Below are 132,043 nucleotides of genomic sequence, written 5' to 3'. Positions count from 1 at the left end.
AAAGTGCCGCGTAGGTCCCCACCTACCCCCGGGGTGGGGGCGACAGCGCAGCCGGGCGGGGGAGAGCCGGCGCCCGCAGCAGCCCGGGCCGCTGGGCCCACGCACCACCCTGGCCGTCCCGCGGAGTGCCCAGAACCACCCTCGCCCCGGCACCCCGCGGGGTCCCCGGCCAAGCCGCCGGGCACCCCGGGCGGTCAGTGAGCCGGGGGCCGGGGCCGGGCACCCGGGCCCCGCGACGGGCACGGTGGGCAGCGGGGGCAGCGCCCCCTGGTGGCGGTGGGCGGAGCCACCGCCCCGCCCCGCTCCCGGGCGCCGGTGGGGCCGCTCCCGCCCTCGCCCCGCGGGCCGGTGGGGCCCTTGCCCAGCGCCGCGGGCCTGGGGGCGGCAGGGACATCGTTCTCCTCCCATCACCCCGCCTTGAAATGCTGGGGAGGGAGCAGGATTTCAGGTGGCAGCCCCTCAAGAGAGAGCTGGAGCAGGAGGGGTCCCTGGCCTCTCAGCAGACTGGGGAGGGTGCAGGCCTGGGGGCTGCTATGGCCCCTGGCTGGGAGGACACAGGGTTCAGCAGGTGGGGCTTGCTGCTCTCCCTCCAGCCAGGGACACACATCCATCTTCACCCGCTTTGCAAAGCAAGAGCTAGGGTGCTCTTGGGCCTGCAGTGCCCCCGCACTACCCTGCCCACCAGGGGTCCTACTCCAAGGGGGCAGCTAGACAGGTCTCCCTCTCCACGCCTCCAAGGGCAGCTGCACCCTGCATGTCTGCCTAAATGAACCAGAGGCACAAGGTGCAAGCTGTGTTCCTAAAGTGATCTTGCCCCTGTGGGCATGCTCTACAACCTTCTCCTTAAACAAGGCCTCCCATCCTTGGCAGGTGATCCCATTCAGCTGCTTAAGGTGATGAGCCCCCTCATTTCCACCTGGAAATCCTTCTGCCTTCCCACCCTCCAAGCCACTGAGGTGCCCAGCAATTCTCCCATGGCTGCCCTGATGGGTCCATCAGGTGCCTCCTTGTTCAACCACAATGTCTGTGGCTCAAAAAGCCCCCCACCTCAAAAGGTCCCCTGGCTGCTTGCCCCATAGCCTGGCTGCTGGTCCAGCAGTGTTCCCAGCCATGTTCTGGTATGGCACCAGTGCCTGCAGTTCAGCCTCCTCCTGACCACCCAGCTGTTTCTCCACTGCGTCAACTGTTCCAGGGCTACCAGTGGTGGAGGGGGTGAGGATGACACACACTGCAGGGCCTGAGAGCATCTCAAGGGCCTGACAGCGATTGTCATTTGTATACAGCCTGGTGCCCCTCAGCTCCCACCACAGCTGTACATCCCCATGGGGGCAAAGTCAAGTCCCATGTTTCATGTGTGTCACTGTATAGAAGGTAAGCAGAGAGCTGGGGCTGTAGCAGCTCAGGAAGCAGATTGCAGAGCATTCTGCTCCCTTCCCCAAATAGGTCCTATGCCCTACACATTCTGCAGTCAGCCCCCTTTCCCTGAAACAGCCTAACCTCATCCAGCTCACAGGGTCTGCAGGTAGCCAGGTTCTGTCACATGTGAAGGGAAAGCAGGGCAATGGTGGTATCTGCACCAAGGGAGACAGGAGAGACTGGGTGTCAGAGCAAGAGTGGGAAACGGGTCCTGGGAGCTCCAGGGACTGGGTCGGGGACGAAGGGATAAGAAGGAAATTAACTTCTCACCCAGCAGCGCTGCTTTTCCTTGTTTGTTTTTACAATGAAGGTCAGTTCCCCCATGTGCCACAGTGACAAAATGTAGGGGAAGAGCCAGGCTGGCCCTGGGTGCAAGCAGCTATTTCAGGGAAAGTGGCCTTTGCCCACCTGTCCCTAGCCAGAACATGACAGCATGTGTCAATACCAGCAGGGCAAAGTGGGGAGGCAGGATGACCTCCCCAAGACCTGCTTAGGCCTGAGGACCCTGCTCTTTCCTGCAGCTCTGCCCCCACCCCATTTTCCCTAGTCCTCACTCCCTGAGTGCTCAGAAAGAGCCGGAAGCTACAAAGCCCCTGCCTGGACAGCGCAGATGGGAGCATCCCAGAGCCTTGCAGCCCAGAGCAGAAAGGGCAGTGGGACTGCCAGGGCAGGAGTGGGACTGGACCAGGAGCGAGGCTTGGCAAAGGGCTGTTGCCAGGGGCTCCTGCAGGTGGTGAGCCTGCTCAGAGAGAGCATGTGTCCCACCTTGTACATGCTCAGCTCCCCAAGTGACCCCAGACACACTTTTCATGGGTGCATGCACATTCTCACCCTGCCTCAGTGCTCAGCTCCTCCCAGCTCCTGCACAGCTCCATCCTGCTCTCTGGGGCAATGCTGCCCGTGTCTAGTGCGAGCCTCAAAGGTGATGGGAGCTGTGCCATATACCCAGCCTGACCTCAGAGCCTCTTAGCAGGATTACCCCCACTGTAGGTGCTCTGCCTTCCTTGGCATCAGGCTGTCCTCCCAGTCCTCCTGAGTGTCTTCACGCACCACAGGTGTCCAGTGCGCCACAAGAGTAGCTTTACAGCATGATCCATGCCACAGCTCTGGGAAACACCCTCTCCACTGGCTGCATGGGACCCCTAGAGCAAAGGGACAACATGGGGATTACAGTACGAGAGAGATTTCAGGAGACGCCTCAACTCCCAGCTATGGCCTGCAAGAGACTGCTCGCTGCCTCAGTTTCCCTCCCCACTGCCCTAGCCTGACCCTGCCAGCCACCCCTAACATAGCAAGGGGTGAGGAGGGGTATCTGCTCCCCAGGAAGCCCCCAGCACACAGGGGACGTGGCAATGCCTGTCCCATTCCCCCCCTTCTCTGGCACAAAGGGAGAAGAACTAGCTGTGTCCCAGGGTGCCCCCAGACCACTGCAGTGGACCGAGTCCTGCAGCATCGGTCCCAAGGCAGGGCCAAGGTGGTTGGTGCAGGTGAGAGGGGTTGCCTGCGTGCCCATTTTGTAATAGGCATAAGCGGCTCAGCAGATATACTCCTGAGCTGATTGTGACCCCAGCTAAGCTGCCAGGAAAGGCCTACCAGGGTACTGGGCACTGTATGGGGCCAGCCCTGCCACCCACACCACCACAGCCTGGCCAGTCCTTCCTCCTGGGGTCTCAGGACTTGTCCCAACACCGCCCACCTCTTCCCAAGGGGCCATCTGCACGGTCAGACAGGCCTAGATCCATTTTGCCAACAGCTTTGAGCCCCCTGAGTTGGAAACAACGCTTGGGCAGTTTCCTCACCAGCGGCTCTCAACCGCCAGACCCCCAATCCTGCCACATTCCCCAGCCCACGGTTAATCTCAGCCTCCCATTTAGGAAAGTTAAAGCGGCTCAGAGCAGGGCCAGATGATCACTCAGATTAAAGACTTAATGGTACCACCACAGCCAGCTCAGCATCTTGGTTCTGGGCTGGTGGGTCAGTGTGTCAGCATGTCAGTGAGTCAGCATACCACGCACACGCATGTGGACAACCTCTGCCCACACATATGGAAACACACATTCACTGCGACAGGGAAGATGCTATGCTGCTGGCAAAGGAAAACACGGTATCTGGTGTCTCTGTGGGGTGCCTCCCTGCTCGCCCCCTCGCAGCCAGTTGCACTGGCTAGAGCAAGAGTGCCAGTACGGGGGGGGGACCAGGGAGACTATAAAGACACTATGCACATCCCCATGCGCTTACCTCAAACCCACACCTGCAACTCTTGGCACATGTATGGCAGCACACAAGATGCCCTGTTGTGTAAGCAATGCACACGCTAGGGCTGCAGGAGTGTGTCCAGAAGGCTGCGGCAAGCTACAGGTGCAGTCAGGTTTTTCCCACAGGTGGAGATATTTTGGGGAGTGTGGGTGATGGCCATGCTCCCCCTGCAGCCTGAGGGGATGCCTGCTGTGGCCGGCTGATGAAAGTTGCCCTTTGTCCACCTGCAGGGTGCAGTGCAGGGCCAAGCTGGGAAAGCAAGTGGGTTTGTCTCCAGATAAAACAGCCCCAAACTGAGCTTTGAGCAGGTGCTTGCACAACAAGGACCCAGGCCAGCCATGTGGGATCCCAGATGGATGAGCAGGGGGCATTGCCTCCTGCCCCAAATTACACAGGAGACTCCCCATCACCCACCAGCTTGGGCATTGCCAGACTCTGTGGCTGGCTGCTATGGGGTTGAGACTGGAGTCATTGGGTGGTGCTTAAAGGAGCATATGAGAGGGGGATTGGGGAGGTCAGCAAAGTGTGATTAGAGTACAATCTCTGGTATGTGCAGTGGGGGCACAGGATCTGGGGGTGGGCTGTGGCTCATTGTTTAAGGTCACACACACACCCCCCACCCAGGGCCAGATTCTCCAGAGCTGTGGTATTTTGAGCTCCACTGAGGGCTGATCTGGGTGGAAAACAGCATCTTCAGGTTGGGCTATGCCCCCCAGCGAAACAGCTTCTTTGATGCTCACATTACAGGTGACCCCTTTCCAGCCCCCAGTGAGGTGGCACTCAGTTGCCAGGCCCTACCCTGGGTCCATCCACAGGGAAGAGCCCCCTACATAACCCTGCTCACACAGTGTCTCAGTGTGCAACACCCCATAGCACCCAGCAAGCCCCAGAAGCACCACAGCTCCCCTAACCTTCCAGCACAGCAGTGCTGCCCACAGCTGCTAATGGCTTACAGCTCCTGTGCTACTCCAGCCCCTGAGCCCAGCACCCTCCCAGTCAGAGCCTGAGGGGCCTGAACCAGGAGTAGGACCTTCTGGCCAAGCAGGACCAGTTCCCCCACCTCATTTATGCAAGTAAAGCCAGGAGAAAGCAGTCAGAGACTGGATGTTGCATTTCCACCCATTTATTGGGGAAGCTGCACCAAAGTGTTCCAATAACTTAAAAGCACAGGCCACGTGGATGCATTGCATACACAAATATCAGGAAGGCAAAGACAGAGTGGGATCTTCAGTAGAGAGGTGGGTAGACAGGATGGAGCACTAGGGAGTCCCAACAGCTGCAGAAACCTCTACCATAAAAGTAGTAAAAGCTGCAAAACTAGAGGTAAAAAAAAAATCTGTACCTTTATTATGGTCTTAAAGGCAAAGTCTGAGTCAGACCTCCTTGAAGGAGGCACTGGGCTGGAAGAGACCTGACTGGTGGGGCAGGCAGCAGGGAGGAAAAGCATAAAACCCACAGAAATGAAAGGGGAAATACACAGGACCTTGCCAGGAAGCAAGGCCATCCTTCACAGCTCCACGCCCTCCTGGGACCAGAGGACTGTGTCTAGTCACTGTGGTTTTGGGGTTCTTGACAAAGTCATACTCTTCATCCTCATCTTCCAGGCCTGTTATTTGTGCCTCAATCCCCCATCCCCAACAGTAGTCCCAAAACTGATGCAGGAAGATTTGTTGTAGTAGGGGAGAAAAGCAGGACTGCCTCTTGTCCTCCAGTTTCCCACGTGGAGGAGAGAGACCCGTTCCTGCATCCCACTCTGCTCTCAAGGAGGCTGAGTCCCAAACCATCACCTGACACTCAGTGTGAACAAAGCAGGGCACCCTCACCCTGAACACAGAAGGGAACACGACCACCAGACATGTGGTATCGGCTTGGGACCAGAGGGGTGCTGCCAGTCAGGGCAGGGATGCCCAGAGTCACCAACCACCCACAGCTCAGACTCAGGCAGTCTGACGTGGCCACGGCTCTGTCCTGCATGCCTCTAGAGACAACCCCCGCTCCCTCTGATGAGACCCTCTCCCTCCCTCCCTCCCTTCCAAAGGGGTCCATTGTACCAGTCTGACTCCAGCTCAAGGGAGCTCTCCCCGCTCTTCCCCAGGAGGCAGTCCTGGAGAAGGGGGGTACCTGGCACGGCTCCCGCAACCCTAGCTACAGCCACAGGCATCAACAATCATGTCAGGGATGTCAGTCTTGACAATATTGCTATTGCGATCAAAGTAGAGGACAGAGAGCGGCCGGCGTCGTGTGGGCACACAGCAGGAGTGCCCTGATGCCTGGATGTTGTTAGCTTTGACGAGGTTGAAGACAGCCGTGTGGAAAGAAGAGGCCATCCCAGGGCTGCCTGCCACGTGTAGAGGGCACTGGCCCACACAGTAGTTTATCTGGTAGCCCTCAGGCTTAATTATCCAGTCATTCCAACCTATGTCACGGAAATCCACATAGTAGTCCTTGCGGCAGCAGAGGTTGGAGTTCTGGCTGCAGCGGAGGCTGCGCTTGGCTACGTGGTGTCCCGGCTCCCGCACCTTTGCCTCAGCCACTAAGAAGGGCTGGTGGGACTGGCTGGCATTGACTATTGCCATGATACCACCCCCATCCCCACGACTTTCCAGTTCCAGCCACAGGGTCCTGCGCTCTCCCCCAAAGAAACTCTGCAGGGCAGGCATGAGGGTGAAGGCGCGCCAGCCACTGCCCTTAGCACTCAGTCGCCTCTCACTCAGCAACGTACGATTGCCCCCCACCAAATCACCTTCCCCACCAGCAAGGAAGATTCTCAGGGTGAGGCTGGCTACCAGGTCTCGGGGAACTCGAAGGTAGAGCCAAAGCTGAGCCTGCAGGATGTAAATGTCCTGGTCTTGTGTACGGCTGAACTGGAACTGCAGCCCCAAGCCAGAGGGAGATGTGGGCCCTGAGAAGAGAAAGGAGTGAGGAGGTGAATGCCATAGGATGCTAGGAAAGGTAAGGTTGCACAACCATCCTGCTCATCAAGGCCAATCTCTTTCAGCTTCTTCTCAAGAAAGACCTACAAACTTCCCTCCCTCCACAGGGCCCTCAGTCTATCCCCCTCCCTCCCTTGGGAATGCTACCCGAAGGGGGCCAGTGTTGGAACGGGGGACTGTCCCCACCCTGGGAGAATGGGCAGAGGAAGGGGCAGGGGGCACCTGCTCTCACCTGGCCCTTTCCCTTTGCTGCATAGTGCAAAGCTGAAGAGAGTGTTTCCGGCCCCCCCCCACCCCAGATAGTCCTTGCAGCTCCCAAGTCCAACTACCGTGAGTCCCAGGCACCCTGGGTTGACCCCATCCTTCAGGAAGGAGACAGGCACTGCAGCACTTCAGGTGTAGGGCTACAACTGGCCAAAGTAGGGGCAAGAGGAGCCACCTCTCCTTCTCCCAGGCTGAGTCTTCCTGCATCAACAGCACTGGGAAGTCACCAATGCACAGCAGATGCATTAACTAATGATTTAATCACCGCCTGCATGGCTCCAGGCACCCGCTGCAAGTGGGCAGATAGCCAGGACTCTGGCCTCAGCAGTTCTGCAGCACCCCCAAGTTCAGGGGCTGCACATCCTTGTGCATCCCCACCAGCCCAGGATGGGGAGACCCTGCCCCAGAGGCGAGCCCAGCAGGGGCTCACCCAGAGTCTCTCATGGTCTGGCACCGGGCACAGCCCTGCTCACCCAAGCCCTGTTGGGGGCCCCGGACCTCGGGGATCGTGTAGGCGACCACAGGGGTCACGCCCGGCTACCCCCGGGCCCTGCGCGCTCACCTGGCTCCGCAAAGCTGATAATCTCGTAGCCCCGCTCGTCGTCGGCGGCGCCCCGGCGGGCGCCGCCCGCCTGCAGCCGACGCAGGGCGCGGGCCACGGCGGCGCGGGGCACGGCGTGGGCGACCCTCGGCCGCTCGCGGAGCCGCAGCTTCTCCAGCAGCTGCCGCTTGGCCGCCTCCTCCAGCAGCCGCCGCTCCGCGCCCGCCGCGCACGACGGGCAGCGCGGCTCCGCGGCCGCACATAACACCGCTGCCAGCAGCAGCCACGGGCCCGCGCCTCGCGCCGCCATCGGCACCGACGGGACGGACCGGACCGGGCCGGCACCGGGAGTGCTGTGGTGCGGCTCGCCCGCTTTGGGCACCTGCGGCCGGGGGCGGGCCCGGCGCCCCCCCGTCATTGGCCGGCTCACCTGCCTGTCCTGTCCCGTCCCGTCGGGCCGCGGCCGGGGCGGGGGATTACCGGGATTAGCCCCCCCCCGCGGCGGGGGCGGGCAGCGCCCCGCTGTCCCGGGGAAAGGGGCTTCACGAGCAGCGGGACGCTATTGCCCGCCCCGGTCCTACGTGCGAGGCCGTCAGGTCCCCGCAAGAGGGGTCCCCCGGCCAGGCACGGGCCTCGAGGGGGGCCCAAGCATCTGCCACTGGCCCCGGCCTGGCCCACGCCATGACCGCGGGGGGCACCGCGGGGGCTGGACACGAGTGGGGGGGACACACACGGGAGGCTGTGCACGGGGGGCTTCATATGAGCGTGCACCAATAGCGGTACATGCCCAAGGGGCTTGCACAGGCATGTGCATGTGGGCTCTGCCTCCTTGCGGCTCACCCTAGCACCCACCCAGCGGTGGAGAGGGACCCGGCCAGGCACCCCCGCAGAGCAGCAGGGGCACTAGGCTCCTCTGCCTGGTCCAAAACCTGCAGAAAGTGAGGGGTGGGGCAAAATCCTGGCCGGGTGGAGAAGCACCGGTCCTGGAGCAGACTGCCAAATGGATGCCAGCCTCACCTGCCTGCCCACAGAGCCTACAGACCTGCCCCCGCAGCCTGTGCGTTGTCCCCTGAGCACCCCCACAGGCATTCTCACAGGGCCAGTCTCGTTTATTCCTGACAGAGGACCCAGCAGGGATTGGGGTGGTTCCCAAGATGACCTCTGCAACTCCCTGGGGACCATTCGCATCTCTGGGCTTCTGTCACTCCTACCATGTGATGGGTTTGAGGGTCTGAGCCTATCCTTTGGACTGCCTGGTCCAGCCTCACCCCGGGACAGAGCTCGACAGGGCCAGCGAACGTGCATGCTATGCCCCCTCCTCCCCACAAATTAAAATGGATGTTTGTATGTACGGAGGGCTCATGGGGTGGCAGCCTGTGTCACATCAACCTGAAGATGTTCTTCGGTTTCTCAGCCCCAGATGCTCTGCTTAGAGCAGGGCACACCACCTGACCCAGGGCAGGGTGCTGCAGAAACCCCCCAAAAGTGGAGCAACCTGCCATGTTGTTGGGGGGGTGGGAGAGCCCAGTGCTCTTGTGCCAGGCTGGGGAACCCACAGAGATCAGTGGGAATCTGAAGCCCAGCCAGCCCTTCAGGCATGTCCTGTGCCCACCATGCCGTGCAGCACTGGCTCCAAGGTCTTGACCACACAGAGACCCTGCCTCTGGCCAAGCACAGAGGTGACGTGTAAACAGAGTGGGCTGTCTGGGAAAAAGCACTCACCGGAGATGATGCAACCATAATGCAAGGGGCAAAGTTCTCAGCTGGCTGGGCATGCTGGCAAGTCCCAGAATAGCCCAGGAATGTCAACAGGGAGGAAAGAAAGGGCACAGCCTGGCCTGGGAGGCCCGCTCCCACAGGGCTCATGAGCACTGGCTGCAGGCAGCACACAGGCAGCACTGCCTGGGCACCAGCAGGACTGAGCAGGTGGCACTTTCATTCAGGCACAGGTGCACTGCGCATGCTCACAGTGCACACGCGCTCAGTTGCACAGATGCTCAGTGGTACATACGCATCTGCACATTCCCTTGAAAACACACATTCAGTCCCCCATTCCAAATGTTTGGACAAATGCTCCGTTTGGGACATGTTCACATGTGCACTGCATGCCCATTCCCCTGCCTTTTATTCCATGTTCCCATGCTGGAAGTGGAGCATTGCGTTTCTGGCTCTCAGGGGAGGTTAAATTCCCCACAGTGCAGGGCTGCTCCTGTCTTCAACCCACAAAGGGAGCCAGTGTCCCTCTGCCTGACACTCTTCCCACATGCAGCAAGCTGGAGGGAGTCCCAAGCTGCATTGCTGAGTGGCACTGGCCCAGGTGCCAGGCCAGGGGATCGTTAAAATCTGTGTCACCACCACCTCCCAGCCCCCACACCACAGCTTCACACATGCAGGAAAGGGAATCTGAGGCATGATGCCATGCTGAGATCCTCCTTCCCTGCCAGATCCACAGAGCCAGGATCAGAGCTGTGGCACAGCATGGAACGGAGGAGGCAAAGAGTTTTGGCAAAAAGGGTGAATTACTCTCTAACCCACCACCCTTTCCAGCCTGGGAGCAGGGTCTCCCCAAAGGGATTAATGCCTTCGAACATGCCAGGATCCCTCTGCGCTGGCCAGCACCCAACAGCTGCCCCATGAACCCCCATTTCACCTCCAGCTTAGCAGGAACATCCAATCTGCCTGCCCCCTCGCACCGCAGCTGCGCACACAACCCCCCCCACCCCACCCCGCCCGCATACTCTGGCCCACCAGATCTAGGCCAGGGGTCAGCGTGGAGCCGTGAGTGGTTCTTGCACCCATTGCATAAGTGTGTTGTTGATTAAGCAGTTCCCAGAAAGCAAAGCCCAGGGACCGGCCTGACCAAAATACACCACCAACAACCCCCCGGGTCCCCGCAGGCCCAGCACTTGCTGCACACATGGCTTCTGGGCCTCTGACCTCATGTCCGGTGGGGCAAGCGTGGCACCTGACGACCTGACCTAGAGGCGCCAATGGACTGGGTGAAGCAGGGACCCCTCCCCAGGGGCTCATGCACGAACACCTGAGCATGGCTCCTACCAGACCACCCATTTCTGCGGGGCTCTGCCACTGATGTCAGCCAAGGAAGTGCCAAAACCCTCACCCAGGGACCATGGCATAGGCCACGCTCCAGCACTGAAGAGCTTCCTCCCCACAAGCCTCTCTTCCCTGGAGCAAGTGCTGGCGGCCGCAGACCAGAGGAGTACCTGGGCTGGGGCTCGGGGCAACAGCCGACAGGGCTGGCAGCACAGCATGCGCTGGAGCAGGCGTCGAAGGCTTCTGCAGGGGCAGTGCCTGGGGGCAGCCTGTGTCCCTGGGGCCGAGGGGCCAGCACGGAGTGGGACGGAGGCCGGGGCAAGGGCTGATGGAAGGCTAGAGGTGCTGGGCCGGCGGGGCCGGGCAGGCCGGGGTCTAGCCGTGGGAAGAGAACGAGGCCAGGGCTCACGGACAGGGATGGAAGGTCGGCGGCCCCGCTTCCCTCGGTGCCCGCACTCCTCTACCTGCCGCAGCGGGCCGGGCTGCCTCCCCGGCGCCGGCCAAGGGAAGGGGGATGGGGAAGCGGCCTGACACAGCCCCCCGCGGCCAGCCCCGGTCCGGCGCTGCCGACCCGACCCGCTGCCCCCGGCCCGGCCCGGCGCAGCGCTCCCCCGTGCCCCGGTGCCTCTCGCGGCCCGCGGGTGCCGTCCGGCAGCGCGGGGCAAAGCCGGTCCCGCGGGCTCCGCCGGAGCCGCCCAGCTCCGCCGCGGCGCCGGCCGGGCAGGGGGCGGCCCTGCGGGACGGGGCACCCGGGGCCGGGGGCGCCGGCGGCCCCGCGATCTACCCCCGCACGGACGCTCAGCGGGGACCGGCAGCGAGGGCCGGCAGCAAGGATCGGCACCTCGCACCAGCCGAGTCGAAACCGCTCGGTGCGGATCGCCGGGTGCCTCCGAGCCGGGGGCTGCTGGCTGGAAACTGCCCGTGAGATTGAAAATTAAAAATTAACCCTTTTCAAGGCAACACCAGGGGCTTTCAGGAATTCCCACCCCTCCCCTGAGAGCCAGGCCCTGCCAAGGGACACCCTGGCACACTGTGCTTGGACCTTTGCTTCGGGATCTGTTGATACTGGCAGAGGCTCCTTCCAAGAGCCACCGGCAGCAGCTGCATATCCCTGTCCCCTCCCGGAGCAGAGGCCGAGGGGACAGCACCTCGTGGAGCCTTGTGTTCCCCTCTGTGTCAGATCTGGCACATCCCAAGGGCACAGCGCAAGTGCTGGGTCGATGCCGTCTACACAGCATCTCCTGTGCTGGGCCGGGCTGTGGGGCTGTGGGGCTGTGGGGTGGGCTCCCCCCCAGGGTTACTGCTCCCAGCAGGACCAGCGTGGCAGTATCTCACAGCAGCTAGGCATGCCTGCCTGCGACGCGCACTCCAAAGCACCCTGACTGAACAGGGGACCCCAGCAGAAGTGCAGTGTCACAGCAGGGGGAGAGGTGTCACCACAACGTGAACACTACCCTCCTCCCCTCTCTTTTCCCGTCAGCGAAGGAGAGGTCTATGCCCAGCGGGAAGTCACACCCTGCTGCTCTCAGGTTTTCTGTTCTGCTCCCTGAAGAGCCTGACTTGGTACTCTGCCTTCATGCTTACATCAAGGTTACTTTCGCTGATGAGGGAGAAGACTTGCAAAATAAGCCAGGGCTGTGGTGAAGCCCAGATAGTCACTTTTCCATGTACAGCTTGTCAGGGCTATAAATACACAGCTCCTGCCTGGGCCACCAGCTGAGGGGGCTGAGCAGCTCCTTGCGTGTGCTGGGGGCCCCTGCCTGCCACGTGCCCCTGCTCTGTGTCGGTCCCATGGCAGGCAGGGAGGGGGACTGCGCCTGGCATCAGGGGATCACCCTTCCTTGACTGCACCCTCCTCACCCTGTGGTGTTCCCCAGGTGGAGTGCAACCGTGGGATTCCTGAACCTTGGTCAGCCTTGCCCCATGCTGTGAGTGGGGAAGGGGCAATAGGCTGCACCCAGGCATCCTGTTTCCTGTGGGTAGGGGACAAGCTGCATGTATGCAGAGGAGGGCCTGTGTTATGGGACCCTGGTCCCTGCTCATCTGGGGAACCTCTGACCTGAAGGCATCAGAAAAGGTATGTTTTCAGGTGGTTGGCAAACCCGCAGGACAATGTGTTCTGCCCTGATCTCAAGCTGCCAGGGACAGGGAGGGGCTTCAGAGACTGGGACCCCTCTTGGGGGAGCTGCTGCTACCTCAGGCACCCCAAATCATCAGGACCTTTGTGCCCACTGGGATGCAGCTGCCCTGTGGGGCTTGGGCTGGCTGCAGCCCAGGTGACAGAGGGCAACATGGTGACTACTCATAGGTCCCTGGACGTCTGGACTGAGAGATGCCCCCCATCCCTCTGCCTGAGGGCAGGGGGCAGTGTGCCCCCAGGGCTGGTGGGCAGACCCTGCTGTGTGTCCTGTGGTGTCCAGAGAGTGCCTGTGCAGTCTAGCAAAGGGAAGAGCTGGGTTTCGGGAGCAGGTAGTGCAAGGGAGCCGTTTCAGGCAAGGCCCTGGTGGGCAGCTAGCCCTGCTGTGCTCTGAGCCCCGTAGGGAGTGAGGGAAGTGCCCAGCAGGAGTGCTGCGGTGCCAGGAAGGGGAACTGGAGGTATCCCAGCCCTGCTCGAGGGCTTGCAGCACCTACAGATGCTTCAGCTCTGGGTCTCAGGTGTGCGCTGCCCTGAGCTGAGGCATCTGTAAGGGCTACAGGGCGCAGCCAACAGCTCCTCTGCCCCTTCACTCAGCCCCTTTCTGCCCATGCCTGCTGCAGCCTAGAGAGCTCAGAACTAGCTCCAGGAAAGCTGTTTGTTCAATAAATACAGACAGTGAAAAGAGGCGTTGGAAAAGAGGGGAGAAAAAAAAAAAACAGAAAAAAACCAAACACCAAACTCTCTTTGGGTTTGCGCAAGTGGCCTTGGGTCCCAGACAGTATTGATCATGAGTCTTCCACCCTGCTTGTGCAGCAGCTGGGTCAGCGGGAACCCTTCAGGTCTGAGTCCTGGAGGCACCAGGGCCTGGATCTCAGCATGGTGGCTGCTGCGACCTGACGGGGAGATGCAGGTCCCCACTCCAGCACGCCTCGGGGGAGCGCCTGCCTCAGGATTCATGCAACGTGGGCAAACACTCTCTCCTGGTTGTTCCATCCCAGCTCAAGGTGTCACAGGTCCTCCAGAGCAATACGCATCCTGGACCCCGCTCCAGCCAGAGCTGCTCATGGCTCTGACCGCCTCTGCAGGATCCTGGAGTGGGACACCAGATGCAAAGCCGTCCTTCAAGCCAGCTGGGGAGAAGGTCTAACACCACCCTCCTCCTTCTGCTGACTCTCTTCCCACCTGGTTCAGCTCCGTCTCCAGCCTCTGGGATGGGGTCATCAGTGCTTGCAGGGTGGGCCACAGGACTGCAGTCACCCAGCTCCACCCCAGCCAGCTGCATGCACCGCAGGGGATCATCCCAGGAGCTCCGCTCGTGATCCTCCCTCTCCCACCCCAGCACCCTCTCCCAGCACCGTCTCATGGGGGACATGTGGGAAGCAGTGGAGAAACGGTAACACGAGATTACGTAATGGGGCTGATGTGTCAGAGCCGCCCTTTGCCCCCAGCTCTCACGGCACTGACATGTCCCACTTTGTTGTCAGCCAGGCTGGTGAGGGGCAGCGAAGGGGGCAGCTGCCCCAGGCCACGGGCCAGAGACGTGCCGAGAGGTTGCTCCCCAGTGAGGGAACTGGCATGGGGTTCTAGGCAAGGGTGGGTGTCCTGGGAACTATGACTTTGGCAGTCTTGCCTGGCAGTCTCTGTCCACTTTAAAAGGGAGAAGAGTTGCTCAGTTTTGTCCTGACTTGGGACAAGGATGGCCAAATACAGACGGTTTTGCTGGAATGGAAAATTTGGCCCAACCACATAATGGTGCCTTCCCCAGTGGGAATCACAAGCCCCCCGTGTCCGGGGGCTCCCATGCCATGTCCTGGACCTGGCTGAGATAAGTCAGGGGTTCTGCATCGCCCCAGGAAAGGCAGCCAAGGGGCAGAGAGCATGAGAGCTGTAGGGGCCAGCAGCACTACAGTCTTTGGGAACAGTGCATCCTGGTGGTGGATGCCCAACCCTGCTGCCTGGGTTTTATAACCAAGTCGTTGGTGAGAAGAGGACTGCACATGGCAGAGTGGATCAGTTCTGTGCTATCTTGGGGCTGTACGTGCTAGGGCACATCTGCCACCTTGCACCTTGGGGAGAGATGGAAGATGTACTAGCTAATGATGGGTTGCACATATACGTACACATACATGTGCACACTACAGCTGGGAGACTTTTATTTAATACCAGGTAGCTGGGATGCTTGGAGAAGGAGACACTTTCCTCCCACTGGGATCAATTTCCCCTTCCTCAGCCCCCTCAACCTTATGTCCAGCTGAGGAGTGGGGCCCCATGGACGGCCCTCTCCCCTCTGGCCTAGCCATCTCCCAGCATCTTTTCAGCTTCTATCTCCTCCTGAGGTGGCCGCTGCTGGGACCTGTTACCTGAAGAGCACATGTTCATGTTGCAGCACTGAGGGCTGCACCATGGCCTTGGTCTGGGACCAGCAGCAGGGCGAGCCGGGGCTGCCCTGAGCCGCCCGAGGAGTCGTGATCTGCAGAGTTCTGCAGGCAGAAGGGTCTAGTGTCCATCACGAGCTGTTTTCAGAGGCCATGGCTCTTGGGCAGAGAGGAATCCATGGGCAGATCTGAAGGGGGAAGAGAGCCGTGTGGAAGGTGAGGGAGGAGAGGACTTGCATCATCTGATTCAGCATCATCTTTGATACTTCAGCCTCAGGAGGAGAAAACACCTTGGCAGGGTTCCCATCTCTCAGCAGCTCACCAGGTCTCACGCTGCCAGAGATGGGCCAGGAGGAGGGGATCCCTGTGCAGCACAGGTCCTGCCCTCCTGCCTCCTCAGGTAGCCAGTCAGGTGCAACCGCAGGCATCGACAATCATGTCGGGGATGTCAGTCTTGACAATGTTGCTGTCCCGGTCATAGTAGAGCAGAGAGAGGGGGCGACGCTGCGTGGGCACGCAGCATGAGTCCACAGCTGCGTCTGCGTTATTGGCTTTGATGAGGTTGAGGACAGCAGTGTGGAAGGAGGCGGCAAGGCCAGGGATGCCAGCCATGTGCAGGGGGCAGAGTCCCGCACAGTAGTTCATGTGATATCCCTCCGGCTGTATGATCCAGTCCTCCCAGCCAATCTCCTTGAAATCCACAAAGAATTCCTTGCGGCAGCACATCCGAGAGTCCCCACTGCAATCAATGCCACGCCGCTGGACTCGGTGGGGTGTCCTGGCCCGGGCCTGGGCTGCCACAAATGGCCAGTGGGAATCCCTGTGGCCACCCAGAACGGGAGCTCCCCAGTCCTCTGACACCTCCAGCTCCACAATGAGCCTCTGGCTCCCTTGGCCAAAGAGGCTCTGGACAGCTCGGCCCACGTCCAGTGTGGCCCAGCCAGCCCTCTGCACCTCCAGCTGTGTCTCACTGACCACAGTCGTGTTCAGCCCCATCAGGTCTGGCTTCAAGAGTCTGACAGTGACAGGCTGCGTCCCAGGGCCGGGGACTGCCCAGAAGAAGTAGAGGGTGGCTTGCAGGATCTCGGTGCTCCCAGCCAGCTCCCCAGTGAAGCGGAAGAGCAGGCGAACGCTGCGGGAGGTAGAGGACCCTGTGCACAGAACCAAAAGCAGAGTCAGGAGGTGAAGGGAGGAGGGGGCTCCCCCAGCTGGGGGCACAGAGTTGGAGCAAATGAGAGGTATATCCAAACCAGGGAGAAGGGTGCAGTACATAAAGGTGTCAAGGGGCCCCCACTTCCCTGTACTGCTGCTGCTTCTCTTTCTGATGCCACTCTAAAGCAGTAGCATCTGGGCCTGGTGCTGAATGCAGCAACCCGGCTTGGTTCCACCTCCTCTGGCCTGACATCCCGAGGCTGCTGACATCACTGACATCAGTGAGGCTGCTGGAGAATTTCAGAGTAGGTTATCTGGCTGTGTTAAACCAGCCTTGGATTTAAGGCAGTCATGCTGATTTGCACCTCCAGGACGACCTCTGCTTTCTATGGCTGGAACCATCACCTGACATTGCTCCAGCATGTCCCACCCTTGCTGCTGCTGAGGCTGCAGAGCTGCCTCTCCTCCTCGTGAAGGAAGGGCTGATGGACACCGTGGGACCAGCGCTGGGCTCCTTGGCACAGCTCTGCCCGTGAGGATACAATCCCCCTCCTCTGTGGTCTGGCTCAGCGCAGTGGAGCGAGAGACTGGACTCAGCCCTGTGGCTCATGCCGGCTCTTCCGCTTCCAGCAGACACTCCACCGAGCCAGGAGACAACTCCCCATTGTCCTCATGTACGGGAACACAATGTACTCCAGAGGAGCATTGTTCCCAGAGGTCTTAGAGGACGCAGCAAGCCCTCACTATCCCACAGCAGCGATGCAAACCACACAAAGGGCTGCAAGGGGAGTGTGTCCCCCCCACACCTCACCAAGCAGCAGTTTGGGCTGGGCAAGTGATGTTGCAGAAAGATGCTCTGCAGGATGGAGCAGAGGATTCTGCTCCTTTCCAAAAGAAGGCTGCATTGGCCTGGGAAAAGTGTGGGGTGCAGGCCCCTGTATTCCCAGTGATACTTGTCAAGACCCCTGAGCATGTTTTGGGGAGCTCTCTCCTCCTAGGAATGCAGCTGATTCTGGAGTGAAATGTGGCAGCCTACCACTTTGGGTAGGAAGTGGAGAAGCAGCTGAATGAGGGGAGCAGATGGGCTTTGGAGACCTAAGTCCACATATACACTATGAGCTGATGAGGAATCTAGGGTTAAAATTATGTTTTGAAAAACATGGACATCTCACCCCTCCACCTCTAGCACAAGTGGGGACTGTTAACAGAAATGGACAACAAATTCTCATGATACAGCAGTCCATCTTTACTCCTGCACCCACCCCCCCTGCCTCAACATGTCCCATAGATAAATGAGAGCGGCCCTGGAGCCTCAGTAGAGCTTTCATTTGCCTGTGGTGAGGGGCAGCTGGTTGGGGTAAGCTTGGGATGTGGATGCAAAGGTTCTGGGTATAGAGCCTCTCATTGTTACTCCTTCCAGCAGCAGTGTGCCCACTGGCCCGGTGCATAGCATGGCATTGCTTGCAGGAGCGTGATGCCCCTGTGCAGAGCTTCTGAAATGCCCGTGCAGAGGAAGAAGCCTCTCACTACCTTCCCCCAGGCAAGACCTTCCTTCCCTCTGTGCCCCCCACCAAAGGGCCCATCCCACGTGCCCATGGGATGCAGGGTCTGAACAGACCTGACTCGGCAAAGCTCAAGATCTCGTATTCCTGCACACCCATCCCAGGACGCAGGTGTGGGATGCTGCTGTCTTGGGGCATCCCTGGAGAGACGGCCATGTCCGTGTGCTGCGCACGCATCCTGTGGAGGGCAGTCAGCAAGGCCTCCCTGGATGTGGGATGAGTGATGTTGGGCCTGTCTGGCAAACGGAGCTTGGAGAGGATGCTCTGCTTTGCCAGTGCGATGAGGACATCCCGCTGTGTGGTGGGCGCCAGGGCCGCCAGCCCACAGGCTGGGCACCACACTCCCTTGGGAGCCACCATCCTCAGAAGGCTCAGGAGTAGGAAAGCCATCGTGGCTGACATCTCTGGTGCCAGAAGGTGACAGCTTTGGGGGGTCTCAGCTGATAGTGTTCCTCCGACTGTCCAATAAGCCAAAGTCAAACTGGGACAGCAGCCCTGGTGCTGGGAGAGCAGAGCACGGCAGCAGGACGGCAGCACTGGACTCTGCAGGAGCAGAGAACAAGGAAGGGCTCGTTCTCCTGACGTGGCCACAAATATTGGCTGATCCCGGGCAAGATAAACGCCCCAGTGATCCTGCAGGAGCCTCTCCTGGGCACGGGACAGCCGGGCCGCAGCTCGCCTGAGGTTAAGGTGGACCTGGGCGGAGAGTGCTCCTGCTCAGGACCTCAGCCCAGGGCTGCCCACTCGGTGGAGGCTGCTCGGGGCTGCTGGGGCTCGCCCTGAGCAACCTGCTCCGGCCATGGGAGGCCACCCTGGTCTTGCCTTGCTGCCCACCCCAGGGGTGGGCACCCAAGCAGATGGCAGGGGCCATCTCGTACGGCTTGGGCCCCCGGGGTGACGGGGCATGCCCGGGGCGCAGTGTGGGCCCCCCTGCGGCGCGGTGCAAGGCGGGGCGGGGCGGGGCGGGGTCCCCCGGCAGATGGGGAATGCCCAGGCGTGGTTTGACCGCACCCCCCACCGCACCCCCCGCCGCAGAGCCGGAACCCCGCGCGCCGGACGGAAGGGCCGCGGGACCGGCGCAGCGTCAGCCCCGCCCCCGGGCCCGCCTCTCACCATGAGGGCGGGGCCGCAAGCTGACTCCGCCCACGAATGGCGGCAGAGGTCTCTGCTCCGCGCTGCGCCCTCCGCCGCGCTAGGGGGAGCTGCCGCCTCCCGCCCGCCTTCCACGGTGTCGCGTCCTGGGGGTTGCTACGACAACGGGCGCACGGCGGGCGCGGTATGGTGACGCAGCGCGCACGGAGCGGTGACGCGCGCGCACGCCCGCCGGGGGAGGGGCCCGCCGCTTCTTTCCCTTTTTTTTTTTTTCCTGTTTCTTTCCCTTTTTTCCCCCCGTTCCGGCTTCCTTTCCCCTTCCCTCCCCATCCCCCCATCCGCCCGCCGTCTCCGCCGCCCCGCCCGGGCGGCCCGCGCTGGCCCAGGCCCGGCCCGGCCCGGGGTGGTGGCGGCGGCGGCGGCGGCGGCCCCGCGGCGCAGAGCCCGGCGCGGCCCGGTAAGTGCGCTCCGCCGGGGGCGGGGGCCAGGGCCGGGGCTGGGGTCGGAGCCCGAGCCGGGCAGGGTGGTGCGGGTCGGGGGCTCCTCGGGGCCGGCCGGGCGGTCACAGTGCCCCCGGGCCGGGCGGGAACGCGCCGCTCGCGGGGAAGGCGCCTGTGTTGTGCTCCCCGCGTCCTCGTTCCTTTCTTCGTCCCCGCGGGGGCCGCGGCCCTGGCTCTGGCTGTCCCCGGGCCCCGCCGCCGTGGACCGGCGGGCCGGCAGGGCGCGCCGGGGGCGGTGCGTGCCTCTGGGCTGCCCCGCGCGGGGGAGCGCTCGGCGGTGGCGTCCGGCCGGGTCTCCACCATCTCCGGGTGCTGCTGGCCGTTGGGGCTTACGGGGCTCGCTGCGGTGTCGGTGCGTGGAAGAGCTCGTAGCGGGCCGCTTGCCTTGGCAAGTTTGCGGAGCACATGGTGGCCGGGTGCTCCCTGCCCTGTGCGTCTCTGGCTGGCCTGGATACAGGGGGCTTCCCTGTGCAATTCCCCGGGTGCCTGAGCTTGCTGTGGCCGTCTCGTTCCCCAGCTCTCTGCGTGCGGTGCAGCACTTGCAAGAGACTAAGGAGAAAGGGGAGCAACAGGTGGGAGAGGAGGCCTCACGTCCTCGGTGGCCAGGCATCCCGTTCTAGCTCCAGGGAAGCGCAAAACGGTTTTCTGGTATCCTCATAGACAGCGTCTTTCCTTGGAAATACTTTCCTGGAAACATTTCTGATTTCTGGGGCCCTGCTGCATTTAACAACAGGAGTGGAAATGCTGGAGAGTTAGTTGACTCTTGGCTTGGTTGGAGCATGTTCAGGAAGGATTTCAGAGGGGCTGTGTAGGCCACTAATGGGATACGTGGAAGGGTTGTTTTGTTTTTTGTGGCTCAGTGGTCTTTGCCCTGTGACAAATTTAAATCTTCACAGAGCTTTTTTTGGGTACACATAGATGTTTGGGCTGTCTGTCTGAGTGTCACAGTAGCCTCTGACTCCTGCCAGTAAGTTTCACAGGTAAGTTGATATTACTTAGTCTTCCTCCGATATGTATGAAATGGTCTGACAGAGGTGGTCCTTCTGAGCCCCTGATGCAGTGTGTAGATAGATGTAGCTGGTGGATTGTTACCTCTCTTCTGTCACTCATTTTGTGAATCCTTTTTAATCCCTTCCCTTATTTCCTTTAGAATTTGATTTAGATTATCTCTTTCATACATGGCAAACTTTTCTGGTTTCCAGGCATTGTTCTTTCTGGCCTCTTTCTTTTTGTTTTGAAATGGCCGAGAAAGCTGAGCTCAGGCCTAGGCTGCTGCACTGGTCTCAGTTTTTATAAAGGGCTTGATGATGCTTTTTCTTTCAGAAATTGCTTATAGGAGGGGGTTTGCCTTTCAAAAGGGCACCACGGGTCTGGGGGAGTGCTTTGCAAAGACCGCGCCAGCTCCTTAAATGGTGGGCAAGGGTCTAGCCAGTTCATAACTGGCTCATTGAGGGTGATTTGCAGACCCTGATGGTTTTTTGCTGTCTCTTTTATTACTGATTGTTCCTTAAATAAGCAGCTGTTCCAGCTCTTTGTTAGGTTGAACTTGTTGTTAAAGTCCTTATTTGCCTTTTTTCTCTCTAGAGTCTGTACTTGCTTCTGCTACCGACGTGTCCTTTTGACTTATTCCAACTTATTTGTCCTGCACAGGGTTTGGTGTAAGATCCCTCTTATTTCACTAGTCCCAGGATATGCCCTTCTCTGGCATGTCTTCACCTGTTTCCCATGCAGTCTCGGGTTGACTGTTCACTGTAGTAAGTGTGCTATATCTCAGTGAGCCTGGCTGACCTGTACTACAGTTAGCTTATCTATGAAAAGCAATGAAGATGTAGTGGTCAGGACATCGGGGCTGGCTGTACAGGCCAATTCTAGATGTTGCCTTGAATTTTCGTTTGAACATAAGGCTTACGTTCTTGTACTTTTCTGCCCTTCAGCAGTGCTACACGCAGTAACCCCCTGCACTGTGAAGTGTTCCTTGTTGGGCATTTCCCTGCTCATAATAAAAAATCAATAATTTAAAAAAAAATGTGGGGAGGAGCGTCACCAGAATCCTCGCAGTTCATTCCTGAACACTGACTTGTGACCCCTTGGGGAATTTAAAATTCTCGCACATTGGTTCTGGTTTTGTATCTCAGTTAAAATGTGACACGGATGATCATCCCACCTCCCTTGCATTTTTTTATCTGAGATCTGTCTGCGATGGTTTCACATAGTGTAATTGTGCCCAAAAACAGGTGTTAGATTTTTCAGAGGGGTGAACTGATCCCTGTTCCTGGGAGCTGATTCACAAGCTTGTAGACACTATCAAGCACCCTACTCAATGCATTTGTCTAAGCTGAATGCCCTGTTGCTTGTAGGTATCTTCTTAACATAGAGACTGATCATCCCAGAAATGCATTAGCTTTTTTCCTGAGTGCTTAAAGCTGAGCTCAACTACTTTATCTCTGCCTGTTCTTTGTATGCTTTTGTGATGCTTCAGTATTGACCAAAGATGTATGGAAAAACAAAGTGTATTTCTGGCCATGTATGCTGATAATGCAGCTAGGTGTGCTGTTGTAGTAGGATTGGTAAGGGAAAGAGCTTCATTGCAAGGAACACTAGGCAAGCTTCTGGCAGAAGTGCCAAGCTTCCAACTTTCCAGGACAGGCTGTATTTTCCTTAGAGCTCAAGGATGCCACTGTAATTGCGAGTATAAAGAAACCTTGAGTTTATTATAGCCTCTGCTGCTTTTGCGGCCTCTGTGCATGTGAAGTGATCCATTAGAATCTGAACTGTTCTGCTGAAGAGGGTTCAGATGCGACGTGAGCTGGAAACGCAGAGCTGCTGGTAATCCTCGATGTGTTGTTCAGTAGGGGCAGAATGCTGTCTGTCTTCATTTTTGGAGCAAAGTCAAAGCTTAAAAAGTGTAAGGAACCCACACGGTTGGGGAAGAGAAGTGCTGGAAAGAAGACCTGATGAAGGGCGATAACCTGCTTGGGGAGCTGGAAATATTGCCAAGCTCTGGTGCTTGGCAGCTGTGTTAAGAAGAATGGCTAGTGTTACAAAGAATGGATACTATAGAGGAGAGCGTGCTGTAGGCCGCAGATATCCCAGGTCATTGGCATGTGCTAGGGTGGTTTTCCTCTGCATGGAGGATTCTAAATCTCTGTCTCAGTGCTCCTTTTCCTGCTGGCAGCCTACAGAGAAGTACCACACATGGCTAGCCTCAGTTTGGTTTTCTGTCACTGGTATTTGTTGAGAATCTTGTCTTATCTGTTGCCTCATCCTGTTCTCTGTCTCCTTTTGAGAACTGGGAGCTGGTTCCCCATGGTTAAGCCAAATAGTTCTGATTCCTAATGCTCCCTTCTCTTTTATTTCTATCCTGTTTGCTACCTATAGCCTGTTAAGGCTGACTGATGTAACCTCTGTGTCCTTATCCTTGAATTTGTGCTGGAAATTCTCAATTAAATCATACCAGGTATGCTTGCTGTAATCGTTCTTCTTGATTAAATGGCATTTCAGTAGTTCGCAGGTGATTTGCTGAATTTTTTTTCCCAACAGATGTTCTTTTAGGGTCCTTCTCCATTCTTACTCCCCTCTCCATCCACAGCTCTTTGTATTTTCAATGAGCTGTTAAACATACTTCCTGCTGTTCATTCTTGTTTCTTTGGAATGCAAAGACAGATTGTATCTGCATAGAAAACTTTGGAAACTTATTCCTCTGTGTGTGTTTACAAATATATGTGTTTTGTTTTTTAATGGAACAAACTAGATGATGAGAAAAGATGGATTTTCTTCTCTGTCTACCAAGGTGGCAAAGTGTGATGTTTGATGGCAGCTTCACTGGATAGTAAACCATTACTCCAGACTCCAGGGATTGCACAAGTGAGGATGGATCTCAACAGGTTGCTTGCAATGATGATGCTTTGCTGGAGACAGCCACCTGGCTTTTGAGGAGCTGGATTAAGGCTCCCAAATGAACTGCCGTTTGTGAAAGAGAAACATCACTTGGATATGGTCCCTTCTCTTATCTCTCCCCCTGCTCATGAGTGGGGACTGACTGGGGGCTGCTGCCCTAGAGGTGAGTAGGATATGGAGCCAACTGATCCCTTAGTTACCAGACATCGCAGCTTTTGCAGGGTGATTCCTAAGGGACAGTTGGAGGTGCCTCCATAGCATGAACAAGATGAAACCTGGAATGATTTAACAGTATTGGACGATGGTTCATAGCATTGCCCTCCTCTTTGGCTGAGTTTCAGTAGCTTTCTTTGCTTGGACCTTCCTAGGATCAAAACCGAGAAGTTATATTCTGTGGCATAGCTGTTTTTCTCTCCATTCAGAGATGTATAATGCTAGTTAGTCAAGTGCTGCTTTGAGCTGCAGTCACCTGACCGGTGAGGGTCAAGTATCTAGGCTAGTAGCCCATTCAGCAGAGTGGAATTAAAGGAACTAGTTAGTTTTCACAGGTTTCTTCTCAAGTATCTTCATTGTTTGTTGCTGTTTTGGGACAGGATCTGCAGTCTCCCAGGGTGCTAGTCATTGGGCTGGAAGAAGCAGATGCTAAATCTAGCTGTCCAGCTTGCCAGAACATAATGCATCTTATAGCAGACTGTGGCCCGTTACGTCCTGTGAGTGGCAACATGAGAATTTGTTAGATACCTGTGGATCAGCTTTTGCTCAGATGCTGGAGGAAGCTGGTCTGTTTGTGTACCACTCATGTGGTGGTGCTTCTTGGTGTCCCAGACACAATCCAAATTTCCCAGGCACTGTGGTCACATAAAACTAGCACTGTTTTTCTGGTTCCAGCGTTACCTAGGGCCTTTCTCAGCAGCCTGCTGTGTGGTGTGCGGAACTGTGTGCTATGCTGACAGCTGAAGTTAATCCCTTATTGGGGCAAATAGAGTATTTCTTCCTCTGTATAAACAGTTGCTCCAGGCTCCCTACAGAGTCGCTGCTAGGTGAATATTTTAGAATTGGTTATTCTGGGCTTATATTTTTGAGTTTTTCTTGTGGCTGAGAGCAGCGCCAGTGTGTTTTGACTGCACTGCTCTGCATCACGTCTAACTAGAAACGTGATGTAGCTGGTTTAAACGGCATGGTGCTGCATATGTTTTTTTGGCTTGTGTGACAAGTATGAGCTAAACCCAGCAAACAAGGTTTAGAATGGTGTACTATATATGTGCAAAGCTGCACTGACCTGACTAATATCAGGTGTTATGTTACCCCTTGAGTTAAACCATTGCAACTTTGAATGTTGTGTTCTAGTTAAGTAACAGCTAAGGCCTGGGAGTAAGCCAGCATCCACTCAAGTAAGACGGACGTATAAGGAAGCAAGTCCCAGAGAACTTCCCAAACTACATGTAGCCACTGTCTCTGTGGCTGAGAAACTGTTGAATGAGGACCCAGGATTCTGCTGTTGCCTAGAGTAGTTAGTGTTGGGAGAAGGGGTGGCAGCGTTGCTCAGTTTCACAGAAACGGAATAAATGTTTGTTTTCTTGCATGTCCCTGTTGTAGTTATCACAGGTTTTCTGTAGCAGGCTTTAAAAAGGCTTGGAGGGAATAGAGGAGCCTGGTCAACTGCTATACTGATGACAAGGAATTGGCTGTGGGAAAAGCAGACCCTCTTGTTCACTGCTGACCTGTGGATCAGAGCGGTGGAGAATGTCCATGTCAAATCACTTCTTCCAGCTGTTATGCAGTACCTCTTATTCTGCCTGTGATATCCTATCCTCCTATCAGAGTGCAGATGTATCAGGTTCCCCTTATAGTAGTGTTGCCATTTGTGTTGCTAAAATTAAGATTGTGTCAGTGCTGCTATTCTAAAACTCCATTTTAAGGGGGAAGATGTATAAATCACCCATTTAAGAAAATAATAATTACCCAAAAAAAAAAATCTGCCTGTAGGACTGGTCCCAGGCTTAACTTCAGTGCTTAAATTGTTTTAGAATAACAGAATGAGTTGGGCTGGAAGGGGCCTTCTAAAGATCATCTCATCCACCTCTCTGCCATGGGCAGGGACATCTTTAACTAGGTCAGGTTGATCAAAGCCCTGTCCAAACTGACTTTGAACACTTCCAGGAATGGGGCATCCACAGCTTCTCTGGGTAAGCTGTCCCAGTGTCTCACCATCCTCACTGTAAAAAAAATTCTTATATTTGATGTAAATCTGCTCTGTTTCAGTATAAAACCCTTGTCCTGGTGCTACAGGCCGTGGTAAAAAGTCTATATCTTTCTTATAACCCCCCTTCAGTTATTGGAAGGCCACAGTGAGGTCTTCCCAGAGACACCTCTTCTTCAGGCTGAAAAACCCCAGCTCCCTCAGCCTTTCTTCAGGTGGTGTTTTCACCTCCACCGCTCTACCCTCCAATTAATTCTAAATGCAATGTGTGAACCACAGCTTTCTCTGATACAACGGAGCCTGGATTTCCCACGCTGTCTTCTATAGTTACGATCTCTCTACCCTTTTATTACTTGTCTTCCTTCATATAGTATATGCTGACCGATGAAGTATAGAATTAGTGTATTGGAGAAATGTTAACTATAAGTAATTTTGTCATTGCATAATTCCTACCTAGAATCAGGAGGGAGTGCTTTCATGCCAGAATGGGCAGAGTTGTATGACAAGTGTGAAGAATGCATCCAGGTAGTCCCAGCACTGATGCTTGCAAACGTATATACACACGGAATCAGCGTACTTCATCTTGTTACATTGTTTAGTAGTAAACTTCACCTAGATCAGTACTCATTTTCAGAACTTTTTTTAAGGAGGAGGTGGCTGCCGAAGAGGCTGTACAGCAGCATATGTATCGAAACTTTCAGAGCAGGTTTTGGAGTTGCCTTTCCCCTCGCCTCAATCATTCCTCAAGTACAGCAGGTTTTGGTGTTGCTCAGCAAGCTGCTGGTTTCTGAGCAATTCGGAGCAGGAAGTCCAGTGTAATGGTGCAACAGGCAGGAAATGCAGCTTGGCACCTGAGTGCTGAAGGCTTTTAGAAAAGGCTATTATTTGGCTAAAGATAAACTCTTAATAAAATGATCTTGTCAGTATTCTGTGCTTCTGGTACTTCCCCTGCATGCCTGAGCTATGTGGTGTTCCTTGCCTTACATTCTTCACAAACATACTTTGGTGGCCTGATCCAAAGGCCTCAGCAGAGATTAAAGCCCACAACAAAATTACTTGATACCTGTTGAAATGATGATGAACTGCTCACCATGACTGTAGCATCTGAAAACTTATACCTTGTTCTTCAGCACCTAAAGTGACTAAAAGGCAGAAGACGTTTGTGTCTCTCTGCTTGTTGACATAGCCCTCGCAGGGAAGTGTAATGTTGGGCAGAATCACAGAATGGTGGGGGTTGGAAGGGACCTCTGGAGATCATCTTGTTCAACCCCCCTGCTTGAGCAGGCACACCCAGAGCAGGGGGCACAGGAACACATCCAGGCAGGTTTTGAATGTTTCCAGAGAAGGACACTCCACAACCTCCCTGGGCAGCCTGTTCCACTGCTCTGGCACACTCACAGTAAAGAAGTTTTTTTTCCTCATATTGAGGTGGAACTTCGTATGTTCCAACTTGTGCCCATTGCCCCTTGTCCTGTCATTGGGCACTAATGAAAAGGGCCTAGTCCCTTCGTCCTGACAGCCACCCTTCAGATATTTATAGGTATTTATGAAATCCCCCCATAGTCTTGTCTTCTCCAGGCTAAACAAACCCTAGTCTCTCAGCCTTTCCTCATAAGGGAGATGCTCCAGTCCCCTGATCATCTTTGTAGCTCTCCGCTGGACTTGCTCAAGGAGTTCCACATCCTTTGTAAATTGGGGGGCCCAAAACTGGACACAGTACTCCAAATGTGATCTCAAAATAAGCCCTGTGGGCCAAGTGAATTTAAATTTTACCTTGGTCTGAATCCTTTTTTTAAATTGTGTATTTTCGAAGTGCCTGCAGCTGAAGGTGGTGGTGTATCTTAAAGACTTGGAGAGGTCAGAGAAATAAGTGGCGATGATGATTAATGCTGCTGGGTCTGTGGCAAGGGAAGGCGGCACTTCAGCTGATGCTACATTTGCATCTCGCTAACTGAGGCTAAAGTGTCAGTCTTAAATAGGTAGAAGAGTTAGTTTTGGGTCTGGATGCTGTTTCCAGCTTATGTCAATGCTGGTTTCTGATAACCCATTGTCCTTCTCCCAGTTTCTTTCAACTAAGGATCTTGGTTCCTTAGGAACAGCAGTTGCCCTGGGAATCAATGAGGTGTAAGTAACACTTCTGTACTGTTAAGGAGCTTGTAGCATGGTATGGAAGTGACTGGGCCTGGAAAGAACCCAGAGTCCTGACCTTTGACCACCACCTCTGCCTGAATGAACTGTTATAAAGGCTTCCTCTTCCTGATGCCAGATATGACCAAAAGACTGAGTTTGCCTCTCTAGTTGCTTTCCCCACCCCCCCCTTTAAGTGACTGTTGCTGGTTTTTAGAGCATATAGTTCTGGAAGTTAATGTTGGAAAAATGGGTACCACTCTATTTAGAGTGATTAGATTATTTATTTTGTTGCTGTATGTTTGTGGTTTACTGCAGAGGTGTTGAAAGGCCTGGATACCTAGGTGCTTCATGTTTGGATGTTGTTTGTTTTGATGGACTTCACAGATGGATGCAACATCTCAGCACCTCCAGCTGGTGGTGGCATGGTGTCCTCATTCCTATTAGAACATGGCTCTGGAGAGAAGGCATGGTGGTAGAAAGAAGTTTAAAGCTGATATAATTTGTGGGATACCTTCCTTTTTGCAATGGAATACAAAAAGAGAGTTGATGACCAGGTAGACTCTGTTTCCAGCAAGCAGCCAGGTTTGTGTCAAGGCATTAATCTTTAATTTTAGCTGATCCTTCCCAGCACTTTACATAAGGTGAAAAAGAGTGTTTGAAATGTTTTTGTGTGGTTTTTTCTTTCCTTTTTTATGCCTAAAGTCTTGTCCCCTGGCTTATCTGTGGGATGGTTTGGCTGTGAATTAGGAGTAATTAGTGCCACCTGTTAACTTCCTCTAGCAAGAAGTTTTGCTTTGCGTATCTCTTTGTTAAGATACCCCAGCTCTGAAGACCAAGCATGGTGAGTCTATGGAAAACTAGCTGAGAGACTTACTATCACCCCTGTATTCAGCAGTGATCAGACACTCAAAATGCATTTGATGTTGCTTAATGTGTGAAAGTGTTGGCAACAGAGAGACTGCTGCTTGCCCAGTGTTATGGAACAATGCTAGTTACAGTGTCCCAAACAAGGTTGCTTTCCTCACCCACTCTGGCACCATTGCAGAGGCCTGGCCAAGTTCCTGTAGGGTCTTGTAATCTGGTTCATTAATGCCTAGATCCATCGATGATCTAGTGTATATCCTGTTTATTTTTTCTTTCTGGATAACTGCTCTAGGATCACTCAGAAATTGGCTGCCTGGCAACATGAAAATGCAGCTGTCAGAATGAACTGCGTGCTTTTCAACTGATTCCATAAATGTAGCCCAGGTAGAGCTGTGGCAAAATAGATCTCTAGAGACTTCAGTGAGACTCAAGGCAAATACTGCCGATCTCCCCAGGCAGCAGAGAGGGGTGGCCTCCAATAAGCTCGTGTGTCTGCTGCCCAACAGGCTTTATTAAATCCAAGTTAAACAGAAACACAGAACAACTAATGTGTCTGTTACCAGTGCAAGCTTCCCAACAGCTTGGTTTCAGGTGACAGGTCGAATTGATGACTCAATGTCATGTCTTGCTTCTGAATTATGTCACAAGAACTTCACAGCTTGGACCTTTCTGCCTTCAACGGAAGGCTGTGAGAAGTAGGTGTGGAGCCGTGCTGCTGTCAGACCTCTGGGTTATCCTGGTGACCTGCTGAACACGAGATTGGCCAACAGCGTGTGTTTTGATTTTAGCACTTCCGCTTTCTTTTTTGTTGTCTTATTGATTTGATTATTATTGTCTCTTTATAAAACAGAGGAGTATTGCTAGTGTTTAGAAAGGGAACGGGAGTCTGTATCCTAGGCTTTGTTCAGTGTGTGGCCGCACCGTTCTGTCAGTCTGAACAATGGGTGCAACAAAATATTTCTCCTCTAGGAGAAATTGCTTTGAGGGTGGGGGAGGGAAGCTTTTGAGATCGTGCAAGGAAAGGGGCTATGTAAGCAGAGGATGCCTAGTTGTGAGTTGAGCAGTGTGTATGCCTGCTAACGGAAACCAAAATTTACTGTTAATGGGTAACATCTTCAAAAGCATCCCAAACCCACCTTCAGTTGATGCTGAATTTGCATTTGACACCCCGGGCTCTCAGAGATCTTCCTACAGGTAGCAGGTGCCTAACTCTGAATCTTCATGAAAACTCTTTGGGAATCCCACTGGCTACCTGTATCAGCCACTGAGTACTGGAAGGCTCTTGTTAGTCTGGCCTAAATGTGAATTCTTTTGGAAGACTACAACCAAAGTGACTACTCACAGTGAGCACTTGCACAGACCCTATCGCTGCTATAGATGCTGCAGGATCTTACCCATCACTTCATAAATCTTCTCACATACATCCATTTGGAGAAATATAATGTCAGGAAGTACGGGCAGAACGTGGAACAGCGGTGGGCAAAATTAACAGGATGTGGCAATGCTGTGGTGAGGCCAGAACCCCACTGGAGGAGAGAGATCCTGTCTGGATCACCTACTTGGCTTTAAAACCTCTTTCCCCCAACTCTTTTGGCTGCTGCTTTAGACATGTCTTTAAAAATACAGCCATCCTGGAACTGGAATGGTGGCGCCAGGTGGTGAAAACAGAAATGAGGACAAAAAGGCTGTTAGTTTTTGCTGAGCAGCTGCGTGGCAGTGAGTTAAGCTGTGTCTGCTAGGCTTTGTAGCTCAGAAGAGACTGGAAGCTCGAGGTGCAGAACCAAGTTCTGTCAACTTGGGCACTAGGCGGGCTCAGGACAGAAAGGTGCCTCCCACATGAGAATCAGTGGGGCAGCAAGAGTGCTCACCTGAAGACTTAGATCTTTCTCTCTCTCCCTCACAGTGTCAGCACTTAAGTGACTTCATATGGAGTGTGCAGGTATGGGGGGAAAAAAAAAATGGGAGTAGAGGGCATGTACCCACTGTGTTACACAAAGTAAAATTTATGCGTGGGCAATCCAGAGAGAAGTTTGTGGTTTCATAGCAGCTTCGCTGCCCTGTGTGTTCCCTGTTCTGGAGCACAAGGCAAGTGTGTGCTGCAGGAAGCCTGTGGAGGTCCGAAGTGCTTTGGTAGCCAGAGCTGCTTGGAGAAGCACTGAGACATAGAACAAGGGACATGGCAAACTTCAGGGAGGCCTTCCCTGTCAGTGCCACAGCAGGGGCTAAAAATAAAGCTGTTTTGGTCCTACCCCCTGTCCCGTCTGATCCCATGCCCACCTGTGACCGCATATTGAGAGATCTAGAACCGGGGTTGCAGCACTAATATATTAATCCTTTCTACCCCACTGTGAGTAGGTGCATCTAATCCCTGTTTTACAAGTGGATGATCTGAAGAACAGAGGGAAGGAATTATTTGGCTCAGATGGCATCAAAAGGCAGAGCTGAGCCCAGGAGACCTGCACTTTCCTGGCTCACAGGCCACTGCCCTGCTGTGAACAGGTATGAGGGTTTATGACTCAGATACGTTGTGCTGCTGAAGTGCTGATTCCATGGGACAGTTTTGGTTTTTGTTTTTTTTTTCATTTGCTGAGTGGCCCTCTGTATCAGTTAGTTTTCATAGGAGCTAGCGGTTGTTCTGAGGAAAAGGCTGATGATGTCTGAATGAAGGAGTCATTCTGGAGGCCAGCACAGAAAGTGTCTCTGAGAAACGTATTTTTTAAGTGATGTGACAGCATGACTATGGGAGTAAACAGTACAATCCTGTTCCTTGTGGCTATTTGTCAGGAGGTGAACTGCAGTAATTTTATATCTTAAGATTTTTACTGGAAATAAGTTGTTCCATTGCGTGAATGGATTAATCATATAAAACCATGCAGAGATTTCTCTTTCTTTTTATCCTTTTTTTTTTTTTTAAAGAGCTGGAGGTGACATTTGAAAGGATAGTGGGATGTAGTTGAGGACCAGAGTTTCCTTCCCCCTTGAAATACATCATGCTTTCCTCCATCTCCTTTGAACCTTCTCTTGATTTCTAAGTCCTAGTAAACCCAGCTGGAAGACAGCACGACCTACTTCCTGGATTGAAGCAAAGGTGAGGTGTGCTTCTGCAGAGCCGTTTTTGTGTCTGAGTGTGGGCAGCAGCAAGAGGAAGGGCTGATGATTCCCTGCCTGTCTGTCAGTGCGGGGATTCCCCTGCATATGTGTTGCCAATGAGGTGCATGTAGATTTATGATTTTGTATAAAGCCCAGTTTCATTATGTATTGGGAGCACAAGCTGTCTTCGTGTACTGCAGGCTGAGTCACTGCTGCGTCCCAGTGAATTCTGGTGATGATCATTGAGTGTGGGCAGATGCAGCCTACTCTTTATAGCAGCTCGCTTGTATTTTTTTAATGAAGTTTTAAAATTTTTATATTGCTTTGACATCCTTTTCTTTGAGAAACCAATTTCTCCTGAGCTGAGTTTAGACACAAGAGCTACTTTATTACAGAAGGTGTTTTCTGTATCTCAGAAACTGACCTCTTTTGGGAGGCTTTAGGCATACTGTGTATTTGGAAATAGGATCCTGTCCTGCCTGCTTGCCCATCTCCAAACCAAAACAAACAGGTGCTTTAGGCCCAGTCCTTCTGTTGTGATTTGACCTTGTGAGGGACAGGGGAGAGCATGGACAGAAAAGAGAATGAAGATCCAGAACATGGTGAGAATGTAGAGAAGTGCTTGTGTTCTGCCTCTGTAACTGGGTGTGGTTGCTCCAACCTCAGAGCTGCTTTTTCCCTTTAAAACTATGATAGCCCAAAAGCAGGGAGCTCCCCTTCCCTGTGTCTCCCCCAGCTCAGTTTCAAAACCAGGCTGGGACTGAGGTTGTTTGGCTTCATTTGAACAGGGGCACGGAGTCTGCCTTGTTGGCACTGGTTGAATGTACGTGAAACCCTCTGCGTTGAGTGCATTTCAGACATGGTCTCAGGAGTGCATGGATCCCCAAAACTGGGAAAGTGGTACTGGCAAAAATTGCAGCTTTCACACATGTGATGTATCTGTGGGATTTTAACAACCTAAGCAGTGTGGCTTTGCTGTGTTGGTACAGTGAAAGCAATTCTGCCCTCTTGCCTGATGCTGTGTTTGTATTGGTACAAATGTGCTTCATCTGATACAGCTGCGGCTTATGGGAACAAGGTACTTGGATAATGGAACCTCTGGCCTATAACTGACTCGATGCTGGGGGTTGTACCAATGTAATTATATGAATAAATGAACTGTTCAGTGAGCGGCAGAACTGGTGAGCCTGACTTCTTAACGATCAGTGTCTTGTGGATGGATTCTGTGCTAAGGGTTGAGCTCATGACTCTATCTTGCCACTAGTGGGAGCATTAATAGCTTCTCTTTTTATCTAGTTACTTATCACAAGGCTTTTATTGAGGTTTTAGCTGTTTTGTCAGAGTACCCTCACAGTGGCTGCTGTGTTGAAGTGTTAGTTGGACAGGTAAAAGATGCGCACAAATTAGGTCAGCACAATTGTATAAGCCTTGTTTGTCTGTTGTTCATTCTTTTCCCGTCTTCCCCCTACCCCCCTCACCCCCTCCACCCCCAAAAAAAAAAAAAGTATCCTGGTAACAGCATGGCCCTGGCTGATCGATTAAACTTGGTTAAGGAGCCTCTGATACAGGCATAGCGTGTCTCTGGAGTGAAAAAACTTCCCAGAATTGAAACCTATAGCACTGCCATGCCCTCCGCTTCTATAAGCCACACTGTCTTTCTTAAGCTTACTCTCTATGATAATTTTAAGTTTGTATCCAATGGACTAGTAAAATGCAGAGTGATAATATTTTTTTTCCCCTTTGGAGGGGAAGCATCTTTGTAACAACTTGTTCAGGAACAGTGTGGTTAGGTGTTGCAGAGGGAAACCCTGGTGCAGTATTGGTGGCTAAAAGTAATCCAGGAAAATTCTTCATTAGGGGTGCAGGAGGGGGGTTGGGAGGACAAACCTGCTGTGGCCTTGAGCAAGCAATACACTAATTGGGCTGAGACATAAATGGCTTTTTAACATGTGAAAGTCCATTGTACGTGGGATTGACTTCAGGTGCCCATTATGAGCTTTTCAAAATTTTAAATGGACAAAACTTAGAAAATAGAAATTCTGAGGCTGTTGGGAGACTTATTCTTTTCATAACTGCAATTGTGATAGTGTACATAAAATTAGTAGGTCCCAAGACAGTGGTTGGACTACTTTGATTACATTTTCCTTTAGTACTGTAAAGTAACACTAGATGCTTTCCAGAAATAGCAACTGGCTGTAAAACAGCATCACCCACTCTGTGGATAACTCATGGCCACTCAGTGGCAGGCATGCAAGTTCTGTGTCTGATAACAGGCTGACACCAGCCGGTGTGTGACCCCTGCTCTTAGAACATGTAAATAGGACTGTGAAAGCCTCAACTTTGAGGCAAGGCAGGGAAAATCCTAAAATTAGACCTAATGTGGCAGTTGTGCATTTGCTTTGTAAATGCAGGTGCATGTTCTGCAGCAACACAGGCTCTTCCTGGCTGCCTCCAGCTGAAGCAGGCAGGAGGCTTTGCAGGATGCCCAGTGCTCATTCCTCTTCTCAGTGCCCTCAGGTGGGGGCCTCCTCCTGGAGAATCTGGTCGATTGAAAGATGGGCTTTAAAGCCTCTTTTCAGCATCTTCTGAGCAGCATTTCACATTTCAGGCTAAATGTGATCGTGAGTTAAAACTACGTTAGTAGTCAAATAAGGTAACAGGACCACATGAAAATACAGGAAGGCAACAACTCAGTTTTAGGCAAGATTTCCATTAAAATTGCCCTTCAGAGAAGCAGACAGATGTTGCTTGCAGTGCTCCAGTGATTAAGACTCTAACACAGTTTTGTTCACCTTCCCTCAAATTTAGCGCGAAATATACTTTTGTGAGATCTTTGCTGAAACCCAAGGAGCCACTTGTTTACAGTTTCCTCTTTCAGACTGAGGTTCCTTACAAGCAGGCATCAGGTCTGTCTATTGAACTTCCTCTTGGTGGCCTTTTACCTTCCCTTTTTTTTTATTCCCTCACATCTTCAATAATTAATTTTTGTGTTTGGGGGGAAACCCCAAAATATATATGGAGAGCTTCTTCTGTGTGGAGATTTATTAGGTTTTGAACTAACTGTACGTGATAGTGTTTTATTTTTCCTTATTAAAAAATTAGTCTATTTTCTTATTAGTGGCAGTTTCCTTTTTTACAAGTACTTGGGAAATTGCCATTGCTCTCCTTCCCGAGAAAGCAGGGAGAGATTTCTGGTGTTATTTTTTGAAACTGCAAGGAGGGGAAGAAAGCAGCCATCTGTCAAAGCTTTTTTCACAAGTTCTGCAAAACCTGGAAAGACCATCTTTTTCTTCAGGGCAGCCCAATGGCAAACAGGGATAAAGTGGTTGTATCTGTGACCAAGGCTTCTTCGTAATTAACAGTAAATGTGAAATGTATTAGGCTCTACAGCTGAAAAGAGAAACTCTTGGATCTGATAATGACCTTTCTAACCTTACTTATACCACTTCTGCTGTGTCCTGATGCCCACCATAATTCCCACCGTGAAAATACAGGTGGCGTGTTCAGGCCATTGAATATTTTAGGTTAGCATGAAGTTTGTTGGTTTGGTGGGTTTTGGTTTGGGGTTTTTTTTTTTTTAACATGCAGTTATTAATGCAGGAGGGGCAGTGGAATCCAGAGAGAACAGTTTGCTGAGCTCTTTGTGCTCGTTGCCTAGCGGGGGGGTGGTGGTGATGTGTGTATAGTATATTTATGTTTTTGTACATTAAATTTTGTGAGATATAAATGTTGGGACAGTTGGCCAGCAACTGATGTTATGAATGATGACTGGAAGTGCCTGAATTTAAGGCAACTGGATTTAGAAGAAAACAGCTGATAAAGGCTCTAACTTTCCCATTAGAAACAACTGGTGCTCGTTTCACATTCACCCCCCAATAGAAAACAGATTGTACCAAATAAGTTCTCAAAGCTCAGCCTCCATTATCTGAGCTGTATGTGTGCTCCCCATCTGAGCAGGACACACAGGTAATGGACTAAACCTGACCGTGGAGACCAGGCAGCTGGTGCCCATGCTGCTGCAGAGCTGCTGCCACACTCCCACCTGTACTTCCTGCAAGCTCCTCAGTGTGGAGGCTGTTTCTCTTTTTTTGGGGGGTATACGCCTTGCTGCAGGGCTCCGATCCAGAAGGGGTAGCCCAGGCTGCTTTTGCCATGTTAATAATAATTGGTTTAGATTCCCAGTTTGAAGGGTAAGCAAATAAACATCTGCTGAGATCAATATGTAGAGCTAGGTTTCTGCAGCATCCATGAGCTGCCCAGTTTGTTGACACAGATGCTTTGGTTCATGCCACCTCTTTCTGCTTTTCTCTCCTTCCCCTCCATTCCTCTGGCATCAGCGCATGTTCTATTTTTAAACTGTGCTGTGCTCTGTATTGCGGCATTTCTCTTACTGAATTATTTATCAGTGTTTGGAGCTGAATGGAGTGTGCTACGCTTTTTCCACTGCTCATTACTGCCCACATGTCTGTCTTGAGCCATTGACAGATTTGGTTCATGTCAAATCACGCTAGCCTTAGCTTGGAGAGGGGCTGGAGGGGATGATGGGGCTTGATTGTAGCCTGTGCCAGTGCAGGATCATTCAGATCTGTGTGTGTTTAATACTCCTTGCTGGAGCAGACAGAGAGGGGATGGTTGCCATGATTACACATCCTCAGCTGAGCCAGTTTTGAATGGGAGGCTCCTTTTTAAAAAAGAAAACAAAATAAATATTCTTTTTTACTGCCTGGAGATGGGTTTCAGCCTAGGAAGAAGGCACCTCCGTGCATGTGTGTGTGAATGCACGTGCAGAGAAGACAGCCTCAGAGACTGTGGGCATGACTGAGGTTGACTCAAGGCTCCTTGGTGGGGGAGTGTTTAATTTTTACTTAGTAGGAAATGGTAATTTCTTTTAAATTTAAAACCCTTCTCCGTTCCTCCCTGCCACATCCAGTGCAGGCACCCTTATCCATCAGAGATGGCAGCACAGCCTTTAGAAGGAGTGGGTGGGTAAGGTTTCATCTCTGAGGGGTTTTTGCGGCGACTCACTAAACTTAATTTGCCCTTTCCCCTTTCTTTCTTGAGTGTCTCTCAGCATTTATATTTTTCTCCTGCTATCCCTCTCTCTTTCTCCCCTCTTCTTCTGGCTCTCCTGTATTCTTTTGCCTTTGTTTTGTCACTTCAAGCTGATGGATTTAACTCCTCTGCATCCCTGCTCCTTCTGGACTTTATTCCTAATGGAGCTGAGGAGACTGCCATCCTTTCAGTCAAACAGGAGGAGGGAAGGGTCTTGCTGGAGGAGAGGGGTGCCCCTCACTTCCCTGCTATGGGAGGTGTCCAGGAGAGCAGAGGTGGCAGCTCTGTCTGCCTCCCCTTGCAGGGTCAGTCCAGAAATGTCTGCAACTAGGAAATTCACTCGGTGGCATGTAAAGCTCCCACACTGGGGATGTCTTGCTGGCATGGAGCAATTGTGTACTTTCCTGCGTGCTGACTCATTAGTGACATGAGGTTTATTATGCCTTTATGTCCTTGGCATAAAGTGGGGGGAGGGTTGAAGTGGGGTAGAACTTAGTGTGAGGTGGTCCCAGTAACAGTTGAGCAAGGGACTGGGCAGTGCATGTTCTTTAAATGCTGAGGTGCCATAGATGCAGCTTGCTGTGAGCAGTATGTCTTTGAGCAACTGACCAGTGCAGTGTTCTGCGGTGCACTGTGAAAATGGAACTCAAGCTAAATGCTTTAGTCCAATGAAATCCAAATCTAGGGCAGTGTGTTGCTTTTGGTTTTTTGCTCCTAGGCTCCAAAGTGAAGTTCTTATTCTGCTTTACTATCTAATTTCCAAATTCTTCTCTCTTAGGCCACGTAAGCTTCTTCAAGGGTTCTTGTATTGTTTCTCTTAGTTTCAGGAGCCCCACCCCTGTCCTTACATTGGTTTTAGGTCCTGGGTATGTAAGAGTAGCAGGTGCCTTTATTTTGTGTGTGTTCCTGCAGCACTTGGAGTGACACTGATTCCCAGCAGCAAGTGAACCGAGGACAGGGTGGGCCGGGGCTTGACTCTTGGATCTTGCTTATTTTGGGCATAAGCCAAATTTGTCTCTCTTCAGGTTGTAGAAGCCATTGAGACAGAGTTCTTGATGGCCTGGGTTTCTGACTTGTGACTTTCTGGCAACAGAGTCTCCACTGTGCAGGCACTATTCTTTTTCTCCCTTCAATCTACCCCTTTTTCCTTTAGTGTGGCCTCTTCTGAGGAGACCTTGGGCCTGATAAGCAAAACATGCTGGTTGTAGGACTTCTATGGAGAGATCTTTCAGGTGATCATAGTATCAATGAGGAATCCTGTCTGTTCTCCCTCTCTTCCATTTGTGTGCCCCATGAAAAGGATGAGTAAGACCAGAGCATCCTTTCTTCAGCCCCAGCTGTGGGGATTCTTGGTGGTCTCCTGCTTTCAGCTTTTCCATGGGCGCCTGCTCTAGTTCTAAATGTTCATGGAGCTGTTTTCACAGGACATGTTAGAGTAGGTAGCTCCCGGCAGCAGTGTGCTACAGTTCTCCTCCTCTCTGCTTCCTGACTCCAAACACAAAGAAGTCTTTCTGCTGCATGCGCATTCCTGCAAAACAAAACAAAATAAGCCTGTGGCCTGGAGGACTTATGAAAGATCTTTGACTCGCCATGTGTGGTGGTTATTGTAGCATCTGCCTAAGAGTGTTCCCTGCCCAAGCTGATCCCTTAACTCCGATACTTGGTGTATACCTGGCAGCACCCTGAAGTTGAGTCATGTTAGGCAGCCAGCTCTCCAAATCTCTCCTGCAGTCTGCATGCTCATAATGACCTTGGAAGTGTATGCTGTCTGGAGGGTGTGTTTCTACCTATGCAGTTTAGTAATTAATGGTAGCTTGCAGCCTGCTGCTGGATGCTATGAGAAAGGTCAGTTCTAGCCCAAAGAACAGTCCATGATATAGTTCTCTAGCTGCTTGAGGATTGCTTTCTCTCCCTTACCCCCATGGTGCTGTGGTGACTAAGGCTGGCAGAAGTGAGAGTGCTGGTGTTTGGCATGCCTGCAATGAGGAGGCTCTCCCAGGCTCTTTTGTTTGGGTTCTCCACCCCAACCCCGTTCTAAGGGGAGAGGGAATTTTCTGGTCTGGGTGGGTAAATGAATACATTTAAGTCTATTGGTAATGCTCTTCCTTTTCAGTCACTGTAGGTGTGTGATGCAGGCTGCCTGGTACATGTCTGTCGTATGGGGGAGCCCAATCCTGGGTTGATGGTGGGGGTTTGCACCAGTACCATCCCACAAGTTTTATGTCATAAATGTCAACTTTTTTTCCTCCCTTCTGATGGGACTACATCCACTACCTAACTGACATGTCTTCTCTCAAAGGAGCTAGGCTCGGCAAATTAGAGCCTGGGCTCATTTGATACATGTCTACCAGGCAGGGAGGGAATGTGTCTGGTTGCTTTTTTCTTTGTTTGCTCTGTGATATATTCCTGTGTTGGGGATAGGCAGCTTACCTGCAAGCTGGGAGCACAGACGGTACCTAGAGCTGCTGCATCTTTTCTGCGCCCTGCTTGCACTGACCCAGTTTCGTTACGTGTGTGTGCGCGCGCGCAATACCTCAGCAAATGGCTGTCAGGTGTGAAAGGTAGAAGCCCTCTCTGTAGGGCGTTGTCCAGGCTGCTGGTGGGGCTGACTCGCTCTTCCTTCTTCGCTTCCTCCCACCAGGATTTACTGTCTCCTCATCTAAGGAGAAAGATGCGGCTTAGGAAATCCTCTCACACACGCGTGCTTCTTGAAGATGAAACGCTGCCGACTCACAGTGATAATGGGCAATGGTTTTTGAAAGACATGGACAAGCCTGCAGGAGGCTGCATCTGTACTGTCTAGGGCAGGCATTGTGTCCTCGGGCTGGAAGGCTTTCCCACTTAAAAATCTGTCCTTGCTGAGCCATCTGCCGGGCATCTAAGTGCTAGACATCAGGTTTGCAGGCTCAGGTTATGGAGCTTCTTTCCTTTCTGCTTTAATGTTAATGTTCAAGTTCCATCTGAATACAGGGAAAAACTTTGTTACTCTGAGGGTGGCAGAGCACTGGAACAGGCTGCCCAGAGAGGTTGTGGAGTCTCTTTCTCTGGAAATATCCAAACACTGCCTGGATGCAGTCCTGCGCCCCCTGCTGTAGGTGTACCTGCTCAAGCAGAGGGGTTGGATGAGATGATCTCTAGAGGTCCCTTACAAATCCTACCCTTCTGCGATTCTGTGAATGTCAATGCGAAGAAGTGACAGTGGGGTTTCAAAAGAGGGTCCTAGCTGATTGTGTGTTCTTGCTTGCTAACGTGCTCTGCCAGCTGAGTGTCTTTGGAAACAGGAAGACACAGTAGAACAGAACAGCATCCAAAGTTCCCTCCTTTTATAGTACTGATCTTGCCACTGCAGAGGTCCGGGGTAGAGGGTGCCAGCCAACTGTCCTTAATGATCCTGAGTCAAAATGCAGCAGACCAGGTCTGTTAGTTTCACTAGATTTTATGGAGGTTTTAGAGCTCTGTCTGTGTGGAGCAAAGATCCTTGGCCTGGGCAAGGCATGCTGGAGTACTGCTCCTGGACCTGAACTCCTCTGTCCCTTTCTGTTGCACCTTCATTGGCAAAGTAGCTGCCGGAGCTTCTTCAGGGCTCAGAACTCCAGGTTTGAAACTCCTGGGGCCTGCTTGGGTGCTAAGTGACAGGAATAAACAAACCCAAAATGGAAGAGTTAAAAAGGGGGGAAAACCCTGATGCCGAGTCCTTAACCTAATCTCTGTTGGAATCTTGCAGCTTTGCTGGGTTCAGCTGCCACAGGGAGTCACTCTGAGCACATGCTTTCTGCCAGGGGGACACAAACATCCAGACTGACATCCTGCTGAGCAAGCTGTGGAGCTCTTGCAAACACAGTCACTTGCTACCTCTCAGGGCTCACTGTGCAGCAGACTGAGACACTGTCATAGCGCAGCCCATGAGCTCAGCTGAAGGACCTCATCCTGCAAGCTTGCACTGCTTAGACAGTGGTAACTGTTTCTCAAAGAGCTTGGGAGATTATGGTTCAGTTTCCTTGGACCGGCACCTTCATTTTAAAAGTTCTTTGCAGAATTGGGAGGAAAGAACTTGAAGTGGCCAGAAACAGGAGGCATAAAAGGAACTTGAATCCTTTGGAGCTGTCTTCCCTGCACCTTCTGATGGGGAAATCTCATATAACATCCATGAAGCCTTTGCATTCAGCCAATGTGGGGGCTGATCAATTGTGGCCCTCCACTTGAAAACACTGGTATAGTGTTGCAAGTGACTCTTGTATTATTACCACTAGGCTGTCTTGCCCCTCTGTCATTCCTTTCTCTCCGGTTCTTGAGCCATGGGGACCCTCTCTTCAAATGTCCATGTTGCTGCGGGCAGGAGCTAGGAGCTGTTCACTGCAGCCAGGACCACAGCTGCTGTTTCAGCAAGAGGAGGAGGACAGCTGGCCATGAGCATTCACCTGCTTTCTGCATGGGCATGACAGGCTTGATTCAGAAGGCTTTGAAGCAGGTTAAGACAGAAGTTCATGCATACTTTTAAACTTAAGTCCTTTGCAGAGCAGGGCTGCTTTACAAGCTTGAACCTGAGTTTGTCATGGAGCTGAAATGTATCAGGTTTCTGTTGCCTGTCTCCTTGCTTTTTAAAAGCTCTGACTGTTTCTTTGGCTGTAGCAGGGGTTCGTTTAGAAGAAACTACGTTAACTTAGCAAAAGTGGTAAAGTGTGGCCAAGAAGGCCAACGGTATCCTGGGATGCATTAAAAGGAGTGTGGCCAGCAGACTGAGAGAGGTTATCGTCCCCCTCTACTCAGCCCTAGTGAGATCACATTTGGAGTACTGTGTCCAGTTTTGGGCCCCCCAGTTTACAAAGGATGTGGAACTCCTTGAGCAAGTCCAGCGGAGAGCTACAAAGATGATCAGGGGACTGGAGCATCTCCCTTATGAGGAAAGGCTGAGAGACTAGGGTTTGTTTAGCCTGGAGAAGACAAGACTATGGGGGGATTTCATAAATACCTATAAATATCTGAAGGGTGGCTGTCAGGACGAAGGGACTAGGCCCTTTTCATTAGTGCCCAATGACAGGACAAGGGGCAATGGGCACAAGTTGGAACATACGAAGTTCCACCTCAATATGAGGAAAAAAAACTTCTTTACTGTGAGTGTGCCAGAGCAGTGGAACAGGCTGCCCAGGGAGGTTGTGGAGTGTCCTTCTCTGGAAACATTCAAAACCTGCCTGGATGTGTTCCTGTGCCCCCTGCTCTGGGTGTGCCTGCTCAAGCAGGGGGGTTGGACAAGATGATCTCCAGAGGTCCCTTCCAACTCCTACCATTCTGTGGTTCTGTGAAAGGCAAGTCCTGAAGAGGTTTTACCAGCGCAGGACTATGCTATTTGCAATGGATGCTGTCAAAGCTGTGCATCTCGACCTTTTTGCAACTGTCTCACTTCAGCCTTTCCACCTCCTTGAGCTCAAGGCTGATCCTCCTTCTCACCTTCACTGCCTTTCTCTTCAAAGCGTTCGCCTTTAGACAGCTGCCCTATGAGCCCTGGTGCCCCTTTCTCTGTTGCCAGCTCCAGCGCTGCCAGAGCTCAGCCTGAGCGAGGAGCCTCTTGGAGACCAGCTGCTGACTGACCTGATTGTGTTTGGAGTCAGCGCTGGCCCCTGCAGGAGTGCACTCTCTTCAGCTCTGGCTGCACCTTGCCTAGGATGGGCTCCTGCCTAGCAGGAACCATTGGTGCAGGAGAAGAATGACGCCTACCTGGTGTTGATCAGTGTTTAGCGCTGTAGTCGGAAGATCTCCATAATCCAACAAGAAGCAACTTGTGAGCCTGGCAAGGGAGAGGATGTGCTTGTGATCTGTCACGGAGTCTGCCTGTGCATGACACTCGGCAAGGCTGTCTTGTGTGCTTGAGAGCAAGCGTTGGTATACGGAGAGTAGACTTGATTGCAGCCTGCGTGCCTGTGGAGTCGCCGGGTCTGGGACGGAGAAACCCTTTCTGTGGAAAATTTAAGCAAGGGAGCTGTTTAAAACCTCATTTCCTGTCTCTGTCAGTATTTAATCACTAATAAATGAGCAAGGAAAAAAAACCTGAAGTGAAACCGTTAACAAACTGAGCGCTTGAAAACATTATGGCAACAATTATAGAAGCGAAGTACGGCTGTCCGTAACCTACCTTGGCACATGTAGGGCATTCTGCAAAGTGTAGTCCATGCACTTGAATTCTTCTGAAAGATACTAATGTTTACTGTGGTATCTCTTCTTTGCTCTTGCACTTACATTTGTGTTGCTCCAGTGCCTGGCAGGGGAAGGATGCTGTGTCTTTAAAGCCTTCTCAGGGCCGTGCGGAGGCAGTTCCATTGAAGTATTTGAATGAGAGCAGGAGGGGGGTGTGCATGTGGCTATTGGCAGAGCTCTCTATGACATCCCTCTGAACAGCTGGGCTCTGCTTTGCTTCAGAGCTGCTTGTCAGAGCAATTAGCTTGCTGTAGCAGCAGCAGCAAAGATCGCTAGCATTTTATTCAGGCTTGAGAGCTGGCGGGGGCTTCTAAGAAGCAATATTACCTTGGCAAAATTCCTCTTGAACTGGTTGTGGCAATGAAGTCTCCGTTGAAATCAGGAAACAGATGACCTGCTGAGAGTGCAAAACCACCAGGGTGAGTTTATTTTTAGAATGTCTTCAATTATTTTGGGCTTGAGAAAGGTTGACCAGAGACTTTTCTTTTCCTCTCCCTGTACCCCCACCATGCAAAATACAGTATAGGTATAAATGCAAGCGAGTGTTTCAGGGAAGGGGACGTGACCCCATTCATCCCTGGGAAGTAAGTGACAGTATTTCTGCTGCTTGATGAGGTTAATTTAAAATGGTGCTGTATTAAAATGACTATGTGGCTCTGTGATCCCATTCGAGACTTCAGAGTGTGAGATGAGCTTTCTGCTTCCTCTTTTTGTGGTGCTGGGGATGCACCTACCAGAGACGGGAATCCCTGATAAGCATACTTTACTCTTCCGTGTCATTAAGGAGTTCCCTGTGACAGTCTCATGGGTTTTCCTGTGTCTCAGTTGGGTGTTTATGCAGCTTGCCTGTGAGTAGTTTCTGTTCATTTTGCAAAGACAAAATACTCCCTGCTCTTCTGCTGGGTTATACTTTAAAGGATTTACTTGTTTGAAGCCGGCTAGTTGGTGAGAAATGTTGACTAGTTAATTGGCTATGTGCCAAATAATGTTTTCAGGTTAGCTTATGCAGTTTGGTGTTCTGTAGGAGTATATTTGTGTTCATATAGGTATTAACCCCACTTTTTAATTACTTTAAACCTGTCACTGAATTGGGTTTGGTTTTAGTGGAATCGGGAGTTTGGATTGCCTTTACCACCTCCTCACACATGTTCATCATCCAGTCTTGCCTAAAAAATGATACTGGAAATGATGCTCCCCCTCATTTGAGATTTAGTGCTAGGAGATAGTTTTCATGGGCTTGAGGTATTAGCCAATTACTGTACTGCAGGACCTTTGTTCAGATGCGTTGGACCTGTTTCCTTTCCCTTTGTGTCTTTTAAAATGCTTATTTAAACTGGAAGCATAACCTGTGACTTGAAGATCTGCAAACGGCAGAAACAGCTTCTGCAATGAATGGTGAGCTCTTCAGCAGGTGAAGGCTGAGCTCATCTTGCTGTCCCACTCTTTGGACTCCCCCTTCACTGTGAAGTGCACTTTTGCAGCTGGCAGCCAAAAGATTAAGTTGATTTTTTTTCTCTTAATCATCACTTCCCCCCTTTGTTTAATGACAAAATCAGTTTCTGGATCCCACCTGGAAAACAGCCACTGTATTTGCTGTGTACCCCTTGGCTACCTAGTGTGTCAAGTGGCTCAGTATCCTCTGCCAGCTTGGTGAGAAGCGGGAGCCATCAGCCTTGAAAACAGAAAGGGGGATACAGGTAGCTGCCTTACTTTTTGCCTTTCTCCCAAGGAGGTTTGCCAGGAGCTGGAATGCTTTGGGTTTGATTAGTAAAGTTTGAGGATCTGCTTTGCCAGCCCAGGTCGGCTCCAGAATGGTAAGCTGGACTGGGGAATACCTTGCTCTCTCAGCCCACTTCTTAATGTTTGTGCTTATGCTTCCGACTGGCACAGGCACGGCACAAAAGAAGCGTGCCAGCAAGAGGATAAGAGCTATTTCTAATATCATGCTTTTTTCCTGAGCCTGGTCGCCACCTCTGTATCTGCAGGTGTCTCCTACCTAATGTGGTATTTCATTATGGATGGGTTCAGGTGGAAGGAATTCTGCTTGGGGTTCTCTGAAAGAATTAGGACATGTGTCAGTGGGAACTGTGCCAGGGTTTTCGTCTGAGCCGTGAAGGGGTTAACAGAAGTACCTGTTCAATGCTGTCCTGTTGCATCTTGACACTGTAGAAAGTAGGTGGATAATTCCCTTGCTAGCTTTTGAGGAAACCCCTGTGGTGGACAGCCCTCATTAATTGTTGCTGGGAAACTGCTTTGACGTCACAGGAGCAGTTCCCTGGTCTTTGGATGAATACAGGAATAGCTCGTGATGGGGAAAGGAAAACCGGTGTGACATGGAGAAGGGAGCTCTCTGATGGGGAGATTCTCAGCTCAGATTTATCTTTTCTTTCTCCCACCGTTCTGCCTAGGGACCCTCAGAGGAACTGTCCACAAAAATGTACAGCACTGTGTTTGGAGCGAACGTAAGCCCTTCTCAAGAACTGTTTATATTGATGGCTTCTGTGGTCCTTTCACTTTTTAACTGTTGGCTGGTGTTGTGTTTTTTTCTCCCCCAGATTTTGTAAACAGGGGTGAGAGGGTTCTGGCTTGGCTTCACTGCAGCTCCCAAAATAAAAGGAAAAGAGAACATCACCACTGTTTTTTGTTTGTTTGTCTTTATAATGAAACAAATAATACCCTCTTAGGCTGACAGAGGGGAGAGCAGGAGGACTGAAGATGGCTGCTACTCCTGTGAACTTCAGGCTAAGAGAACTTTTAAGCCTGAGACTGTTTAAATCCACTTTCTTCAGTATCATTTGAACTCTCTTTCTTTGCAAACTCTCCTGTGGTGTTTGTGCAATAGGTTCCTTTCTTCCAGTGTTGTCCAACCTGTCGGCTTCTGGGAGGCAGAGCTGTGGGCATCTAATAACTGTAGCAGGAATTCTCTGCCTCTCCTTTTCTACGCTTGCAAAACAGGTGTAAGCAAAGTTTACCCATCCAGTTCAAAGCACTTAAGAGATTTTTTTTTTTTGTACCCAGAAGTGCTGTAGAGCAGCAAAGAAGGTACTAGGTTGCTGATTGAGTCTGGTGTTCCCAGCTAGGGCTTGAAGTGCAAGTAAACAGTCTTGCAAAGAGCTGGTATCCAGGTGCCTCAGTGGTGAGATGGAGGAGGCACTGCTGTTGATGTTGAGCAGGCGCTGCAAAAAAAACTCCGTTCTGCTTTTCTTGTCAGGTCACTTGAACATAAACGCTATTCCACTGCATGGTACCATAACAGTCAATAATGGATGCATTATTTTTAACTGATTTCTAATGATTTGTCATGGTTGCTCACTTGCATCTTCATGCGATATCTCCCTCCACACACCGTTTTCTCCTCTCAGTGCATATAAAAAGGAAATATGCATCAAAAGTTGAGCAGTAAGCCTAGTTGGGGTGGGGCGGAGGCTTCCAGTGGGATCTGGGGATCTCTACAACCTCTGGCTTTGGTGCTGAACTGAATTATCTTCCCCAGGAGATCCACAGCATGCCTGAATCCAGTGATTGCTTCTTTCTGTGTTGTCAAATTTTCCCATTTCTATGAGATGGGAGCTCTGATCTTGCATAGCATATAGGCTGCTTTGGGAGTAAAAAGAAAGGACCTGAATATACAGGCAATCAAGCTGGATTCTCTGAACACATCGGTCAACTCTACATTGAAGTTTCCTGTCAGGCGCATGGCAACTCTTCCTGCTGCCACTATACCCAATCAGTAGTTTACATGTATAGGAAAAAAAACCCAACACACTCTTCCTTTGTCATTTTGCTGTTTTCCTTTGGTTGGGAAGCCCCCAAGCCCCTCAGCTGACTTGGTGATGGCAGCTGACTGGATGGTGCAGTGGTCATCGCCATCTTTGTATTCCTGGAAAATGACAGAATGTGTGTGACTTCACAGGCGTGTAATTGCTCCCTTCCATATCGGTTCATGTGGCAAGGATGTTTCAGAGCATTGCACATGGGGGTGGCAGGACATGCTGGGTATGCTGGGGTACTCTCTTAACTGTAGTAGGAAATCCTTCCTTGGTTTGATACTTTCTCCAATTTTGAAAGATCAGGGCTCTTATGAATGAAAGATGCCTCCTTTGTTACTGAAATTCAGCCAGCTCTGATGTGAAAGCTAGTGATTTAAGTTGCACAAAAAGAACAGCGTAGCCTTTGGGGCAAGAAGTGAAGACCTGTCTTGAGTGGGAACATCTGGAATCTGAAGGGGGAAAGAAATTAATTGTTCTGCTTTGAGTCTATCCGGAGACAAGTGCAAAGGGTTCTACCGTGAGCTTTTCCTTCCACAAGAGGCTGCATCTCAACACAAGCAGCAGCAGATTAAAAACTGCAGAATTCCCTGCAGAGCACGTGGAAGTGTTGGGTTAGGTGGCTGGACACATCCATGTTTCAGACGTGGTTCAACAGCATCTTCTCTTTCCTTCCCTCGCAGGGAAGAACAAGCACCTCTTCCACTCCTAAAAGGACTTTTGCCTCCCACATGCTGCCCAGGCACTGCGTTTTGCTTACCTTAAAAGATCTGATGAAGTTTCTGTCTTAGGCCCAGGTGTCATTCTTCCTGTCCTGTAGGAGGGCTTTGATCTCGTGTTGGTGAAGAAATTAAAAGCAACCATGACTTGAGTTAAAGTGGTATTTTCCTGCTTGTTTGGTGCAATGGAACTTGTGTGGTGGAACCCTCCTCCTGCCTGGAGGTCATCTGTGTGGCAGGCAATTACCTCTGCTGTGTGCTCCCTTCATGACAGCAGCTCTGCCTTGTGTGTTTTCATTTAAGTGGTGCTTTTTGTTTTATCTTCTGCTGAAATACTAATTTTCAGTGAAAACTACTCCACTGTGTCTAGGCAAGATGCGTTATTTTAACAGCAATCCTCAGACTGCGGTAATGTAGATGTTTACCCATCCCAGGGTGATGTGGTCCCAAAGGCTTTGGCAAGGGAGGCCCTGCTGCATTCTTATTGCTTCCATGCCTGCCTAGGGACTGTGGTGCTGCCTGTTATTTTGATGAACTAAGAACCCGAGATAGAGCAGGTAATGCACAAAGGTGAGGCAAGTGAACCTGCCCTGGGGAGGCAGCAGCTTGCTCATGAGAATCATTGCATGTTTGATAAATGGCAGTTCTTCAGCGTTGACGCATCTTTCCTGAGGCAGTGCTGGGAAGGCCCTGGTACTACAGTGTGTGTCCTGCTTGCTGCCTTCCAAGGGGCTAGACTGAGCTGTGACAGCAGCATTCTGGATAGAAACCCTGAGTTGCATCCAGGTGGAAATGGCAGGCTATTAAAGTTGGGCTTTTCAAAGCCCATGGGCAAAGCATACTGTATCTTTTTGATTCTTTCTTTCCTCAGATGCCAACGCACCTTTATTGTTCTGGCACCTTTATTGATCCCTGTGTGTCATGTGAAGATGATTTTGCAGTCCTGATACCAGTTGTGTCACACTCTTGGAGTACAGTAATAGTGAGTTGACACCTATCATGATTTTGGTGCTTGCATTAATTGAGGGAGGTAACAAAATAACTGATTTATTTTTTGTTTCCCCCACCTAAAATTATCTTGTGGTTTGAGATGTTCTACATAATGAAATCCATGCATGTAGCACATTACTGAGAACTACCGCCATTGTGATAATTCAGATGTTTACCATAACACACCTACTGGCTATTGTCCCATTTAACAGGGCTGACTGCACCTGTACTAGTGAACAGCCTTTTTAAGGGTATTTGAAGTGAAGAAGAGCTCTAGGATTACATCTCTTCTCTAGGCCCCAATTCCTATGTTCAGTCAGATATGCAGAGGCGAATCATGGCCACAGTAGCTAGGCTGTTGCAGACGCTGGCCTCTTCCGAGGGGTTGCAGTCGGTGGAACAGGCCCAGTAGCCCCTGAGCTTAAGCCCCTCAGAACCAAGTGGGCAGTGGCTCTGCTGAGGTGCAGAGCTGGGTCACTCTGAAGGGAGTCCCTTGTAGCAGCTCTGACTTATAGCGCAAATGTTATATGGACAGCCAGGAGAGACATGAGCACCTTAAGCTGCTGCAGGCATTTGCTCAGCAAATGTGAAGGAGAGTTTGATATGGGGGCTTTCCTCAGCTGTGGATGAAGACAATTTAAATGGTGTTTCCTTACCCTTGTTGGAATTATTTGGGAGGGACATGTTGGAGACCTGATATTCTGCAGAATTAACATAGAGGGCTTTCTATCTCACCTGCATTTTCTGTCTCCTTGTTCATTTAAGGTTATTTCCCCCCTTCCCACCTGAAGTCAAATCCTTCCATTGCATCATAATTTCACCTCTTTGATGTAATGTGGGGGTGGAGATTAAGATTTAAAGCAATGACTAAGCACTGGGAGCCTGTGCACTGTGCAGTCAAATACTTCTAGCCTCCTGGTTTGGGGTTGTTTGGTTTTGTTTGGTGTTTTTTTGGTGGTTTTTTTATTTGCTAGGTTTTGTGAGGAACTGTATGATAGTGAGGAATTAAACCCTTCTCCATTGCTTTGTTTATTATCAGTTTAAGAGAAAATGAGAGAATTCAGGGGAGGTTGCTTCATTGCAGCTTATGAGTGTTCCCGAGTAAGGTTTCAGGGCTTTCTCATTGAACCAGGTGCTCATCTAGCTACAGCTGTTACCTCTGATAGGGAGCTATTTTCTCCAACAGGAGGGAAAGGGAATGTGCTCAAAAGGTTCTTTATCTTTTTGTTTTCAAGCTGAGGCTGCAGACTCTTTCTGGGATGCTTGAGATGCCCCAGTCAGCAGTGTTGGTGCAGGCAATTTATGTTTTGCAGAGCAGACTGGGAACCCAAATGGAGCCTAGGAGAATGATGTTTCAGGAGCTACGTGGCCTTTGGTCTGGCTAGCAAAGCCTTTTGTTACAGCATCTGGTTGCATCTGGTAGGTGTACCTACCAGATATAGCAAAAATTTTACCAGCTGCTGTGCCCTGGCAGAAAAGGAGAAAGCAGAAGCCTCTCTGAAGATCCCTCGGTGCAGAGGGGGAGCACTGTGCTGCCTGACTTAGTAGAACCGAGGAGGCTTTAATGTCTTGAATTTGCAGCACCCTCTGCACTTCACCACCTCCACTTTTTCCTGTGAAAACCTTTTTCTACAGCAGACGTGCTCGGGAAGGGGAGCGAGGAGGGGGAATCTAAATCACCCCCCAAACTTGTCTGGTTGCTCCTAGTGATAGAGCCTGTTGCCATGGAGCTGCGATGCCGATTGGCTGACCTGGAAGCCAATGAGCAAATTGTTCATGAGAGCATCATCCTTTAACCTTGCAGGAGATCCTTACTCAGTGATACATGATGCTAATACTGAAGCCTTGCACAGAGGGGTGAAGTGAAGCACTCAGATGCTGGAAAAAGGCTGCTGCTTTCCCCCTTCCCTCTTACAGGCTGGTTTGTTGGTTTAATTACCAGTTGCACCAGCAAACCTCCCTTGGGCTGGGCCAGCCCTTCCTGCCCAGTTCTCCTCCCAGTGCTCAGAACTGACTTTGTTCATCAGAGTAATGTGATGGGGACTGTCCTGCCTGCCAGTGAATCACCAGCCTTGGGATGTTTATTTCTGAGCCCTCAGAGCACTTTAACTCTGCTTAGCATGTGATTGGATGTGTTTGTTTCTAAGTATGCTTTCCTTATATTTCATAACCAACCTGAGGATGGAGAAGGCTGCTGCTGTTATGGCTATGTCAGGGTTTCTTCTTGGCATTGAGACTCTGCAGCCTTCTCTGTAGTCAAAAACTCTGTTCCATTAATGTTGATGACCTGGGCTGAATCTGATGAGATTTTTACTCTGCCCTGTTGAACGCCTTTCGGAATGAGTCTCAGAAAGCAAAAAAAATAATTGCTTAATAGCCAAGACAGGAGGTGGAGGGGAAGTGACTCAAGATTCTTATCTTAGAAGCAAATTGTGAAGCCTGGTCGAGAAGGCTGTAAGCATGCAAACTTGCTCCTGTGGTCGTGGCTTGGACAGGGACTCAGACAGTGGAGTCCACTCACACTTGTTTCCTTTGCCCCTGAAAACTGAGAGGTAGCTTAACTCTATTGCAGGGTGGGACGAGCTACCTCAGATACCTCTATCCCGTTGCAACACAGAAGTGTATGTAAGCAGCCACAGCCAAACAGCCATATGTCTCCTTTGCACCCTCATTTAGCTCCCAGGAGCATTTCTGTACTCTGAGAAACAAGGCCAGGAAGAGAGTGTAGTTAGCAGTAGGCTTCCTGCCTTTCCCAGATTTGCTGCTGGATCCATCCTAACTGTAAATGCGGAAGTTCCTTGTTCTTATTCCCTGCTTAACCAGGACCAGCTGCTGCCTGCATTGTCGTGGCTTGGCAGCTGCAAACTGCATGTAGCAAGAAGGCAGCAGAGATAGAATTCAGTGTTCCCCTTTGCGGTGAAGAGGAGAATGTAAGCCTGTCCTGGCTACCCCTTCACCTGGCCCTTGGCCGGCACGCACAAAACGTTCACACTGTCACTGCCTTGACTGGCCTGTTTACTTTACCAGCCTCCAGACCCATCCAAAACAATCAATGGCAGCTCACCCACCTTTTGCTCTGTTCCCTTTTCTGACACAGATTTTGTGGCTTCCCTGATGTTACATCTATGTAATCTTTTTATCTCCCTAGCAAGGCACAGCTCAGTCCCACCCACCCCACCAAGTCCTCTGAACTTCCCCTTTCTCTGCAAGCTGCTGTCTGTCACAGCAGATCATGTCTGCCACCCCCTCACTGCATCCCACGTCTGTCCTGGGAGAGCAGGGCTGATTCATTCATATAGAAAGGAAACCTCCTCTCAAAAGCATCGCTATTGAGAAATACCAGCAGTGCACATATCTTTGAATTTTATGTGCAGGGAGATATCCTGGAGGACTGCTGTTGGGGGATGGAAGCTTTATCAGGAGAGGGCAGCTTACAAATGTCAATTCAGTGACTCCGAGTTGTCTTTTCTGGAAGAGGAGAGGGAAAACTGATGATATGCCCCTTATTGCGATGCCGAAGTTACATTGCAGTATGGTGAGAAAAGATCTCATTACACTTCTCAGATTTGACTGAGATGCTTGGCTTGGGGGTGAAAACTTGTTATAGGGTGGCTGTTCCAAAGAGAATGAGCTGTACAAAACCTGCTCCTTTATTTTTAGTGCAGAAATTCCCCGTTTAGATAAGTGTCATATGTGCGGTTCAGGTGCCTCCTGCCTTCCCTTCCCTAAATCTGCTACGGATCCTCCTGGATTGTTTAAAAGCCAAGCCTCTGGCCTGGACACAAGGCTGGAGCCGTTTCCTGCAGCATGGAATGTTTTGGGGAGCGGGGAGGCAGAGTTTACCAGCTTCACCCCCTGCATAATCCAGACTCCCCCTAGGGAGGCTGGTGTGCAAATCAAGCAAGTGCTCACTCTTCCTTTTCTGACCTAGTTCCTGTTGGAGGCATCGCAGCAGAGCACGACTCCCTCATGTGGGGGCTCACCACCCTGTGCAGCATGTTTGCTGTAAACCTGGGAGCTCGACTGCAGTTCCTGTTGATGACTGCTAGATAGCCAGCCTGCCAGGATGAAGAACAGACCCTTGCAGCTGGAGGATGGATGCTTCAGTGATTCCTGAGGGAAGCTGCTTCCTGCAGGGGTGCTCCAGGAGACGCCTGCCAGTGGGATTGTCTGTGGTGTTGCATGCTGTCCTGTGGGACTGTGCCAAGAAAGGGTAGGGAGCAGCAAGTGATCCATGCAGTGCAAGGATCTGCACTGATTAGCATTCAGAATAGCAGATTGAGGTGCTCTCGCCCTCTCTTCCACCTGGCATTTGGGGGCACATGCATGCTTGGAAATCATTAGTAGCCAGAAGGGAGACGTGTTTATAGAATCGTCTTGCAAGGCTGACATCAACAGCAGACTGTTCTCTTGTTCTTTTTCTGTAACAAGCTATCGATGGCAGCTGTTTTCTGCCAGGAGCTACCAGTTTGGTTGTACCAAGCAGGGACAGCCTGCTTCGTACAGTGTGACAATTCTGGGCTGAAGGAGCCTGGCTCAGTACTGCAGCGGGCACAGGGATCTTGCCTGGTTATGTTCGTTCAGTATCGCCCCTCAGGTGAGAAGAGAGCCTTCTGTCCCCTCGTGTCCTCATCGTAACACTTTCAGGTGTGCTACATAGGAAGCTGCCTATGGAATTAACAGCAGGTTTCTTGTAACCTTCCTGCTCCAGAATGAACGCGGATGAACAGTGGCTGGGATCTTCCAGCAGTTCTCTCTAGTGAGAAATACCTTGTTTTCATATAGTGCTGGGATGTATCCACTTGCCTATATCAATCCATAGCATCCATAGTCACTCTCCTGTGGGTATATGCGTCTGCCTTGAAACATACTGGTTCCTGTGCATAAACCGAACGGTGCAGCCGTGTCAGCTTCATCCATGCCAGCTTTTTTCGCTTTCCCTGCACCCTCTTCCTGTGAATTTTGTGGGGTCAGTGGGGGTATTTCCCACACAACCTCAAGGTGCCGCTTACTCAACAAGGCCTTGGGGTAAGTAACTTTTTCCCTTCCTGGTTCTCTCATCTGTGACTGCTGGCAGTGAGTCTTATTGCTGGGGGAAAGTTCATCATAAGTGTAGAACAGGCAATGATAGGTATGAAGCAAAGCTAAGGTACCCATGGCTTCCTCCTTTTGTCAGTAAGCGTCGTGTCCCATCCTCTGGCTTGGATCCAGTGCAGTGCTGGCATCTCCCAGGCACACTTGCTGCACAGTACTGTGGTTTCTGTGGCTGCAGCCCTGCCATGGAGGTTCGCCTGTAGCACACATCATTTTCCATTCACAACAGGGCATCTGCCCTGGATGTCTTAACAAGTTTGTTACAAATCCCTGTACTTTTTTGGTTTTGTTTTGTTCTGCACTACGTATTTGTTCGTTGCAAATCCATGAGTTAGGAGCAGTTGATTGAGCTCTCCCGCTTTCTGTATCCAGAACTGATTGCAGTAGCTGCAATAAGAGTCAAATACATGTTTTGTGTTCATCAGCCCCACAAATTACAGGGGGATGAGGTTGAATTCGTTAATGAATATTAGCAGTTCCCATGCAGAGCCAAGAGTCAATAAATCTCTGAGATCTGATGCTTTTTCAGCCATGTTCTGCCAAAGTAATTAATAAAACAAGTTGTTAAATATCAGCTGTGTTTTCCAGTGCCTGGGCCTTTTATTTGAGCCTGTCTCAAATTTAGGCTTCCCCTTTTCTTTTTGGAAACTTGTCTCAATGGGCCTGCCTTTATCCAGCATCCTCAGCTGTCATCAGGATGAACATTGGGTTCTGCACAGGTGGTGTCTCTGCAAATGTGTTTCTCAGTACCAGAATCCCTCTGCAGGCCTGTGTAAGCTGGTTTAGCCCTCGGTCAAGCTCAAAGTTGCCTGCTTTGAGTTAGCTGAGAGGGCTGACATTTCAATTCTAGACAATCTGTTTGGAATTAACACCTGTTTTGATGAATGGACGTCTGAAATGTTCATTACTCCTGTTTAAGACTCAGCAGACTGAGGCACCTGTTGCTGCCCTGTCTAGATTACACTCTAATTCAGAGGTGGTTTCAGGGGCTCTGTGGCCTGCCTGTGTTCTTGCTAATCAAAAGGAAGCAATTAAATGCAACTTTGTTGGGAAGCATTTTTTTTCCCCCCTCTTAATTTGAAATTTGACTGTCTTTGTCTGGCTCCCACTTTTCCTAAAGTATCTAGCCATAGGCAGCTAAAGAGAAGATAGCAGGGGTTACCTTATTTCACAGGAAGAACCAGGGCAATGTCTTGGGTGTGAGGCTGTTTTCTCACTGAAGACCTGACTAATTGCAAGAGGGACTGGACTGGGATTTGAGGGAAAAAAATGCAGATTTTGTTGTTGTTGTTTGTCCTGGGGCAGAGTACACCCCCTCTGGTTGCTTGAGTTTATTTCACCTACTGAATTTGCTACCTCTGGATATTTGCTAGCTTTAGGACTACTCTGTCTCTCCCTCGAATCAAAGAAGTTTGAGGGCAGAGTGCCTGCACTGGGGACCTCTGTATAGCTCAGAGAGTTGTTCTGCCTTGCAAGCATCTCCAGAGTCCTGGGGAGAATCATGGAGCTCTTGCAAGGTCCCTTCAAGCCAGGTGCTGCAAGGGGCTGCATCAAAGGGGATGACTGGGTGGGCTGTCATTGGAGTGCTTGAGTTGGGATCTTTGTACACAAGATGAGTGACAAGGAAGTTACAATCTATACATGCAAGAGTTTGTGTTACAGACAGAAACTCTCTCCACCTCCTGATTCCCTTCCACCCATTCTGTCACCTCTTCTGGCAGGTGTCCGTTGATGCGTTGTAGGGCTCTGAAGATGTCAAGCAGCAACACAACACAGGAGTCTCTGGAAATAATGAAGGAGTCTGAAAAAAAGGTGGTTGAGGAGTCTGTGAACAAAACCAAATATGTATCCAGGTCACCAAGCAAGGAGGAGGTGGAGAAGGATGGGGGGGAGGAGGTCAGTGTGCGCCAGGAATCTCAGGTAAGTGTGCAGACGAGTGGGTAGTCCCTTCTCCCAGTTTGCAGAGCTGGGCCGCCTTCTTCTAACAGGCAAACACAAGCTAGTTGCTATCTCTTCTGAAAGGGTCTGAAGCCTGTGCTACCACCACCCAAGGGGATACCGTGCCATTCAGACCATGTTGTTCACAGGCTGCTCTCTTTCTCTGTAGCTGAATCTGTTCTGCTCAGAGTGGAATAATTTAAATATTCTTTTACTCCGGGAGAAAATGAGACTGGTGTGCTCCTGGTGGAACCTGTGCTCAGTCCCTAGGTTGTAGTCCCATGGCTGTTACCTCCCTCTTATTCTTTTCTTTGACCTAAGGACCAGTTAATGACTTAATGTGAAGTAAAGGCATCCCAGGGAGAGCTAAGTTTCAGGAATGGTGCTTGGCTGGTGCTTTGCTGCTGTTAAAAATGCCCAAATAGGAAGTGAATGTTTTGGAATTTCATTTCAGCAAGGGAAAAAAAAAAATCTGTGCAAGCATCATTTGGAGGGTGCTGGGACTCGTTCCTACTGCTCTGCTGTCCTGTCACATGTTCTTTTGACTTAGTGTTGAGCCTGAAGAAACGCCCACCCTCAACAACCTGCTGAATGCATTTAAAGCTGGTGCCTGGCTCTAGATTTGTTCAGCCGCTGGGTGGGCAGACTCCAGTGTTGCTCAGAAAGAGCCTGACTTTGGTCACTTTGTAATGTGGAATGTGAAGGGTTTCTTAGAAGGTAGGGATAACAGATGACTTGGTGTCTATAAAATCAGAGCAGCAGTGTGTGTGTCTCATGGTCCACTGTGTTAGAATCCCCTTCGTGTCCGAGGAATGGTAGATGACTTTCAGTTTTCCCCGCTTAGAAGTGTGTCATGCAGCTCCACCTGTATGCCCAGTGATCCCACACTTGTGCTGGTTCTGTCAGAAACTGAGGACCTGGGTCTAAGCTTAAGCTTGGCATTTAAGCTAAGTATTAACACTTAAGCAGTGTTTGCCCACCTGGGGCCTGACAGGATAGCTCTCCAGGTCTTCCTATTTGCACATGCTTCCATTACTCTCAGATAGAAATTTTCTTCAGAGTCATTTTACACACTCAGTGTTGTGTTGCCTTGCACAGCAAATACCATTTATAGTGTACGCATTCAGATTAAGCTTCTTGCCTTCTCTTTCCTTTCTCCACAGAGGCGAACTTCAAGTCACGGACATGCCAGAAAAAGAGCCAAGGTATGACCTCTTCTGACATCCTGTTCTTCTGTTGGCCATTCCAAGCTGAGTTGTGATCTCAACCTTAGGATGGTACTCTCAAGTCTCCAGAAGCCACATGCAGCACATGATGATTCAGGACAATAACTTTCCACACACAGAAGCATGGATGTTCCTTTTTAACACACACTTACCCATGAACGAACTGTTTGCTGCTATTAACTGCCACACCTGTCACCTCCCCAGAGGCCAAAGCGCCAGAAATTAAATTCAGAGGTGTCACTGGAGGGACAGGGCAGTGCACTGGCAGTGCACCCGCCAGTTAAAAAACAGAATTAAGTGGCTGGTTTCATGTAAAGGCCCCTTTTCTTCAGTGAATACCACATTTTGATCCCATAATAATGGCACATGCGTGTTAGTGAATCCAAAACTTTTGCTAGTAATAAGCACCAGGAAACCACTGTTCTAGAATGTTGTTTGTAGGCAAAATCTTGGGGTAAAAATGTAGCCATTGTGTGACTTTTTTTTTTACCCTTTCTAGCCTCAACCCCAGTTTTTCTTTGCAAAATTTGATAGTAACTACTGAAGCAGTTTACCAAAGGTAGCCATGAATTTTACAGGCTTGGCAGTTATAGAAACATAGCATAATCCAGGAGTCCACCTAGTCCAGCTAGGATTCGTTTAGACCAGCCTCCTACTCAAAACAGGGTCAGCTATGACATCTGACTAGGTTGCCCAGGACTTGATTTGAAAACTGTGGCTGGGAGGGCAAAGGTCTCTTCCCCACCCTCTTTTCTTTTCTTTTTTTTTACCTATCACAAAATTCAAACCCAAATGAAGACAGGTTCTGGCCTGAGACATGGGAGAGAGGGGAGAGCAGTTTAATTTGCAACAGGGGTTCTGCCTGGGTTTGTTTTTGGTTAAAGTAACGTATGAAAGAGATGTGCTGCTTATGACCTACTCGGTGTTCAGAAAAAATAACTCTGATGGGTCTATTTGGTCTTAAAAGCCAGGATCCTGTGCAGTACCCAAACAGGCTGTGATTCCAGTTCCTACCCTGGCTATACCTAGGGCAGAATGTGTCTGTGTACCTTGGGCCTTTCTCCATATTGCTGATCCTGCCTGGGATCTCATGTGGCTGGTCAATACTTCCCCACCCACCCCACCCCATTTGTCACCCAAGTGAGTCAACTTGCCAAGAGTCCTGAAAGTGCAGGACTCTAAGCATTTTCTCTAAGCACCACTACATTACCCAAAATAACTAAAGTCATCAGGTCAGACAGGCAAGGTGTAAATGGGATGACAGCCTTTTAATTAAGAACAGTAACAATCTTCACATCTTAAAAACCAGTAAAATAGTTGGTTTCATCTATATCCTTTGTTAATTGTTTTAATTCTTACCAGGTGAGGAGGGGAGTGGCTGGAATTGCTCTGGCTGAAGAGGTCAAAGAGTGCATGAATTAAGGCAGTGAACTTTCTCACCTAAAATTTGCTTGGTTCAAATCCTAGTCAAAGGCTGAAGGAAGCAAATAACTGATTTGCTCTAGGACTCCAAGCCTTTGTATACTCCTGTTTGCTGCAAGAACCTGGCTTGGTAGTCTTCCTTTTTAGCAGCTCAATTAACAATAGCTGCATGGTAGTGGCTTGGTAACATAGCAGCATGAAATTGTGTGTTTTGGCTGAGATGTCTTAACTGTACTCTTTTCTTTTCCTTCTCCAGTCTAATTCAAAGCTTAAACTGGTCAGGAGTTTGGCTGTATGTGAAGAATCGTCTAGCCCCTTTGTAGATGGGCTGCTGGAGTCCCAGGTAGGCCTAGAATGAGACAAGCTTTGGAGTGTGGAAGGCCAGAAAATCCACATCTTGCTAGAAGTGATGTCCTGTTCTGGGCTTGTGCTTCTGAGAGCTAAGAATTTCCCACAGGAGGCTGCTTTTGAAGGAAGCGGTCATGCCTGTGAGCACTGCTTGTATGTGTACAGTCACAACCCTTCTCTTATGAGGAATCACCTGCATCAACTCACTGGGAACCCACAACTACTCAAGTTGTGCAGGCTTATGCCCCTGAAAATGGAATGGCACTTTGCCTTCTCAAAGCCCCTGAAGTTTGGGCCACGGGAAGGAAGTTTTTAAGCAAGCCCTTTCCTTGCAACTCAGGCTGCAGTGACTGAAAGCAGCCAGCTCACAGAAGTGGTATGCAGTGCTCTGCAAAGATGATCCCCATCTGTGGTCACTGTGGGCAGTAACAGAGAAGCTGAAGCTTGAAGGTGGGAAGCAGTCAGGAAGACACTGAGAACCTGTCTGCCCTGGCAAGAGGAGATGGGGTGAGCTATCTCTGCCCACACAAGCTTTGGAAGCACAGGATGGTACAGTGCGCAGAGATCTGAGCTGGCTCACTGTAGATCAGGTTGCAGCTAGCTACAGCACATCTTTGTTGAGCTGAATAGTACTGCACCATGCAGAGTCACCAGCTTAGGTCTGTGGTGCTAGATCAGAGACCTCTACGCTACTCTCCATTGACAAAGACAAACCTGGCCTGTGCAGGGCTGAGTGCTGCCCAGACCACCTCATGCTGGTGGTGAATGGGATACTTGGCCTCTAAGCCTTCCTTGTGTTGATGCTCCCAGCTCCAGACACTGCTTTCCTGTCTTTGGTTTGGGTTTCACTTTGAACTGTAGGGTCACTAGGAGGACTTCTAAAGCAACCATAAGCAGACATCGTGGTGCCGTGGAACTGCACTAGCATAAAGGCAGGAGGATGGGGAAAGATGAGCTGGCACAAAGGGTGGTGGTTCTGTAATCAGTTTTAACTTGAATTTGAGCAGTGCATCATCTGACGTTGCGTTTGGCAATCCTACTGGTGTTTAGCATTTCTTCCCGTGGAGCAGAGTGAATCCTTAGGCCATGTTGGGCAGTTGCAACTCAACAGAGGAGGTGAAAAGAAACATCAGAAAGCCCCATGTGGCACAGGGACCGCTCATCACATCACATAAGCTTTTTGCTGTGTATTCTGTTTTTCCTTCATGCCCTTTCTCTTTCCAGGTTAGACAAACAAGGAAGCACGTACTTAGGTTCTGAGGTGATCCAGGCAAGGCAGGTTTTCAACAGTGACAAATGCTGTTGAGAGTCCCCTCAGAGCCTGCCTGAGGCTTCCTGTTGGGAGGAGCGTGGGGAGAGAGACTGCTTTGTCTGCTCCCAGGATAGGGCCTCTTCTGAAATGTCTCAGATCTGTGACCCGAATCTCCTGCCTTTCTGTGATGCCTTTCTCAGCTGCCCACATCTCCAGCCACAGCAGTGATTCCAGGGAGTGTTCAAGTGACTCAAACCAACCTGGTTTGTTTTGTTCCAGGACATCATTCAGTTGCACGTTAGCTGCCCCTCTGACAAGGAAGAGGAAAAGTCCACGAAAGATGGGGCTGAGAAAGAAGAAAAAGACAAGAATAAAGAAAAAGCACCAAGGAAAATGCTGTCTCGAGGTCAGGTGCTCGTTTGAACAGGGCAGGTCCTGTCTTACCTGCTTTGAGGATTCTGCTGGCCTGTGGTACAGTTGTTGGAAGCAGAGCGGTTACCTCTGCTGATGACTGTACAGGAATGTATTGTTTTTATAACGTCCTTCTGGAGCAAAGCACGGAGAGGGAAAGGAAGGGTTCCTCTAGACTGGCACGTGCCCCAACAGACTTGCAGGCTTCCTGCATAGTTTATAGTGATCTGGTGGCTTTTTAAATGTGCAGATGCAAACCCAGGAACCCACTGTATGAATTTTTGCTTTCAGTTTAGATTTGAATTTATAAAACCTGCCACAGGTGGCAAATTGTGAGGTTGCAAGGAGGAGACATAAGTTTCTTCTGTGTGATCCAGCATGTATGATTTTGGGGCATAGCATTGGCTAAAAGTTACATGTTTAATCTGGTGAGCAAATTGCACCTGAAATCCTTGTACAGGCAGCAACTCTGCACTGGTGCAGATTCAGTTTCACTTACTGTTATTTCCACGACTACTTTTAAATTGAGAAGGGTGTGGGGAGAAGGGAAGAACAGGGCCAATGGAGCGGGGCTTTCCAGTTAAATAGCTTGCGGGATCAAAGGTGCAGAAGTTGCTTGTACAAAAGTATGGTATACTACACTTGCAGGGGCTTCCTGTAACAGCATGGAATATCCTGAGTGGCTGGTTTTAGGGGCAACGTTTTCTCCCATGAACTGATCTGATCTCCCCCTCTCTGGCATTATCCTAATGGGCCCTTGTGCTCATAGCACCTTGTAGGTAGCATACTGATCCTCCTGCTGCCCACAGGGGAAGGAGTCTACAGTCCGTATTTTACAGATCGAGAAATTTGCCCTAGAGGTTGTGTTCAGAGCCTGTGCTAGAAACTGGACTTAAGCCCAGGTGATAAGGGTCCCAAACTGTGCAATTCTGTAACAAGGTGGGCTTTTCTTCCTCTCTTCCTATTGTGAATAGGCAGTGCTGAGAATGAGGCTGAATTCCATCTGGCAGCTAAGTGGGGACATGATCCTCATACATGTAGTGAGAGACACACCTCTTCCCTTCAGTCTATTCTATTGCAGTGTTTTGTTAATTTGTTCTGCTGCTGTTGTTGTTTCAGATTCCAGCCAGGAATATACTGACTCCACTGGAATAGATTTGCATGAATTTTTAGTAAATACGCTGAAAAAAAACCCACGGTAGGTCCCTAGTCAGTAAAACAGCTTGCTGATGGAGTGAAGGGAGGGAGTACCTGATGACCGATGCTTCTTTGACTCTTGGACCTGTGGTGTTTGTGTGCATGTGTGTATATGTATGTTTGTATTCTGTATCTTAGGAGGAGGGGGGACTACAGCAACTACAGAAAGTTCCTGAAAGTATGTTTCACTTTTTGGAATTTGGAGAGCATTCCTATTGCTGGGGCAGTGCAGAAACAAAAAGCACAACTGTAATTTTATTTACTGCAGTCAATCAAAACATGTAGTTGTGTATTATGGAGAGAGAGAAAGAAGAAAAAAAATTTGTTTGAATGCAAGCAGGAAGGAGTCTTGATTGCTTTAAAACCCTTTCTGTAAATGGTTCTCAAATACCATCCTCCAAAGGAACTGCTGCTGTGTCAGTAATAAATGTAATCAAGCCAAATGCTAGCATAGGAGTGGCAAAGCTGGAGCGTCTAACCGTGGAGCATCCAGCAGAGCAGAGATTCAATATTACTAAGAGCCAAGCACTGTTAGCAAAACAACAACTTAAAACTGAAAAAAATCTGGCAATTAATTTACTGTATATGAAAATCTGTGGAGTATTTTAGTTAATTCCTGTGGAGAATGTGTGAAGCCTGGCTAATAGTGTTGCTTGGTCTAGGTATTTGTGACTTTTCTTTGTTGCGGGTGGGCAGGGGGCTGCCAAGCAGAAGAAGCTGTGTTCCACTGTCTCTAAAGGTGGCCTTTTCTTTTTCCTTCTCTTGACAGGGATAGAATGATGCTACTTAAGTTGGAACAGGAGATTCTGGAATTTATTAGTGATAACAAGTAAGTCACCGTCAAGTTTGTGTCAAGCAAAAAAGTTTTGTAACTTATGTGTCTTTTGGACACACTGGTTAGGAGGCCTGTTCACTTGTACATCCTACACTTCCTTTTGTCTGTACACAAGGTTTCTGAGTATCATATTGATTGTGTATCAGTTGCTTTAAGAACATATCTGCTGTGAAGGAGATTAGTGCCGTTGTGCTTCTCTTCCTAGCGTAAATTGAGGGGTGGAGAAACCAGGGGCAGGATTCACCAATAGGTGAGGTAGAACAGGTGTCTGCAGCAGAGCTTGCAAACGTCTTTATCTCTCAGGATCAGAGAAGTCACAGTAAAAATACTAATTTGGTGCCTGTTCCTGCTTAGAAACAAACATGCATTTCTGCACAACCTGGTCTTGCTTCAGGAAAGGCCTATTCAACTTGAGCCCTTGAATCTGCCCAACTCTGCCTGGCAAAGCAGTGTAAGCCCATGTTCACACTCAGTGTTAGAGGCAGCACTTGAGTTCTGACTAACTGCTTGGAAGAGGTGGCATGGTCTGATCTGGGATCTGGTTAAGGCATCTCTGGCCTTGATATCTCTTCTGGTGTCAGATTAGCATTGTCTGTTTCAAGGCCTTCTAAATTTTAATGCTTTATTCCCTCTTCTCAGCAATCAGTTTAAGAAGTTCCCTCAGATGACCTCATACCATAGGATGCTGCTGCACCGGGTAGCTGCCTATTTTGGCATGGACCATAACGTTGACCAAACTGGGAAGGCGGTTATTATCAACAAGACCAGTAACACAAGAATGTAAGGTGGGGGGAGGGAGGGAGGACAACTGGGCTGGCATCCCCTTCCCTTCCCTGCATGTTGTACATGACCCTCGGACACAGAGCCCTGGCATGGTCCAGAGCAGAATGGATTCCCCACCACAAGTTTTTTGCCCCCATTAAGAAGGGCAGGTCCCCTCTCTAGAAGAGAATCCTTGACTTCCAGTCCTAAGTTTATGTATTTGCAAGCCCTTTCAAGCTTTCTTTAGTTCTCAGAGAAGGGACATCAGAGGAGAGATTTTGTTGCCATCAGAGGAGAGATTTAATGCAACAAACATCTTTGCGCACCCCCTCGCTCCCTGCAAAGCAGTGGTTTTATGAAGACAGTTCTATGCCCATTTTTGCCCTTCTAACAAGGGCTGGTTCTTCCTGCAGCCCTGAGCAGAGATTCTCTGAGCACATCAAAGATGAGAAGAATGCAGAGTTCCCGCAGAGGTTTATCCTAAAACGAGATGATACCAGCATGGACCGCGACGATAATCAGGTAAGGGGTGGCAGTGGGGTACCTACATAATTTGTGAGAGTCAAATACAACTTTTCTAAGATGAGAACAACTTTAAATTTCTCTTGGGTTTCCTGCAGTACCCTTCTTTAACAGAAGCTTCCACACACCCAAGCAACAGATTCTGGATATATCATGAAAACTTTACAAAATACTGTGGAAGTGCATGAAGAATTTGTGTGGGTTCTATGGGGGGTACTTTTCTGTACCCTGAATAGCGACTAGTAGCTGGGCCAGGCTTTAAGGTGAAGCCTTTTGCTAAGGTTTCTGTGGAAATGCCCCAGAGCTGAGTGTTGCCAAGCATCTCTCCCGCCCCTCACCTGGGCTTGCAGCAAGTCAAGCTGTGAAATCATCAGGACCTACCAGTGCTGCTGGAAGGAAACCATCAGCAAAATGATACGCTTTGAGCTCAGCAGCATTGCCAGTCATCGGAGCTAAAAACCCTCCTGAATCTCTGGCTGCCTTCGGGCTGTCACAGGTGACACCGCACTCATAATGCAGCGCTAGCTTGTTCATCTGTGGCTGTTTTCCCAGCCTGTGCCAGACAGAATCTTGAATGTCAAAAACAGGGCAAAAGAGGGGAGACCTCTTCACCAGGGATCTCATGCTCTTTGCTCTTGTAGCTCCCATCTTTACATCGCCCCAGCATACCTCTATCCCTTGCTTTGGGTCATGTTTCTGAATTTAAGTCATCAGGATGGGGAGCTTGTCATTGCAGTCAGTATCAGTTTCTGGTTTCCCCATGGTGGCACTCTGCAGGTGATGCAGCCACCCATGAAGCACAGAATCCATGTCTGAGCAGGAGCTGTGTTGACGTACGCTCTGAAGAGTGGCCTTTAGCTTTTGACCCCTGGGCACAGACTGTCTTTCAGAAGCACATGGTGATATTCCTGATCTGTCGTTTCCGAATCAGGCAGAGTTCAGGCAGGGTGGTTGTGCTTGATCCAGGAGATGGAGTACACTAAGACCTCCAGGATGTTCATCCCTAGACATAGGTGTCCAGAAGGTAGGTTCAAAGGCAGAGGCTGTGTCATTGCATCCAGGCATCATACACACACTCCGTAATCCACATCCACTTGCACTGCTACGTAAAAATATTGGCAGCTGACCGCACCCCCTGCTCCCACTGGCAACTGCTGACCCGCTGAGATGTGTTTGTCCCTTCAGATCAGACTCCCCTTGCAGGATGGGAGAAGGAGCAAATCTATAGAAGAGCGAGAGGAAGAGTATCAGCGGGTCAGGGAGCGGATATTTGCACGAGAGGTAAGCTTGGATGACTCACTTGCCAGATACCCTCCCGGAATTTTGTGGCAGAAGGTGTCCTTGAGTATGCTAAGAGGTTAGATTTTGTCATTGTCTTTTCTACAAATTTCCCAGTGTTCTTGGTATCTACCATTGAATTCCAGCTCCTAACAAATATGTCTTAGTCATTGAGATAGAGGAGCCACACCTCGACTCCCCAGTCTGCTCCTTCCCTAAACTGCCTGTTTCAGGGGGCAATAGATGCGTGTGGACTGACAGAGGAGGCAGTTTTGCTCCTTGCCGTCCAGCAAGATTATAAGCTTATACAGTGGCATTTCTGGGATGACTAGGAAATAAATTGATGAACCTGAAAGGAGCAGCAGCTGTCTCCCTCAGCTTCTCTCCAGTGCTGCAGCTTCAACCTCCTGACCAAGCAGTGCTGACCTTGGAGCACAGGATGAATCCAAGCAGTACATTTATTGTCTGTCTTAACCAAGCTGGACACTTTGTTATTGCTTCCTTGAGATCTCTGCTCCCTATGTGGAACTTCTCTAAGCTGGAGCTGTGTTTCTTGCTCACGTCTGGCTCAGAGAGGCTGCTGTGCTTTGCTGTGTAGAGTACTGTCTGCCACCTGGAGGCAGCTCCCCATGCTATGCCAAGTGGCAAATGATGGAATCAGGGACAATTCCAAGTGCCTTTCTGCCGTGGATCATGTTCAAAGTCTGGCTCCTTGCCTGCTGCTTTTGAGCATCTAGGGGACAACGGCTGTAATTTGTCCTAACAGGAATTGCCATGTGCCTGCCCAAGGAAGATGTTAAGGCAGCCACTCTGCTGAGTCCCTAGTCAAGTCACCAGGTTTCAGCTGATGACTGTCTAGCCAGTTGTGATCATGGACTTGTCTTACCTGCACAGGCCCAAGGCCGTCCAGACACGTTAGTAAGCAGCTCTTTCTGTAGTCCTGGACTAGAGCAGCTGCTGTACCATAGTAGCACAACACTGGGCAGGCATGTACTTAACCTTGCTCTGTGTTCACAGGCTTTGCATCCGACTTCTAGAGGCGGGGTGACTGTCATGGGGTGGGCTGGGCTGGCTTGGAGCCCTCTGCCTTTTTTCATGGCTCTGATTAATTGTGCCTGCATTTAGCCAATAAGGACCCCTGTGTGTCAAGCCTTGATTGTTCCATTGACAAAGCTACCATCAAAGCTGCCTTAAAGCAACAAAGTAGGGAGTTGAGGGCTTGGATTTGCAAACTCTTGAGAGATCTCAGGGTTGCAGGTATCAGGGACAGTTCCTAATGGGCCTGGATGGAGAGCTAAATGGGCCTGAGAAGGCTCAGCAAGACTCCTGAGTGACCATGTAACTGGTACACAACGCAAACTGTGTTTAAGTCCCATACTGTTAGTGCTTTGCTCCTCTTTGCTTTGAAATTGCCTGGGTTTGTTGCTTTCAGAGTTACTAAATCTCCCTTTTCTTTCCTTCCCATCTCCATGTCTTTCCTCTGCTTCCAGACTGGCCAGAATGGATATCTCACCGACAGCAGGTTAGTACTGTTTAGCAGATGCTATTTCTATCTCTGGCTTTCTCTGCGGAGGACTGCATGACTTTATAATTATGCTTTTTTCTGATATTAACCGACAGAATCTCCAAAGAAGGCTTTTCTTCTAGTTCTCACAAACGGAGGCAGATTTTTAGGTATCTCTGTGTGACTTATTTTGTACCTTGTCCTGCTGAGTAAGTTTGCCCCATGCATGGCTGCTTGTGAAGTTATTGAAGTTGTATTTTTTGCAACATCAAGTTCTGAGTCCTTTTTTGCTGATCCATCAATTAAAATGGAGGGGTGGAAGGTGGGAATGGCAGGGAGGAACAGGGAAGACAGAGGATTCCAGCAGTTTTCAAACCATCCCACCTCTTGTTTCCCAAAACAATAGGAAAGCCCCTGCCCTTACAGTGACAGGATCATCACCCGGATGAGGTAGGGTTGTCCCTAATCCCTGATTATAAAGGCTGAATTACTTACTGGTGGCAGTGAAGTGCCTCAGGCTTCCCTTTCCACCAGCATATGCTGCAAAGGGCACTGGGAACATGTCTGAGTAGCATTTTCTTATTAAGTAGTTTTCCTGTGGATGAGAGGACTGGAAGGGTGAAGTTAGTCTGATAAGTCTCCTTGCACAGATGCCTGCTGCAGGAGGCTGCTGAAGGTATGAGGATAAAGAACAGCATGAAAATGGAGAGACCCTCCTGCCTGCTGTCCTCTTGTTTAATAGCCAAAGCCCTAGAGATGAAGCATCTCTGTGTGTGAACAGGACAGGAGGATCTAAGCAAGTGTACTGTCATAGAAAATCATGTGTCCTCAGCACAGTTACAGGGACCGTGTCATGGAGTCTGCTTGTGGCAGTGGTGTTCAAGGCAAGGGGTATAGTTTTCAGATCAGCCATTGGGCTGTAGTTACACTCACCCAGCAAGTGGCAAAAGACCCATTGCTGGTGTGATTGCAGCTTTAGGAGCTGAGCTGCAGACAGGGCTGCACTAGGAGCTTTTCTGACTGTTGTGCCCTGTTCCTAAAGAGCTTGGTTAACCTGCTCTCTTTGTTTTGTGATTCCCATAGTGGGGAAAGGGAGGATATGTGGGCTTGGGACCATTTTGAGCTCTGGACAGAGATAGACAAGCTCTTGAGGAGATTGAGGTTCCCTCAGTGATGGTGCTGGCAATAATGCCTGTGTGAGCTCCAGAGACTTACCACCCTTGAGGCTGGCATTCAGAGCAATACAGCTGTCTGTTTCACTTGCTTGAAAGTCCTGTATTAATGCTGCTGAAGCACAGATCTGACTGCAGAGAGCTCTCTGCTGGTGGACACACTTGGAAACAGGGTGTAGTAAGGCTAATGGAGAAAAAGGCATGGCTGAAGCTGCTAGGGTGGTGCTCTCAGAACAAGGCTGTGGTAGTGTGCCTGGAGTTTGGAGAGTAGGAAAAACAGAACCGTTATGCTGCTAGGTTAGCAGTAATCAGCTTGAGAGGGGTCTCGGTTCTTAGGGAACAAAAGATTGCAGCTGAGTCAGAACAGACCATAACATGCCCCTTCCACACACATACAAACACTGCCCTCACCTCTCTGAACATCCCCAGGAGCAGCCTTCAAGAGTTTATGATGGAGAGAGGCCAAGAGCTTGACAGTGATTCTTGTTAGGTCAACCGCAGTTTGGGGTTTGAGGCTGCATAGTACAATTTTTCCACCTCTTTAGGGATATAACCATTGTACTGGTTTTATTTGGCTCTCACATGTTCCTGGCAGCCCAGGACATCACAGAATGATAAAATCGTTAAGGTTGGAAAAGACCTCTAAGATAATCAAGTCCAACTGTCAACCCAACACCACAATGCCCCCTAAACCATGTCCCAAAGTGCCACATCTACATGTCTTTTGAACACCTCCAGGGATGGTAACTCTACCACCTCTCTGGGCAGCCTGTTGCAATGCTTGACCACTCTTTCAGGAAATCAATTTTTCCTAATATCCAATCTAAACCTTCCCTGATGCAACTTGAGGCTGTTTCCTCTCGTCCTATTGCTGGTAACTTGGGAGAAGAGACCAACATCCACCTCACTACAACCTCCTTTCAGGTAGTTGTAGAGAGCGAGAAGGTCTCCCCTCAGCCTTTTCTTCTCCAGGCTAAACCCCCCCCAACCCCCTCAGCCGCTCCTCATAAGACTGACTTGCTCTCCAGACCCTTCACCAGGTTCGTTGCCCTTTTCTGGGCACGTTCCAGCACCTCAATGTCCTCCTTGTCCTGAGGGGCCCAAAACTGAACACGGGATTCAAGGTGCAGCCTCACCAGTGCCGAGTGCCAGGGCAGGATCACTGCCCTGCTCCTGCTGGACACGCTATTCCTGATACATACCAGGATGCTGTTGGCCTTCTTGGCTACTTGGGCACACTGCTGGTTCCTGTTCAGCTGGCTGTCAACCCACACCCCCAGGTCCTCCTCCACTAGGCAGCTTTCCAGCCACTTGTCCCCAAGCCTGTAGTGTTACATGGGGTGGTTGTGACCAAAGTCCAGGACCTGTCACTTGGCCTTGTTAAACCTCATCCAGTTGACCTCGGCCCATGGATCCAGCCTGTCCAGATCCCCCTGCAGAGCCTTCCTGCCCTCCAGCAGATTGACACTCCCACCCAATTTGGTGTCATCTGGAAACTTACCGAGGGCACACTTGAACCCCTCATCCAGATCATTGATAAAAATATTAAACAAGACTGGCCCCAAAACTGAGCCCAGGGGAACTCCACTTGTGACCAGCTACCTCCTGGATTTAGCTCTGTTCACCACAACTCTCTGGGCTCAGCCATCCAGGCAGGTTTTTACCCAGCGAAGAGTATACCCGTCCAAGCCATGAGCGGCCAGCTTCTCTAGGAAGATGCTGTGGGAGACAGTGTCGAAGGCTTTGCTAAAGCCCAGGTAGACAACATCCACAGCCTTTCCCTCACCCACTAGGTGGGCCACCTGGTCATAGGAGATCACTTCAGAAGTTCCTTCCATGCGTATCTTCCCCTCCAAAACTGTGTGGAGCTGCTCCCAGGCTCAGCCTGCAGTGTTATATGAGCATCTCTTCCAGTGTTGCCTTCCTCACCATTCCTCTCCAGTGAAGGCCCAGGAACCCATTACTGTGCTTATGATCCTTAGCTGGGCTGATAAACCAGGCTTAGTGCTTGGGATGTCTTGCTGATACTTCCTAAAGTCCTGCTGTGGCCAGACCTGGCCTGAGGCTATGGGAGGGTGATCAGTGGGAGCACAGCTCTGAGCATAGCAATATCCCAGCATGTAGCTGTTCCAGCTGGGCAGAAAGCCTTACCAGGGCTGGTATGGAAAGCAGTCTCAAAAGATCTTGGTCAGCCTTGTCCCAAGGCCTCTGTTATGAGACAAGGAGGGCTTTAGCAAGGGATCATGCTCTGACCCTGCTGGCAACTGTTCCAGGCTGGGATCTGGCTAGGGAAGAGGGCCAGGAGCCACCTCTCAACATATGCCAAGGAAGATCAGCACTGTCTGGGTCTTCACAGTGCATGCCCAAGAAAGCTGTGACCCAAGGGTTTTGCTTGCTGTCAGATCCCTACGCAAAGTGCCAACATGCTGTCATGGAGCCAGCTGCTGACTGGGCTCACCACCCTGATGTGGCAGTACTGATGCAGGTCCCACTGCTGCCCCTTTCCACTGGAGGTGCAGTCTAACTCCTCCGGTCTCTGCAGGGGCAACCGGGACAGTTTGAACCGGGCCTCGGGCAGCCGCCAGAGCAGCACAGAGAGTGAGATAAAGTCACTGGAGCCTCGGCCGTGGAGCAGCACAGACTCAGATGGCTCCATCCGCAACCTGCGACCACCAGTTACCAAAGCCAGCAGCTTCAGTGGCATCTCCATTCTGACACGGGGGGACAGCATCGGGAGTAGCAAAGGCAGCACTGCCAGCAGAACGTCCCGAGCAGGTACCGTACTGTTTCCACTGCGGACCTTCCACTAATGGGCACCTAGCAGACATAGTCTTTGGGTTGGGGGACTGGGGCTCATGATGCTCTCGTCAGTGACTCTGGTTAAAATGGGACATGGTTGGCATCATCTGAATGTGTTCAGTGCTTGGGCAGGGATATGCCAGTTGGTTCATAATCTGTTTTCAATACTCACCATCAGATCTTCCTTCCCTTTAGCAGAGGTATCTAAGACAAAGGACATTGTTTGGTCCCATATCCTGGAACCCAAGCTACCAATTTTCCGTTGTTTTCTCTCCCCTGCTGTGCCACAAGTTATGTTGCCATTCCTTTCTGCTCCCCAGAATCCTTCACAGCCCTAAGGAGACTTAGTCTGGGTGAACCATCTGGCATTTTTCCTTGCTTTCCAGCGAAGGAGGTCACCAATTAGTCTATCTCATCAGACAAAGACTATGTTAATTGGTATCTGCCTACGATGTTCTCTCAAAGTGATTCACTCTACTCCTGAGAGCAAACGTAACAGAAGGGAGCTGAGCCTCCAGCTCTCCAAGAGCTGTTTGAATACAGCTTAAGGTTTCAGGAGTGCCGAAGGGAATTAGGATCACAAGTCCGTTCGCCTGCTTCAGATCAGTTCTTCCTTTTCCATCTAGGTAACAGAGGGCAGCCTATGCATAGAGAATGTTGTTGTAGGGCATCACTGGTAACCTGTTACTGATGACAGCTTCCTGAGAGGATGTGTGCTGCACTTGGCAGGGCAACAGCCCTTCTAACAGTGGGGAGCAGAGTCCTTTATTTTCAACTGACTGCTTGTGAAAGGCATTTGTGGAAGAGGCAGCAGAGGTCTTTGCTCTCATTTTAATGGTCCGGTGATAACTGAGGAGCCATATGGTGGCTGGTTACGATTGCTGTGCAATATCAATGAGCAAAATACAGTGTTGTCCCAGTGTCTAGCTTCCTTCATTCTCACTGATAGGCAGCAGGTCCCCAAATGCTTGAGAGCTGTCATTTTACTGGGGAGGGGAGGTAGGTTGGTGCTTGTGGGTGATTAGGCTGCATCACGAGAATCCTTTCCAATAAAAGGGGTGGATCTAAAAGGCAGCCAGGCCGCTGGTCTAGCACCCAGGCTGGCTTTGAAAACCACACATTCATTTTGCAGTTTGAAGGTGCCTGTATCATCTCTTGGGACCCTGTTTCCATTGTGCTCAGGGCTGCACTTACTCTGATTATTGCAACCACCTCTGGGACTGATCCATTAACTGATGGGAGCAGTTATTTGAAGATCTGTCCCAGCGAAGTGCAAAGCAGGACAAGAGAGGATCTGCTTTTTTGCTCGCTCTTTATTATTCCTCCGTGTATCCCATGGGAACAGAAGCCAGTTGCTCTCCAGGCTTTATATAATGGCGAGTGATTAGAAATGTTGTGTGGCAGGGGGAAGCAAAGGAATTTTCACTTGGGGAGAAAAAAAAAAACACGCCACCCTCCATATCCTCATGTTTATTCTGTGGGGGAAGAAGTGCTTAGGACTCTGGGGTCTTTTACCATCTCAGCATTTAGCCCCTGGGCTACTGTCAGCAAAATATTTCCTTTTTTTGCACCATGTGGCTGATGATACAGACCTCTTTAGCAGAATGCCTGAAGATTAGCTGTTGAAATGCAGTAGATCAGAGGCAGAATTAGTTAAGTACCAGCTACTGGGCATCAAGTAATAGTGTCACAGCCTCTCTATTTCTGGAAGTAAGACTGAAATACTGAGGAGAGCACTTCCCAGCTGGGTACCCTGCAGCATGTATCACACTCCTTCCTAACAATTTTTCCTACCATGGGAAGGAATTGCTTTCAGCCTGCCACCCCCTAGCCTTTTATGCAAAAGATGTGTGTGTACGCTGGGTCTGTGTTCCCATAAAATAGCATTACCTCACTCCCCTCTCTGTTCTGGGCAAGCAGTTGAGCAGATCATGACGACATATTAGTGTCTGAGCATGGGCTGTGCCTAGCTGTAGAGCTGAGCTGTGACTGGGAACAGCTCTCCAGCTTCTTTCCACAGGCTGGTTTATGGTACTGAGCTGACACGGGTGTGTACCAGCTGTGGAGGATCAGTGGGTGTACATGGACAGGAGAGGGGTACAATCTCTTGGAGTCCTGAGGGTGTCAACACCTTGGTTTGCTGTGAACCAGAGGCAAACTAGTGACTTAGCCTGCAGCCTGCTCACCCTGTCCCTTGTCGAAGCTCCCATGTGGACAGCAGAGAATGCAGTCTGGCCGCAGTACGGGAGGTAGTGAGAGGATCTAGCCCCCACCCTCACCATCCACAAATTGATGTTTTTCTCTCCCAGGTACCAACTCTGCCATGCCTTTCTCTGTTCAAGGTTTGGTACTAGGTGCCCCTGAAGCATGCAGCCAATCCCCTTCTTCACAGCCCAGCCGTGGCCTCCTATCCTGCACAGCCCAGCAGCCTCAACCACAGCCACCCCAGCAGCCGCCACCACAGCCCCAAGGACTTCCACCTGCAGCCCAGCAGCAGCCAGCCATGAGTAACCACATGATATCCCAGGTGAGTTGCTGCACAGTATCCAGCAGGGCTCTGTAAGCTCCGTGGGCACATAGGTGGGAGGTAGAAGCAGAACCAGCATACACGCAGAGCACTCTGGACTCACACTTGCCCGGTGGGTTTTGGGTGTCTGTCACGCTTGCTGCCTGTTAGGTAGTGACAGTCCCTCTGTGCTATTGGCAGAGAGCAGGAGAAGGTCAGGGGCCTTGCTGTGCCTGAATAGATGCTGTGTGACATCTTGGCTTGCCAGCCCCTTCTGTATCTACTTGGACCAGCAGCCCTCCTGGCACGGGATCTGTAGCCCTTTGAGTGGCAGGGTTATGTTCTGGAATCAGTTGCTCTGCTGGTGAGGGTCCATCACAAACGGTAGTTGGGTTTGGGCTCCCCAGTGCTGAAATCCTGTGGCTGGCCACCTGATGTCCTGGGGAGAGGCAGACCTGGAACTGTGCCTGGTTGTATCCTCCAGACCCTCCCCAAGTTAAACCCGTGATGTTCCATAGCCTGCAGGACTACTTCTGAGGATAGAGCCCTCTGGAAAGCACTCGTGGCTGTCATTCCAACATACTTCATTCTGCTCCTGAGGCTGTAAAAAAACACAGCACAAGAGCTGCCCCTGTATCACTGCAGGACTGGGGAAGGGGTGGGAGCCAGCCCTTGCGCACGTTTGGAGAGCAAAGCTGCCTCATGTTCAGTGGGTGCAGAGCTGGGTGGCATGCATGGGAAGTGTCCTCAGTACCTTCCCATCCTGCCCTATTCAGAGCAGCGCTCTTCAGTGCTAGACCTCGGCCTGCCTATGAGTTTTATAGGGATCCTTTCTGGTGCATCGCCTTCTGGTGCATTCTGGTGATGTCTCCTACAGCAAAGAACTGCAAGTTACACTGGAAGTTTTCAAGATGCAACTGGACAGGGATGGAACTAGATAATCTGACTAGGCTCCCTTTCCCATGAAAGGTTCGACCAGATGATCTTCAAAGGTCCCTTCCAACCCGGGCTGTTCTATGATTCCAGGTGTTTTCAATGTGCTGGGATGGGAGGAGGAAACAAGCCTCCTTGAACAGCTTTTACTGCAGATAACATGAACAGCTCCTTGCTGTCTGTTGCCATCTCTATGAGGATGGGGTAATCTTGTAGTTCTTGGGCCCTGGGCTGGCTCCAGGGTTGTGGATCTGTTGGTAGAGGATACTGAGACTCAAGGGAAAGATCTCAGTTCTACAGATGCGGTGTCTCTGAGGTAGCCATGGTCCGGCACTAAGGCTAGCAGGAGTGTCTGGCTGGAGCTGTAGCATGGTGTGGGGCAGAGCACGGTGCCCTGGGTGGGAGGTTTGTACACACAGCAGGCTTCTAGAGCATGTGCAGGATCACTGTGTCTTGCTGAGATTTTTATTTTGTATCTTCTACTGTTTGGCTGTTCTAATGGTTTAGGTCCTGGAAAAACTTTTTTGTGTTTGACTGTTGGCAAAAGGTCTGAAAATGCACTGTCCCCCATTTGCATGCACCTTCTGTTTCACCACACATCAAATGATCAAAAAAAAAAGCCAGGCTGGTGCTGATCATTACAGGTTCGGTGCCCAAAGCACAGTATGTGGTGTTTGAGTTAGGTGTTGTCATAAACAGGCATCAGCAGGTCCTCCCAGTGACAAAGTGAGAGGGGCCCCTACAGAAGACAAGAGTGAAGAAAAGACGTTACCAGTAGGAAAGGCCAAGAAGCACTGCAGAGAGAGCTGGGAGTCAGTGCCACACACAAGTGGGCAGTGGAGTGGGAGAGACACAAAGGTGGTGCTGGGGGGAAGTGGCGCTCCTGCTGCTGTTGGCCATAGCTGGCCTTTGTGAGTTCATGTCACTGTTCATGCCAGGCAAGAGCTGCTTTGTGGACATGGTCAGTCTTCCCAGCTTCCACAAAGCAACTGGCTGGGCTGTGTGCCTTCACAGAGAGATGAATGCTCCCCCATTCTGGTCTCCGTGCTTTCCCACCCTCTGCAATGCCACCCTCTGTGTTTGCAGTTGGCTCAGTTGACTAACCTTGTTGTTCCTTCTTTCTCTCCTTCCTCCTATCCTTCCTTTTCCCCACTGCCCTTTCCCCATCCAAATGTCTCCTCCACTCCCTTCTCTGCTGGTCTTAGCCGGCCCCAGCGCTGCAGCCTGTTCAGTATTCTCCAAGCTCCTGCCCCCAAGTCCTCTTGCCAGTCTCTCCGCCCCAGCAGTACAACTTGGTATAAACCCCATTTCCTCTTCTGCACTCTCTGTTGTACTCATGTGCTGTGTTTGTCTTGTATGAGCTTTTGCTAATCAGGTCTGTTGTGGACACTGCACCTAGTGGGTTTGGGATTCATGGAAGCTCTGTGCTGCAGTGGGGTCAAGGCAGTGGGATGCCTGAGGCTGTGGGACCCGACAGGGCTGGGCATTGATGGAGTGGCTGATCTTGGAAAGAGCTTGGGGAAAGCAAGTGGCAAGCCCAGAGCTCCACCAGGAAGTGATGCTTGTGCCCAGCACTGGGGTCCAGGGGCCATGGCTGCCCTGTGGTCTCAGTCAGCCCCTGTGTTGCCTCTGCCGGGTCTTTTGGGAACAGCATGCCCCATGGGACATGGCCTCTGGGCTAGGGCTACCCCCGCCTGTGTGGGGCCCCGCATGTCACCAGTGTCTGCTGAGCATTTGCTGCCCCCCCCACTCCCCCCCCCCCCCCCCAGCAGCATGCATGACCCTAGCCCCTTGTCCTGCACAATGCTCTTGGTCTGTGGCTCATTTCTGGGGACCTTTCTTGGGTGAGCTCCTCCACAGAGTAGGGAGAAGGGGTCTGCAATCTACTCAGCAGAGCTATGTCCTACGTGCTGTCCTCCTCCATCTTTCCCACTTATCCCCAATGCAGGCCGATGAACTCAGCAACCCTTTTGGGCAGATCAGCCTCAGCCGACAGGGCTCTACGGAAGCACCAGATCCTTCCTCAGCTATGTTCCAGTCATCCCTCATCTCCCAGCATCCTCAGCAGACAGGATTCATCATGGCAACCCCTGGGCAGCCTATTCCCACCTCCAACTACTCCGCCTCAGGGCACACGGCCCCCACACAGCAGGTGCTGCAGCCCCAGGGCTACATTCAGCCTCCCCAGCAAGTAAGGACATGTGCAACCCTGGAGGGGATGTGCACCTCAGCCCAAAGCTGTCAGGCTAGGGGCTGCTGGAGAGCAGTCCAGAGAACAGTTCCTTGAGAGTGGGTCCCCTCTTTTTCTGCTGATCACTTGTGATGGATCAATACCCAGGGGTCCAAGCTCTAGTTCAGCATGCATCCTTGCTAGGCACAGGATGATCTCTGACCCCTTGTCCCTCTGAGCTCACAAGGCCGTTATCTGGGGGGACCCCTCTGGCCATTCCTGGCTCATAGTGTTGGGGGAGGGACAGTGACCAGGTTCAGGGCTGACACCTCTAAGCTTTCTTTGGGGTCCTGCAGGGCATTATGACCTCTAGGATTGTTCCCCTGAGCTCTGATGAGAATTGTACCTACTGTGCTCTTGCACTACTGTGCTGGGAAAGGCTTGGATGTGGAGGCTGGGAGGAGCGGGAAGGGGCTGCAGTTCCCTGAGGAGCTATCATCTGGCCAGAGCCAAAGCCCTGGTTGGTTTCCTTCGGAAGAAGCCAGGCCAGGTGAGAGAGAAAACTGGTCCTGGGGGACCAGCTTTCTTGGTCCCACTCCCTCTTGTGTTCTGATCACCATGTTTTCTTGATTCTGATAGATTCAGGTTTCTTACTACCCTCCTGGGCAGTACCCGAACTCCAGCCAGCAATACCGATCTCTTAGTCACCCAGTGGCCTACAGCTCCCAGCGCACTCAGCAGCTTCCCCAGCAGTCCCAGCAGCCTGGTAAGGAGGCATAGAAGGGGGGAGGGGGCATGTTTCCCTTTCCTGCCACTCTTGTTGGCTCTTAAGGATCTCCCATGCGCTGTCTGGGGCCAGGCTGCTTTTCCCTGACTCCCAGTCTTTGCTGGACTTGCTGGCTAAAGAGTGAGTGCCTCCTGACTGTGCAAAGTAAAGATGACACTTGGCCTGGCTGCAAAGGCTGTTGTAGTCTTTTTGCTCCCTCTCAGCATGTAGCATGCACTGAGGTGATGCAAGGTGGATTTAAACCCGGGAGCTTCCTTCAGGTCTCTTTACATCTGCCACAGGGAAGCTGTTTCCCACTCTTCAGCAAGAGATGGGGGGAAAGCAGGACTTGAGCCCTCATATGCCAAGTGTTAGGCTGTCTCCTGTGGCCAGCTGGGAAGCTGCTCCATTTAAACCCTGTTCTGACAGGTTTACAGCCAATGATGTCCAACCAGCAGCAAACATACCAAGGTGTAATGGGGGTGCAGCAGGCACAGCCCCCGGGGCTCCTCAACGGCCAGAGGAACAGCATGGGGGGCCAGATGCAGAGTGTGATGGGAGTGCAGCAGGCACAGCCTCCTGGCCTTCTCAGCAACCAGAGGAGTGGTATGGGGAGCCAGATGCAAGGCCTGATGGTGCAGTACACTCCACTGCCTTCGTACCAGGTAGGCATCAGTTGTTCTCCAATGAGGAGCTGCAGGGGAGGGGGTCTAAGCTGTGCAGGCCTTGCAGGAAGTGCCATGTTCCTGTGCCTGAGTGATGGAGCCAAAGATGGAGACTTATTCACCTTGAGAAGATAGTGCATACTTGCCAGCTTGGGGAGGGCACATCCACATTTGAATCTGTGTCGGACATATCTTGAGAAGGAGGACTGAGTGCAGCTGGTCCTTTCACCACTGTGTTCACAGAAGAGCTAGGAGGGGCTGCCCTCTCCTGGGCAAGATTGCTCTGGGCTGCAGTAGACAACCATCTGGCATCTCTTCTCCCTTGTATGGACCTTGCTGGTGTCTCTTTGGGGCCAGTTCTCCCTGCTCCCGCTCTGTTACCTGTCATTCCATAGGGCTGCTTCATTCCTCCCTGAACAGGTTCCTGTGGCCAATGAGTCCCAGAGTGTGGTCCAGCAGCCCTTCCAGCAGCCAGTGCTTGTACCAGCCAGCCAGTCTGTTCAGGGGGGGCTTCAGGCTGGAGGGGTACCCATCTACTACAGCGTCATCCCAACTGCCCAGCAGAACGGCACCAGGTAAAGCATCTGTATCTCTGGCCTGCCTTGGGGAGAAAAGGGGTCCTGCTGCCCTACTGAAAGGGCATAGCGTCCTACTCCTAGGCCACAGCTAGAGGAGGTGGCTGGGTGCCATAGATGCTGGTTATCTCTTGAGCTTGCCCAGTCCTAGCTCCCATAGTCAGCGCTTCCTGGACACAGCTGTCCTGCAGCATGTGGTGCATCCTGTGCTCCTCCAAAGGCAGCTGTGTTTCCATCATCTCAAGTACTGAGGGAGCTGGTGGTTGCCTGCACAGATGGACAGGCCATATCTCCCCATCCCCAGCAGCTCACCAGAACACTCTCTGTTTCGCAGCCCTTCGGTGGGGTTCCTTCAGCCACCTGGCTCTGAACAGTATCAGATGCCACAGTCCCCATCACCCTGCAGCCCACCACAGATGCAGCAGCAGTATTCAGGTAAGAGGGGCCTCTGGCCGGGGTTGGCACTGATTCTGCACAGATAGTATCACGTTTTGTAGGGGCTGCCAATTCACAGCCAAGTCTGGCAGCTTCTGTGCAATGGGTTTCCTTAGTCTTACACACAGCCCTACTGGCAGTTATCAGGACGTGGCACAGCGACTTTGCTCCAGGCTGATGCTGGCCTGTGCCTGGCCTTTCCTTGCCCTGGTGGGCAGGCAGGGCAGGAGTGGGTAGAGGGAGCTGCTGTGGGTTGCAGACTCCCTCTGCTGGCAACGCGGCTTAGTGTCACCAGGGCAGCTCGTGGGACCAGGGAATGCCGTGGATGAGAGGTCAATCGAATTGCCTTCCACTTGTTCCCTCTGCTTGCATTTCTCCTGGATTAAAAGCCATCACCCTCTGATGTAAGCTGTGATATCAGAGAGGGAACCCGACCGGGTCTTGGTGGGGCCTTTTTCAGGCCACCTGGGCAGGCAGGAGTGGCAGAAGAGAGAGTGCAGAGGGGGTGTGGTAGGGAAGAGTGCAAAGCTGCACAGACAGGCAGGCTGCCCCTTGGCCACAGCAAGCAGCAGCAGCAGTGCACAGAGCCTGGGCAATACTGCTGCTGTCATCTCTCCCCAGGGGTGTCTCCATCAGGTCCTGGCGTGGTTGTGATGCAGCTGAATGTACCCAACGGCCCCCAGGCCCCCCAGAATCCCTCTGTGGTGCAGTGGAGCCACTGTAAGTACTACAGCCTGGACCAGCGGGGGCAGAAGCCAGGAGACCTGTACAACCCAGATGCCAGTGCTCAGGTATTGAGAGGACTGGGAAGCCAGTAGCTCATCTTTTGGGAGCAGCCTGGTGGGAGAGAGGACCCCAGCATCCATGCTGTCTGGATGGGCTGGGAGATGGGGGTGGGCTCATCCCATGTTGGTGAGGCAGGTGTGGGACTGGTCACAAGCACTGGGGCTGTCTAACACTCTCCCTCTCCCAGGCCAGCACCCAGCTGAACAGCCCCATCACGTCCCCCACTCAATCCCCGACACCGTCTCCCGTCACCAACCTCAACAGTGTCTGCACGGGGCTGAGCCCCCTCCCTGTACTCACACAGTTCCCCCGGCCCATGGGCCCAGCACAAGGTAAGGGGAAAGAGTGGGGACAGCACAGGGCTGGGTCTTTCCTGTGGTTTCTTCAGACCCCTACAAACATTTCCTTCCTTCTTGCAGGTGATGGGCGCTACTCATTGCTGGGCCAGCCGCTGCAGTATAATCTGTCTATCTGTCCCCCACCGCTGCTCCACAACCAGCCCAACTACAACGCACACCAGGTAAAATTGGGCCGAATCCCCACCCACCCACCCTTTCACTGTCCTGGGAGCAGAGCAAGACCGCCCCACTCCCCTCCCTCCAGACAATACCTCTCTGGGCAGGGCCCAGGAGTAGTTGAGAAGTAAGTCTCCCACCCTGCCCTGTGCTTGGACACGCTTTGATTAGGTAGCAGGCTGCCTACCCTGTGCTCTTGCCATCCATCTGGCAGACCTGCCATTGTAAATGGATTTCCCTAGAGCCGGGCACTGGGCTAAAATTTCATCCCACTCCCAGCTTTTGAGCTGCTCCTGCTCAAAAGCAGCATCAGCCCCAAGTCGTTTGGGTGTCCTGGAGCCATGGCTGTGCCTTGATCTCATGTTGTAACTTAGCCAAGTGCGGTGTCACCTCAAAGGTGCCAGAGGGTACAAGGTTCATCCAGGTGTCTTCATTCTGCTTCATAGCCATGGCCTAGTCAAGTTTCATCTTCCCCCCCTACTCCCAGGATGCTCTGTGGGCACAGTGAGGCCACAGTGTGTCCTCAGGTGACACGCTACCATTTTTATTCTTTAAGGGGCAGACTGGAATGAAACACGGAAACCGGAGCAAGAGACAGACCCTCAAGTCAGCATCCACTGACCTTGGGACAAGCGATGTAGGCAAGTGACTCCTCAAGCAGTTCCCCCTTTGTCCTCTGACTAGTCCCCACTGCATGGGCATAGCTGCATTGGCAGAGACTCCAGATGCCATCTCTGCCTACACCAGCATCCCACAGAACTCATTGCTGGGGGTGGTTGTGGAGAGCAGTTCCTGCCTGCCACCACCTCCCCCGTGCACACAAACACTCCCCCCACAGCCCACGTGAGGCCTGGCTTTGGCGGGTGGTGTGCCGCAGAGCTGGTTCTGGTCAGCTGTGCCCACTGGCAGGTGGGAGGACAGGGGTTGTGCAGGAACCCAGTAAACACTGCCTGCACTGAGCAAAGCTTTTGAGGAAGAGTGGGAAGAAATTGTTGGAGAGCCAGGTATGAGCACCAGGACACCTGGGCCCTATTCCTGCCTCTGTGAGGATTGAAATGATGGAGTGGGTGGACCTGGCAGTCCTGGAACTTTATTCCTCTTTGTCAGCAGAAAGTGAATGTCCGGGCCCCTGAGATCTTGTTCCCACCGTTGCCTTTCAAAGTGACCCTTCCCTCTCATGCTTCCATTTCTCAGTGGGGCCAGGAGCTGCAGAGCCCTCATCTTTGTACAGGGCTTTGGGATCTTCCAGGGGTAGCTGCAATGGCTGAAATACCCACTGGACCATTTCTCTCCAAAGGGGAAGGGACTCCCTGTTCCTCACCCTGGGGCATCTCCACTTGGTCATCAAAAGAGGGAATGAGAGGCACATGTCTGGCTTCTCCCCGCAGCAATACAAGACTTGCTAGCTGGACATGAACTAGACAGCCTGGAAGGGAGGCAGTCTTCACTGGCTCTCTGGAGGCTTGTCCCCCATGTCACCTCCATGTCACCACCACCACCAGCAGCTGGTTGCAGGGGGCCCTTTAAGAGCTGCTTGCCAGAGAGCTGCCCCCCTCCCTGCGGCTGGCATGTTCATTACATGCCGCGTTAATATTAGCAAAGAATCCATTCAGCCGGCCCTCCGCTAAGCCCAAAAGCCAGGACTGGAGCCAGGAGGCAGCAGAAGTGTTTGGGTGCCACAGAGCAGAGTCAAAGAGGTTGGCATGACACTGGCCTGGGCACACAAGGGGATCATCCCCACGGGTGGAGCGCAAAGGGCAGTGCCACATTCAGGATCTGCGCATGTCAACATCCTCCATGGGTGCAGCCTGTCTTTCTCTCTTCCAGGTACAAAGGGCAGGAGAGCTGGGTTAGCTCCCAATCCTGGTACCCAAGGATCAGGGTAGAAAGATGGGGCAGAGCACCTGGGAAAGCCCTAACTGAAAATCCAAGCCCAGCTGAAGGAAGCAAGGAGCACTTGGTGTTGCTGGAGCCCTGGGCATGTGGGAAATACCAGTCTCCTCCTGAAGCAGGCCATGTGGGAACCGGGACGTGGGCATCAGAATGGATTAGGATGGGGCACTGTAGGGAGCGGAATGGTAGGGGCAGTCCGAGGGGGAAGAAGTAGCTGGCTTAAAAAAATACATTCCTGATGCGGGGGCAGCGCTGCTTTCATGGGCGAAGTAGAGGTGACCCCTGCAGCCCCAGAGCTGGTGAGGAGCCCACGCATCAGCTCTCATTGTGCCATTGCCACCCAAGAGTCTGCTGCTGACACTTGCTGTCTTTCCACCGCAGTGCTGGGCCGAGTGCTGGAGGTGACAGACCTGCCCGAGGGCATCACGCGGACAGAGGCTGACAAACTCTTCACCCAGCTTGCGATGGCTGGTGCCAAAATCCAGTGGCTCAGAGAGACTCAGGGGCGCCGTGGAGATGGGGGTGGCGGGGACAACGGGACTCCAGAGAATGGCAGGCACAGTGACCTTGCTGCCTTATATACCATCGTGGCCGTGTTCCCCAGCCCGCTGGCTGCCCAGAATGCCTCCCTTCGCCTCAACAACTCCCTGAGCCGCTTCAAGCTGCGTGTGGCCAAAAGGAACTACGACTTGAGGGTGCTGGAGCGTGCGAGCTCACAGTAGGGCTCACGCATGGGCACAGAGCACACTGGACTGCGGGCACTTCCCTCTACCTTCTCTTTTCCTTTCTGCCCTCCCTTCCTCTTGCCCTCCTTCCTGGATATATTTATATGGACATAATTAAGAGACAAGAAATTGATTTTTTTTATTATTATTATTTTTGGAGTGATGCCCGTGCCCGCCCACCTTACCCTGTGTATATTGTTTTGTTAAGCACTGTGTTGAACTGCACATACAGGTGTTGATTGGTATGTTCACTGCACATTTTATTTAATCTGATTATTATTTGGGGGGTATTTTTTGTTTTGTTTTATTTGGGGGGTTGTTTTTAAATATAAAAAGAAAACTTGTCCATCGCTTTAACACTGCTTTCCCATTCTCTGCCAGTACCAGTGCTAGGGACTGTCTGTGCTGCCTCTTTGAGGTGACAGGACAGCCAGGGAGCAGAAGAGGCACTCACAGAAGGATGTTCCTGCCTAGGTCCTGCCCCCATGCTTGGCATGTACAAAGGCTGCAAGCTCATGGCTTGCCAAGGCAGGGAGCTGAGACTGGGAGAGGAGCACTGAGCACTTTGACCTGGGGCTGGTCTCCCCCATCAGATATTCATAGCCTCTTTTCCCAGCTGCTGGCCCCATGCAGCTATGCAATGGCTAGAATGGGACCACGGGGTGTCCCCAGCTGTATCCCCTGCCAAGAAGCAACATATTCCTCCTGATTATAGGGGAGCAGCCCTTGAGCTGATAGGTGCAGGTGTCATTGTCCTCCTGCCCTGTGGGTACAGGAGTTGGACTGGCACCACCCTCACTGTGGCATTGCACACAGCAGCTGGAGCCTCTTGCAGCATCTGGGTGCTACCTTCAAGGGCAGGTGCAAGTACAGAGGTAAGAGCTGCCTGGAAGGGGTGGGCTCCAACTCCAGCCTTGGTACAAACTCCTGCCCCACTGCGACCCACAGCCTGGCAGGGATATAGGTCCAGGGACTCTGGTACTGGGGTGCCTGTCCAGCTCCAGGGACCTGGCACCCACTGCAGGGCAGCATAATAGCAATGGGGTCCCCAGCTCTCTCCGTCACAGCTCTCTGTCTTGGGAGAGCAGACCAGCAGGACTTGCAGCCACAGGGTATGGGGCAGCTGTAAAAGCTGCCCCATGAGAAACCCCACTGCTGCCACTCTTTCCTTTTCCCCTCCCAGCTGCAGGGGCCTCAAATGTGAGAGCAAATGAGAAATCAAGGCTGGAGCACTTGGTGTGCCCTGGTTCTGCTGCTGCCCCATGCCAGGGGGTGGGTGGGCCTCTGGCACGCCCAGCAACCCACTAACGCAAATAGCCAGCGGCTCCTCTCCACCCCGCTCCCCTCCTGGCTCATGCATGGGCTCCAATTTCTCAGCGTCAGCCTCTGCCAGGACTCAGCTGTCGGTTCCCCTCTGGCCTGTCACTCCCACTCTCCACGGGGCTGGGGCAGCTGCTGCCCCCCTCCCTGCACACCCAGCACAGAGGGCCAGGGGCTCTGCAGCCAACGGGGAGCCCCAACATCGGCCACCCTTTGTGGTGTTTTTCATCGCAGGACGGGAGCTCCAAACACAGCGTAAGTGTGTTTCCATGCGCGGCGGCTCCTCATTGTGGCCACTGACCCCCATAGGCCCCTGCTCCACCCACATTGCTGCAAGACCCCAGGGCTCCTTGCTTCTGCAGCACCCCTTGCCCCAGGACTCCCCAGCCCCATCACTATTTCCCTGATGGTCATCCTGGTTGGTTTCCATGGCAGCATGGGGGTGCCTCGTGCTAGGTACCCCCAAAAATAGTGATGGCTGGGTAGAAGGACTGTGGGGATGGTTTATGGTCAAAGGCAGAATGTTTTGAGGGATGCAGGAGGAGATCCTGCATGGTAGCGCAGGGCTTCTGTAGAGTAGAAAGCAGGGCTGTGCGGTGATGCCAGACTGTCTCTCACAGGCATGCTTGTCCTGAGGGACCAAGAGTGGCACCATTTGCAATTTATTCATGAGATGGAGATGTCTAGACAGGGATGGGCACATGCAGGTAGCCCAGGGTCTGGGTCACGGCACTTGGCTCCACGTCCACCGAGCAAGCAGTAGTGCTGTGCACGCTGGGCTGGAAGCCCGCCATTCTCCAGCCTGTGCAGCGGGGTCCAGCAGGTACCCCGGGGCCCCAGGACTCACCCACAGCAGAACTGGCCCTTGCTGGTGCAGGAGCTGCAGGCAGGGCAGCAGGAGGTGGTGCTGCTGGGGCAGAGGGAGGCGCTGGCTTGGGAGATGCTTCCCATCCAGCAAGGTCTGGCCATTCCTGCCCCCACTGGGCACCAGTAGTGGGAACAGCCCCAGCCAATGTGCTGTGTCTCTTTTCCCCTCATAGCATGACAGAGAAGGAAGTGCCAGAGCCATCAAGTTCACCTGCTTCAGGTGGGAATGGGAAACCCAAGAGCCGGGTAAGTGGGTGCCCACAGGGCAGCTTGTGTGGGTGGGGGAAGCTACCCTTCTAGCACCCTCCTCTGCCTCAGCCCCAGGAGTCTTTGTGGGGCCAGGGATGCTTGGCGGGGTTCTGATCCAGCAGGGCACTGGGTGGCCATTTCCCATCTTGGCTTTTCCCGAGGGTACCCACATTCACATGGTGCTCAGGAGTCAGTTTTTCCTTTTGTGGGGACCTCACGGGGCTGGGAGAACGCTGTCCTCACAGCATTTCTGCCTCAGGATGCCTGGGGTCTCTTCCCACTTGGGGAATAAAGAATCTCTAGGTCTGAGAAAAGGTGTGGGGAGCCAGGCAGTGTCTTCCCTGTCTGCCTGCCTCACTCCACATGCCTGCCATGTGCAATGCATCCTCTCCTGCCCCAGCAGCTACAGAAGCTGAAGCAACTTTTCCAGCGAAAGCCCAAGGAGGAGATGGTGCCAGAGCCACAACCCAATGGGGAGCTGGTCAGCCCGTCAGGGGGTCCCATCTACTACATCTATGAAGAGGAGGAAGAGGACGAAGAGGAGGAGGAGCCCGAGCCCCCTCCTGAACCCCAGAAACTTGTCAATGACAAACCCCACAAGTTCAAAGACCATTACTTCAAAAAGCCCAAGTTCTGTGATGTTTGTGCCCGCATGATTGTCCGTGAGTCCTGAGGGTGCTGGGGCTGGGGGCCATGGTCAGGGCGAGGGCTGGGGGCCAAGGCTGGCGAGGTCTTCAGCCAAGCCGTCCCCACAGCTGCAGTGTCACATTGCCTCTCCTTTCCACCTCTCCACCCCCACCACTGCCAGTCAACAACAAATTTGGCCTGAGGTGCAAGAACTGCAAAACCAACATCCACCACCACTGCCAGTCCTACGTGGAGATGCAGCGCTGCTTCGGCAAAATTGTGAGTGTTCCCACCAGCCCCAGGCTCGAAGCACCTCCTCGCAGGGAAGACCAAAGCACTGTGGCAGGGAGTGGCCAGCTCAATTCCTGTGCACGACCCTGGCGCCATGACCCATCTCTCTTCCTGGCTCTGAGGAGGAGACCCAGGCATCAGTCCCCTGCTGGGTGGTCACCCTCTGGGTCCCCAGCATCCACCTGCTCCCCCCTTAGCTCTCACAGGATGGCCCACAGGTCTGGGTGGTTGTTGACACTCTGACTTCTTTCCTTCCAGCCCCCAGGGTTTCGCCGGGCATACAGCTCACCCCTCTACAGTGACCAGCAATACGCCTGTGTCAAGGACCTGCTCTGTAAGTACTGTCCCTGCACCAGGATGCCCCATCTCCTCGTGTCTCGTAGTTGAACGCCTCTCACCATCCCTGTGCCCCAGCAGCAGCCAACAGGAGCGACCCTGTGTTCGAGACCCTGCGGACAGGCGTCATTATGGCCAACAAGGAGCGGAAGAAAGGGCAGGATGACAAGAAAAATGTGAGTACAGGATTAGCCTGTCGTTCCAAATGCCCGAGGGTCCTGGCACCACAGCCTGCACCCCATTGCCACCCCTACCTCCCTGCCCACTCTGCACCCCCTGATATCTCTCTGCCTTGCAGCCTTTGGCTGCTATGATGGATGAGGAGCCAGAGGCCACAAAGCCAGAAAAGGGCAAAACTGAGGGCGGTGAGTGCTGCGACCGTGGCAGGGCTGGCTGCACACAAGGGCCAAGGAACTGGGAGGCAGGGGTGGGGCTGAGCTCCAGCCATGAGCATGGGGCAGGGAGGAATCCTGTTTGGGAGCCTGTACCTGGGGGGGCCCACTGAGGTGGGTTTTGTGCTGCAGAAAGGGGGTCTTTAGGTCTCCACCCTGGGGCGGTCTCTGCTTCCCCTCATTGATTTGGGCATGGGACATCCTTGGGAGGAGGCTGGTCCTGGGGTGGGGAGGCAGCACCAGGAGAGATGTAACCCCCTCTCCTCCCACTTCCAGGCACCTCTGAAGGGGACAAGAAGACTGAGAAGAGCCCAACAGATGACAAGGTAGCCATCACCCTCACCCTACCCCCCAAAGGCCTCCAGCCTTGGAGGAGTGTGGGCAGAGGCTGCAGCGAGCTCCCTGCTGGGCTCCCCAGGGCTGTCCTCACTCCCTCTGGGACCCCAAATCCCTCCTTCCTCCTCCCCAGAACAAGAAGCCACAGTCAGGGATTCGTGGTGGCTATCTTCAGTCTCACTATTTTGTGGCACTTTATCGATTCAAAGCCCTGGAGAAGGATGACCTGGATTTCCCGTAAGTTCTCAGCCACATAGTGGGCACAGGAGTGATGAAGAGGAGGATGTGGGGTGTCCAGTGGGGATGTGGGGTGTCCAGTGGGGAGGGGGAGAAGTCTTCACCTCAACAGTGAGGTTCTTGGGGCCAGGAGGGGTCTGTGAATGAATGAATGAATGAATGAGGGCAGAAATTAGAGCTATGCTGGCTGTGATATGGGTTTTGTGGCTTTTCTGTCTGCCCCAATGGGCTACCCATTGAGCCTGGGCCCTGGCTCTCACTGAACCAGCTCTCCCAGCTCCCAGGCTTTGGGCACAAGCCTCATTTTCAAGACTGCTGATGTTTGTCTTGATGTGATTCCACTGATTTCTTGCACCCCAGACCTGAGGCTGAGCTGCTCACGTACAGGACCTGTCTGTCCCTGAGCCCACAGGCTGTGTGCATTCCTCAACCTCCCCTGACAGAGGGCTGTAGGAGCTGGTGCTGTGGGAAGAGCAATTTTCCTTGCCAACTTCAGGGTCTCCCACAGCAGGGGGGTTCCTCCCCACCCCCCCACCCCCCCCGCAACTGTGACCTTCCTTCCCTTTGCAGGCCAGGGGAGAAGATCACAGTGGTCGATGACTCCAATGAGGAGTGGTGGCGGGTAAGCACAGAGGGGAAAGATGCAGAGCTTAAAGCAAGGGCGGGGGGGTGTCAGCTGGGCATGCAAATTGCACTCTAAGAGGGACACAGCCCCCTGAATAGACCATGTCCTCACGCCAGCCCTCAACCTGCAGGCTATTTGTCATGGGGGAATCTGGGGGTCATATAGATTGGCTCCAACCTTGCAGCTGTCCACTTTCTCTCAGGGGAAGATCGGTGAAAAAATTGGCTACTTCCCTCCAAACTTCATCATTCGGGTGCGGGCAGGCGAGCGGGTGCACAAGGTGACACGCTCCTTTGTGGGCAACCGGGAGATCGGGCAGATCACGCTCAAGAAGGATCAGGTATGATAGGCCCACATGGTCACAGCCCGTGGTCCTCTAGCCTCCACCGGCATCTCTGCCCCAGCCTCCCTCCAGGCCCACCCCTCATGGCTCCCCTGCTGAACCCCACAGCCACCCTCTGCCCTGGCCTGCACGACTGTCCTCACACTGCCCACCTCCCCCAGCCCCTTGAAGAGACCCGCTCTGCCCAGCCTGCCCCCTGCCAGGGACTTGCCACCTTCCCCCTGCTCTGTGAGGCCCCAGGAGTCTCACCTGCACCCCTCTCACCCCCAGATTGTGGTACAGAAGGGCGAGGAGGTGAATGGTTATGTGAAAGTCTACACTGGCCGCAAAGCAGGGCTCTTCCCTGTGGACTTCCTGCAGGAGATCTGAGCGGGCCAGTGTCCCAGGGCCTCCCACCTGGGGTGACGGATGGATCCTGGCTGCAGGGAGCTGCTGGAGCTGGGCAGGGATGGGGATGGGGCAGCAGGCACCCCCGTCCCTTTTGCCTGCAGCAATGGCATTTCCAGTAGGGACTGTCTCAGCCACCAGGTACAGGGCAGGCTGGGGCTGTGGGAGGCCCTTCTTGCACTGTTTCCCCCACAGGGTTTTTGGTGCCTTCAGAGAGGCGCAAGGAGGGAGCACTCCCTGCCTGAGGTGGAGGGTGCTGGGTACCTTGGGGGTGTCAGTGCGGTCCTGTCCCACTACTCTGGGCTGTGTAATCCTGTGTTTTGGCAATACACATCTGCTCCCCAACCCATTGTCTGCCTGGTTTGGATTTCCTTAGGGGTGAGGGGAAGGGTCACTGTGGGGCTGCCGGTGGCCCCAGCTGCCACGGACTGAGCCAGGAGACTGCTGGTGCTTCCCTGCTCTGTGTGACACCCTGTGCAGCACACGCCTGGGCCTTGTGCATGTGTGCATGTACACGCATGTGCAACCTGCCCTGCATGATCCTCCATGCGACTGAGGACCCCGTGTGGGGGCCCCACCACCAAAGGCCCTTCCCAGCAACTGCCCATGCACGAAGCGGGACGCGGGCGGTGGGAGGGGAAGGGGCCAGGCCCCTTTGGCCCCCCAGCCCGCGGGGCACTAGGCTCGGCTCTCCCTCGACGCGGGCCGCTCCGCCATGCTGTGCGCTGGCACGGGGCCTGGTGGGGCCCGAATAGGGGCCGCGAACGACAGGTGATGGGTCCCGGGGACAGGACGAGCCCTTGGAAGGTGGGGGCTGAGCACCAGGCCAGGAACAGCTGCGCGGCGGGGAGCGCCAGCCCCAGGGGGAGCACCCGCCCCAGGGGGAGCACCCGCCGGCCGCGCTGCCTCGGCAGGGCTCTCGGCCCGGGCCGGAGGGGCCCAGGGCCACCTGGCGGGGGGGGGGCTGCGCGGGCCACCCGTGACGTCCTGGAGCCGTGACGCCGGCGGTAACCACGGCGACGGGCCGGAAGCGGGGCCGCGGGAGTGGGCGGGCCGGTAACCGCGGTGACGGGGGCCGGTACCGCGGCTGCCCGTCGCCATGGCGACAGGCAGCCGTTGGACGGGACGGGGCGGCCCGGCCCGGCGGGGCTGCTCCGTAACGGTGGCTGCCGCAGCAAGGTTGCGATCGCCCCGGGCCGGGCCGGGGCCGGCCGCGCAGCGAGGCTCTGGGCGGCGGCCGCGGGGCTCTGGGCGGGGGCGCTGCTGGCGCGCCGTGCGCCTGCTCCGTATGCAAAAATATGCAAACGACCCGACGGCCGCTGCGGGCGTGGGGGAGGCGGCGGCGCCCCCTGGCGGACCCCCCGCGGCAGCCCGCGTCCCGGGCCGGGGGTCGCGCCCCCCCCCCCCCGCAGCTCCCGCCACCCCCGGTGCGCGGGCGGGGCTCCCCCTCTCTCCCCACTGCGGTGCGGGACGGGGGTCGCTGCCTATCCCCCGCCGCCACCGCATGAATATTCATGTCCGGGCTCTCGCTGACGAGCTGGGGAGGGGGCCGGGGGGATTCAAGGGAAAAGCAGTCGTGCCCTCCCCTCAGCCCAGCCCCCCCGGGAGGGCGTCGTGGTGCTGCCGGCCCCTCCCGGGGCGGGGGGCGCACACCGGTCCCACAGCCCTGCCCCAGGAAGGCCACCGGCAGGGGCGCGGGGCGGAGCTCCGCTAGCCTCTCGGCCCCCCAGTCCTCGCCCAGTTGCCCCCCCGCGGAACGATCACGGGGGTAAATGCACCGAGGGGCCCACGCAGGGGCTGCGCCTCCGCTGGAGGGGTGGGGTGGCGGGAGTGGCGCCGGGACAGGGGCACGGACAGGCTCTGCCTCCCACCTGCTGCGGCCCGGGGGGTGCCGGAGTCCAGAAGCAGATCCCAGTGGTGGAGCAGGGAAGCCGGCACCACCCGGCCCAGGGGCCATTCACCTAGGGGCTCGCTGCCGGCTAACTGGGGAGTTTACGTCGCTCAGCCCCAGTCACCTGCTAGTCCTGACCTACCGGGCTTGGCCAGGTCAGCCTTTGTCAGGTCCTGTCGACACGACAAAGGGCCAGGGGATGCAGCATCTCCCAGCCCTAGAGGTGTTCCCGAGGCTGGTGCAGCCTGCTGCCGGGTGGGGGGCATAGGCGCAGGTGCCTGGTCTCCACATTTCAGGTCCTCCCCTAATCCTAGCATCTCAAGCGCCATCTGGGAGATGTGCGGCTCCGGGGCAGCAGAGAATAATGGAAATCGGGGGGGGGGGGGGGGGGGGGGGGAAGGCATAACACACAGCTCCCAGGACTGTTTCCTCCCTGCTCACTCACATCCTTACCTCCTGTCAGACAGCTTTTAAATGCCTAACCATTAAAATTTTCCACCTCATTTGCAGCTCTTCATATGGTTAATTTTACTGGGACTCTCTATTTATTTATTTGCAGAGCCCTGCGGGGGAGGGGGGGAGGGGGGAGTGGTGGAAGCTGATTAGCTGCATCTGAGAAGTAGGGAGGGGAAGGGGGGAACCACCCAGGGAAGTGGGGAGGGCTCCAGCTAATTTAACAGCTGAAGAGAACAACTTAATTAGAGTCATCTGGAAAATTGGGTAAAACCCCTTTCATCAGCCTTCCATCCCTAGACCCCTTCTCTGCCAGTGCTCATGGACTTCTCTGGCAGCTGCTGGATAGCACGTGCTTTGGGATGGGGAGGGAGTGCTGGGGCCCAGCCCTACTAAGCAGATGGCCTTTATTACATGCAGGATCTAATTGGATTGATCAGCAGTTAATAGGAAATTAACAGGTGAATCCCTTCTCCCCTCCCAGCATCCTGGCTACCCAGGTGCTCCTCACAGCCTCTCTGGCCAGGTGCAGTCCACTCCCCCATTGCCCTCCTCCCTCCCCAGGGGGGTGCAGCTATATGGCAAGTGAGACGTAAGGGGTGAGCAGAGGTGGGGAGAGTTGTTTGCACCTGCTTGGCAATGGGTTGAGAATGCCATGGCTTTCCTGCACAGGGGAGGATGGGTGGTGCTGGGTGGCTGTGTCTGCTTCTGTGCAGCCATGAGGGCTGCTTGCTGTGTGTGCTCCTGGTGTGGGCATGGGCATGGGTGCTCAGGAGAACATGTGCCCCAGACGCACTGTGGTTTGCCACACAGATGTATGGCTGTTGAGCAGAAGTTTGGGTTTGCTCATGTTTTTCCCATTCCTGGTGCCCACAGCCTGGTTGTGACCCAACTGTTTGCAGAGAAGGGCTGTGACTGCCAGCATAGGGACACTCAGCATCTCACTGCTAAATCCCCTGCAGCTGGTTTATGCAAAGGGGTCTGCCACCCACTGCACTCCATATAACACATAGGGGATGTCAGGGTGGAGGAGCCACCCTGACCTACCAGGATTAATCACCTCAATTTCTCTCTGCATCTTGTGAAAGGTCAGGAGTCTTTGCAAGGCCCAGAAATTAATTGAAATACCAGTGGTCTTGTGCCGGATCCATACATCATCCCAGGAGAGCAGCACTAGCATGGAGGGGATGGGGGCACCTGCCTCCCGTGCACCCCTTCTGGGGTGCACATGAGGACAGTGAGGCCCAGGGAGTGTGGCAAGAGGTAGTGTCTAGGTTCGGCACCCCACGGCCCACCCACCTCTTGTCCCCACAGGTAAGGCCCCTCACATCCAGCCTGGCCCCAGGGTGCTCCCGTCTGCACAGCTCTGCCTGAATCATCTCCTCTGGCTTGGCAGATGCAGCACTCAAAGATTGTTCTCCATCTCGAGGCAGGGAAATAAATGCATTAAACTAAACCGTCTCCCCTCCCCACCTGCCCCCCCAGCCATAAATCAGCATAAATGCAATTTACATATTCATGGTATTTATCCAATAACTGTCCTGTCCCAGATTAAATGTGCCCTGGGGATCACCAGGGCTCCTTATCTGTGCCAGGGTGCTCCCGGGAAGGAGCAGCTCTGCTCAGGGATTCAAGCAGAAGGGGGGGCTGTGCTCATCCGCCTCCTCCTCCATCTCTCCAGCTCTGGGTGGGTCCTGGGAAAGGAGCTTGCAGGGGGAAATCCAGGGCTCAGCAGCCGTTCTATCCCACAGCCCTGTCCTGTCCAGAGCTCCCTCCCACTTTGGATCAGCACCCTGCCATCGCTGTCTCCCACCTGGCCCAATGCCTCTCGCCTTGGGGCTGCTGGCACTCTCTCCTTGTGCCCCTTCCTTCCTTCTCCAGTCTCCCTTTGGCCCCAGCAGTGCTGCCAGGGGAGCCCCAAGGTCCCCACGCACCTCCCTGTGCCTTGAGTCTCCCCCCATCCCCAAGCAGCAGCATGGGGAAGGAGAGAAGCCCATCCTGCACCGGCACCTGGGGGTGGGGGGCACACTTATCTTCCCTCTTGGCTTGGAGGGAAGGGCCTGAGAGGAGTTGGCAAGGTTTGGGGGTGGGGGGGAGTGGGGGTAGGTGTCCCCAGCTCTGTGGTGCCCCCCCACCCCGTGTGCCTCCACTGGCTATGCTGTGCATAGGTGGGGGGTGCACACGCCACATCTCCCACTTTGACAGGTCCTTGTCAGCAGTAATGACCAAGCTGAGTCCAGCTGGGCCCTAGGGCTCAGTGCTGAGCTTGTTAAGGGGGATTTAATGAGGGCAGGAGGCAGGCACTGCCTCTGGCTGCTTGTCACATGCTCTCTGGCCTCACAGCCTGCCTAGACCCCAAGCCGGGCTGCATGGTCCCCTACAGCACAGTGCCCTCCCACAGCTCCCACCTCAGCCCCCTGCTTCTCTCTGCCCCAGGCACAGCCGGGGGTGGGGGGGGCGGGGAGTGCAAGCTTTTGCTCTGGCACCCATGCCTGCTAAGTGGGAGTCGATGGTACCAGTGTCCTGCCTCTGGGGCAGTCCCCACACCCAGGCTGCACCCCTTTGAGACAGAGAACCCCCCTGGGGCCGTTTGCATTGCCTTCCCCCACCCAGGGATCGGCATAAGGGCTCCTGACCATCCAGTGCTGTGAACACCCCACTCATTCAGCTAAGGCAGTAAAGGTGAGGGTGTGGGGTGCAGCTGGGCAGTGCCCCCTCCTGCCCTTGCTCCAGGCTGCCCCAGCCTCTCTGGTGCTGCATAGGAGGGATAGTGTTGCTCAGGGATGCTTGGGGTGCAGAGGAGTTTGGGGGCCCTTGAGCTGTGGAGTGGGAGCAAGAGGCACCAGGAAAGCCAAATTTCAGAGGGCAGCAGAGCCAGGACCAAAGTGGGCTGCAGCCAGGGTGTGGGCACAGGGCGATGGTGCTGGTCTCTGTCGCACCCACAGAGGTGGAGGGCGGCGCCCTCTCCCAGGGGCAAAGCAGCACGCATGTGGTGGTGCTTGGTGGGATAAGGGCTGGTCTCAGCTGTGGGTAGTCCAGTGCTGGGTGGGGGCTCAGCCATGTATTGCAGGTAGTAGTGGGGACAGCCCAGGTGCCCCAGCCCTGCTGGGGGGTTTGAGCTTTGTGCCTGGGGGTCCCATTTGCAGTTTGCACCATCTTTGCTCTGAGGCAGCCAGGAGTCCTTCTTGGCTCAACAACAAGCTGTGTAAACAGGAGCCTGCAGGCAGCGTTAATTAGTGAAATATTTGGTAAGGGAGGAAGCACAGGCAGAATCTGAAACTGGGGGGCAGGGGGGCTGTGCTGTCACCTGCCCCACTGCACAGCAGGGCAGACCCCCAGATGTCTCAGGACAGTCACATCCTGCTGGGTGCTGCTGGCCTCTCCCAGCCGGGCCAGTGCTGGGACCATTGCCTGTTCCCCAGCACCAGGCAGCCCAGCCTCCAGACCAAACCTCCATCTGCATTTAAAAGACTGCTGGTGAAGAGGGGCCCCAAGGGACCCCCTTCCACTGCTCACTCTGAGCCTTGCAAACCAGTGGCTCCTTGCTCCAGCCCCAGACCCTGCGTGGTGAGATCCCCTTCCTCACCCTGGCAACCGCGTTTGCCCCATCAGCTTTGCTCATTACCTCTGTGGTCCAATAATATCCCACATGGACATTAACCAGGGTCAGCAACAAGCTCCTGAGGGGGAGGCCCCGGAAGAGCAGATTCAGATCCAGCGTGGGGGATGTCCTTGTGAGGGGTGGGGGAGGGATGCTGACCAGAGCAGGGATCCTGTGCAGGGGCTGAGAGTGGTCAGAAGACCAGATGTTTCGGAGCAATCCCTGCTCTGCCTGCTCCCCCCACCCTGGCTCCTGACCTCCAGACTGTGGGGTCCGCCCTCTCAAATCATTAACTGAGGATGAAACACCCCAAAGCCTGGCTGGGGAGTGACAACCGTGTGCAGCGTCTGTCCCCATAGCCCCTGTGATGTGAACTAAATCCATCCTAATTAGCACTGATTTGCATGGGGAAATGAAAATTAATCTAGCCTGGGTTTACTGGAATTAGTGATTCTAGTTGGGCACATCAGAAAGTGGTAGACATCCGGGCAGGCAGGACTTGGTGTGGCAGAAAGCTGTCTGCCCCATCTCCTCTCCCTCCCAAGCCCTGCTTTGGGGGCCCTTGCTCAGCACCACCTGCCAGCATGCCGTGGCAGGCAGCTGCTGGGCTGCCCAGGACTGTCCACCAGGACTGTGCTCAGACGCCTGGGTTCTGCCCAAGCACCTGTCCTGGGTGGCAGGGGTACGGCGGTGCACCCCACCCCATCTCCCAGGTTTCCCGAGGATATAGAAAGCAGCACTTCTCTGACCCAGTTGCCCAGTCTCACTGGTTGTTTCTGGGCATGGTAAGAAGAGAGTGAAGGGCAGGGAAGACACCATCTCCGACACCCCCAACGTGGGAGATGCTACAAGGCTTCCAGGCCAGCAGGTTGCCTGGGGGGGGGAGGTGTGCCATGTGCACATGCATGCACTTCTATTTGTGTGCCTCCATGCACATACCACTGTGTTTCCACATGTGTGTGTCCGCAAGCCTATTCTTGTGCATCCTCCCATGCATGCTGGCATGTGTGTGCCCATCTGCATAACCCTTGTGTGTGGCCCCCCACGCATGCTGCTGAGGAGCACATTCTCATTCTGGGTGTGGGGGCCCAGCAGGGGATGGGCGCAGCGGGGAGAGCCCTGGCTGTGCCCCCTTTGGAGACCTCTGGCCCTGGCTGTCTCCTGACATCAGTGCTGCCTCACCCCGGGGTAGCACCATGGCTCATTGTTATGGGGTCCGTGGCAATGCCGTGAGCAGAATTATCATGTTCATGAAAAATTAATGAGGAGAAAACAGCTGGGCAGGAGCTTTGTCCACCAGGGCTGGGGGTGGCACAGTGTGGGCAGGTTGGTGTTGGCTGCAGGAAGGGGTCTGGTGCCTGTCACTTCTCACAGGTGACCCCTCCTTGGTGCAACCCTTCCAGACCCAAAACCTGGCCATCCCTCTGGGATTGTGTCTGCTCCCCGGCAGGAGGACCCAGACCTTGGACACCTCCGTGCCCCATCACCACCTCTGGGGCACGTCTGGACATGGTGACACCCCCCCACCCCCCCAGCTGGCCCCGGGGATTTCAGACTGGCTGACAGACATGAGATCTCAGCTCCTGCGTCTGCATTTGCAAGTCAATCATGGGCTCAAGGGCTGCTGGTCGTGGCAGTGGCAGGGGTTACTGTCCTGTCTACCTGGAGACAGGGATGGGATGCCCCAGGGAGGGGCGCAGGGACAGAGCAAACCCTGATGCAAAGGGATGTGGCTGTACTCCCCCGTGCCCGATGATTTCTCTGGCTGGGCTGGGGAGGTTGCTTTTCTGCGGAGCTGTTATTGCCCCCACCCCCCAGGGCTGTAAACACTCAATTAAGCACGAGCGCCTGGTCCTGCCTTCCCTGTCGCTGTTGGTAATTATGTAGGTTTTTCGGTGTCAGGCGCCGCAGGGAAGCGCGATTACAGCTAATTGGAGCGGCTCTCCCCAGCCCCGGCCCTTCTGCAGCTGCTGGAGCTGCCGCGTGACAGCGGTTCCGTGCCCCCCCCCCCATCTGTGCCCGCAGGAGGCCTGGGTCCTTCCCGCCCACCTGGCCCATCCTTTGGGTGCTGCAGGTCTGGGCAAAGCGCCTGTCTGGTGCCATCCTGCTCTGCTCTGCACCGGGATGGGTTTGCCCCCCACCCCACCCCCGACATTGCAGGGACCTGTTTGGGCTCCCCAGCCCTCGCAGTCAGCTTGGAGGCTGCAGCAGGACCGGGTGGACCTGCCAGAGCCGCTGGCCAGGGCAGCCGGGGCTCTGCGCCGCGGGTGAGAATCGGCCTGGCCCCGTGCGGCGGTGCGGGGCTGAGCATGCCCGGCGGTTGGGGCGTGCAGCTGTGGGGAGCCTTTGGGAATCCAGGGAAGGGGCAGGGTCTGCAAGTGAGAAGGAAGCTGTCCTCCACTGTAGGCCCCGCCAGAGGGGACCCGAGAGGTGGCGGGGGCATGAGGACCTGCCACCACCTGTACCAGGGGAGATGCATCAGGAGTGCAGCGTCTGCCATTGATTTCTTATTATGGAGTTCAGCAAGAAAAATGAGGCGCTGGGGCTGCGGAGCAGCAGCCGTGATTTGTCGCCTTCTCACCATGTCCTGGCGGGGATGGGAATTGATTTTGGACTCTCTGGCATCAGTCAGCATGTCTGGGGGTGGGAGAGGGGGAGCTGGAGAGGGGACACCTGCTGGGGGCTCAGCACAGGTCCCCCCAGGACACGGGAGACGACCTGGACCTGCTTGTGGCAGTAAGGGTGCTCCTCACCCAGAAGCCCCCACGCTGTCTGGAGCCGCAGGGCGCCCCGGCTCTGGAGTGCCTTCCCGGGAGACGGGGGCCGCGGTGCTTTTAGGGATGAGGTCTTGGCCCTGGTGCTGGGCTGGCTTCCTGGACCTCGCCGGGTAGGAGCACGGCGGCTCCGCGGGCAGCGCCAGGAGGTCTGCGCCTGCAGGAGGGGCCGCGTCCCCCGGCGCTGCCCCCGGGCCCCACACGCTGGGCGGCAGCGGCGGAGCAGCAGGCAGGGGGCCCGGCGGCCGCCACGGCGTGTCCCGGCGGCCGCCACGGGGTGTCCCCGCGCCCGCGTCCCAGCGCTGCTGGCGCCCGCGCTGCCGGGCGGCTCCGCGGCACAACGGCGGCCCCGGCCCCGGCCCCCGCCGCGGCCACTAGAGGGCGCCAGAGGCCTCCCGGAGGCGCCGGGGCCGCCCCACACAGGACGGCGGCCCCGCGGGCACGTGCGCGCGCGTGCACACGCGTGCCTGGCGTGGGGGGCTGCCGGTCCGCGAGCGTGCGCCTCCGCTCGCGCTGCCGGTGCGGGGGCGGCGCGTCCGTCGGTGGCGGCGGGCCCGGCCCCGCGGCTGCGGCCGGGCAGTGTGTCCCCTGCAGCGGCCTGTTCCTGCCTCTCCCCATGCCCGCGTCCCGGCCACGTGTACGCATGTCTCAGCTGTGCACACTCATCCCAGCCGTGTGCACGCATGTCTCAGCTGTGCGCACACATCCCAGCCGTGTGCACGCATGCCTCAGCTGTGCGCACACATCCCAGCCGTGTGCGTGCGTCCCGGCCGTGTGCACGCCTGTCTCAGCTGTGCACACACATCCCAGCCGTGTGCGTGCGTCCCGGCCGTGTGCACGCATGTCTCAGCTGTGCACACTCATCCCAGCCGTGTGCGTGCGTCCCGGCCGTGTGCACGCATGTCTCAGCTGTGCACACACATCCCAGCCGTGTGCGTGCGTCCCGGCCGTGTGCACGCATGTCTCAGCTGTGCACACACATCCCAGCCGTGTGCACGCATGTCTCAGCTGTGCGCACACATCCCAGCCGTGTGCGTGCGTCCCGGCCATGTGCATGCTTGTCTCTGACGTGCGTGTGCGTTTCAGCCATGTGCACATGTGTCTCAGCCGTGTGTTCCTCTGCTCAGTGCAGCTCCATCCCCACCAGTATCTTTGTCACAATGAAGGAAGAGGCTATTATGTTTATTAAATTGTATCAAGGCAGCATTACAGCAATTGGCAGCTGGTGACCCCGGTTATTTATAAAACAGGCTTTGGAAATCGCAGCTCTGGGCTTGGGCTTTTCTTCAGAGAATTATAGAGGAAAAAAATCAATATTGCAGGACGGGACCAAGTCAGTGGTTAATTGCGGGGTCAGTTCCAGGAAATGCCTCCTGGTGTGATGGCAGCCATGGAAAAGCTGACCTTCCCCCCACCCCCCGCCTCCCTAAAACCCCCAGCCAGGGCTCCTGTCCTGCAGCCCCTGCCCTCTGTGGTCGCAGAGCTGCAGTGGGGGACATCCCTCATTTCTCAGGACCAAGCGTGCTGCCTAGGCTGGCAGCTCTGGGACCAGAAAAGGCCAAGGGAGAGCAGTTCCTTCCTGCACTGGGGTGTTGGCTCCCTGAGCTGGGATGGACAAAGAAGGGTGTCACCTCATCTGCCTTTTGCAGCTTTACATGAGTGTCAGAGTCTCAGGGTATTAGGCTGGTGTTACCCCCCTCCCATCCTACAGCAGTTGTGGGTCAGAGGTAGGCTCTCCTGGTGCTCATCACACAGTGCCCTGTGATTAATGGGGGGAATTAGAATGATAATAGCCCTTTAAATGAAGGTGCCAGTTACAAATGATGTGTGCCCATGCTGCGTGATGGATGGTGCCAGAGCCAGCCCCTGGGTGCTTCGTAGGCAGGCATGCTCAGAGGCACATTATGGCCAGGGCAGGAGCAAGGAGGGTATTGTGATGTCATAGAGATCTGAGACATCATGGGTCAGGCAAGATGTCATACACTAGCTCAAAGTGAGGGGATGTGGGACCATACCAGCACTGTGTGCACATGGTGGTCTGGCAGGGAGGAAGAGCTGTAGTTGCTCCACCATTATTGGCTGTGCAAGTCATCACAATGTCCTGATAGTGCCGGCATGTGATGCCCTTCATGGAGCTGCTAGTACTGCCCGGCCTTACCAGCCCCTGTGAGGCCGCTTGTGCCCCCCGGTGTGGCTGACCTGGGGCCTGGGTGAGGGGTGCCAGGCAGCAGCTCTGCAGGGCCAGGAGCACCCTTCTCTCCCTAGGACGGGCTGGGTGCCTCCAGGATCCAGCCCTTTCTCCCCGTGCTGGGGCTCTGTGGGGCTATGAAATATATCCTGTTAATTCACCATTTAATTATTGGCTGTTTGTTTATTGTTTGTTTGCTTTAGTTGGTATGAATTTTTTATGATGGTTTCCACTGCGCCCCGCCAAAAGCCAGTGAGATTTACAGCTTCAGCATGAGCAGAGACTTAACGAGGGAAAGGTGCCCATTAGCAGCGAGGGATGACTCCGTGTCACCATCAGAGGAGGGTTTGGGGCGGCTCCTTCCAGGGCTGGGGGGCCACAACGAGTGGGTGCCAGTGGCGGGGCCAGGGAGGCTGTGGGGAGGCTGTGAACTGTGGGGCAGCAGCCCATGCAGTGAGGGGTGTGTGGAGCTGGGGGGAGGTATGGGGACAGAGGGGCTGAGTGCCAAGGCTGGGAGCCAGAGGAAACGGCATGCTCAGGTGCAGGCACGTTCAGCCCCAAGCTGCAGCATCTCCCATTAATGAAGCACTTCATCACCACAGCATTGCGGGGGGGGGGCACCCAATTCAGAATGATAAATTCCCCGCGACGGCCCTGCGCTCGCTCGCAGCAGCCGTGATTCTCCTTCATCTTGAATAATATTTTTGGAGTGGTTGTAAAATAACCCACCACAGCAGCTGTGAGTAGAGACACCAAGGCCCAGTGGCTATCTCTAGCCCTCCCCCCACATTTGTCTTTCCAGCTCCCCACCCTGCAGGGGCAGCTCCCCATAGCCCTTGCATGGGGCCAGGATCTGCACCGGCACAGATGTGAGTGTGCACCTGCCCACGCATGTCTCTGTGTGTGCACGTGTGCAAGCGTATGTCTGCTTATAAAGGCATGTATATGTCCCTGTGTCCATGCACGTTTGTTAGGAAGCGTGAGTGTGTGCACAGGTGTCCATCCATGCACGTGTGTGCGCGCGCAGGTATGTGTAGGTGTGCAGGCAGGCGTGCGTCCCTGTGCCCACACGTGTGTGTGAATGCACAGCTGCCTAGATGCACATGTGCGTGTAGCTCTGCATTTTCAGCCGTGTGTCCACGCACGTGCATGCTTCCTGAGGTCAGCTGCCGTAATTCTTTCTAGGAAGTATTTGTGGGCTGTCTTGTTCTTCCCCAAAACCGCTGACCCATCAGATCTGCATGGTGCCAGGCCAGGCAGGGGCAGCCATGGAACAGAAGCTCCAGCAGTGGCTCTTTGCTGGTGTTTATTGTGTTGCCCTCAGGGCACAGGAGGGTGGGGAGCACACTGGAGCTCTCCCCAGCACTCTGCAGGGCTGAGCCCTTCATGAGGCTGCTCCCGTGGGGCTGCAGGCAGCCTACCCAGGAGGGCTCCTGAGCAGCAGGGTATGCGCTGTAATCACCATGGAAGAGGGAAGCACAGCACAGAATTAAACAGTCTCTTAATTACAATCATTAATGAGAATGGAGGCAGCCTGGCTTTGTGGGCAGGGAATCCCGCTGTATCTCTAGGAGAAGTCCTGGGCTCGTCTGCAGGGAGTTAGGAGTCTGTGTTGGGCCAGGGTGCAGAGATGCAGGTTGCTCCAAAGCAGACCCGGCTGTGATGGCACAGGGATCCCTGACGTCCTGGGCTCCTAATGCTGCCGGACACCCTCTTTGGATCCCTGCTCAGTGCTCTGGTGCTGTGCTCTAAAGGGGTTGTTGGGATTGCACACGAGTCCCACCACTTACACACGTGTGTATGCACAGATCCTATGAACCTGTGCCGCACACCTCTGCGGTGACCTTATGCACATACCCCCTCCCGTACACCGCACTACTGTCCCTGTGCCGCAGCAGCCATTGGCAGAGGAACGCAGCAAAGGACGCGCGTGCCTGTGCCGAGGGCAGGATGCACTCTGTCTTGGGGAGTGGCACTTAATCAATCCCATTTCAAAACTCTAATTATATCAACAAAGGCCTCAACACGGCGCTGCTGGCTGCAATTCAGGCCTTGTTTATGTATTTCCACACACTTCAGAGAAGTTTCTCCCCTTTGTCCTTTTATACTTTGCTGAAAGAAATGCGAGTAGGGTGGAGTGGGACCAACAGGGCTTTGCTGTGCGAGGCAGAGGGTGCTGAGGTGGGGAGGGAGGCTGGACTATTGGGCGGGGGGGTGTGCAGCAGCAGGGCTCTGCGTGTGTATGGGAGAGCAGCGACTCCCTGGGGTGCCCCAAGCCACAGCTTCAAAGTGGAGGGCTTACAAGTCAACAGTAAAAATAATTGTCAGAGCTCTTGCGTGCATCTGTGCGTGCACATATGTGTAGGGGTGTTCATGCACAAGTACTTGCTGCCATGTCAGCATGTATGTTGTCTACCCGTGCATGTGTGTATATGCGTATATGCATCTGCATGAGCAAAGACTGGCCTACGGGGGGATGGCGCTGGCTTTTGCCTGCGAGCCCTCAGTGGAAGGGGCATGCAACAGGGACTGGCCTGTGCCCATCAGGTGTGCGAGTGACCTTGTGCTGGCTCTTGCCACTGCCAGACTGTGACCAGCCCACTTGGGGGGTGGGGGGGCAGTCCCCCCTCCCTGCTCGGTTCCAGCCTCCTGATTTTGTCTGCCCACTCCGTCCATCTACCCAGTCTTTTGTTAAGAGCCAGTGGATACAAATAGCGGGTTTCCATATGCACAGCAGCATCTGTTACTGCCAGGGAGATTTGCATTGCTAAATGTAAATTGGGTGTTATGTCATTTATCATAAACGGGAGGGTGGAGGGGGGCGCGGAGGGGAGGCAGCAAACATTGGTGAAGTTGTCATAACAAATCACACAACTCATTGTTCGCCCTGGCAGGAAGGTGCGGCGCAACCCGTGAAGGATTTGCACGTGGAGTGAAGGGCCTGGCCCCTTTTACAGAGGGGGAAACTGAGGCATGAATGTGGTCTGGGGTGCAGCAGTGTGCAGGGACCTCAGGCATCCAAACCCAAAGCTCGTCATTAACCCCGTCATTGGGGCTCACTATGGGAGAGGCTGGAAAGGGCAGAGTGCAGCTGGGGCTCATGACCTGGTCCTCAGCCTCCCTCTCCCCTTCCAGCTTGCACTGTCCCTGGGCCGGGATCCCCATCCCGTCCCGCCCCATCCCTCCCAGCCCTGCTGCAGACGCCTCCCTCCCGTCTCCTGCCCACTCTCCATCCTCAGACAGCACTCAGGGACCTGCCAGCGCAGCCGGACCTTCCTCACACCCTCACCATGAAGGGCCCCCTCCTCGGAGGCATGTTCTCCCGGCATGTCAAGCGGCACCCCGGAGTGAGTCACCCCACACCCTCTCCCTCCAGGGACCCCCTCCCCATTCTTCCCCATCCCTCTGCCCCTCTCTTCCTCCCAGGGACCCCCACAGCCCCTGTCCCTCCAGGCTCATCCTCACCCTTCTCTCTCCACATGCCTCAGAAACCCTGCGCTTTCCCACACCCTTCCCCCTCCTTCCCACCCCCCCATTCCTCCTGCCCTCCTTTGCCAGCCCCCTCTTCCTCCCACTCCCCCAAACCACTTCTCAGCCTCCCAGTCCAGGTTCTTTGCCCTCCCTGTGCCTTCCCAATCTGTCCCTGCTTTCAGCTTACCCTTCACACTGTCCTCCCAGCTCTTGCAGCATCCTCCAGGTAAGCCGGGTGGTCCCGGTGGTCCCGCAACCTCCTTCACTGAGGAGAGGTGAGACTACCCAGCACTTCCTGACCCGCTCCCTCCGTCCAGCGCTGCCAAGGGGCCAGGGCTCCTTCCTGAGCTGGGCTGGGCTTCGGGCATGTTGACTCTTAGAAATACGCAGGCTGGTAAGCAGCTGCTTGAGTGAAGGGTGCTGTTTCATGTCCTCCCCCTGCTACACACTGCTCTGGGGGCATCTTTGGGGGGGGTGGGAATGGAAATCGAGTCGCCTCCCCACATACCCCAGCAGCCCCAGGTCTGAAGCACCAACTCCTTTTAGCTCAGATCTGTCCCTGTCCCCTGCCGTCCAAATGTCAAGCTGAAGGTTTTGTGTGCAAAGATGCTTAAACCCTCATAACCTACAGACCTGCCAAGACAGTGGCAGCTGGGTGAGTGGCCCTGCCCTGCCAGGATGGGCCTCTTTTGCTGCCAGGCTGGATCCTCTCCCACAGCAGGGACCTGGCCCTTGTCAGAGGGTCCACAGCCCCCGCCTCACCTGTTCCACTGCCCAGTGCCCTCCGTGGAGACCTGGCAGGGGCTAGTGGCCTGGGGAGGGTTAATGAGCTGCAAGCACCGGGCTGAAAGTCACATAAGTTGTTGGCAGTTGAGTTTGGGGTGGGTAGGGCAGCTAGGCTGGAAAGGATGATGAGCCATGGCTGAGCATCCAGACGCCTGGCTCACTGGCAGGCTTGGACAGAGGCGGGGATGCAAGCGCTAGAGCTGGAGGCACGCTGGGGCTGGGCTCTTCCAGGGAAAGGCGGGTGCCTGTGAGCTGCCAGCACCAAGGGCATGGGCAGCTGGGATGCCTGGGTGCTTTTCCTGTCCTTGTTGAGGGTGGACGGGTGGATAGCACTGGCCAGGGCTCCTCCACTACCTTCGCACCACTGCTGCATGCCTCTGTGTGCAGAATGGGGGTTTGGGGCTTTTCTGTTCATGCCTGCCATAGTTTCCCCAGCTATCAAATAGAGGACTGTGTGTGACTTGGGGAACTCAGAGAGGCCCCCAAACAGTACATGTAAGGGGGGGTTGTCCTGGATGCCTGTACGTGAAGTACCTTGCATGTGTCTGGCGCCATTAAGCAGGATTATTGCTAGCAGAGGTTTCTGGGGCAATTTTTGACATGTGATCCATTATACGTGATCAGCAGCAGCTCGTGCCTGGCAGGTACATCAGCACTTTCACCTGGCAATAGACTCTCCCACCGCAGCACACCCAGCTGCCTGCCCGCCTGGCTGTGATTGATGTCCCAGGGATGCCAGTGGAGCACTGTGGTGGTGAAGCACAGGAACTTCGGCAGGACAAGAACCTGCCTGGCATGTGGTCTGGGGACTGCACAGGCTCAGCAGGCACCAGGCAGAGCCTGGCACTGTGTCCCCCTGTCCACTCATCTTGGCATGTGGTCCTGCTGCAGGAGGGTACGCTCATCCACACTCCGGCAAGAGGCGCTCATCCCACCCCATTCTGGCACGGGGTCCCTGCCTCACCCAGCACCTTCATGCATTTGTTTTCTCCTTCTTACTCTTTTTGTAGCTGGACCAGTAGGAATAGAGTCAGATCCCCCTTCCAGCAGAGCTGGCACCAGCTCACTGCCTGGTCGCTTGGAAGTTCTGGGCAGTGGCTGGGGCTGCAGCCAGCTTGCAGCAGGGACTGGCCGTGCCTGGCCGGGGGGGGCTCAACCCCGCTGCCAGCAGAGACGGCGGTCCCGGGGAGCAGGGCAGCACCTGCCTTGCTCCCAACAGGTCCCCACAATCAGGGTTAAAGGACAAATACTGCACGCACACAAGCAGCATTTTAACTCTCCGTACGCTTAAGGTCAAGCTCTCAATACGTCTTGTTTATTTTTGTGCATGTCTTGGGGGGAGATCAAGCCCCACTGCCTGCACCTGCAGCTCCAGCGCTGCTTGCCTGCTGTATGAGTGTTTCCCCAAGCTCCCCCTACTCTTAATTCTTCCCAGGCATTAATTACCCAGAAGGTGTCAGCAGCAGATGGTGAGACGAACCCATCGCCCCGAATCTCCTCCAACAGACACTGCAATTCCCGGCGCTGTGGAGTTTGTCTTGATTAGCCAGCGAGGTTGGGTAGTGGCTACTGCCAGATCCTCTTGGCACCCAGCCACACACGGCGCAAAAGATCATTATCTGCTGATGCCTCTAACCTCCCAAATTGGCTCTGGCATCTGCCAGGCACTCGATCAGCTGGTGTGAGCATGGAGTGCTGCTTGGCTTGGGCATGGGCACTGCCAAGCAGGAGCTGGGCTGTGATGGGGCACAAGGAGAGCATTGAGGGGGGGCATGGGGGGGGGTGTGTCCAGCCAGGGACCGAAGGCTGGGCAGGGAGCGCTTGGGGAGGAGGACACATCTGACTGCCTGGGTGTCTTCTCCACAAAACCCCCTCCCTGTGCAGGTCATTGAGGTGCTCGGCAGAGAACAGAGGGGTTTGGACCTTTTCTTCATGTTTGAGAGTCATCCCCCCAGTCTCATCCAAGTGGGAAAACTGAGTGTGGTGGGTGGGCAAGTCGGGGTTCAGAGACACTTGCTAAGAGCTCAAGCTGCCAAGCAGAACTACAAATATAACCCAAGCGCTCAGATGCTGGCAATGCGAACTGCACGGCGCGCACGGCTCTCGCAGCACCACCAGCCCCCGCTCCCCGCTCCACACTAATGGGCACTGCGAGGCGTCAGCAGTGTTTGCCTTCCCAGGGGCACAGGTTGGCGGGAGGTTCATTACGTTCAGACCGTCTTCCCCAGCGTGGGGGCTGTGGCAATTTGGGGGAGGTCACAGCAGCCTCGTCTCGGCTCAGATTGAGGCCGTGTCCCCCCGGGGCACTGGGGGATTGGCAGCGTGAGTGGCGGGGGGAGCAGAAACAAGAAGATAGAGCTGCTCCCCCTGAAAAGGTGCAATTCAAGCCCCTGTGACCATGGAGGGGGGGGGGGCAAAGGGACCTCTTGCTCACAGGGATGCCTACTACAGGGCTAGGGCAGCTCCTGGTGGGTGGGGTGGGGGCGGTGGGGTGTTGCTGAGTGTCCCCTCCACGGTGGTGGTGTCACCCTGTCCATGAGAGCTGCTCTGGGCTCAGCTGCTTGGCCACCAACCGGCATGATGCCTGGTCCTAGCATGTCTCAGTCTGTCCCTGCTGTAAGCACAGGGGAAGATGATCTGAACCCTCCTCATCTCACACTTCATCAGGAGATGGTGTGGAAGGGGTGCAGGACCTGGGGGGAGGGGAGGAGTGGGGTGTGGGGCAGCTGTTGGGGGACAGCATGGCTTGGGGCCAAACCCTGCCCTGGCTGCAACCCTGTGCCGGGCAGGCACCAAGTCCCCTGGGGAGGAACCATTAGCAGCCACTCAGCCCCTGACCCGGGGCTCCAGGCTCACCAGCTACGGGGTCCTGGGCCCTCACCCACGGCCACACCAGCCAGCACCAGCGCTGGGCAGCAGCAGAGGGAAAGTGATTTCTCATTCCAAATCCAATTCCTCTCCAACATGAGCCGATTTTTCTCTCCCTCTTTTAATTCAGTCACTCAAGCTGACAGCTACACTGTGTACCGCAGCCCAGCTACAGGATTGCTCTGCCATATTTCCCCTGTAAATCTCCCGGTGTGTCAGCTCTCCCTTTCACTCTCTAGTCGGCCTGATAAATATTCATTTTATTGGGGTATTTTTCATTTTTCTCTCTCTTTCCCTGTGCAGCTCATTCCCCTCATTGGCTTCATCAGTGTCGGCCTGGGCAGTGCTGTCCTGTACTTAATGAGGCTGGCGCTGTACAGCCCGGATGTCAGGTACGGATCAGGGTGCCCTGGGCAGCCCTTGGGCACTTGCTCTGCACCCCTGAGGCTGCAGGGCGGATGACCAGGTGCGGCGGGCAGGTGCTGGCCTGGACACACTCCGACACCTTCATGGTGAGCGGTGTATGCGTGGCTAGCCAAACCTGGGTGCAGAGGTGCCCCGAGGGTGTGAAGGAAGCTGGGGCACCATCTGCCCTCTCCTTGCTTGGGGGGGGGGTGGGGGTGGGGCCACAAGGACCCCTTCAACCTGCTGCTCTGGGCACTGCACCAGCTGCTGTGAAACTGGGGGCAGGCAGGAGAGACATGCAGAGAGGTTATGGGGATGGCAGAGGGAGTGGGGTGGATGACAAGGCAGATAAAAACAGTATGTGACTGATGGCAAGGGGGGGGAAGACAGTGTCAGAAGGGATGGACTGACATAGGAATGGGAAACCAGTGGGATGGATGGTTGGAGAAGGAATGGGGAGAGGGAGGGATGGACAGACATAAAAAGAACGTGCAAGGATGAATGGCGAGGGAAAGAAGGGAGAGGGAGACAAGGTGTGAGGATGGATTGATGAGGAATAGAGGGTGGATGGATTGGCACAGGACAGACAGGCATACTGTAGCGCGCGAGGCTGTTTGGGTTTTTTTCTTCCCCTTGTAGCTCAGTGGCCCACAGTCCCTGCAGCCCCACGCTGTCTAATGCCTATCTAATATTTGTTTGCTCCTGGTAAAACGCTCATTGATTTAATTTGACGCCAGCTGCCCAGGGTACTTAGCTCAGCAATTAGCCGATCCAGGCACCTTGTCTTTGATGGTGGAAGCACAGGGGTGTGCATGTGTGTGTGCGTGGGGGGATAAAACAACAGCAGCACCCCCAGCACATTAATGCTATTAAACAGCTCCAGGGGTCTGCATTTGCTGCACAGCCCCTCCCCATCCCCCAACACACGCGCACGCACGCATCTTCCCAGATGGAAAATTCTGCTCTTGGCCAACACCAGCTGATTGCAGGGGGACGGGAGAGGGGGAGATGCGAGATGTTCCTGCCAGGAACCCATCCCACGGCTTCACTGGCCTTCCACAAGCCCTCCTGGGACAGGACAGGACATGTCCTCCTAGGGGAGGCTGCATCTGACCAACAGCAGCCACCCCATGCAGTTGGCTTGCACACTCACAAGCGTTGCATGCCCAGGAGTGCTCCACACGCTGCTCTGTCCCTGCTTGCACATGGCAGGCGCACACAACAGGGCAGGCAGCAGCTTCCCCACTCACCCCCTGCCAAACCGGGAGTGAAGGCTGGGGGCTCATAGTGGGATGGGAAGGCTTTTGGAAAAGGGATGGGGGGCAGAACAGCCACGGTCAGAAGGCATCCCCCCCCACACCCCTCAGGTCCCGGTGCAGCAGGGCAATGCCTGCAGAGGTGTCAGCTGGGGAGGGGAGGCAGACGTGCACCCCTGCACGTACAGCTGGTACAGTGGCTTGCAGGCCAGCCCTGTGCTGGGGCGGCAGCCAGGCTGCAGTTTGGGTGAGTCAGTCCATGGCCATGGCACAAGCCTGGGCAGGAGTGCGCTGGGAGCAGCCCTGCAGGGAGCCTGCCCAGCCCCCACCTCAGCTCCTCACCCTGGGGAGCTGGGGGGACTCAATCAGAGACCCCAACCTGCCAACCACAGCAGAACTGGGGAATATAGTTACAATAGTGCCTAGGATTATTTCTGCAGAGAGATGGGGCTGGGGGCACTACTGAAAGGAAAATCGGGGTGGTGGTGGTGGTGTTTCTGTGGGATTGGGGGGGGGTGTCTGTCTCCCCCACCCTCCTTACAGGTGCTGATGGCCCCATCATCCTTTGCAGCTGGGATCGAAAAAATAATCCTGAGCCCTGGAATAAGCTGAGCCCCACGGACCAGTATAAAGTGAGCACTGGGTGACCTGGCACTCTGGGGTGGGGGAACGGTCACATTTAGGACAAGACATGACATTTTCCTCAGGGAAAGGAAAGAGGCAGCATCACCCCTGGGGCAGAGGTGCATGAGCCCTCCGGCTCCTTGTGCTGCTTTGGGGAGGGGAGTGCTGCCCTACCACTCTGCAGCCAAGGCCAGGCTGCAGTGACAGCCATGGAGGACGCAGCACCCCTCTCACATCCCTCCCTTCTCCAGTTTCTGGCAGTTTCCACTGACTACAAGAGCCTGAAGAAGGATCGTCCCAGTTTTTGAGCTACCCCAGGGATGGACTGCTGCACTGGGGCAGGGGAGAGCATGCCCATCCCCCAGCAGCACCACCACAGCCCCCACCAGCCCTTCCAGCTCTTGCCTGCCCCACAGCTCTTTGATGAGTCACCACACACACAGGCCTGACTGCTTCCTCAGCACCCCCAAAACATGGAGTTGTACCCCCCGCAATAAACTATATCACTCCAGGAGCGATGTGACCACTGTCACTAGTGCCTCTGCACCCTCCTGCCCTGCCTGGCACGCTGCTCACCATCATGGCTTGCCTGCATTAAACTTGCAGGACAGTAATAAATTATTGGGGGTGGGGGAGCAGCAAAATGGATTATGTATGCTGTTTCCCAGGCCCATAAACATAGGAGACATTCAACACCCCACTGTGAAGGCTGGGGTGGGGGCTCACATCCCGCTGGAAGCTGCGGTTCACGGCCCCTGGGTGTCACATTTCCGCTCTCCCACGCTCCAGGGCTCCGGGGACTGCCCAGGGATGGTCCTGGTCCTGACCCAGCCCCCCAGAGAAGAAGAGAGCTGGGTGGGTGGGTGGGTGGGGGTGTCATGCACATGCATGTTCTCCACACGTGGGCAGCCCCTGCTCTCCCCAGGACTATGTGCCATGGGGCAGGGGCCCGGCCCTTGCCAGAGGCAGGGGAGTCCTGCCCGGTGCTGTTTGGTTTGGCTAAGGCTGTGTGGGGGAACTCACCGCCAGTAAATACGGAACAGATGACCCGGGAGAGCGGGACGTGCTGGGGAGCAGGCAGCTGCCTGGCCTGCCAGGGGCATGGCTACCTCCAGCCAGACAGTGCCGTGGGGAGCAAGGGGGCTCGCCAGAGGGTCTGCACCCTGCAGACCACCACCCCGCACAGTACCTGCCTTGTGCCAGGGCTCAGTGTAACCCCCCACCTCAGAGCCCGCTGGGTGAAGCACCGGCGTGGAGAAGGGGTGGGAACGCTGAGGCACAACCATGGGCAGCGAGACCGGGGAGTCCGGGCCCCACACCCACCCACAGTGCCCTGACACAGTGCTGAGGCGCCCCAGGGACACTAGCCCCCCTGACACCTTGTCACTGATCTCTCCCTCCCCAGCTCAGCACCCACACACCGCCATGCAGGCAGGCTCTGCCCCCACTTTTATTAGCAACCTCCCACACCCCTGACCGCATAGAAAAGTGCAAGACTTGCCTGGACAGAGGGGGTGAGGCTAGAGCGAGGACTGGTCACTCTACCCTCAGGGTCTGGGGTAGACTATGTATCCTAACACTGACAGCAGGACGGGCGTGGGCCACCCACCGTCCTGGGGAGGGAGCGCCTTATCCCAAAGGTGCTGGTGGGGGACAAAGGGGAGTGGGGAATGCAGAGTGGGGTTTTAAGCCTCCCCTTGCCCCCAGGTAGTCCCAGCCCAGCAGGAGAAGTAAGAGCCCCCGCTCAGCGGTCACTGAAGCCAGGCATGGGGAAGGCACGAGCAAAGGTCTCCACGCGCTGGCGCAGGTCAGCCAAGCGGCGCTGCGTCTCTGCGTCCTGCAGCAAGAAGGTCTTGAAGTCCTGGAGCTTGCCTGGGGGTGGAGGGGGAGCCAGTAAGAAAGGCAGTGGCACATTACTGCAGCCCCTTCCCTGCCCAGGGAAGGCTGGCACCAGCTTGGGGTGCAGTCCCAACACCCCAAATGGAGAGGTGCCAACTGGCACTCAGGAAAGGGGGAGACGGGGGCCCCTGCTCACTCACTGGTTTTGCTCTTGACATCCAGGGCCAGCAAAATGCCTTCATCAATGAAAGCTACAACTTTCTGGAAATCCTCCTCACGGAATTGGCGGGAGGTCAGCGCAGGGGCACCTGGGGGATGGAGCCCATCAGGGCCGGGAGCTGCTCAGAGCACCATCCACAGAAGCCAATCTCACCAAAGGGATCCCCAAGCCCTGGCCCCTATGGGGTCCCATGCAACCCTCTGAGCCAGAAACTGGCTCCAAATTCCCACGTGGAGTCTTCAGAGAGGGGTGAAACAGAGTGGGGACACCCCAGGAAGAAAGCCTGGGGACAGCCCCTCAGGGAAGGGGCTGGATGGAGACAGGAAGACCCCCCCCAAGCAGGGCCCGTTCCTCACCCAGGCGCAGCCCTCCCGGTGTGAGCGCGCTCTTGTCCCCTGGGCATGTGTTCTTGTTAGCAGTGATGGAGACGAGCTCCAGCACCCGCTCAGCCCGTGCGCCGTCGATGCCCTTGGGCCGCAGGTCTACCAGAACCAGGTGGTTGTCAGTACCACCTGGGGAGCAAGGGAAAGGGTGAGGAGTGACAGCCAGCCCCAAGTACCTCCACCCACCCCCTCCCCTTCCCCACCAAATCCCAGCCCCTTCCCTGCTCTACAGCGCTGCTCCTGTGCCACCTCCCAAGCCCCGTTCTGTCCTGCACATCCTCTGCCCCCCCCCCGTACTCCCCACTGCTGGCTAGGGGCACTGAGACCACTTGCAACCTACTGCAGCCTTGTCCCTCCTTATCCCCAAAAGCATGGGGAAGGAGGCATTACCTGACACCAGGGTGTACCCACGCTGCAACAGGGCCTGCGCCATGGCTTTGGCATTCTTCAGCACCTGCTGGCAGTACTGGTGGAAAGCTGGCGAGCTGGCCTGGTGGGGGGAAAGACCATGTCAGCGCAGGGCCCAGGTCAGCCCCAGCCCTGCACCCACCACCCTGGCACAGACCTGTTTGAGGGCCACAGCCACAGCAGCAATGGCATGGTTGTGGGGTCCCCCTTGCAGGGAAGGGAAGACAGCAAAGTTGATCCTGTCCTCCAGGTCATACAGCATCTCCTTGCCTGTCTTCTTATCCACCGAGCGCACACCCTTGCGGTAGAAGATCAGTCCTGACCTGGTGGCAAGAGAGAGCTGGCACCGCTCCTCCCACCTGTCTGCCATCTCCCCACATCAGGGTGTTGGCTTCCCTACACCATGGGGCAGTGCCAACACCACTACCACCCTCCGGTGGGTCCCTCCTGCTCAGCTCTGGTCCTACCCAGAGCACGAAACCCAACCGCTGCTTTGCACTCCCCCGCCATGGGTAAGCATCCTCCCCGGGGAGGGGGCGGCAGGACACAGCCTCACCTAGCGCCACGCAGGGTCTTATGTGTGGTGCTGGTGACCAAGTCTGCGTGCTCAAAGGGTGAAGGGATGGCCTTGGCTGCCACCAGCCCACTGATGTGTGCCATGTCTGCCAGCAGGTACGCCTTCACCTCCTCACACACCTGGGGACACAGGGAGTCATGGTCCGGCCATGTCCCTGCAGCCATGAGTGGGGTGCAACTGCCCTTGAGCTGCTACAGGCACGAGAGCTCCAATCACCCAGGATGGAGCCTGCCACCCCGTACCTTCTTCATACGAGCATAGTCGATGAGGCGGGCGTATGCACTGGTGCCAGCAATGACGAGACGAGGACGGAAGAGCCGCGCTGTCACCTCCAACTGGTCATAGTCAATCAGCCCTGTGGCTGGCTACAAGGGACAGACAGACAGCTTGTCGAGGTTCCTGCAGGTTCCTGCAGGTCCCTGCACCCAGCTCCGAGTACAGCATGTTTGGCTGAACCACAGGCAGCTCCCAAGCACTCCTTGGCACCGGGACATGGTTGGGAGAGGGGGAGGTTAGGGCAGGGGATGGCAGAGCAGCCTGGGCACCTCAGGGGCCCTGCCAGGATCAACGGCTTGGCCAGCAGATCCCCCCTTCCCCCAGGAACCTGCCCCCCTCGGCTCACATCAAGTTTGTAGGGCATTGACTCGAAGAAGATGGATGTTGCTGAGATTCTCTTGACGTCCGACATGTACCCATGTGTGAGGCTGCAGGGGAAGGCAGAGGTGCAGGCTGAGGCTGGGCTCCCCGGGAGGCAGGGGCTCCAGGCTGCCCCACCCTGCTACGTACTGGCCCCCGTCGGGCAGGTCCAGCCCCATAAGGCGGTCATGGGGCTGCAGCAGGGCTGTGTAGGCTGCAAAGTTGGCTGGAGATCCCGAGTAGGGCTGAACATTGACGCCCCAGCGGGCAGGATCCAGGTCAAACGCCTCCAGAGCCCGCTGCTCGCACAGCAGCTCAATCTGGTCCACCACCTCAGCTCCCCCGTAGTACCTGGAGGAGAAGGGAGGTGGTTACGGGGGGCCTTGCCCCCGCCAGCCCAACAGATAACCTCAGTGGAGAGGACAGCCTCCCCTCAGAAGTACCCTCTCCTGCCCAAGGTCTCCCCTTAACCTTTCCTGCAGCCAAATGCTGGCTACAGGAGGAGTCCCGATACCACCAGTGCCCTCCTGTCCCCCAGAACCCGCTCACCCTCTTTACCTTTTACCAGGGTACCCCTCTGAGTACTTGTTGTTTAGGCAGGAGCCCAGGGCTTCCAGTGCTGCCCGGCTGCAGAAATTCTGGGGGAAAAAGGAGGTCAGAGACGAGGCAGCAGGGCTCCCACCCGAGCAGAGGTCCCCCAGGACTGTCACCACCCCCTGCCCCAAGCACCCTGTACCCCACCTCAGAGGCGATGAGCTCCAGACCCCGGCACTGCCGATCCTTCTCCTTCTGGACCAGGGCCCACATCTCAGGATCGCTCTCAGCCAAACTCTCCTGCCCCGTCCAGCCAGGCATGTGCCCGGTGGCCGCTGTGGCAACGGTGCTGTGCTGCACCCGCTGGCTGCCACTGCTCACCTGGCCACCATATCGCTGCAGGGCCTGCACAGTAGAGGGGGGGCTGATAGGCTGTGACCCCGCACAGGTGGGTGCCCAGATCCCTTACCCCAAAGGTGCTGCTGGAACAGCATGCAACAGCACCAGGGGCAAGAACCCGGTGTTCTGTCTCCAGCCACTGGTGCCACCACCCCGGGTGGGCATTTGGGGACCCCCAGGGACCCAGGAGGCACATGGGGACCCCCCACAAGGTCTCCTGCACCCACAGCCACGGCAGGAGCATCTCGCCTCCACTGAGAGCCCGTGCCAAAGCAGCAGAAATGGCAGCAAAGCCCACCGTGGGTGCAGAGCACATACACAGCAGAGCTAGACACACGTATGTGCCCAGACGGGACGGCCGGACACTCAGCTACCCCACGGGGGCCCCAAGGTGCTCCGGGGGGGTTGCTGCGGGATCCCCCGGCAGCACCTTGCACAACTGGGGGGGGGGGGGGGGGGGCGGGGTCACTATTTCCCTCAGCCCGGGGGTCACGGAAGGGGTACTGTGTCCCCCACTTCGCCCCGCCGGCGGTGCCCAGTGCCGGTGCCCGGTGATGTAACCGCTGCCGTCCCATTGCATCATCCGCGGGACCGCGGTCACCGGGCAGGGGCCAAGGCCGACGGCGGTGGCTGCCCCGGCCCGGGGACTTTGGGACGGATGCAAAGTCCGCGGGGCAGGGAGCTGGGCCGGGGGTGCCGCTGCCTAGCCGGGGGGGCCGGGACCGGGCGCCGCTGCCCCGACACCCGCCGAGCGGGAGCTGCACACCCCGGTTGCAAAGGGGCGCTGAAGGGGGCGGGGGGCCGGGAGAAAGGGGTACGCGGGGAGCGACCCTCCGGGCGCCGGGACGCCCCGCGGGGTACCCGGACTCCCCCCAGACACCGGGGCCCCCATGAGCACCGGAACACCGCTGGGGACCGGGACACCCTGCGAGCACCGGAACTCCTCCGGGTAGTAACCCCACCCCCCCCCCGGTACCGAGCCTCCCCCCGGCACCGGGGCCCCCTGCGGGCACGGGCACCAGCACCTCCCAGGCCCACCTCCCGGGACCACCCCACGCAACTCCGAGACTCACCCTGCCCAGGCGGAGCGGCCACATCGCGGTCCTCGCTCCAGGCGGGTCCCGGCCGGGTCCCGGCCCCGCTCCCGGTCCCGCTCCCGGTCCCTGCCCGGCCCCGCCCCCGCGACGCCGCGCGAGCGCTGCCGAGGGGGCGGGGCCAAGGGGTCGCCGGCCCCGCGGGGCCCGACGGGAAACCGGAGGTGCAGGGCCCCCCCCCCGCCCCCAAGCCGCGGGTACCGCGGTCCCGGCGCCCCCCGCACCCCCGCCCCTGCAGCCCGTATTCCCATCCCTGTCCCCCGCACCTCCTTCCTCTTTCTCCCCCCGTCCCCCTCGCCCAGTCCCGGGGCAGTGGGAGGGCGGTGGGCTCCGCCGTGAGGATACGGAATCAGCACACTCCACCACTTTTCCATTTTTTCCCAACGTTTTTCTTTATTTTCCACTTTTTTTCCATTTTAATTTTCTTAAAAAAATAGGAAGAAGCCCCGTTCCAGGCCTGGGTGACAGAAGCCCCATCAAGGGCCCTGGCGGCTCAGGGACAGGGACCCCCAGGTCCCTGCCCCTGGCGTGGCACTTCTTCGCGGCGCAGTGGTGGGTGGTGGGCAGCAGCTGGGGGGCTGCAGCTCTGGGTGAGGGGTGGTGAATTTGGGTGGGGTCCTCCCCAACAGAGGAGAGGGGGCTCCATGGGTCACCAGGGGCTTGGTTTGATGCCCCAGCGCTGCCACAGCCTGGGAGGGGCCAATGGGGGTGAAGGCTCCAAAATACCTGGACAGGTGCCCTGGCACACGCACAGACTGGCGTGCGCACACGTGTCCACATGCACACACGTCCGCATCTCCTGCGGCTGCAGAAAGAGAAAAGTCCCCCCCCCGCAGTGCACGGGGTGAAGCCTGAGCTCTCCTGAGCACCATAACCCACCGGCACACAGGAAACCCCCCCATTATAACCATGCCCTTGCCTGCCCCAGAGGTGACACAGGCAGAGCTGATGCCATCACATGGGGCTATACCCCCCGACTCACCCACACGCTTGCAGGGACCCCAGCCCAGCCCCCAGCGTGGGGTGGGAGGCCAGGCTCCGCACCTGCACCCCCCACCCAGCCACAGGGATGGGAGTGTGGCTGTGCTGGCCATGCCCAGGGCCCTGCTCCTACGCCCTGGGGAGGTGCTGCAGCAATGAAGGAGGGACCAGTGTGAGGGCAAGGGGGGTACCTCCACTGCACCCCCATCTGCCTTCGGCTCCAGCACCCACTGCCCCTTCCCATGGCCATCAGCCAAAGTAGGGGTTGTCATGCTGGAAGTTGTAGTCGGGGCAGACCTTCTGGACCAGCTTGTAGTCGATGCTGAGAAAGGAGATGAAGATGCAGATGACCTTGAAGGGCTTGGCGCAGAGCCAGGCAGCGTGGCTCTGCGTGTGCTCAGTGAAGCACACCTTGGAGGGGTCGTACAGGCAGGGCTTGTTCTTCCGTGCCCGGTTGGTCTTCTCATACTCCACATGGCAGTTGAGGGCCTTGGCTGGGCGCCCCTCAGGCAGGGTGCTCTGCTGGGGGGGTGGGCGGGGGAGTGGCGGGGGGGCTGGCACCAGCACCTCAAAGCCCACTGCCTTGGAAGGGGGCACAATGCTGACTGAGACGTTGCCCAGGCTGGAGGAGTTGTGGCGGAAGTAGACGCTGAAGGTCCCGTTGATGTGGTCGACAATCTTCCCTGTCACCAGCAGGCTGAACTTCAGTGTCTTGATGTTGAAGTAGAAGTCACCCCAGCCAAAGATCTTCTTGGTGCGGCCGGACTTGAGCGAGGGCTTGCGCCGGGCACGGGAGCTTGGCAGCTCCCCGACCGTCTGGTTCTTCTGCCAGTCCCAGGGGCTCTGCGCAGCACCCAAGGGTGTTCCCGCACCCCGGGGGGGCTTGGCTGGAATCAGCTGTCTGGGGTCGAGCACTGGGGGCTTCAGGGTGCCATAGGGGACATCCTTAAGGAGGCCAGAGGTGCCCAGCTCCAGGTACCCCAGGGTCTTGGCAATGTGGCCCCCAGCACACACCGTCTGGGGAGAAGAGGGCAGAGACTGCATGAGCTGTGCCTGCCACCCCCTTGCTTATTCTCCTGCCTGCTGCCCCTCACACATTATCCTGTCTGTCCCCATGCACCCGTCAGTGCCTGTGTATCCCTCCTGCACCCCTGTATCTCTTCTATGGCCATGCACCCCTCCAGCACCATGCACCCCTTCAGCACCATGATTCCCCATCTGCCATGCCCCCAGCCGTGCCTGGAGCCAAGCATGGCTGCACCCTGCCCATGCCACCCCCCAACCCCTGCTTGGCCCCACACAGGCCTGTCCCAGACACACCCCCAGGAGTCAGGGCTGCTTCTCCTGCATCACCCATCTCCCTGTTATGGGAAAAAACAGGGACACCCGACAATTCATGACTGCCTGCCCCACCACAGTTGAGGCCTCTTAAAATGCAGGATGGTGGGGGGCAGCAGTGTGTACAGAGAGAGGGAGGCATCAGAGTCCTCTGCCGCCTGCCAGGGAAGCCTAATTGCATTACCCCGTGCCTCTGATCTGCAGCTGAAATTACAGAGACCCCTGCCAGGCTGCATGGCAGCTGCTCCGCCCTGCACCAGGCAGACACAGCTGAAGAGTGGGGTGCATTGTGTGCAGAGGGGGGCACACAGTGAATGAGCAGGGACCCCTTGCTTTGCCGGCAGGGGCAGGCTGGGGTCACTTACTGCATTCTGGCAAGGGAGGGAATTTGCAGCAGAAGCAGAAAAGATGGGCAGCAGAGGAGAGGAAAATGCCAGACAGCTGCAAGGTCCCTGCACCAGCATGGGGACACCCCCTTGGCCAACACAGAGCCAGGAGCTCTTGGCAAGGTCTCTGACAGGGTGGGGAGAGTCAGCTCCTCTCCTGGTAGGGTAAATCACGGCAGGGAGCCTCAGTAAAGACCAGCTGACTGGTCTCTCCAACCTGAGCAAACTGCATGCCTGATTAAGAAGGTACTGATGGGCACCAGCACACCAGGACCCTCTGGAGATACAGCCAGTGTTGGGGTGTCATGCAGCAGCTCCCAGCCACACTAGCTGAGAAAGGGACTCTACACACTGAGGGGGTTGGGACCCACCTCCAGCCAGGCACCAGCTGGGACAGAACTGCGGTGTCCCCTTCTTGAGGTTCCCAATGGCTGTCGCTCTGCTTTCCTGGCTGCCGGGACTGACATTGTGCAGCTCAGCAGCAGTGAGCAGAGCCAGCTGGCACCTCTTCAACCCTGGGACCCTGTCCCTGCCATGTCCCATGTCCCTCCCTTGCCCGAGCCTGCCTGCCCCCCCGCTTCCCCATCCCTCAGCCTGGCTGCTCCTGGCTCTGCACCCCAGTGCTCGGCGTGCCCCTGCCTGCCCTGCCAGCTGCTCCCGGTGCGCAGGATGCTGCTCCGTCAGCCCCAGCCTCGTCAATCACTGTCGCCCGTGAGCTGGCAGGTGCTCAGGCTGCTCTGGCAGTTTTTGCTCTGGACGACCTGTTTCCCGAGGGGGCTGCGGGGAGGAGGGGAGTGGGGAAGGAGGGCTTCGAGCAGAGGCACCAGCTGGAAGTGTCTGGGAGGAGCGTGGGGGTGGCTGTGCCCCCACAGGAAACTGAGGCATGCCTCAGCGCTGAATACCAAGCCAGTGGGGCTGGAGGCAGGGCAGGAGGCGCTGGGTATGGCTCCTGCCTGCCATTGCTGGGGTCTCATCCTGGCACCAGCCACCCTGCAGCACTGTCAGAATGGCTTGATGCTGTTTCCCGCTCAGAGCGCACTGCACTTTTCCCATGCCCCCCGTCAGACAGGGGTGAGCCCCCCAGGTCCCCTCCTCCACTGCCAGGCAGGACCGTGTGCAGGGACCGGTCTCTGCTGGGCACCCACCAAGGACCGAGCCACACCAGGGGGCTGCTGCCCCGGCCATAGTCCCCATGCTTGCCCTGTTCCTCTCCAGCTGCTGAGCTGGAGCCTCCGGCCAGGCTGCGCACTGCTGTCTTGGGGATCTATTGCCTGATCCCGCTAACGCTGCGTGTGCCGGGCTGAGCCTGTAAATCTGCTCTGGCATGTGCTTGCTCTCGCCCGTGCTGCACCGGCGGAGGCGGCAGCCCGGGCTGCTGCTGCGGGCATCGGCGGTCCTGCCCCAGGGCTCTCCCTCCCCCGGGAACTGGCCGGGTCTGTGGGCAGGGGAGGAGGATTCGTGGGGTTTCAGCCCAGCCCGGGGGGGGGGGGGGCGGGGGCAGGCAGCTGTGCAGTGCGAAGCTGCGGCTGAGCATCCCCGAAGCCCCCCGGCTCTGGTCTGGCCGTCCCCCGGCTCCCTCCCCAATCTCTCTTTGAGCGCGGCTGCTGCCTTCGCCCTTATCTATATTTCAACGCAGCTTCAAAGCCGGGTGCCTTCACCAGGCAGAGAGAGAGGGAGCAAGCGCGGCAGGACCGCGAGATGGAGAGATAAATGGGGGAGGGGGAGAAGGGCAGCCACCCCCCCAGCACCCCCTCTCCAGCAAGAAGAGGTGGCCCCGGCGAGACCACTGCTCCCCCTCCGCCCCAGCTCCATTGTTAATCCCACTTGTACGTATTCATCACCCCGGGTGCCCCCGCGTCCCACTGTGGGGAGGCAGTGGGCCTCGCTCACCATGAGATAAGCACATGCAGGGAAGGGGCACTGGTAACCCCACAGCTGGGAGGGGAGCCCCAAAACCCACCTGCACCCACAGAGAGGGGACAGGGAGCAGTGTGGAGACTGCAGCCCACAGAGGAACACGTGCATACAAGCACACGCTGCCCAAGCCCCCACCAGTCTGGGAAAGATTTCTGGAGGTTTCTTCAGCTCTGTGCTGGCTTTCCACCTCAGCCAGGGCCATGAGCCAGGATGGCTGGCTCTCCCCAGCAGTGCTATGTGAGCCACAGTAGCCCTCCTCCCTCAGCCTCAGTTTCTCTTTCCAGTTCACCCCACTTCCATGATCCCCTGCTAGTGGTGAGGGGGATACAGTGGAGATGGGGATGCAATGGCGATGGGAGTGTGATGGGAATGGGGGCTGTGATGGGGAATTGATGGAGACAGATGCAGTAGGGACAGGGAAATGACAGGGACAGGCAGGCAGTGGGGTCGGGATGCAGTGGGAAACAGTGGGGACGGGGCATGTACTGGGGAAGGAGGTGCTGACATCAGCGCCCTGCATTACTGAAGGCTGTGGGTCCCTGGGCCAGGCTTGTGCTGGAGGATGGGGCAGGGTGGAGCCTGGGGCTGTGGGGCACAGACTGGGCACAGGCAGAGCAGGTGAATCCTGGGGAAAAGAGGCAGAGGCGGAGCCCCCCAGCCCCTCAGGGCAAGGGGCCAGGCTGGCAGTCTCCCACCCACCCCCAGGTCCCTTCCCAGGAGCTGCTGGGCGAGCAGGGGATGAAAGGGAATTGCAGAGCAGGGCAGTGACTGCCGATGCAGCCAGGGCTATCGATTGTGGCATGAGCACAGCCTGGGGCTCTGGGCAGCACAGAGGCGTGGGGGAGACCCTCACTACCCGTAGCCCCTGGTGCAGCCCCAGGAGGATGGCTGCTTCTGGCTGGCTGGAGGTCTTTGAGCCTGTGGGCAACGGGCACGGTAGAGCAGGGCCATGGCAAGCCTTTTCCGTGACAGTGCTGAGGGGAGCCAAGGTCACCCCCCTGCACCCTGCCAGTGCTGTCAGCATTCAGGGCAGGTCCCACTCACACCTTGTGTTAAATATTAATGTTTCTGCTTGTGAGTGCTTGGGGTGCAGCGTGCACACACGTGCATGTGAACCTGTCGGACATGATCCAAAGGAATACGTGAGGGTCCCAGTGCTTCCTGGCTCTGCACAGGTGTGTGCAGAGCCCCGTCCCTCCTTGGCTGCACCAGCATCTGTCCCCTGTGCCAGAGGGCTATGCTTGGCTGCGCTGCATGCTGGGCTCTGGCTGCGATGCACCATTCATGTGCGTTTGCCTGGTACACTTGTTTTTGTACTGTTACACATGCATGTGTTGCTGCATCTACGTGTTACCCCAAGACAATGATACATGCTTTTGCTGCTTTCAAGCCCCTTGTGCACTTCTCTGTCCATGTGTGTGGCTGTGCAGGGCTGCTATATGTCTGCAGGCACCCAGGTATCACTCTGCATGTGCATAAGCAGCCAGGCAAGGATTCAAGAAGGGCTGGGGGTGGCTGCAGAGGGACTGGGAAGGCTCTTGGTGCCGGCATCAATTTGGCTTGTCAGGACCAGCAGTGATGGCCACTCACATCCCATTTGCTGGCGGGGCCAAATGCCGTCAGCTGCTCCCATGAGACCCACGGTCACCTTGGCGGAGGGGAGCAGATCAGCATGGGGAGGGGCGGGGTGCCCCAGTGTGGTCTGTGATGAGCTCCCAGTACCCTGAAAGCAGAGCTGTGACTGATTGATGGGGTACTGTCTCAAGGAAAAACAGCCTCTGCCTGCTCCAGGAGCAGAGCACCTGTGACAACCCCCATCAAAGACCCTGTCCCTACAGCCAGCCTGTCCCCTGCACCTGGCTCCGAGCCAACCCCCTGCCCTGGTGGGGGTCGGTGGCAGAGCAGGTGACGACCTGCAGATCGGGGTCTCCAGCTCTCCCCATGGACGTGGGGTCAAGCCATTCTCTCCCCTGTCACCCTGCTGCCTTCGTTAGTGCAAGGAGATTAATTGGAGGTGGTGAGCAACAATCCCTGCGGGCCCACTCCCCCCGGCGCAGTGCAGCCCGGGGCGGTGTGGCATTTCCAAAGGTTAGCAGCAAACAAGGTGCCTCTGACAGCTCCCATTTATCTCGCTGGCGCCGCGCGGGTGCTAATGCGGTGGCAGGGTGACGCGGTGCAGCGGTGGGCTCTGCTGGGCTGCGGGGAGGGACCCAAGCACGCACCCAAGCGTGCTGAGGCGTGCAACGCACATCTGAACGACTGTGTGTGGGCGAGAGCGCACGGCGAGCTCTGCGTGTGCGTGCTCCCATGTCTCTGTGTGAGTGCACACGCCCGTGGGTGCCAGCAGGTGTGCACCGAGATTGCCCGGTGCCTGACCGGCTCGGTGCGCACCTGCAGCATGCAGGTGAACGCAACAAATGCCTGCAGTTGCTTGTCTATGCACGCGCTGCTCTGCGTGCAGCTGAATGTACATGAATGCCTTCATGTGTCCTACACGCCCTGTGAGCACATCTGTGTGCATACATACACGGTTATACACGCACTCAAGAATTGAGATGGCTCGGCATGTGTGCTTTTGCAGGGGTGCCTCTGCTCTTCCATGTTTGAGCATCCCAGAATGAACATGTTCCTGTGCCTCCTGCACACCTGCCCCAGTACGTGCTGGGGGTACAGCCATGCCTCCGCCTCTGCCCCGCTGGGCGCAAGCATCGCTCCGCCAAGGCAAGTGCAGATGGGGCTGGTGAGTGGCAGGTTGCTAATGAAGGTCCCCGTGAGGCAAATCTGTGGTGATGGCTCCTTGGTGCCAGGGCAACGAATTAACCTGCTGTTAGGGACACCTGGGCTGGGTCCAGGGAGCTGGGAGGAGCCCGGGGTCTGCAGACCAGAAGTGCAAAGCAAGACTCAGCCTGGCTGCCCACCCCTGCCTGGGGAGGCTGTGACCAAGGGTACTACTCCTCTGGCAGCAAGGACTCAAGGGCGAAAGGACAGGGCTGCAGGATGGGGAGTGGGTCAGGTGCTGGGGATGGCAGTAGTGTGCAGCCCAGCGGGAGTTATAGGGGAGGACTGTGGGCTGCCAGGCAGGCATGGGGTGTCATGGGCAGGGGGTGCAGGAATGGGGTGCAGGACAGTCTTGGAATGAAGGGCAAACCTCCCCCATCTCAGCCTCATAAGGGCAAGAGGAGAAACCCTGCTGGCTGGACCCAGCAGCCACCCCCATGTCCCACTGACTCCCAGCTCAAAGCTTGAAAACCCATCCTTGGCCAGCAGCTCTAAGACCAGGGCAGCCAGGGGGAGCTGCCTCTGCTCGGTGCCCCCACCACCCTCACTGGCACAGCCAGCACCAGCCCCACCATGCATGGCACACTGCCCCATGCAAGCAGCGGCTTGCCCCACAGCCAGAACCCCCCACTGCCCATGCCCTCCTCACTTCTCAGCTCCCTGGTGTCACTCGGTCACCATCTCCCTGCCTCCTCCCCTGCTGGTAGCTGGGAGCCCCCACCCAGCCACAGGCAGCAGCACCAGCTGCCCCACTCACCCCAGCACAACGGGAGGGATGGATGTGGTGGGCAAAAGGGTGTCGTGCTTTGGTGGTTGCTGAACCTGACCCAGTCCCAGGCACCGAGGGGTCGAGATGGTGACAGACAGGGACAAGTTGGGATGCGCGCATGCACACAGAGTCGTGGTGACAGCTGGACAAATCCTGCCCTGGAGGTGAGCTCAGTGTGACCACCCAAAGGCCTCCTTGGTATTTCCTCTGCTTCTGTGCCACCGCTGCAACTGCCAGCAGTTTGCATACACTCAAAGACAGCCCAGCAGGCAGGCAGCTCCAAAACGCCCATCACCAGGAATGATGAACCCAGTGCCAGCATGTCCTCGGGGTGGGGTGGAGAGTTGGGCGAGCTTGCCAAAGCCAAATCCACCATCGGGCCATTATGGCACTGTGGAGCTGCCGGCACCCACCCTGCGAGCGCAGCCTGTGGCGGTGGCAGGACCCAGGGGACCTGCGCTGGGGTCCTGCTCCTGGTGACACCCCTGCCCGAAGCAATGCTCGCGCAAGGGCTGCCATCGCCTCGTGCAGGAGCATGACCTGTGCGGGGCCAGGAGAAATCGGCTTCCCACAGACACGTTTGCCTTCATCCCCCTAAACAGACACCTCGCTCCTTGCAGACGGAAAAAATATGCAAATGCTGCGGCTTTATTAACGCGCTCGGCACGCGCTGGCTAATAAATATTTCATAGCCCGAGTAGGACTTTTTTTTTCCTCCTTCTTCTTTCTTTCGTTTTGGTTCCTTTTCCCTGTCACTCGTTTCCTGCCTTTTCTTTTCTCAGCCGTTGTTTTATTTATTTATTACTTTTAAGGGCTTCACGGTGAGACAGGAGCTGGTAGGTGGCTGTGGGGGGGAAGGAGGGAAAAAAAATGTACATCCCCAGTCTCTCCCCCCCCCCCCGGGTGAAAAAGAAAAGTGCTGTTAAGAGCAAAGGAAAAAATATAATAGAAGGGAGGAGACAGCACCAGGCAAAGGATTCAGGGCTTGTGTGACTCATTGGACTCAAGAAAGAAAGGAGAATGAATGAGAAAAATGAGGAGATAAACGGAGCGGGAAGGGGGAGAGGGGTGTGCAGGCGGGTGTGCACCAGCCAGCGGCGAGGGGGCACAGGGGCGGTGGGAGGGACAGGGACACATGGGCTGATGGGCTCAGAGGAAATTGAATCCTGCTCACCCAGGCAGCATGTTGCCAGTGTTCCCCCAAGCCAGCCGGAGCCCAGCCTGGCTCCAGACCAGGCACGGTGCAGGGATGGGGTAGAAAGGGTTGGGGGGGTCACTGGGGAGAGGGGGCTGCTCCCCGGCCAGCATGCTGCTGCATGCCCGGTGCCAGCCACAGTGCTGGGGCTGCGGCTCTCTTAGGTGAGCCCCTTGCTCTGCCATAGCATGAGGAGCTGGGGCCGGGCACAGGTGGGAGCATGCAGACATGGGCAGCTCTCACGGACAGCGTGTAGGGAAATGGAGGCAGAGCTGTCAGAAACTAGCACCAGGTTGCTCCTGCATCCCCGTCAGCCAGGGATGCCCAAGTCAGGACACCCGTGTTCCTCCTCCTCAGACCCTGTGACTCTGCCTCAGTTTCCCCACAGTGGAGCAGGCTGTGGGGCTCCCTCCACCCCTCCAGAGCTGTCCTGGCTCTTTGGAGGGCGAGGTCTTTCTGGGGGGTGCAGAGAGGTGGCAGCTTCCCCCAAGCCCCCCCCAAACCAGAGGGACTCCAGGCCCTCAGGGATGCAGCCCCCACCTTCTGCCAGCTGCCTCTCCTCCCCCCCCCCGCCTGCCCCCCCCTTGCCTCACCATTTCACTTTATTATTGCAATAAATGTAGCCATAAAAGTGGCAGGTATTGGCGTGCAAGGAGATCGCCTCTCCTGAGCTATGGAAATGTAATTTCGAGTGTGCCCGGGAAATTTTATAAGATCGTATCAGGCGGGATCATAAATTGCATTTCCAGCCCCCCCCTGCCACGAGGCAGGCCCAGTGCGAAGGTCACCATGGAGAGGGGCAAATGTGGGACTGTCCCCTCAGTGGGGACCCACCCCTGTGCCACCCTATCACTGCGTGCCCCCCCCTCACCATCTTCCCCCAGCACATTCCCAGAGCCAGCCGGGATTTATTCTCCCCAGGAAGAGAAAGAAGGGAGGAGCAGCGGCAGGGACATGGCTATCCCCCCACATTCCCCCCCACCAGCAGAGACCGATTAAAACCCTCCAAGAGACCCAGGGGCACAGGGGACCCTCAAAGGCATCACTGAGGCTCCTCTCAGGCTGTGCCATCCTGGGGTCACAGGGGCTGTGCCCTGCCACGGGCAGGCACCGGCTCCCACCAGGAGCAGGGGATAAGGGGTCCCTGCAGCCCACCATCCTCTGGGAGCTCCCTCACAACCCCTGGGGTCCAGATTTGGCCCCATTTTGCATGCACCACCCTGCCCAGGCTCCCAGTCCCAAGAAGGCACCAGGCAAAACAGAGTAAAACATCTCTCTGCTCACCAAGGAGCCAAGGACATAGGCTCTACCGCCCAGTGCTGGGGGGACAGGAGGAGGAATGAGAGGGTCTTTGGCCACCGTGACACCCGCTGAGGCCAGCCCAGCTGCCGGGACAGCCACAGGGGTTGGACAGGGTCTGTGCTGCTGGTGGCACTGGGCTGAGCGACCTACCACGCCCCAGGTGAAAAGCAGTCAGCCCCTGTCCAAGCAACAGGGTCTGACGGGGATTTATTTGGGGAGGGGAAAATTAATCCCACCACAAGCACAGGGCCCTGCAGGCTCTTTGCAGCTGATCATTTCTGCAGGCTGGGTGCTCATTTCCACAATGACTTTCCTTTTGCAACAGCGATCAGGAAAAAAGGCGGGGGGGGGGGAAACACGGGCACAGGGACGTGATTATTTCTTTAGTAGCAATCCAAGCGGCTGGAGAGGAAGCTTCATCTTTCCTGGGCCATTTACCTTCAGTGCCCGAGCGCGAAGGCTGAGCCAGGCAGCTCTTCAGAGATGCTGGAGCTTGGCCAGGGCAGGCGGGGGGGGGGGGGGGGCGGGGGAGTGGTGGGAGTCTTCGACTGCTGGGGTCTCAGCACGGCATCACCCCACTGTTGGGCCACCAGCTGCCGGGACTTTGGCCCCCGGGAGGAGGAGCTGTGGATGGGGGGTGTGTGTCATTAATCTGGGAGTGTTAATTGGCACGGGTGTGATTAGCAGTGGGGTTGACTGGTGCTCAGCTCAGTGCTGCTGTCGCAGAGGGAAGCGCCCGCTTTGCCGGCTGCCTTGCTGTCCCAGCTCCGGCCACCCCCTCCCAGCACCTGGCAGAAATCTGGCAATTAAAAACAAGGGGGGGAAGCAATAAAGCAGGCCCCAGATTTCAGCCAGAACAACACAGTGAAGCACAGGAATGGGTCTGGCCAGGGGGCACCCCTGGGTGCCCCCCCCCCCCCAGCCGCTGCTCCCCCCCCCTCGGCAGGAGGCTGAGCTGCGCCACGCTCCAGGCTCCAGCCTTATTGAATCTCCCAGCTCAGGGTGCAAAGGGCACCACAGGGAAGAGTTATTAAAAAAAGGGAAATGAGTCGCTTGGAAACCTTCTTTCGGAATAACAGTGTGTGTTTGTTTGGCGATAGATTAGCTCAGCCATGCTGAGCACACAGCACCCGCCGCAACGATGGTCAGCTCGGGAGATCTGCAGGAACCAGAAGAGGGGGGATGCAGGGAGCTGCTGCTCCCTTGGCCCTGGCAGGCGTCATCCAGGCACCATCCTGCTGGGGTCGGTCCCTGCAGCATTGTGTCCGGAGGGACCCTTGGCCAGATGGCAGCTTGCAGGGCTGCACCACCACCCAAACCCCATTTCCCCTCGTCTGGCCCCAAATGAGGTATACATCCCTGAGCAATGAAAAGGTTAAATTCTCCCCATTAATAGGAGGGGGGTTGTGTGGGGTGTGGAGTGAACAGGGGTGTCCTTGCACCTAAAGGGCTGGCAGCATCTGCTTAAGAGCAAAGCTATCTGTCAGCCAACAACCCAGTGGACATGTGACAGCTCTTGGGTGACAAGAAGGGAAAGGGAATGAAGCGGGGTGAGTTTCCTAGAGGCTGGCATCCCATGCCCCCAGCCTCCTGCTGGCACAGCCACCATCATGGCAAGGCAGGATTTTCCTGGGAAGGGTTAATCTGGGAAGGAAAACCTGCCAGCAACACTCCAGGTGCTTTTCAGACACCCGCTATCTCACCTCCTTGCCTGCCAGGAGAAGGGAAACCGAGGCATGGTGCTGGGGAGGCACATTCCTGCAAAGGCACAGGCAGGCAGCAGGGCCAGAGCAGGGGTGAGAGACACGCAGAGTCCCAGCTCCAGCCCTGCTGCTGCACTGAGCCACCACACCCTGCTCTCCTCCCAGGCAGCCCAGCTGCACCCTGGTCCCACCTGCCTGCTCTGGGGCCAGTGACACCCTACGTCTTGTTCAGCACCTGGTGTGGATCACTTGGTCACCTGGGCATCGGGGACCATGGGACTAAGGCTGGCATCCACCTCCCAGCAAGGCCAAGAGATTGCCAGCCAGGAATTGCCCTTCCTCTCTGCAAAATTACAGCCACCTCTTTGAGCCCAAGGACGGCTGTAGGAAGTACCCAGGAGCTATGCCCAGCCTGCCCCAGCCATGGGTCTCTCCCATTGCTCCTGGGTGCACCTGGGAGGCTGGATGGGACCCAAACCAGTGGGAAGTGAGGCCAGCCCTACTCTGAGGGACCCCCAAGACCTAATGCTCAATGCACAGAAAAAATCTAAGGCATAAACATAAACCAGCAGCCTGAGGAAGGCTGAGGCAGGTAAATCACCTGTGGGGAGCACCAGGCAACATCTCTCCCTCCTGCCCAAGCGCTGCCATCCCGAGAGGCACAGGGAAGGACAAGGCACATCCCGGGCAGCAGCAGCCATGAAGGGCAGGGGGCTGGGGGGAGGTGATCTGCACACACAGAGTGGAGACCGGCACCTGCTGGGCTGGGAGAGCTTGTCCATCCCAGCAGGGAGATGCACACCCGCACGCACACGAACACAGACCCAGCAGGAACAATCAGCAAAAGCACAGCGTGGTGGGGAGACACCCCAGGGGCCCGTCCTTCCCGCAGCAGGAATGCTCTCACAAACACACACCCCAGGGGCAAACTCACCCACTGTATACCAGGTGCTCGCCCGGGGGAGGCAGCCATATCTGCCTCTTTGCCCATCACTCCCACCACCCACACACGCCCTGGCAGGACACGATACTGGGAAGCTCAAGATCAGGTCCAGTGCAGCAACTGGGGCTGGGGGGAGCCGGTGGGGCCACCCTGCCCATCAGGCTGCCTCCGGTCCCCCGAGAGGGGCCAGGAAAGTGTCTCCTCAACAGGCCTAGAAGACTGAGGGGGCAGGAACAGCTCCATCTCCCTTCCCCTACGACCTGGCTGGGTGTGTGGCTGTGCAGAGCCCGGCCCCTCCTGCAACCTGTCCCCACGCAGGAAAGCCCACAGACCACTGGCCAGTCCCGGCCCTGCACCACAGAGGCGCTGGGGCTCACTGCCCCTGCCAGCCTCTCCCAGGGTTATTTCCTATGCGCAGGGCAGGAGGCTCTGGCACCCGTGTGCCCACCCTGTGCCCTGGGACGGCCTGATCCCCCCGGCCACAAGCCCCCACCTCACCCCCACCGCTGCTGCCTGTGTGGGCAGGGAGGGGGACAGGGGCAGCGCCCTGCTTCTGATTTCATCAAAACAAAACCATTTGTCTTGAAGCAGCTCCAGCACCGACAGATGCTCTGCGTTAGATGGACATGGAGCGGGGGGGGGTCACGCAGAGCCACCCCCACACAGACACACACACATCTATCTGTCTATATACATACAGAGAGGAGCATGCCAGAGAGACAAGTTGCAAGAGCCTTCGCCTGGGGGTAGGGTTGTGCAGGGGGGGGTGTCCCTGATGTGCATCCAATTCCCGAGAGGGAATTGACTCGTTTGATTTTATTCATGAAACACAGAAAGTAAAAATGGAGTGTCAGGAAATCAGATCTGCTGGTTGATGATCCTAGCCCCCCCGGCAGGGCTGAGGGGGGGAACAAATCACCCCGTTCATGACCACCACTGACACTGGCACCAGATGCAGCTGTAGCCCCCAAACCCAGCAGCTCCCATTTGGGGGAAAAGCCTCGCTGGGCTCCAAGAGGAGGTGGCAGAGGGGGGACACGCAGGGCCAAGCGGCCTTGGGAAGCATTTGGTATCTGGGACTGGGGGACATCACAGGGAGGGCTCTGCGGGTGGGGAGGGTGTCCCTGCATCTGCAGCCTCTCCTCAACCTCCACAGACAGGCAAAGGGGCAAGAATAGGCAAAGCCCCCACCCAGCTCAGCAAGGCCGAGCCTGTCCCTGGGGCAAATGCGCCCGGCTGAGGGGGCACCCCGGCGAGGTGGGGGGGGGCCAGAGCTGGCAAGGAGGTGCCCCCCGCGGCAGAGATGAAGGCTGTGCTGGTGCTGGAGCTGAGCCCGCACCGAGTCGGGACAGAAATGAAGCATCACCTCTGCAGGTGGTTTCAGTGCTCACACCCTTGGTGGAGCCGGGGAAAGCTCTGTCACCCCAGCTCGGGTGACTCACCCTGCCTCCCCCCACCGCAGGCCCGTGCCCGCTGCTCCCATCCGCAGGTGCGATGCAGGTGCGGGGTGCGGGACAAGTGCACCCAACAGCGTGCGGGCCCCCCCCCCCGGCAAAAGGCCCGACGCGCCCACGCGCGGCCGCCCCCCCCGCTCACGCGCGGCTCCGTCTCGCGCGTCTCGCTGCCCTCCCGCACCTCCCAGACGGCGCCTTCAGCGCTCTGCACCGGGGGGGTGGAGTGGGGGGCTGCTCGCAACCGGGGGGCGTCCGGGGGCTGCACCGGCGGCAGGACCGACCGCTGCTCCCCCCCGCCCCACGGGTCCCCCGGCTCCCAACTCCGCCCGCTGTCCGAGTGCGGTGCCCCGCACCCCCCGCAAGGGTCCGGGACAGCCCCGAGCCCGCTCCAACTCGGGGCGAGCGGGACCCCCTCGCTGTGCCATCCCTGCCCCGGCCCCCCCCGCCATACAACTCTCCCATTCACCTCCCTGCAAACGTCCCCCCCGTGATCGCACGACTCCCTCCTCAGGACTGCACAAGCCCCCCCCAATTATCCACTATCTCCGCGACTGCCTAAGCCCCCCGCGCGATTGCACGGCACCCACCCCCCCCCGAAATATAGGTCTCCCCAGTAGCCGCACGTGTCCCCCCCCACTGCACGCCTCCCCCGCCAGGACTGCACGTCCCCCCCCCACCCCGCGGAACGGCACGGACGCCCCCCCCCCCCCCCCCCCCCCCCCCCGGAACTGTACCACCCTCTCAATAATTGCACGACCCCTCCTCCTGGAACTGCACCCCCCCCGCCCCGGTAATTGCGCGCTCCCCCAGGAACCCCGCACCCCCCCGGCGGCAGCGGCAACTTTGCCGCCCGCGGGCGGGTGCGGCTGGGGCGCGCCCGGCCCCCCCGTACCTGCAGCAGCAGCCAGGGCCCGAGCAGGGGCAGGCGGCAGCGGAGCATCGCGGGGCTCCGCGGGGCTCCCGGGATGGAGGGAGCGCGGCAGGGCGGGCGGAGGAGGGAGGCGGCGGCGAGGGGAGGCAGGAAGAAAGTTGGAGACTTGCTGGGGCCGGGCGGCGCCTCCGCGGCGCCCCGCCAATCCCGGCCCGCCGCCCCCGCGGGGGGGCACCGGTTGGCGGGCACCGGGCGGCGGGCAGCGGGCGGAGGCGGCTCCGGGGGGCGCCGTGGGGATCCTGCACCCAGCTCCTGCCCTCACCTCGGGGCGTCTCCGGGCCAGCGCGGGGGCTGCCCCCCTCCCCCTGGAGACCCCAGCACCCCGGGATGACCCCGGCACCGCCCTCCTCTCCCGGGAGACCCCATCACCCTGGGATGCTACCAGTCCTGCCTCCCCTCTCCCAGGAGACTCCAGCACTCCGGCATGCCCCCAGTTCTGCCCCTGTCCAGGGGGATGTGCATGTACCTGGGGGGACACTCCTGCCCATCTTCATCCTGCCCACATGCACCTGGGGAGGGGAGAGGGTCCGGTACTGCTGGGCCCTGCCAAAGACTCCAGCAGAGAACGGGGACCACCCTACAGGAGGGTCTTGGGGGGGCAGCCCCCAGGCCCTGCGCGCACAAGGGTGCCTGCACACAGGGCACCTGGGCTTTGCACACCCTGGAGCGTGTGAACACTCCCACCCGCAGCACACACACCATGTCTCAGGCTGGACACGCAACCTGCGTCACCTGCATGTACACACATGTGTGTGCGCATATGCACACACGTGTGCTCATCGCTCCAGCCTGGTGCCCGGCCCTTCTCAGAGGTGTCTGCCAGGTGTTCTCATACCCTCCCCAGTTCAACAGGAATCCCTCCCCAACACTATCACTTTATTGTTATTACTATTATAGTTACTGTTATTATTAGTATTACCTACTTGCATTCCCAGAGAAGCTGCAGGGGAAGCTGCTGGCTTCGGTATCAGCAGGGCTGGGGGCAAGCACAGGGTGGGGGGGCATTGCAGAACCGCACGTATGTGTGGAGACAGAATGAATAAAAGGTAAAGGAGACATAAGCAATGGAAAGGGAGAAGGAGCGAAATGAAGGGGAACAGGAGAGAAAGGAAAAAGAAAGGAGAGGGCAGTGCTGACACAGCATGGAGGAGTTGTGGCTCTGTGGGGCAGTGGGGCCCCAGCCAGCCCCATAAAATCCCCACAGCAGCCCTGGGCAGCACAGTGCCCGCATGTGCCAGCACCCAGCCGCAGCACTACCCTGGCAGGGGTACACAGCACCTCGCACTCAGGGTCTGCAGCCGGGGTACAGGGGAGCCCTCCTTCCAGGGAAGGGCCATTCAGCCCATCTCTTGCTGCTGCTGCGGTGCCAGTGCTGCTGGCTGGTGTGAGAGCCGCGGCCAGTCCCACAGCCTGTGCTCTCCACTCCTCCTCGGCTCCCCGCTTCCCACGCTGGCAGGAGCCTCTGCACTCCTCTCCCTGCCCAGCTGGGATCCCAACAATCCCCCCAGGGACGCCAGTGCTGGCTTCCCCCACCCAATGCTGTATTTACCCTGTTTGCCCCAGGGCCATGGAAGGGATGGGGCAGCTGAACCCTGGCCAGGGGCTGTGCGGGGCCAACCTCACTGGCATGGCCCGTGGACCCTCTGGATCTGCCACCCATGTGTGGCTGGGGGCTCACCCCACATCGCTGGAGCAAACTCCCGGGGGTGTCCCAGTGTCCCTGATGGTCTCACCAAGGAGCAAAGGGACACCAGGGGCTGTGAGAGGTCCAGGGGACTCTGGGAAGACCCCTCCCACACAATTAACAACCCACTGGCCTAAGATCTGGGAGGGCAGGGCATGGCAAGGGGAAACAAGTGAAGGTTTAAAAAAAATAAAAAGATTGAAGGAAAAAGAAGGGGGGGGGGGGAAGCGAGGGGAAAGGGAGGAAAAAAAACCCTCTAGAGGAGATATAAGAAACCGATAAGTGAACAAAGAGCTGGTATTGAAATAGATCTGAGGGCTGCACCGCACTCGGGCC

At 55.2% G+C, this 132,043-nt stretch overlaps 7 protein-coding genes across 18 annotated transcripts; 3 read left to right on the top strand and 4 right to left on the bottom strand.

Moving 5' to 3' along the window:
• Positions 1-4,779: 4,779 nt before the first annotated feature.
• Positions 4,780-7,832, bottom strand: LOC142048585 (inhibin beta C chain-like). Its single transcript, XM_075075632.1, has 2 exons — positions 7,432-7,832; positions 4,780-6,574 (listed from the first exon to the last, which is right to left on the bottom strand). The coding sequence occupies exons 1-2, from the start codon at positions 7,826-7,828 to the stop codon at positions 5,814-5,816; spliced, it is 1,158 nt and encodes a 385-aa protein (XP_074931733.1). The 5' UTR covers positions 7,829-7,832; the 3' UTR covers positions 4,780-5,813.
• A 6,905-nt stretch (positions 7,833-14,737) lies between these two features.
• Positions 14,738-18,394, bottom strand: LOC142048715 (inhibin beta C chain-like). The gene is made up of 2 exons (XM_075075868.1): positions 17,747-18,394; positions 14,738-16,127 (listed from the first exon to the last, which is right to left on the bottom strand). The coding sequence occupies exons 1-2, from the start codon at positions 18,090-18,092 to the stop codon at positions 15,385-15,387; spliced, it is 1,089 nt and encodes a 362-aa protein (XP_074931969.1). The 5' UTR covers positions 18,093-18,394; the 3' UTR covers positions 14,738-15,384.
• A 760-nt stretch (positions 18,395-19,154) lies between these two features.
• Positions 19,155-82,266, top strand: R3HDM2 (R3H domain containing 2). Of its 10 annotated transcripts, none has more exons than XM_075075856.1 (24): positions 19,155-19,239; positions 54,996-55,194; positions 56,376-56,417; positions 58,117-58,203; positions 59,740-59,866; positions 60,991-61,069; positions 61,838-61,897; positions 62,543-62,683; positions 63,079-63,187; positions 64,373-64,468; positions 65,956-65,987; positions 69,684-69,916; positions 72,250-72,467; positions 74,585-74,674; positions 75,328-75,570; positions 76,189-76,315; positions 76,745-76,980; positions 77,401-77,555; positions 77,890-77,990; positions 78,612-78,781; positions 78,964-79,108; positions 79,196-79,296; positions 79,848-79,932; positions 81,566-82,266. In XM_075075856.1, exons 2-24 carry the CDS (start codon positions 55,006-55,008, stop codon positions 81,904-81,906), a joined length of 3,207 nt encoding a protein of 1,068 aa, XP_074931957.1. In that variant the 5' UTR covers positions 19,155-19,239; positions 54,996-55,005; the 3' UTR covers positions 81,907-82,266. The 10 variants fall into 10 exon arrangements, with proteins under 10 accessions (XP_074931957.1, XP_074931958.1, XP_074931954.1 ...); XM_075075857.1 differs by lacking the exon at positions 19,155-19,239 and adding an exon at positions 23,260-23,342; XM_075075853.1 differs by lacking the exon at positions 19,155-19,239 and adding an exon at positions 30,729-30,872 and having other exon boundaries at positions 64,391-64,468.
• A 759-nt stretch (positions 82,267-83,025) lies between these two features.
• On the top strand, positions 83,026-88,267 carry STAC3 (SH3 and cysteine rich domain 3). 3 transcript variants are annotated; one of them, XM_075075864.1, is made up of 12 exons: positions 83,026-83,484; positions 84,270-84,342; positions 84,749-85,007; positions 85,154-85,251; positions 85,522-85,597; positions 85,681-85,775; positions 85,898-85,964; positions 86,268-86,317; positions 86,461-86,564; positions 87,135-87,186; positions 87,392-87,529; positions 87,893-88,267. In XM_075075864.1, exons 1-12 carry the CDS (start codon positions 83,120-83,122, stop codon positions 87,899-87,901), a joined length of 1,386 nt encoding a protein of 461 aa, XP_074931965.1. In that variant the 5' UTR covers positions 83,026-83,119; the 3' UTR covers positions 87,902-88,267. The 3 variants fall into 3 exon arrangements, with proteins under 3 accessions (XP_074931965.1, XP_074931964.1, XP_074931967.1); XM_075075863.1 differs by having other exon boundaries at positions 83,031-83,484; positions 87,803-88,267; XM_075075866.1 differs by lacking the exon at positions 83,026-83,484 and having other exon boundaries at positions 84,194-84,342; positions 84,746-85,007; positions 87,803-88,267.
• A 13,780-nt stretch (positions 88,268-102,047) lies between these two features.
• COXFA4L2 (cytochrome c oxidase hypoxia associated subunit FA4L2) lies at positions 102,048-108,750 on the top strand. Its single transcript, XM_075075869.1, has 4 exons — positions 102,048-102,173; positions 106,255-106,343; positions 108,184-108,244; positions 108,488-108,750. Exons 1-4 carry the CDS (start codon positions 102,117-102,119, stop codon positions 108,542-108,544), a joined length of 264 nt encoding a protein of 87 aa, XP_074931970.1. The 5' UTR covers positions 102,048-102,116; the 3' UTR covers positions 108,545-108,750.
• Positions 108,751-109,668: 918 nt separating this feature from the next.
• Positions 109,669-114,462, bottom strand: SHMT2 (serine hydroxymethyltransferase 2). Its single transcript, XM_075075867.1, has 12 exons — positions 114,306-114,462; positions 113,041-113,238; positions 112,858-112,937; positions 112,450-112,650; positions 112,286-112,367; positions 111,906-112,028; positions 111,643-111,782; positions 111,244-111,409; positions 111,069-111,168; positions 110,652-110,807; positions 110,276-110,383; positions 109,669-110,108 (listed from the first exon to the last, which is right to left on the bottom strand). The coding sequence occupies exons 1-12, from the start codon at positions 114,327-114,329 to the stop codon at positions 109,981-109,983; spliced, it is 1,506 nt and encodes a 501-aa protein (XP_074931968.1). The 5' UTR covers positions 114,330-114,462; the 3' UTR covers positions 109,669-109,980.
• Positions 114,463-114,692: 230 nt separating this feature from the next.
• On the bottom strand, positions 114,693-130,130 carry NXPH4 (neurexophilin 4). Its single transcript, XM_075075718.1, has 2 exons — positions 129,985-130,130; positions 114,693-116,324 (listed from the first exon to the last, which is right to left on the bottom strand). Exons 1-2 carry the CDS (start codon positions 130,030-130,032, stop codon positions 115,557-115,559), a joined length of 816 nt encoding a protein of 271 aa, XP_074931819.1. The 5' UTR covers positions 130,033-130,130; the 3' UTR covers positions 114,693-115,556.
• Between the last annotated feature and the right edge of the window lie 1,913 nt (positions 130,131-132,043).

Source organism: Phalacrocorax aristotelis, chromosome 26, assembly GCF_949628215.1.
Source record: "Phalacrocorax aristotelis chromosome 26, bGulAri2.1, whole genome shotgun sequence".
NCBI classification, from domain to species: domain Eukaryota; kingdom Metazoa; phylum Chordata; class Aves; order Suliformes; family Phalacrocoracidae; genus Phalacrocorax; species Phalacrocorax aristotelis.
The sequence above is the reverse complement of the archived record's forward strand: the minus strand, read 5'-3'. Positions and strand labels throughout refer to the sequence as shown.

Bases quoted from the DNA above. Each gene is read 5' to 3' on its own strand.
- STAC3 (XM_075075863.1), top strand. From the start codon at position 83,120: ATGAGAAATCAAGGCTGGAGCACTTGGTGTGCCCTGGTTCTGCTGCTG. The intron at 85,252-85,521 runs GTGAGTGTTCCC...CTTTCCTTCCAG, and splicing joins AGCGCTGCTTCGGCAAAATT to CCCCCAGGGTTTCGCCGGGC. The intron at 87,530-87,802 runs GTATGATAGGCC...TCTCACCCCCAG, and splicing joins TCACGCTCAAGAAGGATCAG to ATTGTGGTACAGAAGGGCGA.
- LOC142048585 (XM_075075632.1), bottom strand. From the start codon at position 7,828: ATGACGGGGGGGCGCCGGGCCCGCCCCCGGCCGCAGGTGCCCAAAGCG. The intron at 6,575-7,431 runs GTGAGCGCGCAG...TTCTCTTCTCAG, and splicing joins TATCAGCTTTGCGGAGCCAG to GGCCCACATCTCCCTCTGGC.
- COXFA4L2 (XM_075075869.1), top strand. From the start codon at position 102,117: ATGAAGGGCCCCCTCCTCGGAGGCATGTTCTCCCGGCATGTCAAGCGG. The intron at 102,174-106,254 runs GTGAGTCACCCC...TTCCCTGTGCAG, and splicing joins ATGTCAAGCGGCACCCCGGA to CTCATTCCCCTCATTGGCTT. The intron at 106,344-108,183 runs GTACGGATCAGG...CATCCTTTGCAG, and splicing joins CTGTACAGCCCGGATGTCAG to CTGGGATCGAAAAAATAATC.
- SHMT2 (XM_075075867.1), bottom strand. From the start codon at position 114,329: ATGTGGCCGCTCCGCCTGGGCAGG. The intron at 111,783-111,905 runs GTACGGGGTGGC...CTGTGTCCCCAG, and splicing joins ACTATGCTCGTATGAAGAAG to GTGTGTGAGGAGGTGAAGGC. The intron at 111,410-111,642 runs GTGAGGCTGTGT...TCTTGCCACCAG, and splicing joins AAGACCCTGCGTGGCGCTAG to GTCAGGACTGATCTTCTACC.
- NXPH4 (XM_075075718.1), bottom strand. From the start codon at position 130,032: ATGCTCCGCTGCCGCCTGCCCCTGCTCGGGCCCTGGCTGCTGCTGCAG. The intron at 116,325-129,984 runs GTACGGGGGGGC...TCTTCTCCCCAG, and splicing joins GGCCCTGGCTGCTGCTGCAG to ACGGTGTGTGCTGGGGGCCA.
- LOC142048715 (XM_075075868.1), bottom strand. From the start codon at position 18,092: ATGTCAGCCACGATGGCTTTCCTACTCCTGAGCCTTCTGAGGATGGTG. The intron at 16,128-17,746 runs GTCTGTTCAGAC...TTCTGTGCACAG, and splicing joins CTTGAGCTTTGCCGAGTCAG to GGTCCTCTACCTCCCGCAGC.
- R3HDM2 (XM_075075852.1), top strand. From the start codon at position 30,796: ATGGCATCAAAAGGCAGAGCTGAGCCCAGGAGACCTGCACTTTCCTGG. The intron at 61,070-61,837 runs GTAGGTCCCTAG...TTCTCTTGACAG, and splicing joins ACGCTGAAAAAAAACCCACG to GGATAGAATGATGCTACTTA. The intron at 72,468-74,584 runs GTGAGTTGCTGC...TGCTGGTCTTAG, and splicing joins GTAACCACATGATATCCCAG to CCGGCCCCAGCGCTGCAGCC.